Source organism: Macrobrachium rosenbergii, chromosome 27 (assembly GCF_040412425.1).
Source record: "Macrobrachium rosenbergii isolate ZJJX-2024 chromosome 27, ASM4041242v1, whole genome shotgun sequence".
NCBI classification, from domain to species: domain Eukaryota; kingdom Metazoa; phylum Arthropoda; class Malacostraca; order Decapoda; family Palaemonidae; genus Macrobrachium; species Macrobrachium rosenbergii.
Genome location: NC_089767.1, coordinates 26,558,768 through 26,694,508, shown reverse-complemented (window position 1 = coordinate 26,694,508; position 135,741 = coordinate 26,558,768). Strand labels below are relative to the sequence as shown.

Below are 135,741 nucleotides of genomic sequence, written 5' to 3'. Positions count from 1 at the left end.
TATATATATATATATATATATATATATATATATATATATATATATATATATATATATATATATATATATATATATACATATACATATATATGGGCACTAGATATCTAGCGAATAGCGGACCGTCAATTTATGTATTGAATTGTCTCTGAAGGGGTTTCCTTTAGTGCTATGTCATAACAGTTAATAAAACATACTGTATATGCAATATATACTGTATAAAGGATGAGCAATAACTGACAGGGCGTCTGCCTGTAGTTTGGCCGATTAATTATCAATGACTTTCACCAGATGTCTTTGAGAATAAGTTAACTTTTCGATATTAGTGGAAATTTCCAAGTTGTAAATTGAATTTTCTATGGGTTCCTAATATGAATTTGTTTATTTAGTAAACTTTAAATTAATTCCTCGGCGTTTTCAGTAGGAGTAAAAGGATATATGTATAATAAGATTTTTATGGTTGTCTCTGCAGAGTGGTACATATACATGAAATTTCTTTATTTCTTTATTAATCTTACCTTTAACTTTGCTACGTTTCGGTGAAGTGACCAGCTATAGTTTGATGTAAAGAGAAAACAATTCATCTAATTCTTTTGCAGGTTGATCATTATACATCCATAAAGAAATTGGAAACTTTATACTTTCCGTGTTTATACTTTCCACTGACCAAAAAATTTTCAAATTTAACAAGTTTCTGCGTCGCATTTCTTACGTCCATAAAGAAATTGGAAAATTTATACTTTCCATAAAGAAATTTCTTTGTCCATAAAGAAAAAATTTATACTTTCCGTGTTTATACTTTCCACTGACCAAAAATTTTATACAAGTTTTTCTACTGACCAATAAATTTTCCAAAAATTTTCAAAATTAACAAGTTTCTGCGTCTCATTTCTTATGTCCATAAACTTTCTACTGACCAATAAATTTTCAAAATTAAAAGTTTCTTTATTACTTATGTCCATAAAGAAATTGGAAACTTTATACTTTCCACTGACCAAAAAATTTTCAAAATTAACAAGTTTCTGCGTCTCATTTCTTATGTCCATAAAGAAATTGGAAACTTTATACTTTCCGCGTTTATACTTTCCACTGACCAAAAAATTTTAAAAATCAACAAGTTTATGCGTCGCATTTCTTCTATAAAAAGAGAACATTTTAAATTTTCCAGTGAAATCACTAACTGACGTAGTGGCCGAGAGAGAGAGAAAAAACAAAAAACAAATGAAAAAAGAAAAAAAAAAAAGGAAAGGAAACGAATGATGAGGAAGTGGCGGTTCATATTGGAAAGAACGGCCGTAGCAGCAGCCACTCCAGGTCATGAATACATGAATTTTTCTGGTTTGCAAATGGAGGGAGGGGCACAAAAACTCAGACACGACCAGTGGCATTCACAAATGGGAAGGAAAGATTGTATTACATGTCTGCATACATGAATACTGCCAATGCATTATGGATATTATAAAGATACGTAAAGATACATGCTCTTTTTGGGGCACTGTCTTTCTCTTGGGCAGTTTTCACTGAATGGCGATGCACATGTGACGTCTGTTGGGGTATGATAACGCTTTTCCAATATCCCATTTCTCTTTCTACCTTCTAGGGTAAAAATCTGAAGGAAAGACGAATATCATTGCTGTGTTGCTCTGTATATTTAAAGCCGACAGGGTTATACTAATTTTGCAATGGAACTACACTCCAATACACTGTACTGTATAGGCCCAGTGCTGTAAAAATTAGAGACCAAACAAGAACCCGGAAAAAATTTAAAAAAATAAAAAAAAACTGAAAACTTCACAAATCAGGATCATTTTTTCAAAATTTTCCTTACGCTTCAATATGTAGTAGCTGGTATAAATGTTATGAAACTATAGATAATTGGAAAAAGGAATTTTTATTAGTTTTTTAGTATAGTGAATTAATACTATTCACCTGTAAATATAACCACAAAAAGGGATATCTTGGCCTGAAAACTAACACCTGGACCATACTATGAGGAATACAGCAAAGACTATTTAAGGGTTGAGAAATAAAAAGACACCATTAACTCTAGTAATACATAAAACATTTACTTATAAAGAGCTCTCCGACAGTACTATAGAATGTGTATATCAAATTCCATGTGAGTCTTACAACAACTTTTATATTGATCAATCTGGAAAGCCTGAAAAAAAAGGACAGAACAACATAAATGTGTAAAGTATGCATAGGTGAATAGTATAATTTTTGTTCATGTTAGTTGATTTCACTCCATCAACTGGACAGGGATTCCAATATTTTATATTCTGGCAAGAAACATATTTAGTCCAGTTTTATAAAAGAAAGATTTCATGCTGATACGAATATCAACCAAGGAATGTTGAAACTCGACTCATTTATTTTAAAAGAAAATATGTAAAGTGTTTAGATTTCAAGGAAGGTTGATGACATGGGACTGGAGCAAAGGTGCGAGGCCACCCACATAGATAAGCAAGATGTGCAAATAGAGTACTGACCTCAGATGCATCTGAATTTAATGTTACCCCACTTTTTATTCTCCACTTATCAGGTGTAAATATTTTTTCCAACAGACTGTATCTTCGTTTGAACTGTCATTTGCAATATCACTCAGCATATGTATTGTAAAAATTTCTGCCACTTTGTATCAGTCCTCTTGAAGATGTCTTAGAAATACCAAAAACAGAAACCTGTCGGGATTTATACCTATATATATATATATATATATATATATATATATATATATATATATATATATATATATATATATATATATATATATATATATATGTATGTGTGTGTGTGTGTGTGTGTGTGTGGGGACCGAAAGTACTACTACCATGGAATCAGGTACTAATTCCCATAAGTTCCGGCTCAGCAAAGGTTACAGTCAGAGGTTACAAAGACTTGACTGTTCTTCCCCCACGCCCAACCCCCACCTACAAAATTAAAAAACAGCCAAGGAATTGTATCTGTCAAACGAGAATAAGGATCTCACAACAAAAGACGAACCAGAGGTGGACAAACCAGCTGAATTGTACTGTTGATTCTTGAAGACTGGGTGTAAATACCCTCCAACTTTTTACCTAGGAATAATCAAGACTGCATTTTTAATTGAATTTTTAAAAGATTTGTCTTTGAAAAGACAACAAGAAATATAATTATAGGCAAGGATTAGAATAGTAAGTTTTCTCTAGGATATACAAAACTTTCTCTTCATATTTACAGAAAAGAGAGTCGGGTAGAGAGTCAAGACAACTCTGGTACTGTTGACACTGGTATTTAAGATACCTGGTTGAGGGCGTTCTGGTGACGTGACTTTGGCATTCTTAATCACTTCGGCGAGTTAATCAGTTGTGTTGCTCGTACTGGACTGGGGTGCAGTAACTGCTGTTGATTTCAGCGATATGCTTCTCTCAGTATTACTGTTGTGGTTGTCCATTGCAGATAAAGAAGCTCAACAACAACAAGATCAGTATAGCAATCTCCCTGAAAAATAGAGGCCCATTTGGTCGATGGGTCTCCATAAGGAAGGTTGTAGAAGCAACGCTGTGCACGGACAGGAAAGACCAAGCATTAAAGAAGAGAGACTCTTCTTTAGGTCTTGGGAAAGACTCTCGGGTCACGGAATTGTCAATGCTAACCTAATGGTTCCAAAAGACTTGTCATCGTCGGATGGCAGTGCCGTCAGTGCACCTCAAGTGGTGCTCTGTAGGCATTACTAAAAGGTGTTTGCAGCGTCCCTTCTTTCCCCAGCTACACCCACTTATTATTCTTTTGCTTTACCTCCATTCCCACTTCCTTTCTTCAATTTTGCTGTCCAGCCACTCCAACTAGTTCTTTTCACTATCTAAAGCTCTGAATAGCTGCAAGTGGCCCAGTACTCGGCTTTATAGCCAAATTTTCGCAGATCAGACCAAATCAGATCAACCTGACGTCGCCATTTGCAAATTAGCAGTTATTCACGCACCTGTGGGTCATAGCATGTGGATGAAAACCTCCCTCAGTGAATTAATGTTAGTCTAAACGGTAGCCATGGCCATCATGGTCTCCCAAGACAATAACAACCCTACTGTTACATCCAGCAAGTAAAAGACTTAGCAAGTATGGGTGCAGAGACCTCAAATTTTACAGTAATAAATTTTTGGGAATAAGCAAAAGGCTTTCAGGGAATCGACATCCCAGAGAATGTGTGGTGTCTAGGTATGAGAACTGATAGACAGGCAGATAGATAGGGCTGTAAATATGATAGGCAAATGGGGAATATGCGTAAAGAGGTGGATGGAAATAAAGGAAAAAGAAAATGGGGCGACGTATGAGTGCTTGTTAATATATGTATGTAAATGTATATATTTATGTATGTATATATATATATGTATGTATGTATGTATGTATGTATACTTATATGTATACACACATATATATATATATATATATGTATGTGTGTGTATGCATGTGAGTGTGTACGTAAGACACGTACGCAATTATTACTTTTACGTAATAACACACCGGCATGTAATCGTTATCATTTTCTCCATAAGAATTTCTATTTCTGTAATGACCTTTTTCTCTCTCTTCTTTTTGTGTCGTAATTTAAAGCACTGAAGTTTATTTCAGCTCCCTTTGAAGTCGAGAAGAAAACTAAATGAACTTTGGTGTTTTAATTAACATCCTGAGTGAACTAATGAAGCCTTGACTGAGGAAATTGAAAAGTTTGAAAAGAAGCTCAGGATTTAATGGAATGTGAAGTCTACGTGAGGGAGTACTGTGATGTGTGTAATATATATATATATATATATATATATATATATATATATATATATATATATATATATATATATATATATATATACATATATACAGTATATGTGTATATATATATATATATATATACATTATATATATGTAATTGTTTTATATTATTATATATGTGTTTATATATATGTGTGTATATAATATATATATATATATATATATATATATATATATACATTATATATATATGTATATATATATATATATATATATATATATATATATATATATATATATATATATATCGATAGATATATTATCTAAAATCCGCATCTAATGGAAATTGGTCCACAAGTTCAACTCTTCTCTGAAACTGTAGTGCAATCAAACAGGGTTGTATAGCTTCCCATACCAGAATTTCATTTTATTGATTTTTCGTCTTTTTGATCACTGGAAACCTGTCGCTTTGGACTCTGTTTTGCAGTCAATTTATTACCGGAGATGAGTCAAAACCTCTGAAACTTTACACTCTGTTGCAAACCTTCTTTGTAGGTTTGGTCACTGTTTGGGGAGACAGCCAGCAGACTACTTACCAAGTGAATGGCAGGTTAAGCGATGCAGATGCAAGGAAGCAATGCATAACAAAAGAAATACCAAACCAACAATTGAAAAACTTAATGCAGTTTAAGAAAAACACTTCTGACAAACACAATGCATTTTATGGTGACTGTCACAAAAGAAACTAAAAGTGTAGAAGACATTCAACAAGCAACAATCTTAGGTTTGTATTAATTGCGGCTCAGTGAGAAGTTTTGCTGCAGCTCTGACGAAAAATTAATTAGAACTGCAGTCATTTTTCCTTCATCTGATGATTCATTAGCTGTGTTTAGATGTCCCATTATTGTAAATTATTTGTAACGCCTTAAATTTTTGTGTGGGTTTTAGGTTAACATTTCGTAAAAGAATGTCATAACCTTCAGTTCTAGAATTAGCAGTTGTCTAGTAATTCTGAATATGCATCTTAAAGCCGTGTTTTTTTCTTTTATTTTGTGAATTTCAGAAGGGGTACATTTTCACATTACAGTGTGGAACTGCAATGTAATTTGTTTTTACATTTTTTTCGCAAAATTTCCTTAGAAACGTTTTGATAGGTGCCTCAAAACTTGTTCATGTAACACTAACCCAAGTAGCAAACTTACTCTTAATTGCTTTATTTGCACCCGTGGAAATGTCTGTGCAGTGTAGGATAGTCTTTTGTGTATTATATCGATGCAAAAAAGTTGAAAGGGAGAATATACATAGTTTTGATGATTACCTGTAGGAGAGTCTGATTTCAGGGGTATGATACCCAGAATTTTTTCTTGATTTTTATAAATAAAATTCTTTTAAAAGCAGTCTTGTGTATCAACCGCCACTGTATAGTTGGCGGTTAGTAAAGCCCAGCCACCTGGAGTACACAAGTACCCTGACTTTGGCCCTTTGTTACTCTGGAGATATTCAGCCGATCGGGGATGAAACTTTGGCTCTAGAGGCTTCCCACTCAGATCTCTAATCGTGCCAAATTTTATTGAAATCCGTTCAGCCGTTCCGGAGATCCAGATATCGACGTTTGGCGTTCAGGCGATCTGGTAAGGGTTGGGTGGGTGAGGGACCTAACATATCTGTGCACCAGTGGCTGTAAGGTATATCCCCTGACCTCCATATCTGTCTCTTGTGCCTGGGCTTTACTACCCCCTTTTGTGATTTCATAACTTTTTTGCCTGTGATTAGTATATGAGTTCAGCCTGTTAAGAATTTTGTCATCAGTGTATGCTCAGGTATTTTTTTTTTATTTTATGCACATATCTGGCATGGATTAGCAAGTTTCTAAAGAACAGACCAAAGAAATATTGAGAATAAAAAAAACACTGCAAATAGAAGCCGAAAATAAAATTTAAAACAAAATTAATGGAACAGTAAACGACTAAATTCGTCAATTACCCGAGCGAGAAATCAATCCGGTAATAAATTACGGAACAGAGGCTTTTGATAAATTTATCTCTGTCAGTAACACTGATCCGTATTTTTACAGTAATGAGATAAAAAAAACTACAAAATAGCCGAATATCTTGGCTAAAAACGATGATACTGGCAGTTATACACACATACACATATATGTATGTATGTATGTATGTATGTATGTATGTATAAATATATATATACCCATATATATATATATATATATATATATATATATATATATATATATATATATACATATATATATATATATATATATATATATATATATATATATATATATATATATATATATATATATATATATATATATATCATATATATAAGAAGGCCCATAAAACACTATTTGAAGATTGCAACCATATATTTCGAGCACTTCTTTGTGTGCCCCTGTTCACTGGTAAAATATTTTACCAGTGAACAGGGGCACAGAAGAAAGTGCTCGAAATATAAGGTTGCAACGTTCAAATAGTGTTTTATGGGCCTCCTTATATTCATATTACACTGTGGTATTACAGTAAAAGATATTCATATATATATATATATACACACACACACACACACTCACAAGCATTAAGCTACAAATGTCGTTTAATGTCCAATACGCTCTACATCGGAAATAATACCGAAGGGGAAATATAATTGATAAGTGGTTCGAACCACTTACCAATTATAATTCCCTTTCGGTATTATTTCCCGGGTAGAGCGCATTGGATATTAAACATTTTTAGCCTAACGTTTGTGAGTATCAAAATGTCACGGTGATTTTATAAAAAAAAATACACATTTATGTAGACTTGTATATATTTATATTTATATGTATATATACTGTATATATACTGTACTTGTATGTGTGTGTCTGTTTGTAGATAAAGCGTAAGAGAATTGATAAAATATTAGCAATAAGAAAACCTCCACTTGGAACCGTAGTTATGTATAATACTAAGTACGGTAATGTTGTTGACGTTAACAAGGTAACACAATTTTGAAACTGTAACTGAAGAAATCCGAAGCATGTTGTACGAATATCATCATCTTTGTAAACAAAAGGAGCTCTGCTGTCAGTATCCAGCTTCGAGATAAAGATAACTGAAGTGTTGGCAAATAATCAAATCAATAAGTAATGTTCCTAGTGCTTACTGTCTCAGAAGCGTTCATCTGTTTTTCAGCCAAAATAGCCCACAAGCGCGTTTATCTGACTAATGCACTTCATACTGTCTATTTCGTTAATAAGTTTAAGATTTCGAACCTTTTGTTTCAATGACAATTGTTGATTTTCCTTTTTCTTGGGTTCAGCGAGAACGCGGTACCCTGCATACAATAGCTATTGTTTTTGAGGGTCATTAAAGGAAGACCTAGGTCATGGAGTATGTTAAATGAAATCCTTTTAATAGCAAGGGTTGATCACGCTGTCTTTATTTATTTTAGTCGTGTTGTCTTCCGTTGGTCTTCAGTTTCTTCAGTAATACTGGCTGCTCTGTGTAAACTCATGCGGCAAGATACCAGAAAATGTGACCGTGCACAAGGGACATAAATATTTAGACCTCTGGATTCTGTAAAATTATTAGTGTCCCTGTTCTCTTGAGATGTTGTGTTAATTATGTGTGATTAGTAAATTTTGCCTTAATCTGGTGAGGTCGCTATTATTTTTAACATAGGTCTGGGGAAGTAGTCGTTGGTTGGTTTGAGGTTAAGCTGGCTTGCTTTAAAGCACCTTGTGAGTGCAAACAGATATCAATGAGTATGAGGCCTTGTGTGGGAACTGTTGAATCACCAACCATCTTAGACAGCTACCGGTTACCTGCTTTCTTAGCTAGATAACATTTACGTTGGTTTAATACAGTTACATGTTAAAGTTTTATTGCAGACAAATTTATAAATCCATCATTTATGTAGTGTAACATTTGCTTGTATATGTCATTTCTGAAGTAAGTATGAAAACAAAATCCTCTTGGCATGATGGTAAGAGTAAACCTACCGACCATGCAGTAATCATTATTGACCGGGTGAAGTTTTGCCAGTTATTGGTTAACTGCACAAGCAGAATTTTTTAAACAACTGCTGTTTCCATTAAGCCTGACACGAGAACTCACGCTCCCTGATTTGTTTAAGAAAGTTTGTTCTCATAAATAACCGCACTAGGCCTGGCTATTACTTAGACAGGTTACAGGGTATTTTTGAGAATACCATCGAATCTTCAATTTCGTTTTCTGTCACTGAGTCAAGTAAGTTTTCTATATCATTTAGCTATGACAAACTTAAGTAATTTAAAAGTCCGGCTGAGCATGAAAGTTATTTTGAAGGAATAATAATAATAATAATAATAATAATAATAATAATAATAATAATAATAATAATAATAATAATAATAATAATAATAATAATAATAATAATAATTAGGTAAAGTTGTCAATATAAAATAATACCTCGTAACCCAGGGATGTTTACTGGCACGGTTGAGCTATATTTACTGGTTACAATTTTGTCGTATTAGTTATGGAGGGGGCGGGGGGCTGGTATTGTCTTACCTTATAAGTCGCAATTTGATTTAGAGCTCTTTTCAAAAATGTAGGTTATAATTTATATCGTGTATTGGCAACTTATAAAATAATAATACTCTATCCATCAGAAATCTTGAAAAATGGTTTTAGAGTATGAATTATTTAATCGGCTCATAGTATAGGCACCCTACTGTTTTCAGGGCCTCCTGATCATTTCGGCAGTGTTGAATGGCCCATGTCATTGCAAATAAGTCATTTTTGCGTCCCAATGACGTTGCTTTATCATTGCTCAACTGATTTTTTTTGCATGGTGAGCTGTTGATTTTAAACATACTACAGAATCATGGGAAAAATAACATTTATAGATTTTGTGTAGTATTTCAACACTCAGTCCCTGTTTTGCTTTTTTTTTTATTCCCTACCCCATTTTTTTTTAGATAAACTAATAATTAAAATGTTAGCCGTTAGAACTCCTCTTTGTCAAAACCCTTTGAATTTCTGTGCAATTGTACCTTTCACAGCATGTTTTCAAGAAAGTGTTGCGTCACCCTCTTCTTTTTAAGTTACTTCTGTAATTAGTCAAGATGACTTTCCAGTGAAAGTCTCCAACTCCCTTTCTTTACTCATAGTTCCTCTCTCTCTCTCTCTCTCTCTCTCTCTCTCTCTCTCTCTCTCTCTCTCTCTCTCTCTCTCTCTCTCTCTCTCTCTCTCTGGCTGTCGATACTGGAGCAGTAAAGCTCGCCTCCTCTGTAATGTAGGATACTATCTCAGTGACCCGCTTTGTAATCACGACCGCTAATCCCGGTTGTTCTTTCCAAAATTAGGCGTGCACTTGTGTCAGGCAGCAGACTGCAAAATCTGAGACTATTATTCCCATGGCCTCACCACAACAAATTGGTTCTGTCAGATTTTTTGCACGTGATGAATGAGAGGCTATCTGGTAATACTATAGTATGATATCTACCGAGGTATTCGCGACCTACCAAAAATTAGGATACTATCCACCAAACAACCCAGTTAAGGCTTATGGCAGTTACTTCCTCAAACTATATACAAAACTATTAGATCTCCCAGGGACTAGTACTAAACACGGCAGAACAGTGACTCACCTGCACTGTTTCGCCTTGTTTATTACTAGCCCGTAAGGGGTAAAACGTAGAAAATGGATGGTAGATATCATACTATAGTAGCACCGACTATCCTGTGGAGCTTTTTGTAATACTGGAATGATGCCCCGGTCACCTAACAGAGTTGCCCATAAGTCCCACCCTATCTGTGCCCTCGCCGGCTGTCACTTATTTGACACCTGAGATCCAGATAATATTGATCCTTTTTATATTCATTATAAGAATTCAATACTTTTGAACCGTTCTGAAAATCATTCCCATATGATCTGAACAAGTTGCATTTCAAAATATTACTTTCTGTAAAATGTAACCATAGGGATAAACAAAACAGAGACTAAAGAATCTTGAATTCATTTATTTTATTTGTAAGAAAAATTAAAGGTTACAGAATTGGATTTGTTCATTTTTTTTCTCATATAGATAAAAGAAATAAATTAATGTCTCATTGTGCGTTACATTTCTTGCATCATTGTATGGGTACAATGACAATCCTGAGGCCATGAAAATGAAATTTACAGTGTATGGAAACGACATTCTCTTTTACCTCGTGTTGAAATTTTGCTTTGATTTTGTGACATGACAACTGTGATAATATTTATTGTGTGAGTGAAGTCGAGGGTCATTTATCCCCGGCGTTAGAACATGCGCCATCTATCAGTGCTTGTTAGAATGACAAAACCTTTATCGTGTTCGGTGAAGCACAGTTATTGCACGTACTTGCTGAGACTAACAGTTTGCAGGTGCCACAGTGGGCAAAGTTAGGCTTGATAGGAATATCATATTGGGACGTTGAATAGAAAAATTTTTTTTATGTTTGTTAGATACAATTTTAGTACCTCGTAGGTTGAGATACGATACCAACAATTTGTCGATCGATGGACATTCCTTGAAGTACTGGAAAAAAAATAATCAAGCAGCCTTTTTTAAGATTACAAACAGAAAGTGCGTTTTTGGTGAATTTTGACAATTCATTCTTGCCGTTTCGAATTTTTTTATTTTCTTGATTTTCTGCATTGATTTGGCTGCTGTCTTATATTTTTGTCAATTTTTGTATTGTCTCTGTAAATGCATGTAGGTCCTGTGTCAGTTATTGAATTAGCGTCTCTAGTCAAATTCTGATCTTCTTTGTGCTTGAATACGTAAATATCTAAGTGGTCTGCGCTTTGCAGTGCAGTTTGTTGAAGATATCTGTGTTTTATCTTATCATACGCTGTGCAAGCACAACAGATGAAATTCTATTACATGTGTACATTGAGTGTACATTGCAGTTCAGCGTTATCAGTCTCGCTGTACAAACCTTTTTATATTTATTCATTTCAGTTTCGTAACTTACCTTACGACACTTCCCTGTTGATTCTTCTCTATTTTGTTGATAAGCCCATGACCTCAAATCTAAATTCGCAATTGGGCATTCCAGCGAGTTTTAGTTTTTTCATTTATCTTGACAGTTTTTTGACAGCTCCGTAAACTTTCGCTCACCCTCACCTCACCTTTGAAAACTTTAGGATATTTTTTCTCTCTTAGTATGTATACGTCTCTCTCTCTCTCTCTCTCTCTCTCTCTCTCTCTCTCTCTCTCTCTCTCTCTCTCTCTCTCTCTCTCTCTCTCTCTCACACACACATGTGTCGAAATTTGTTTCTTATTTTGATAAGGCTACAGCATATTCTCTCTCTCTCTCTCTCTCTCTCTCTCTCTCTCTCTCTCTCTCTCTCTCTCTCTCTGCCCATGCGTCGAAATTGTTTCTCTTGTTTTGATAAGGCTACAGCATATTCTCTCTCTCTCTCTCTCTCTCTCTCTCTCTCTCTCCTCTCTCTCTCTCTCTCTCTCTCCACCCCGTGTGCACGTTGACTTTCGTCCCTCTTTCCTCTTGATTGCCCTGTTATGCAAGGAATATACATTCATTTTTCCTTCAAGCTATCTGTAGGGGGGAGCGATTCTTCATGCCCTGATAATATTCTTTGACTTCAAAGAAGGCAACCTACTTATAGCCCGCAAATTAGTTATCAGAATGGCATATCCTTCGCTCGTGAAACTTAAATGAAGACGCAGTTCGTTGCTACAAGAGTTACGACTCGAGATGCATTTGCTTAAGCGAGGAAATTTGCATAAGGTGTATAAAAATTTCCTCTCTTAGGCACTAGCGGGTCCCGGTGGGGTGGGCACCTGGGCACGTCCGCCCCCCCCCCCATCAAAATAAATGACAAAATAATAATATTGAAGATTTAGATAATAATAACATAAATGAGAAATATAGACATGGGAAAAAATAAAAAATTATTATAGAAATATTATATATATATATATATATATATATATATATATATATATATATATATATGTGTGTATATGTGTGTGTGTGTGTGTGTGTGTGTGTGTGTGTGTGTATATAATATGAAAATTGGTGCCCCCAAGTGAAATTTTTCTGGATCCGCTAGTGCTTTTAGGCAAGAATGATGTTAGATCAACTAACTGACAAGGCCCAGCAACAGACCTCAGGTATAGGCTAGTAGCCATGCTAGTAGTAACAAGAGTATGTTTTCAAGACACCTTGCCACCTTTGAAGTTACGCGAGGTGATTGTTCACACTTTCAAGAGAGCGATTGAAGAGTTGACTGCCTTTTGGTTGATTTTCATGACGGAGACATTTCTGGTGTCATCAATCTCACTCAAGTACTCGTATGTTTCAAGGGTGACGCTTAGGAAACATTTACTACAAAAGTAAAATGTATTGGCAAGTTTGTCATTGAAATTAGTCGCCATCTTGATAAGTTAAGTACAGTTGATAGCATCACTCTTGTCTAAAAATTAACAGTTATTTGATTAAGACTTGTTGCCACTTGTAATTAAGTCTCTTAACTACGAAGTATGGGAATTATTTGAAAATGATATTTTTATTTTCAAAATTACTATTTTGTTGAGTTTAAGCTTTGACTTCTTGAAAATTGGAACTAAACAAATTAGTGTAAGTAAATTTTCCCCACATAAATCCTTAGCACCTTCCACTCTGCATCTCCACAGCATTTTTATATTTTTATTATTATTTTTAAACTTCTCACATAACTTCGCTTCCTTGTCTAAACCTGTATTGTTCTTCCCATACCACTCTTTTTTATCTGCTTTTCTTTCTCAACTCAGCCAAAATGCTAACATACACGTCCCCGTCATGGTAAGTAATGTTATGCCCTACAATTCGTACAGTCGCTTGTATCACGTTTACCCTTATACAAAGAAACAGTAATTCTCTCCCACGCACTCTGTCGAAAACTTTCCTTTATGAAGACACCCCTCAAGGCGGCCTTATATGAGCAGCTTTTTAATGTAATATTTAGCCTATAAATCATTTTTCTTATAAGAACTGCGTAGAAATTTTATGGTTTGTTAGCACCTAACACATCCTGATCAGCCACTCAATTAAATTTCCTCCACCATACTTGTAACCCCGTCAACTCCGGGTGGTGTCTTTTCATTTTTCAACGGCTCGATTACCCTCCTTGCATTCTCAGATTTAAACTAACCTTTTCTGCGCTTGCGCCGTTTAGATCATCTCATCTATCTGTCACATTCAGCAAGTCATGTCTTATATTTGCTTTTTCTGCTTTTACATTTTCGTTTTTCACTATAAGTTCTTTTCTTTAAGAACCTGCTGAGATATACACCTGTAATATTATTATTTGCCTCCTTTTTCTCTAGCTTTCATCTTGACCACATTTATCATCCTCATGTATACATACACACACACACATACACACACACACACACATATATATATATATATATATATATATATATATATATATATATATATATATATATATATATATATATATCTGAGAGAGAGAGAGAGAGAGAGAGAGAGAGAGAGAGAGAGAGAGAGAGAGAGAGTAGTTTTATCTATTGTTCTGTTATCTTTACAAGCACAGCTCTTTTGTAAGTTCAGTGTTGAAATACCTCAGACCTTAAAAGCTTACTCACGCTCTCTTGTATGAATGCGCATGCAGCCATGCATGTATCCATAACGCGGAAATGGAGTTATCCGCCTATAGGCCGACTTGTCTACTTGAGGCTTTGTCCATCTGTTACTAACGTCTTGTTTTCATTGATTTCATCATCATGAGCCTGATTATTTTGCCAGTCCGTTGCTTATAAATTGCTGCTTTCGAATTTTGAGTATTGATTTGTATATGTTGAGACTGGTTTGTTCCATCTTATATTTTGTTCGTGTGTGCATACATATACTTTTTATTATCGTCAGTTTCAAAATATGCACACTGGCCCTACTTTCTTGCGGGCTGCTCCAGGAACAAGAACCTGTGCTGGCATAAGGGTAGGATAATCTAACATGAATTATCTTCCCCTTCGGCAGTGCTCAGTGTCGACAGCAGCAGCTCCACAGTCGACAGAGCTCCCCGAGTCAATGACAACAGGGGCGCGCGCATGTTTGCATTTGCATCTTCTACTTTAGTGTTTCTATACGCAAGATCATTTATAATAACTATCAAACCATGTAAATTTCGGCTGTCTGTTTTTTAATGTTAAATATATAAAGGGAGGCACAAAGGTAGTGGATTAAAAGTCAGCTATGTTTACATTTTTATGGAATTTCTGGAATGTTTTGAAAGTTGAAGTTCCCGGTCTCTCGACTCGACATTGCGTCGATAACGTAAGACTTGAGAAAATCTTACATAACCGAAAATACCCTTTGCCACAGATAATAAAGCAGTTAAATTTATCTCGACCCCACAGTAAATAATACTAAAGTCAGACCGGGTTACTGGCGACCGATTTCTCAACCGACAAAAAACTGGAACACGCGTTGCCGACATCGTCTGCTCGCCCAGAAAAAGTTGGAACCTCAATGACGACATAGGTAGAGGTTACCACCGGTGTTGCTTATATCCCGTAGATCTAAATTACCTCTCTCTACACAAGAAGCAGTGGAGTACTCTCATAATGGCGTTATGTCTACGGTGCGTCAAATTCGGCATCGGGGGACGACTGGCGGCGAATAACCCCGGCTGTCGGGTCATCGTCGGGGTGTCCGAAACTTCGACCCCCAAAGCAACTCGGTGTGTCCGGAGTGTCGCGGTCACCAGTCCGAATATTGTGCAGGTCAGTTACACGTTATGTAATTTGTTATGTAATCACGTATGGGTGGGTTGAATGCCCCACGGAGGGTACTGCTGGTACTTGGGGGGTGTGGGGCTTGGGAGGGGGCCTGCCACCCCTTGGTGTCGTCCATAGGTCTGCGAGGCCTAGGCCTATTTTGGGTAGTCTAGATTAATATGCCTGATACAGAAAAGGTGATAGAGCCTAAACTATCTCATATGACCGAAGATATAACAAATTGGGTCAATGTCCAGAAAGGGAGAGATATAAGAAAATAGGTCACACTATAATTTTCACAATATAAAATAATAAAACTTTGTCTCTGAACACTTTTTGAGGAGATTCATATCCGAGATATTAATGATTATCTAAGCATGCTCGAAATCTTACTGGAATTAGTTTGAGGTTTTTTACTGTAATGTTTTAATGTTTCTCAGAAAAACTAGTTCCCATGAATGATTTTCGATTTTTGACTTAAAGGTTAATACCTGTCCCCAACCCCTCCATAGCTAATGGCGAAATTGTGGGTGTTTCCTCATTATAGTGGCCTAAAACGCTTTAAATATGAAAATATTACATTTTACTTTTAATTTTGGTACTTTATGCATGCGGAGTTGTTCTGGACATTCACCCAAATTGGGTCTATAGAAAGGGGGAGGGGCAAACCCTTGACCCCTGCAAGGTCAAGTCACAGTGCCCTACGTTAGGTTAGGATGTTTTAACTTTTGGCAGTTTCAAAAAATAACATATTTAGAGACCCATACCCCCAATCTGCAGTCACCCCATAGCGTGTTTTGGTCATTTTAACCCTTAATGGACGGGCTTCGTCATATGAGTATCTATAACAGGTTTCGAGTAATGGACGTGCAAACTCACACGAGCATTAATATTACGAGCCATACGATTTGGATGAATTTAGCGGAAAAGATGTTCATAGCACTTCAGTGGCCCATAAATGACTTATGGCAACTGTGTAGCTCAGCGCAGAACAAAAACAGAGAGGGGGGTGGGAGGGATAAGTGTGCCTTGAGACTTGATGGGGGGTTAATGTATTGCCCCTTTCTATCTCATGACGTCTTTTTATTTGTTTGCTCATAAATATACTTAGGGATTGCGGTTGGTTTTAGTTCTTATCTTTTATGATAGTATATCAGCTATAATTGTAATTTTGCAAAGAAATATTGGAAAAAACATGTATATCTCACAAAAAGTTACTGCATCTGCCCACCTCAATAAATCTCGTAAATATTTTATAACAAATATACTCAGAATTTGTTACTGGTTTTAGTTCTTATCTGTAATGATACTGTGTTAGCTGTAATTATAATTTTACAAAATAAAATAAATTATTAGAAAAAACCTGTATAACTCAGTATAATTAGCATATTTTTACAAGAGTCTTGTAAAAGAGGCCCCACACAGGGTTGTAAATAGTCACGTTCAACTTAACGTGAAAGGTAGGAAAAATTTTGTAAAAATTTTTTTCTTTCACCATGTGCGTTTGCATATCTTCCTCTTTCCATTGATGTTTTTTTTTTTTCTTAAATTGGCCAACCTTAAAGTTTGCCCATTCTTGGGGTGTGTTTAATATATATTTAGCCTGTCCCTTAGGGGTTAAGGAAGAGTACATTGAGATATGTTTATTAACTAATTTTTGTTATTGAACAGTACTGCCTAGAAAAGTGTGTATTTGATGTCTGACAGGTGAGATAACTTGAAAAAGTTACAATTTTTTGTATATATATATCTAGGTATGTTAATCCCCAAAGAGCTGGTACTAAACATGGTGTCCCATGGATCTTTTCTACACAAAAACAAACAAAAGACTAAATTTCTCAGATCACTTACGTAAATTTTTCAAGTTATCTCACCTGTACTGCATCATAGACACCCTTGTCTATATAGTTCTGTCAGAAAATTTCATTAACAAACAATATCTCTGTATGGAGCACTTCTTTAGAATTACCTTTATTTTTATCATTAGGCTTATATCTTAGCCTATCAACATTTATACTAATGAAGTAAAGGGTCTTAGCCTGTTTTGGCCTTAGCTTTGAAAACGGTTGTTCTTTATAACCTTCATAGGTTATGGTGTCAGGCCTTTCTCGTAACACCCTAGATTTAGGTATTCCATTAGACTTTATGACTTAGGCCTGTTGTAGTAGGACAAGCCTAAATAGGCTGACCTTATTGGAGTCTTGTCTATGCTATTAGTAGCCTAAAATTCAGCTGAGATTCTGGTCTGCTGAGTATAGACCTAGCTTAGGCTATGTCATGGCTGCCATAGGCCAAGTGCTGAGGGTAATTAGTAGCTTAAATATTTAAATAACAGCATTCATGCAAAAATAGTTGAAATATATTTTTAACATTTTAAGCTTAGGGTAATATGCATACAGTGAGCTATTTGTAGTTTCCTCCAGACAGCAAAATTTGACTTGGTTAGTGTCCAGATTCATGTTTTCTTTTCTTCTCAGTAAATGTCTTATCAGTTATATTAGGCCTGCCAATTGGTTGCTAATTGTTGAACCAGTCCAAAGTAACTAATGAAGAAGCTACATCAATTCTCCTGTTGTGTCGTAACCAACAGACACACTTTGTTGTGGAGAGGTGATCCCAAAGCCTTTCCCAGAGTGGAAGATGGGTTCCATCCATAAGTCCCCTTGTTTCTCTCATTTAATTTTGGTGATTTTATTGTACTAGCCACAGTAAAACTGATGTTTGTCTTGACGAAAAGAGCAAGGTAAAAAAAACTTTTCACAGTTTACTGCAATTGGCAATATGCTGATGGTTTTTTAAAATTATTAAATTTTTACTATCCAATTTAAAATTCATTATAAACCAAAAGTAATAAAACTTGCATATACTGCATGTTACTTCAACAGTATTCATTATGCAGTTACCAAATATTTTCAGATTTATTCATGATGCTGTTGCCAGATATTTTCAGATTAAAGTGTTTCAAATAATCTAAGATGATTGGGTGTAAATGTCACTTGATTTCTCAGAAAAAGAGGGGAAATATTTCATGTTCTGTTGACTTAAAGTTTTGTGTCCTAGTTTGTGGATGTTATTGGTTCTGCAAGGAACCTACAAGGAAAAAACGCATGCAAATAATGAACACAACCCCCGACTGGCAGGTATACCAGTGAAATTTTGAATCCTTGCAAAATATGTAGATGTAAAGCAAAAAATGTATTTAATTCAATATCTAGGTAGTCTTTTTCTGTGTGGAGGATATGGGGTTGAAAGTAGTGAGTTTAATGTAAGTTGTTTCATTATGTTGTCGACAACCTTTGATTGTATACAGTATTTTCATATATATATATTGTAATAATACTCAAAGGGATCTGCTGATACAGAAGCAGTTGCCATGTTCCTGGCATAGTTACTGAAAATTTTTCTGTGATGAAACAGGACTTTTTCTCTTTTTTTTTATTATCCACAAAAGTAAAAAATTGGCACCAGGCATTAAACAGTAAAGGGCATGTTAACTCCTCTGGTATTATGTTGCTCAAAGAATCCTTGTGCTCCCAAAATGAAAAATAAGTTCTATCTTCCCATCTTCTGGCACAACCCTTAGGCATGGAGCTCTGCAGTGTTACTCAGTTGGAGAAGGAATGGTTGCCTTTCTTGGTTTTATTTAAAATAGACAATGCTTCTGAAGATTTAATTGTACAGTTTGTATTTTTTGCCAAATGACCTCATGTTTCCATCACTCAGCCAATGTATCACTGGGTATCTCAAAGGTTGATATACTCAGAAGGGTTGCAAGATGACTTGAACAGTGTTAAGTGCTGTACTTGATGTCAGAATCATGGATTGCTGCAAATCTTTCACAATTGTTAATGGATGAACTTTAGCCAGAAACAATGAATGCATGCTGCAAGAATCTGTGAAAGAAAATTGAAGATTTCAAAGGTTTCCCAGAGATCAACGGAGAGGTAAAGAAAATGATATGAACAATACAAGCCAGCAGCCAGGGTATTTTCATGATTAAGAATGAAAACTGCCATCAAAGATGGAAATTTTGATGAAGTAGTAAGAAATTGGTGAGGGGACTTTGTGGTAATAAAATAAGAGAAATGTGAATACAGTAATTAGGAAAAAATTCTTTGGCATCATGTGGAACTCGTGAATACTGTATATGGAACTGACCTCAAACCCCATAATGTTAAAAGTATTTCATGAATCTCATATGATGAAAAATGAATGAAGAGAGGCATGAGTAACTATGATACCATCTTAAATGAAATTAATATAGTACTCTACTTCACATAGAGGCTGGGCTGGACCAGAACCCTGAAAACTGGAAATATTCAGTAACTTCAATTGAATTAGATTAAATGCAATTTACTATTCATACAATACTATACAAGGTTCTTCCACTTTACAGCAACATCTGTACTACATAGTAGTGTGCAGTACGGTACTTGATAAATGAAATCTATAGTAAATATGTATTACATTTATATTTTTTCTTTCAATTTCTTTATCTCTCACACTAAAACATATATTTAAATGAACATGTTTTTCAGGCATGCCCAGAGAGTGAGCTTCCAAATCCATTTCCACCAAGCAGTTTTGGAAGTGCAGTAGAAAAGCAGCAGCAGATGTTTGATTTGGGTTCATCTGCTGGGCAGAATCCTCTCCTCTCTCATGAATCTGATGAATCACCAGTTTATTCTGAGAACCAGGTAGGTTTCTTATTTGTACCAAATAAGAAATGTTCATTATTGTATGTAATCTTAGTAGCTAAGTATTTTTTCATTCAAGAAAATTTTCAAATGGTTTCTCTGAGTAGGCCCATAGTTGGTGATGAAATGCAAGAGCTTTTATGGTTTTATTTCCATTTGGAAAATTGTATGGAAACCTTAATCTTGCAATGATTTTCAGAGTATGGAAAAGTCATTGAAACTGGATGACTATAGATATGGAGTTGAATCGAACCATTTTGTGTATAAATTGTTATTTATATTGCCACTAAAAAAGCAACATCTTAAGTGAAGATCAGTGCTCACATATGGGGTTGTAGTAAATTTTTTGACTTTTTTATTGATTATTTTACATGTGAAAAATGTTTAAGTTGCCTTATCTTTTTGTATACTTCTAAAACTTGTCAAAAACACTTGTAAAGAATAACTAAACATGAAGGTATTACATAAAACAGTGAAAAATATAGGAGCATGACATCTGACTTCTTGCCCATTTTCCTTTCAAGATGTCATGGGGTGCCAAAATTTTCTTTAATCATAATTTTTGGGATTATGTCAGACCAAGCAAGGGGTGAACTTGGACTGGCTTGGGTGATAGACTCAGAGTCATATCAAAAGAGAGAAAGAGTAATTTTCATATAGTTCTGGTTTACACATAAAGCTAAACTAGAGTACATAAGAGGTTATTTGTAGTGAATAGTTGATAAAGTGACAAATGTATGATGATAAACCATGCATAAAATAAAAAATGCAGAAAATAATGCCAGCATATTTTTGCATTGTTTTATAACGTATAAAGTACCAGAAACCTCCCTCAAGCACCCAGATATATGCTTTCCAATGATGGCTGCTCCATTTTCTTTTGTGTCAAGCAATGCCCAAAATCTCTCAAACTTACTCGAAGGTCACCTCAGGCTATGTGGGAACCTTTGACTTGAATATAACTTGATATCTCACAAATTTAACAAGCTGATTCTTGTATGTAAATAGCTAAAGCATATATTGTATGTCATAAGATTTAACTCTTTGGAACTAAATTCAAACATTCAGCGAGGTGGAAATTATCAGAAAAGTAGCAAAATTGGCCAATGTCACCCTGGTTTATAGTACATGTACAGAATATGAGTGCTAACTCTGCAAAAAAAAAAGCATTGACCGTGTATTAACCTTAAAAGAGACAGGCACTGAATGTATGAAGCAAAATTTCCCTTTTGAAGTATATGACTTTAACAACCAAGCAGAATATCTTTCAGCAATTATCTAAGTCATAATTGCATTGCTGGGAGAAAGGAAACTGCTAGTTTGAGCTACCCTGGTTGCAAGACCCTTAATATTAAGAAAATGAAATGCAACACTTAAAAACTATTCAACTAGGTCTGGACTTGTAACAATTGTTAAGGTTCCCTGGGTTATAATTACCTATGGCCAAAAAGCCATCATGGTTACTTAATTTCTCACAAGTTTTCAAGGTGTCTTGGAAAAAGTATATAGATTTAAGATACAGTTATGAGTCAGGAGCTTAAGAATGAACTTTACACAAATCTTAAAGGACACACTATTTGGAGGATTAGTTTTGAGTTGTAATTATTTATTCACAACTCAAACTAAGTGCAGTCCAATATTAAATTTTTTTTCATTAACTAGATTTGGCATCACAATAGCCTCTAATCATGAGTGTCCATCATGGTTGGTGTATGAATGAATAAGTACATGATTTTTGTTTTGTTTTCAGAAGGAATCTTCAAGAAAGAACTCTGTAGATTCTCAAACATACATGCATGAAGTTAGTGGAAATCTCCATTGTTTTGACCCTTTGGGGCTCATTCTTTGTCCAACAGTCAGTAGCCCAGAGCATATTATGGTGAGTTAAATGTATGGTGTAACCAGTTACTTTCATGTTTTGTGCATTGTTACTTTGGGTCTTTAAGACTTATGGATTTCGCTGTGAGAACCTTTACATCATATAGCAGTGATGACTGACGGTTGGAGCTAAGGTAGATAGTTGCTTCCTTGTTCTGATGAAAACTAAAGTTTCAGTATGGATTTATCACCAAGCATAATTAGGTTTATGAACATAGACAAAATTACAGGTAATGCATTGTCTTAAGGTTTAAATTAAATTTTAGGTAATGCTTTGTCTCAAGGTTTAGATAAAATTTCAGCTAATGCTTTATCTCAGTTTAGATGGTAGACACAAAACAAATGAAGGTTCTACTTTTAAAGGCTCTTTAGACTATCCATCATGCTTCCAACAGCATTGTTTTGTTTCTTGTAATTTTTTCTATTCCTTCTGACCACTTAGCTGTAATTTTTATTTTCTCAATTTTTACTGTTGATTTGAAAACAAATTATGTGAGGTAACACCACAGGAGTCCAGCAGTGTGACCCAGGAATCCATTTAAAGTACTCCCATTTCCTTGAATGGTCAGCTAATAGAAAAATATTAAAACTTCTTAATATTAAAGTAATAGAAAATAATATGTTGAACTAACAGTATAAGGTTTGCAAATAGGAATTTTCTGTGAGGTCTGAATTTAATAAAAACTGGATTGAAATAATGAATTTTGAGAGAGAGTTATTGGAACCTAATTTTGGTTTTATGAATAAGCTATCGTAGAGGACATTGTGCTTCCCAGAAAGGAAACTTTAATTGATGTTCTGTATATCCATTTATAGGTGAGAACAATTTAAACTAAGTACATGCATTTGAGTCTAGTCTCCGTTTAACCATTTGGTAGTATAAGATATTCCACTCCAGTGAGATTATATATATTACAGTATGATGATATTTTCATTGCAGGTAGCTGGTTCTGATGTATCTAATTCCAGAGACTATAAATCGAGCATTAAAACTTTCCGGTTACCTCCTGATTCCCTTTGGTATCCAAGAGGATCTCGCCACCAAGGGACTGACATTGTTTGTTCGGTTTTGTACAGTGAATTAGAAAATGAAGTGTTTGAAAAATTTATGGAACCAATAAATGTCAAAACTAACACTGCAGTATTACACTCGGAGAAAAGAGATGTGGAAACTCGTGTATCTGAAGGATGTGCCTTTGACGTAAGTGATTTCATGAAGGACGTTTGCCGTGCAAAGGATAGTGATTTAATGTGTAATGTACCGAATGTGAATTCTCCAAAGTCCAGTAAATTACAGCCTGGTGACAAGCCAAGCATGGAGCAGCTTTCTCATGTTTACAACGTCCTTGCTGAAACGGTAAGTAGTTATAATTTTTCTTTCAGTATACCATATTTGCTTTCTTGTTTGAAAATATGTGCATGTAGGTTATTGCTTCATTGCTTCAAAGTCTTGTATTATACAGCAAACTCTCAAAGATCTGGACTAGAAGATGGGGCAGTATCGAAAGGCTGACCAGAACCTTGAAAAGTTTTATAAGACAAAGTAATATTGCTTTGTACTGTACTGCAATACTGTACTAAAGTTATTAATAATGATAGAATTGATATAAAAGTAATATTGTGGAATATTTCGTTAAGAGAATGAGTGAGCCAGCCTATGGTGTAATTATTTACTTGTTTATCTTCCAATGAAATAATAGTAATAAAGTGAACAGAAAGCTGTTCAAGTAGAATGTGATTCACAAGTAATTAAAAAATATATATTTGTGCTTATCCTTCTTTCACATTTAGTTGAACTTTGTGATACTGTATGTAGACCGTGCTTTTCCCTAACATTTTTTTTATCTTATTTCTCTTTTGTTTTTTGTTTTTGCCTTAATACTTAAAAGATACATATTTACAAAAAAACCATAGTTAAAAGATACATATTTACAAAAAAACCATAGTTACCTACATTTTTCTGGTATTTATGTTTATTTTGTTGGTTTGAACAATTTTTCTAGTTTTGGCTGCTACTTGATCACAAGTGAATTTGTCTGTATTAATGGTAAAGTTTAGATTACGTTAGTGTAGGAAATAAAGAAAGAAAACTAACCACAGGTGTTTTAGCATTGGGTAGCAACATGGGTTGATGTAACTCTTCCATCCAAGTAGGGGCTATTCAGAGGGAATCCAGTAGGGGGATAGAGCTGTCATTGCACCTCACGCAGTGCGCTGTAGGCATTACTTGAGGTTTTTGCAGCATCCCTTCAGCCCCTAGTTGCAACCCCTTTCATTCCTTTTACTGTATCTCTGTTCATATTCTTTCTTCCATCTTACTTTCCACCCTTTCCCAACAACTGATTCATAATGCAACTGCAAGGTTTTCCTCCTGTTGCAGCTTTCAAACCTTTTTACTTTCAGTTTCCATTTCAGCACTGAATGACCTCATAGGTCCCAGCTCTTAGCCTTTGGCCTGAATTGTGTGTTCTTTATTCTATTCAAAAGAAATCACCTTTAGACATTCCAGAATAGGAAATCATGAAAACCTTTGCTTTTAGTTCTTTATTATTTTTCCCAACACTTGTTTTTATCCATTAACTGCCAAAATAGCATTATTATACAGTATGGTGTATATATCACTGGAAAGGAGATATAAAATTTTTTATGATACAGATTTTTTTTTCTCTCTCTCTCAAAAAGTTAGGAAATTTCTGTTCTTGGCTAAATTTTTTGGTATGATTTTCAAAGATACAGTACAGTTATTATGCTTCAGGTTGATACCGAAATCAGAATTTCGTTGTGAAAAAGAAATTTAGAACAAACATTAAAACAATTGACGTATTTCTAAGCTCATAAGCTAAGTGGCAAGCCAAAATGGAGTGTTTTCTGCAGTTGATTTTTGGATCCCCTTCCCTAAGGATGAAGAATAAAGTATTTTAAACTGGTTGAATTATTTTTGTCAGTTTTTTTTTTTTTTTTTTTTTTTTTTTTTTTTTTTTAATGTAAGTTCTGAATTTGAGTTGAATTTTCTTAAATAAGTTTATCTCTTTTTAAGGACTACAAGTTCTGTGGACCAACCAAATGAGTAGTAGTTAAAACAGGTACAGTATTTAGTTATGACCTCTGCAGAGGAGAGTTTATGAATTTAGTGTCAGTTTATTTGGCTGTTTTGATTAGAGACTCAGATTCAGCAAGAAAATATGTAGTAAAGGGGAACATGGCTTTTGAACCTTGAATCACAGGTGGACAGTTGATAAATGATCAGTTAAGTAATGAAGTAACCAAGGGTTTTTGCCAGGAGATACCCCATTGCTTACCACAAAATGTTAATTGTATATCTTGAGTCATTCTCTCCCCCCAACATATAGTATTCTAACATGCCTCTGTGACAGTCTCATATCCTCAGAGGGACCAGTGCCATTTTCATCATGGTAAAGTAAAGGTAGTTTACAGAGACCATTGTTACATTGCACGACTGCCACAGGAATTACCCAAAGAATTTTTTTTTTTTTTGTTGTAAGTGAGAGGGAGAATTAGAGGAGGATAAAGATAAAAAAAAGTTGGACAGCTCAGTAGGTGATAACAAAGATAGTGAGCAAAAGTAAAGAACTGAAAGCTGTGGAGCTTGAGAGTAAAGGGATGTTGCAAAATACCTTAGTGCCCTCTACATTATACAATTCGAAGTATTCTTTTGTTCAAATCCTACAAAGTCCTGCAATGTCACGGGTATGTGATACAGCATGGGTAACATTCTCAGTAGATACTAGAAACAGAAAATTTTTTTATTGTACTAAATCACATACTGTATTTTGGAACTGCATACTTTAATTTATACGGACTGAATAAAAATTGATGTATCTATGTCTTTTGTAACATAATGCATTATTATTTTCATTATTGTTTTTCTTTTTTTAGCTTCCAAAGTTGTTTATTCAGCCTCTTGACTACAAGATTTATGCTCAGCAAATTGTCTTTGAGAATAGGATCCGAGGAAAAGTTACAGTGTAAGTACCATAATTGTGTATAATACAAGAATCTTTTAAAGTGTTTTTTTTTATCATTTGAATGAAAATTTAAATCCCATTTTTGTCAGAAAAGAATCTGTAAATACTACTTCACAGTTTGTGTTTATGAAAATGAAGAGATTTGTGTCGGTGCACGTTTGCTGTCAGCCAGAATGAAGGGTGTTTTATCCACACTCCCCCAGGAATCTCAGGGGTTAAGAAAATGTAAGCTTCATATTGAGGAATTTCAGCTAATAAAACATATTCCTTCAGACTTATAATATCCTAATAAGTAAATAATATTCCAGTAATGTAGCATGCAACATTAAGACTTACTTTAGATAAAAGAGGCCTTATAAATGATACTTGGTGTACTGACTAAATTAGACGATTGATTTATGAGCATGATGAAACACCTGTGATTGAGAGCAAGATCTTTATGGTTAACAAAGTCAGAGTTATTAGTTAAATCCATATGAACAAATCTTGAACTCATATTCATTGTCAAGATTATCTCAGCTGTAGCTATGTTAATTAGATCTAGAAAAGGGGACCTAACTCAGGTGCAGTTCTTGCTTTTCCCAAGGTTGCATGTTAAAGAAATTTGTGAAAATAGAAGCAGTTTGCTAATAGGATGTGATAGTTGCTTAATTGTGTTACTTTGACGGCTTCTATTGAATTAGTGACTTTTCGTGAGATAACTTTTGCCATTTGTGGGTAAAAGCCAGAAGAATTTGTAGGTGTTCTACTTTAGCATTTTTATTAATGTGGTATACAAATACACTATCTATACTAAAATGTTCTAAAGATAGGAATAAAGTACTGGTAGGTTGTTATAAAACAGTCATGAAGATTAAAATAGGTTTAAAATGATAAAGACAGTGGGATTTTTTTATGGTAAAGTAGTAATTTTTTAAAAATAATGTCTCGTTTGGTGAAGTATAAATTATATCTGCCTTTTTTTCAGGGGGTTGATACCATATGTAAAGCAAGTGGCATTGTTAAGGACAGTCGGCCATTTGAAGTTTGCCTTCGTCAAATTTGAAATTTTGAAAATAACAAAACATCCAGAAGATGGCACCATTAGGGTTCGATGGCAGATCCGTGGCATATCAGGCCTAAAAGTATGTGTGTGTTTTTCATGTGTGGAGATGCTGATGATGTTTATCAGTGATATTTTGCAATTTGTGATTCTTATTTTTATTTTGAATACAGTATTTACATCCTTTTCATGATTAGACATGTCTTTGAACAATCTCCAAACTTAATTATTTCATTCATCTAAATTTGACACTTGATGCTTTATGATAGTCTTATAAGTGTAGAAATTAAAGTGGACACTTTAAGAAGAATTTCATATTTTTAAACTATTATGTTTACATGTTTTTTTTTATTTCGTAACAGATATATATTATATACAAGTGCTATATTTAGTGAGTAGTTTCATTTGGTAAGCATTTAATCTGGGTTATAAATGTCCAAAATCAGGCTTAAAAGTAGTATTTGATTACTTGAGTTCTGTATTGTTATTACCATTTAACAGTACCTGAAATTGAAGCACTTTTGCAGAATCATTTGTTTTTCCATGGTACTTTACAGTCAAAGGAAAGTAGCCATGAGGCCAAGTTGATTAATAGTTTGTGACTGATGACACTGGTTGGCTTAATACCAAAATCATAAAGTGAACATTAAAACTATTCTTTCAAGCTGTTCATAGACTGATTGCATTGCTTGTCTTAGTCCTCCCACACCACCCCCTTCCCTTTGGTAACCCAGCACCTACTTGAAGTGAGGGAGTCTTGCATGATGCAAGAAGTATTTGGCAAGAACATCAGGTTAGGTTTTCCAACTCGGCATGTATTACCTCTGCCAGGGCCAGTTCAGAGTCTCCATGCTAAGACTGGACCTCTGGCAATTCTTTTGTCTGTTTTGCTTTTTTCTCTTTTACTACTAATATGTCATCTTCTCAGCGTAATTCCTAGTCAGGGTTTTAATGAGCCTTTTCCAGGTTGTTTTTGTCTTTTGTCCTTTTTGCGTCTATTTCATTTTCTCTGTCATCTCAAATGCAATCTCCATCTTTTTGGCATTCCTCTCCTTCATGTCCCCAGCACTTCCCTTTCCCCGAACCTCTCTAGCATCAAGTCAGTTATCATCTCATATCCTCATAATGTGCCCAAACTATCTCTGTCATGGCCGTCGGCCTTTCTTTGACACTTCAGTGACTTTTGTTGATCCTCTTGTCATCACTCCACTTATCCATCCATCTGCTCGTTCTTATTGTGTTTTCTTTGGTAGTGCTGCTTTTATCCCATACAACATAGCAGGTCTAACCACCAACATATGCACCTTGATCTTCAGCATAATAGGGATTCACTTGTTTTTGGGTACTCATAATACCCCGCTTCAGTAAAATAGCTCAGAGATCTGGAAAAAGTGTTCCAATCTTTTGAAGTAGAGCATTTCTGGTTCTTGGGTGTAGACCAGCTTCAGCTTTTGGTCTTAGCAGAGAAGTGGCTCGAGTGTACTGAAAGAATGAGTGGGTTCTTTTAAAGAATGGCACAAAGCAACTCAAAGCTACGTAAGCTTTTACATGCATAGGATGGTCAAGTGAATGAGACTGCTTTCTTTCTGGATCTGGCAAAGAAACATTGTGCTTGGGCAGGAGAGAAAGAAATGGGCCTTCATTAGTCAGCCAGTCCCATTGCTACTGCATTATTCTTTGCATGGATGCCAAATTGTATTGCTTCAAGTGATCAGCCTTGTGAAAATTTTAAGCAAAGGGAGAAGCATTGAAACTTGGCACTGAGGCATTAACATTAACATTAACATCTCCTGAGAAGAAGATGTCTAGTTCTGAAAGACATATTGTTGGAAGAGAAGTGTTCCTTGACTGCCATTAGCAAAGTACTTGAGCAGCTTGGTTCCCTCAGCACAGTAGGAATTGTTGCCAAGGATCAAACATCTATATTGCTACCTCCTGTAATACCCATTCCACTACTGGAGGAGCTGGTAAGATTGGACTAACAAACCTTTACTAGATAGGATGGCCACAGTTTATGCATATCACTTGTAACAAAGGTCTTACAAGCATTACATATCTTATCTGGTAGACATAAGATACTCACTTCTGCAGAGATACACTTCTGATCATAGACTTCCACAAGTTGCTAGGGCATATTGATGGTGCTTGAAACTGCTGGATCAATGAAAGGAATCTGATCCTATTATCACTGTCAGACCAGAGCTGCTAATCTGTTGATGCTCAACCCCAGGCAGGTAGCTCTCATCAAAGCCACCAGGTCGGACTTCTCCCAGTTGAGATGGAGTCAGGTTTTGACAGTTCACACAAAAGCTGTAGGTACTGAAACAACTCCACTGACTTCACTAGCCAGTTATTTGGGTACCTCTGAAGTCATATGCCTGAATGGTGCACCCATGTTTTCAACGGTGCCAAAACCTGAGTTCAGAATTTCTGAGTGATATCTTTGTTGAAATGTCTGGATTTTAACTAAAAAAATCTTTCCTGCCTATGCAAAATAAACAGTGGATGAATCATGATGTGAAATAAAGCATCCTTCAGGTCAGAGCCATCATTCATCTTGCCTTTGCAACCTCTTACAACAACTGAGTTCCCTTTATCAGCAACAAGCTAATGCCACCCCTTGTTAGCTATTTAGCATGCAAAAGCAAAAACATGGGCTCCAAATTTAAGTGAAAATTGATCACAGATAAAATGCAATTAATAAGAAAGAGGAAAACACTGGGAATACACATGAACGCTGCCAAAGTGTAAAATTCACAAAAGTAACCAAGCTGTCTTTATGTATAAGAAAATACTAGGACTGAAAATATTTGATAAGCTGGGAAAATCACACACTTATGTTTAACAGAAATTAAAGCAGAGAGGTGAAAGGGAAAAAGGAGAATATGTAAGTGAATGACGAATGAAAAAGAGCCAGATATCTAGACAAGCCAGGGAAACTCTCCACAAAGCTATTATTACAGATACAAACAGGAGGGTTTTGGTTGCTTTTTACTGTGTTTCTTGGTTGTAAGCATGCTTTGACACTCAATCCGATTCTGTCTCGTAGACAAAAGATTGTTGGGTTTGACGATGTGTTAGACCATTAATTTGGCTCAATTAAGATTGATTGTGGTGTAATTAGTTGTTCAAGTTAACTGATCATGAAGGGGGTTACAATTCTGAAAGTTTTCACTAATGTTCAATGAAGGGGATTACAGTTCTGAAAATTTTCACCAATGCTCAAATTGGAAATTATTGTAGTTTGAATGCAGAGACCACAGTCACAAGAAAATTCAAATTATATGGAAAGTCAGCATAGTCAGTTTGGTTTGATTTTTATACCAATCAGATTTTTTTGTCAAATTACACAGGTTTCACAATGAATTGGTATTATATACTGGAAATTTGGACATGTTGGCCATGAAAATAATAACCCAATTTTTTATTATTGCTGAGAATAGTAGTTTGTCATTTGTATGTAATTAGTAACTGATTGGAAAATCAAATGCCATTAACCCTTAAACGCCTGTTGGACGTAGCAAACGTCGACTAAAATTGTCTGTTGAATGCCGAGTGGACGTAGCAAACGTTGACTACAAAAAATTTCAACCTTCGGTCAACTTTGACTCAACCGAAATGGTCGAAAAACACAATTGTAAGCTAAAACTCTTACATTCTAGTAATATTCAATCATGTACCTTCATTTTGCAACAGATTAGAAGTCTCTAGCACAATATTTCGATTTATGGTGAATTTTTAAAAAAAACTTTTTCTTACGCCCCTCGCGGTAACTCGGCCAAAAATTTCAGAAATTCTTTCGTCATTTTGTTGTAATTTTTGCACTGTTCTATATTAGCCGTTACATAAAGTTTTATATATGAAAATGTGCGCAATTTCATGTAGAATACAACAGAAAATAACTCATGGTTGTAGCTTTTATCAGTTTTGAAATATTTTCATATAAATCACGATAACTGCCAAAATTTCAACCTTCGGTCAACTTTGACTCGACTGAAATGGTCAAAAAACGCAATTGTAAGCTAAAACTCTTACATTCTAGTAATATTCAATCATTTACCTTCATTTTGCAACCAATTGGAAGTCTCTAGCACAATATTTCGATTTATGGTGAATTTTTGAAAAAACTTTTTCCTTACGTCCGCGCCAGAAATTCTTTCGTCACGTTGTTGTAATGTTTGCACTGTTTTATATTAGTCGTTACATAAAGTTTTATATATGGAAATGTGCGCAATTTCATGTAGAATACAACAGAAAATAACTCATGGTTGTAGCTTTTATCAGTTTTGAAATATTTTCATATAAATCACGATAACTGCCAAAATTTCAACCTTCGGTCAACTTTGACTCGACTGAAATGGTAAAAAAACGCAATTATAAGCTAAAACTCTTACATTCTAGTAATATTCAATCATGTACCTTCATTTTGCAACAAACTGGAAGTCTCTAGCACAATATTTCGATTTATGGTGAATTTCTGAAAAAAATTTTTCCTTACGTCTGCTTGTAGCGTAACTCGGCTGAACATCTCAGAAATTCTCGTCATGTTGTCGTAATGTTTGCATCGTTTTACATTAGTCGTTACATAAACTTTTATATATGAAAATGTGTGCAATTTCTCATGTAGAATACAACAGAAATTAGCTCATGGTTGTAGCTTTTATCAGTTTTGAAATATTTTCACATAAATCACAATAACTGCCAAAATTTCAACCTTCAGTCAACTTTAACTCGACCAAAATGGTCAAAAAACGCAATTGTAAGCTGAAACTCTTACATTCTAGTAATATTCAATCGTTTACCTTCATTTTGCAATAAATTGGAAGTCTCTAGCACAATATTTCGATTTATGGTGAATTTTTTAAAAACATTTTCCTTACGTCTCTTGCTGGTAACTCGGCCGAACATCTCAGAAATTCTTTCGTCTCGTTGTCGTAATATTTGCACCGTTTTATATTAGTCGTTACATAAAGTTTTACATATGAAAATGTGCGCAATTTCATTTACAATACAACAAAAAATAACTCATGGTTTTAGCTTTTATCAGTTTTGAAATATTTTCATATAAATCATGATAAATAGAAAAAATTCGACTTTCGGTCAACTTTAACTCAACCGAAATGGTCGAAAACTGCAATTGTAAGCTAAAACACTTACAGTCTAGTAATATTCAATCAATTAGCTTCATTTTTAACAAACGGGAAGTCTCTAGCACAATATTTCAATTTATGGTGAATTTAAAAAAAAAAAAAAAAATTTTTTACGTCCCGTGGCGTTTAATTCATGCATCATTTTGTGATAATATTTTCTCTGTGTTGCTTTGATCGTTTTAAAATTTGTTATATACCAAAATCATCGCAATTTAGTGTACAATACAATTAAAAAAATTAAGTCATTAGCTTTAATCGTTTTGCTTACAGCGATTTGTATACAATTATATACGAGTTTTTTTTTCGCTGTCATATATTCCAATATTTATATATGATAATGATATTTTTTTTCATTTCTGATGGTTGCATACTAAACTTCAGGCAATGACAAAAAAAAAATGAGCCAAAAATGAACTTTTAATCTTAAAAACTAAGTGTGCTGTGATTTTTTGAAAAAAACTTTATTTTCCGCTTGGGCGCTAACTCACCGAACGCCGCCGGCATACGGGAGACGTTTTTGTAAATAGGGCTTCGGCGTTAAAGGGTTAAAAGAAAGTGATTTTGGTAATGTTTTTTAATTGTGCTTTTAGCACAAGTAAAAAACTACTTTTTTCCTAATCAAGTAGTTAACCTTGTCACTGAGTTATATACAGTATTTTGTTTCATTTGTAAATTGTATTCCAGGCAATGATTCAGTTTTGGAAGATCAAGTTGTGGAACTGGAAAACTGTTCAAGACCAAATGGAAAGTTGGTACGATGGATATTCTACTTTCTTTGTTGGTGGGGATGGTCTCGTTTACAAGCATATTGCAGATAGTGTAAGTATAGCTTGATTTTTCTTACTACTAAGAATTCTGGTATTGCAATGTTTTTTTTTTCCAGTAATCTTGGTCATTGTCATGATGTGGTATAATGCTTCACTAAAGAGGAACATGTAGGCCTTAGACATCACATAACATAATATGCAGGGGCCTGAACTTTTATTGTAAATCTAATTGATTTTTAAATAAAGGTAGTTAATAGTTGCTACAAGCTTAAAAATTCTAGAACAAATACAATATATGTAGTACATATGTACTCTTATATACAGTACATATGTACTCTGTTTCATCAGAATGTATGGTACACATAAATATACTGATAATTGTTATAGTTATATATCAATGGAATTTGTGAATGTTATGTTAATTTTTTTGGTAATATTGTGATGGCTATATACTCGGAAGAAGTGTATTGCAAACCTCTTTTTGAAGGGGCTGGCTTTTCAGAGCTATTTCTTCAGGTAGCTTATATGCCTCATCCTAAGCGAATATGACTGCTGTTTGCTGTGAACCACTTGCATGCATTTCTTCCACAAAATACCTCCCAACAAAAATAATTTTGTGTCACTTCATTCTATGAATATGAAAAAACTCACATATTTTCCTTGCTTGTTCCAGATGATGCCAGACGAGGAGCACACTGTGATTGAGAAGGGTCCCCTTGCCGCTAAATTAGCGGCTCTCCTTGGTTTAGCACATCGACCTAATCTTGGGGATGCTAGCTCTCCGTTACCCTTTGATTTGAGTTCTTTATCAATGATGCACAAAGAGGACGAGGAAACGTACTCCCAGTTAATGTTACCCCTGGAGAGAATACAGTAATTTATCTGGTGCATGGGATCTTATTTGTTGTCATTCATTGTGATGTAGGGGGTACTGTATTTTGTGAAGTTGGAGTATCTTGTGCTCTATCATGTACCAGTGCTCTTTTCTGTATAGCATTTGAAATGAGGGCAGTTGGTACATGATAGTTTGAACAAGAATTTTTGAGCTCATTGTATAGAACATTTATAAAGGTGATAGTACTGTATTTGAAACAGTGTGAGTATGGAGAAACTGTTGTAAGTGATTTTTGCTGCAAAATTTGTACCGAGTATTGGGAAATTTAACAAAAATATTTTTCATTAGTAAGAGGGTAGATATGTACTGTATTTGTTGACCTTAGATTAGTAGGGACTCTCATTGCAGTGTAGTTGGTATATGTATTTTTAACTAGTAAAATGAGAAATTATTTAGATGAGCTCAAAATATTCAAGGTATTAACTTTGCAAATGCTTTTTAATAAGTTATATTTACTTTTATGCAAATGGTTTTAAAGAAGTTATATTTACATTGGAGAAGCAAATTTGTTATATTTTTGGAATTACTTAAGAAGTACGAGCAGTGCTTCATTTTGGGGTCTTAGTTTGGTAAGGTTTTCATTGGTTATGAGTGACTTGTATGAAATGTTTGAGCATTGCTCTATTGCAGGTGATGTACTAAAGCCACTAAACTGAAATCTTATGAAAAGAAAATATGATTTAATGTTAAGACAAAACGACACTATTTTTTTATTTAAATAAAACCAATATGGCCAGGACATCATGAAATCTATTTCAAGTAATATGGAAAGCATAATATGGTAGAGATAATGAGACTGTTTTGGTGTTATATTGAAGGAAAGTTTTGCATCTCCCTTCAAAAATTGAGACTTTTCATAAGAGAGGTATGAGATCAAGAAGAGCACAAAAGAAAATACTCATGACTACTATTTTCCTATACCACATATTGATGCATCAACAAACTAAGTTTGTTTGCACTGAATATAAAGAATATCCTGACTTGCATTTAGTGACGTGTCATCTTAATTACTTTATATCTGAAGACAAACACATGCCTTTGGGCTTGCTTCCACAAAGTGGTTGAACCAAACCATCAAGTCAAGATTAACTCGGTGAATTGGCATAAGAATTACAGTGTTCTACTTGCATGTCTTAGAAGATATCAAAGTAGGTGTCCAGGTTAGTGGATAGTTTGCATTCAATAGTGAGCTGAAATTCTCAGCTTTCATAGGGCTGGCTCATAGAATTGCAATCTTATGTAACTTGACAGGAAAAGATTCTTTTTGACGTTTTGTGGTTGTAATTTTCTCATGGAAAAAAGTAGTTTGATGACCAGCTATATATAAGGGGTTCGTGGTGTGGTCCTGATATCAGTTGCCATTATATTCATCTTTATTCAGCTGTCCAAAGGAATTAATGGTAGTAGAGATATAGGAATTGTATTCCAACTGTGCATGTTAAGTACATCTGCCCCCCATCTAGATTGTAAGACAGAACAACCATAATAATTTAGTCTGCCAGCATTTGTACATCTTGCAAAGAAGTGATTCTCTCTCTCTCACACATATATGTACAGTCTTGTAAGAAAGGGACATCCTTCATGGGAAGTCATCTTTAAACATTTTAGAATTACATCAAGAATGCCTTGCTTGGTCAACATTTTTTGGCACAGCCCTCATCCCACATCAACTAGGGCAGTGGTTCACTCCCGTCCTACCACATACTAGTCCATCCAGATGCAAATGGTTACCAGTGTCTGTTGGGGACAAAAAAAAAGTCTTTGGACTAGCAGTATCTTCCCCAAGGAGTTGCTTTGAAGCTAGAAGGATGGACCCTTTTGGCACCACCCTGTCTAAAAGAGAAAATTGCTTAGGATGAAAAATTTATAAATATTACAAATACGTAGAAAGTAAATATTAAAGTTATTGAATTTTTGTATGCTATTTCATTGTAGACATTGAAATTTGCATTTGCAATGATAACATCTGCCAATGCATGTATAAAAACAATTTATGCTCCATCCATTTTAGTTTTTATGCCAGACACAAATTCGTAAAATTTAGTGATTGACAAGACTACTAAAGTCGAATCATTTTCTAATCTTGGCAATATTTGTGTTGCTTTCAAATAGGGAAAGTGTCATTTGTTTTTATTTGAAGAAAAATTGCTTTTTGCTTATTGGGAAGAGTTTGATGTCTTTTATTAGTGTTGCCAAAGCAGTATTAAAGAGTAAGTATATTGGGCATTATTTTTTGGTGCAGGAGGGGTGAAGTAACAGGAAACCACTACAGAAAGAGCATACGTGTGGGTTATTCTACATTAGATGAATTTTGCAGGTACTGTATAGGTGAATTATGTTTGTTTTTTCTCTTGGTCATTACCTGTAAAATTGAAGGTTCAAGTAGGTATAGCAATAAATTTCTTTTGATTCTGATGGATTCAGTGAACTTCAGAGTTACTAGAAGTTCATTACTGTGAAGTACTGTATAAGAATTTCATTGGAGATTGGCAGCATTTCTTTATATTAGGTTAGTAAGCTATAGCCTCAGTCACGTTTTTGGTCTATAATTGGTAATTTCTGAATATTGAGCCAGATCTGTAGTCCAAGGTAAGTTGCTGAGATTTTTATATAGTTTTAATTCTTTTCATACTTTCTGCAGCTGATGGTAAGTACTAAATTCACGTATTGTAGTTAGGTGTTTGCAGTGTACCTTCCTGTTGTGTGACCTACTCAGAAGATAAGGCAGTACTGTTGAATATCATAACCACACAATAGAACATTTGATGCAAAGGTGTACTGATTGCTCAAAAACTACTCCAGTGTAGGATTTGGCTGCCATAATAGATTCTCTCTCACACGGTAGAGTTGTCTGCAATATTAACTTGTTAAGTTTGTAAAGAGAATGCCACCACAAAAATTTTCAGTGTTCATTAACTGGAAATTCTACAGCAGAAGTTTTGAAATTGTCCTGAAAATTCTTTAGATCAGTAAATTGAAATTTTGTTCCATAAGTCATGTTAAGTTGGTGTAAATATTGACATATGTTGAATCTTTGCTCATTTAAGTATCTAAGAAAACAAGACACTGGCACAATTGATTCTACTATGACCAAGTTAAATTAAAAACGTTGAAATTATTTTGATGTATGGATATTTTGTGAATACCATGCACAACACAATTCCAGTCCCTGAGTGTAGAGAATATATAAAATTTATCATTATCATCTGTTAAAGTTTTTATATCAACTTTCCCTTCATGTGATTGAATACATCCAGTAATTAGGTCTCCCTCCATTCTTCTGCCTTTTGCACTTTGTGTAAATTCTCCTTTGGTGCTGGTTTTCTTAATCCCCCCCTTTTTTTTTCCTTCAAAATTCTTGGCCTTCCATCTGGTCTTTGTCATGCTACTCCCTTTACTTTCTGGAGTGACCTTTCCTCACATTTTCATTGAAGTCTTGAGAATTTTCATTTCATCCTATAAGTAAATTTTTTTAAAAGTTGCAGTTTAAAAGATGAAGTACATGGGGTTATTCAGAAGAGCAAATACCTTGAGCCAGACCTATGAGAGTATAATTTAACTTGCTAGTCTGGTAAAAAATGCTGAGGATTAGTATTTCGTGCAAAGTGAGTTGATAGTACATAATGCCTTAATTTGAATAATGAAATTAATTTGACTCGGTGCAAGTTTTTGGCACTAGTCTGGTCATTGTTTTGAGTTAATTTCAGTTGCCTTTGTAGGAGGTGTAGGCAATGAGGAATTGATAAGCAATCCAGTGTATATATATAGTATCTGTTTTAGACTTGTGATGTGGTGCTATATATAATAAAAAAATGGTAAAAGCTTCAGTAAGTAATGCTTTACAAATTTTTGCGCCATAAACAAATTTGCAACTTGAGGTAAACTTTTTAGGAATCCTCTTGACAAGAGGGGAAGATAGTTGGTACCATATTATGAAGGGTTTGCTTCGTATTTTGTTAACCTTGTTATGATAATTGAGATATTCCAGATGCTTTGAAATGTTCCTATTCATGCTGCATCCGGTCTTATGTTATTTGTATCCCGTGATCACTAGAATAGCTATCGAACTGTTTTTCAGAAATGTGCAGTACTGTACATGAGATCCTGTATTAACAGACATATAATGAAAACAAGTTCTATGAAATCTTAATCTCTCCTGAGTCACTTGGCACATTACTAATTCCATTCCAGTGAAATTCTTCACTTTTTATTTAAATTAACTCTTCCAGAATTAACAGCTTGTTGGCTAGCTTTAACATCTAATTTCCTTGTGAACCTATGATATACTGTATTGGATTTTGAAATATTGTGTATCCGCAGTTGTTGCAAAGTGTTTTATTTGGGTTGATTTAGTACATGTTGACAGGTTCATGAAATAGTGATGCTTCTGCATGTGAAAAAGGACATCAAAGAAGTTTATTTTGTTGGAGATACTTAAGCAAATTCCGTATAAATGGTTTTCACCATAATTTTTGCATGTGTTACGTGCATCATAAAAGCTGTGGAGTAAGGACTATTAAGGTGGGGATTTTCCAACAGATTTTATTTTTTATTAATGTAACATATGCTGAGCCAGTTCTTCACTAAACATATTTGCCCTGTGTTCTGGTTAAACTACTTAATAATAATAATAGTTATCTAGAGGATTCTAGCATGAAAAACACAACTGCAATATCTTTGGTAGGTTTCTTATTGCTTATATGACACTGTTGATAATGATGACCATCTAGTTTTCAATTTAGAATGCATAGAAGTGAAGCTTTCTTTTTTGCTGTGTAATAAACTTGATATTATATGATAGCTCTATGAAGTCTTAATCCAGCAGAGGTAATATTATAGCCACCAAAACCCACCATACTCTCTGGTTATAAAACACCTCATAGATCTTTTTTTTATAGGATGTGAAACAGCAGCACTCATTTATATGAATTCATATTGTGTGTGAGTTTAGTCATGAGGACATTCTCCAAAGTGTAGAAGGAATTTTATGTTAAATGCCAAGCTCAGATGTGGACAAAACATTTTGTCTTTTTTTCCCATATGTATGATTTTGCTCACGGATATCTTAGTGTTTTATTAGATATTCTTTTGTTATTCTTAATAAAAAGCCAATTGCATTCTTTTAGATGTGTGTGGTGTCATTCTTATCTGCTAGAAACTGATAATTGTGTTCAGGTTTAAATTATAGTGTTTTGAATAACAGGTTTTATTTGTGGAAAAAAATACTGTATAAGATTACAGATTTTAATATTGGGAAAAAATGGTAATGTCTTTGAGTTTTTGAAGTGCATTTGTTATTTTTCAGTAATGTTCATAACTGAAATGGGTATTAGGAATTGAGGTTTTCTGTTTATCCATCAGGGTTACTTTTAAGTAGGTACCAATGTAAGATTTGCATTTCAGTTTTTTACAGTTCTATTTTTTCTTAATCTATTTAAATTTTATTTAATCTAAAAAAACATTTTATAGTCCTTATAGTAATAATAAATAGTTTTTAAAATTTGTCATTAAAATTTACATGACGTTTTATTTTTTTAAATGTAGTGACAGTATACCACTGTCATATGCATCCATCTTCTTTAAAAGCAAAAAATATTTTGCTAATGTATGTACTGGAAGCAAGTATATTAGTAAATTTAACAGATTTACATTTTCATCTGTTAGGATTACAAAAGAGATTAGTTATACTGTAGTACTACATCTTTGTAACCAATATTAACTTTTGAAATGTGCTATATAACTGGTGCAAGACTTAAGTTCTACGATCTTCATCTTAGTTCATGGGCTTGGCTCATACAAATTTGTTAACATGTTGTGAAAAGATTCTAAGTTTTCCTGTTCTTCATGGGAAGGGAATCTTGCAGTAGATTGTCAGACTTACCTACTCTAACCTCTGGGTAGGAACGGTATCAGAAGTAGTGAAAAGATTAGCTTGGCCTTATTGAATAAGCCACTAACTGATCATGCATAAACCTTAGGCCAAAGAGAACATAATACAAGTGATTGAACTGCCCAGTTATAACCTAACAAGAAGTTGGCATTGTTCAATCAATATATCTATACTATAGTCATTCTCATACATAGTTTCCATTAAGAACTCTGGTTTAATGAATTATAGCAGTAGTAGGCAGTGGCATTAGTTGTCTTAATTTGGTCACTTGAAATGCTCTCTTTCTCTCTTCTCTTGGCTTAGTAATCTTAAAAACTGTAGATACCTATATTAATAGCAATACTGTGATTTTGTGGGATGCTGGCATTCAGAGATTGTAATGTCTGTCTGGTATTTTGTATGAATGAGATTCTCTTGTGATATGGTGGCGAAGATATTGTTGGTGAAAGAAATATTTTGCAATTTTGAAATTATTTTTCTTGGTGATGTATTAGAGACTATTAACTGTAAAGTAAACTGCAGAACCAAATATTTTTTTGTTATGTTGTAAAAAGTGTATATATATTGTATAGCATAAGTTGAAGGTGGTTCATCATATGCTATTAGTTTTTCCTTTTTTCCTGTGTAAATAAAGGTATTAGGACTGTCATGCTAAACTGTACATATCTGATAATTGTTGTTTCATGAAAATGAAATAATTATCTCATGATCTAGTGTTTCATTCCTTAAGCTGTACAAATACAGGTATCCTTCCAGTTGGCAAAAAGATATAAAACTGGTGCCATCGTGCCATAGGACAAAAACATTGTGTCCATATGTAGATGATGTAGATTTGTTTTACGATAACAGTTTTGCTTATTAGAAACTTAATACAACTTGTCAAGAATTAACCCATCATCATTGTTGATGAATATAGATAACTTTCATGTAACGAAAATTAGTGTCAATAATCAGAATCATTAAACTGAAAAATTTTTCTGTTCATTGGTATGATGTATGATAAAGAATGATGGTGTATATAACTCCAAGGTAAGCAGGGAATTATTCAGAACAAACTAAGGTAACTGCACATTTAATAGAAGAAAAATAAAGCCAGTTAGGTGATCCACATTAGTGAATATGTATAACAAATTATCTCTGCATATTTTTAGTGTCTTATTTTTCCAAAACTGGCAATAACCTATTATTTTTCCCTCCGATGATTGTGGCTGTATGCTTTTTGTACTTAAAAGGGATGTCTATCATAATTTATACAAGTGACCATCATGCACAGATTTGCATGTAGGGAAATCATCTGTCCATCCATCATTGTTTGTCACTTGCCATGTCATTGCAACTACTAATTAATGGTTAAAAGGATTCCAGTCACACTTGTTATAAGATAGACCATGGTGCATATACTCATAAGCATCAAGGGAGCTTGCCTGTCAGCATGTTATGCCTTGTCATCAGAATTCCTCTTGCACAGTTGAAGGGATTTCAGATAAACATGGTACAAGGATAGACCAGCATACATAGATGTGTATGATGGAGGACCATCCGCTTGTTTGTCCATCAGTAGGTCTGTCATACTTTTTTATACTAACATGGTTGAAGGGATTTTGGCCAAACCTTGTACAAAAATCGAAGACCGTTATGCATAAGTGCAACACTTGAGTTTACCTGGTTTCATCAATCAGCTGATGTTTATTAGGGACAATGTATTACTTTAGCAACACACTCGGAATGCTAATAGATCCAGTTCATTTTTTATGCAATTAATATGTTTTGTTTAAAGATTTCAACTTTATTAACAATGAACTGAGCAATCATCCTCACCATATTCCTAGCCGCTTTGATAACTTATTCATAGCTTTTCTTTTCTGCTCCATCCTAACCATGGATGTGTCCACAGTAAACAGACATTTTAGGTGACATCATTTGCTGGCATTAGATGTTACATTTTTTCACTTGATCTTCATAGAGATACACTTACAGCGCTATATATAACGAGCACAGAGCATGGTAGGCAGTACTCTGGTTTCTTAGCATTAAACTCTTTGCCCCTTCAATGGTTAGTTTTATTTTTTTTTTTTTTACTGTATACAGTCTCCTTTTGGAGGTAGGATGTAATGGCACACTTTAGATGAAACTGAAGGTTTCTTGAAGCATTCCTTTGGCTCCAGCTTAATGCTTTACTTTGAATCTGTTCCTTTTAATATCTTATAACCTTGCTGCCATCTCAGGGGATACCACAAACAGGAAAGTTCAATACAGCAGCTCAGAATGTTTCATCTCTGTGCCCGAAACCAAAAAATAAAGGTTTTGTATCTCCCATTGAGAGAGAAGTGAGAGCCACTTTTCCTCAAGATATTAAAACCCTTATGACATCAAATACCTTTGCTATGCTAACTGTATGTCCCGCACTTACTACAATCTGCTGTATTTAAGATGACTAAAATCGTCAGTTACCAAACCCAATTATGACCGTAGACTCCAGAATTCCTTCTGTTACTCTAGCAAGTGCTGGAGATTCTTTTCCTCCATAGGTAAAAGGTTAAACCTGAATTTTACACCCTGCATTCTTCCTCTTCCAGTGCTAGTATGTGTTGCAAAAAATTCCAATAAGCATTTAAGTTGTCACATTTTGTAATGGAAGTGCAAGGGTCTGAGACCTAAAGCAGAAAAACTCTGAGATCATAATCCAGGAGTTGTGTGCTTACATGAGACCATGATAGGCAATTAACTTTTCATTTTAGATTGAATTGTGCAATTTTCATGCTTTTATTAGTGACCTTGCTCGTGGCTATGCTGCAATTATTGTACGTAGTCTATGCAGCATTCTGACTTGATCTTCAATACTTCTGTGCAAGCTGTGGATATTAATGGGTTTTAGACGAACAACCATTTGCTCCTTGTACCTCCCTACCAGGTGTGGCTTCAATGACAATGGTATTCAAAATGTGATTATTCAGCTCCACCCTCTATTCCTACTACTTGGTAATTTCAGTGCTCTGTTGGGTGTTGGTATATGTATATTGGTATGAGGAAAATTTCTGAAAATATCATTCATAATCCATTATATATTTCATAATAAAATTGGTAATATCTTTTTCCTTAGACTTAAGTTTATGCTTATCCACCATCCATTTAATTTTGCTTGGACAGTCAATGAATATTTTAGTGAAAATTACTACTTCCCAATTCATGTTAGAAAATACCCTTATTGAATTTTCTTCGAATTGAAGAATGAAGAGGCATACTGGAGCAAAATCAGTGAGGCTGTTAACGTGGACAGAGATTTTGAACCCTTCAACATAACTACTAAATTTTTTTTTAAGCTACTGAAGCAGTCTTGAAAAGCGTTCATGATGCACTACCATAAACTAAATGGCAACCTCATAGGCCTGCGGTTGAATGATGGAACAAAACATGTAGCGTTCTCAGAAAGGTTACGAGAAAGTACTGCTAAAAGTATTTACAATAGCGGCTTCTCTCTAAGTAGTGTGTTATGAAAAGTAACGTACTATGCCAAACAACGAAAGTATTTTAAAAAATGTAAGAATCATGACTCCTCTCTGTTAATAGTATCAATTCTATGACCCAATAATTGTTTAGAGTGAGATTAGAAAGATTGGTGGCAAGTATGTCTCTTCTCTTTTACCATTTTCAAAAGTATTTTGTTTGGTCAGTCGATGAAACGTTGCCAATATTTTTCAAGTATCTCGAGTTCAAACAATTATTTCGCGTTTCAAAGAATTAATGAATTTCAGATTGCCTGGATCGGTTTCAAATGACAATTTTCTTGTTAAAGATATAAAGTCAATGAAATAGCCTATCATAAGATGACGTGCTACTAAGAAACAAGGTAGACAATTAGAAAATAATCATATTAATATCTGGCAACATTCCCCAGAAGTTTCAATTATAATCTAAGTCTTAAGTACTTTTATCAAGTGTTTCACAAAATGTATAATGTGTAATCTAGGCGTACGTGCCCGCCACGTTTAGTATACACTGGTAGCTAGAAAAGTTTTATTTTATTCATTCTTCTTTTGCTATTTCCTGCTACTTTGGGAAAGGACTTGTTGGCAACTTATTTTTTACCATCAAGTGACGAGGGAGAGCCTTCTGCAAGACAATGGGTAACGGGTTGCCAGAAATAGAGGAACCAGAAAGCATAAAAGGTTTAAGTGACATAAGGAATGGAACCAAGAAATTAAAGATGTGATTTGTAACAGTTCCTTTGCGCTTATAATTTCCTTTTGAGCTAGAACCAATGCACTGCAACAGATAATTAAGAACAGACACAAAAATGTGCAAAATATTAGTTACAGCATCCATATGATGGGAGATGTTATAGATTTGATAGGAAAGTTATTTTTCAGTTAACACCTAAAATTGGCTCCTTGTTTGAAGTGGAAGAAAGGATGAAAAAGACACGGGCAGACGTCATCAGAAGCGCCGTTACAAAGACTATTCCTCTGCGTATCGGCACACTATACAAAGTAGTTCCTACTACTTTGTAAGCTTTTGCAGTGTTGCATTGCGAATCGTATTTAGTTTTGTGAGTATACCTTACATACATCGTTTTATATTGAAATATCGTATTTTTCCAATACATATTTGCATCATGATATTGGTAAGCAGCCATTCCACTGAATCTTCCTGCCCTGATATTGTTCCGCCAGGTCGAATGCTGACTTCCCGTTTCGCCGGCCATTTGTCGTTTGGTGCTCAGCGAAGTAAATTTTGTCGGGCCTCTAAAGATTTAATATCTTTCGCAGGTATGTAGGAAATAATGGATTACTTTGGAATTTGTAAAACACCAAATTAATTAGACTTTAAGTACTGTGAATTGTTTGGCAGACCAGGTTCACTTGATGTTATTAATTAGGGTATGGTGGTGATTAGAATGACATTTGTGAAATGTGTTTATCTTCATATCTAGGTTTTGTGAACGTTTCCCATCCCGTTCTAACGGGAGTGTTTGGGAATTGTGCCATAAATTAGTTTTTTCCTAAAGGCATGCTCGGATAAGTCCAATTTTGGTAATTCTTTACAAAAGGTCTGCATCAATATTTGGTGTTTGACCTTACTAAAATAATACAAAACCCCTTTATGTACAGTAACTTAACACAACCATAACCGTGCCCTACCTAGGCCTAGCGGGGGCGGGCTTTTATACAACCCAACATATCAAACAAACACCAAATACTGATGCGGACCTTTTGTAAAGAATTACGCCAATTTTCAGCTTGTTTAATGCAAACAACACCCTTTAGTGTATATAAATATACCGCTTGTGTTTTATAATTATAGGGCGATCACAGGGGACATTGGGGTTAAGTTTATTACACGAACAGGATTGGTCGAACATAAAATCCTTCAAGGGAAATGCTACCTTTAAACTTCTTACACAGCCAGTTGCATATACCAAATAATTTTTGACTGGCAAGGCTTACCATGTGCAAGTCACTCGTTTTACCCAGTGTATTCCCGTATCATCCTGTATCCAGCAATTTTGGGGGAACCCCCATAGGAAACCTGGGTTCTCGGTAGGAAGATCTCCCAACAAGAAGAAAAAAAAAAGTGCAGTGCACCAGTTTGAAAAGTAGGAAGTGCCTGGGCTAAATCACTACATAGACCGATTCTGTCAAATGACTGTAGCCTAGTTTGAATGTACCAACAACAATCGTCATTTTGTAAAGCATAAAAAGTAGCAAGGACTCTGAAAGGGGTGCACTATAACTTCACCTAACATAGGGTGCTTGGTATTTAACCTCCCTGGGGCCTTGGCATCCCTTATACATAAGACTTGACTCAGAGGACCTTTAAAGGCAGAGTAAAATACAAAACTACATCCTAACCTAACCAATGTCCATAGAGTGCCTCAAACATCACAGGTTAAAATTATTCATCTTAACGTAATGTAACACAGAGTGCCCAGTCTGCTCCTGATCTAGAACACTGTAAATGATAAGAGTGAAATAGAGAAATTCATCTTGAGCGTACCTTCCACACTGGGGATTAACAGTCATGAGGCACCCCCGCGTTAGTGTAGCCTAGCACTTATATTCCTCACCTTGCTGTTGGGAGGTACACAGCTAGAAGAGGCATTGCCTTGTGATCCATTTCTGGTCCCAGTAGTTGGCATTTAAAGCCATTTTGATTGTGGGGAAGTATCATTTATTAGTTTAGAGATCACTTTACTATTGAATTGATAGAGTTGTTTTACAACTAATGTAATATATCCATCATTTATGATCTGCTAAACTGAAGAAAATGATGTAAAAAATGGCCACAGTCTGGGATATTTCAGTATAGAAATTTGATGATCTAAATGGTTGAAAAACTAGGTGATTATTTACATATGAAACAGTAGTTTCCATGAGTTCTCATGAATAGTACATTTGCAGGAGCCTGCCACCTCCCAGTGTCATAAATAACACTAAACATTCAAACTGATACAAACATTCCACATTTTTTTTACAGTAAATACAGTACTCAAGTTAATTAACAGCCTTCTTTATACCCCATAGAGGAAACATAAAATGACCATCAGTTGACTTTTTTTTTTTATATATAAGATTTAGTATGGGCTGGGAAAGAATACATTACAGGTTAGTATTACCCAACAAGGTAAGCAGATGGAAATAGACTGGATGGCAGTATATAAAGCAACAGTCTGCTCCAGCCAGCAACAAACACGTTATTACCTGACTATGAATAACAGAAGCAGATGGACAAAGTATCAGATGGAGTGCTCTATAGATGGTGTATATACATGCAGTGCTTATGGGAAGGGGAAGGGAGAACAGATTATTTGTATTTATTCACAATATTTAATTATATGCTCATTCATAACAATGTGCAGTTAAGAAAATTTTCTGAATATGAGAATAGAAGTGCTAGGAAGTTAGTGCAGTAATATGATTATGTATCTCCCATAGATTATCATATCAAGAGAAGTGATAACTGTTCACACCTGTGCACAAAACATTTCAGCAACTATTTCTGGACAACATGGCCAGGGTATTAGTTTTTAGAATATGTAGGCTAGAGGCATCTTAGTGACCAAACCATTATTTACAGAGGTGTTCAGTAATCTTCAGACCACCTTTGTTCCTATGGGGATAAACTATCACCAATTATATGGAATATCTTCAGTCCACATATGCAAATGCAGTTGTTGAAACTTAGAAACACGAGTTCGCCAGGGGGGTGAGCGGGGGAATGCCCCCACTCTACCCTTGTAACTTGCTCACTTTATCTTTTTGGCCACCTTAGAGAGCAGATGTATTATCATTCTCTCTCTGTAAGAACCTTTAATTTAGATGAAAAGACTTTTTTTTTTTTTTTTTTTTTTTTTTTTTTTTTTCAGATTCCTCACAAGTTTTCTCTCTCTCCCCCCCTCAGCAAGCTTCAGATTCCTGACATTATTCCCTTCATGCTGCCTTCTGGCTACTCTACCTCATTCCCTCACTGTGAAGTTTGAAGCTGTTTTCAGTCCCCCTCCTCAGATGGTTTCATTAGAATAACTGGAATTCCATGCCATGGTATGTGTTTCTTCCCCTTTGCTTCTGTCAGGTTACAGTACCCCAAATGCTTCCTTCCAAGTGTTAGCCAACAAAAAGATGAACTTGATACCTATCTTTTTTTTTATCATGTATCTTTTGAACAGGGTTTAGTGTTACATCTGACCCTGTTCAGGCAAATACCTTTTCTTATGTATTGAGGGCTTCATTCTGGTTGACTGACTCCCCTTTCTCTTCCAGCATGAAAACACCAATAGACCCCTGGATGCTTTCTCCTTGCCCCTGTGGTAGCTGCTCAACCACTGTGTAGCTTTACCAGCTCCTTTCAGATATATCTGCAGCTCGCCCAAGGTGCATGGTTGAGATTAGGTTGTCAAAGAGATGCTTGAATTTCTGGGTCTCTCTTTTTGTATTTTCTCACACTTCCTAATAGTTGGACAGCCTAATTTGTAATGGGGTGCCAGATGCGTGAATGCACTTATTTGTCCCTGGATGATGACATTTGTGACTAACCAAACAGTTTTACCCATTTGCTAACAGGAAAGAAAGAATTCCTTGGATATTTTCCCAGAAGTGGTATTGTAAACTTTGGCTCAGGACTTTATCATCCTTGATATCCCAATGCCAGGTTGTATAGGAAGTTACAAGAACCAGCATTCCCCTGTTCATGTACTGCACCTTGACTGGGAACCTGACAGTTCTGCGTAGGTGAATGACTGTCCCTCCACCCTTTCGATTTAAGTCATTACTTGTGGGATGCGGTGCCTCGACTTCTAGAACTGCCTGTCAGGTCTGTGAGATGATCCTCCTACCCCATTAGTAAGTCCCTTATAAAATAGGCAGTAGTTTGTATTCTTATAGTAACAAAATCAAAATTGTAAAGATGGTTTATATTTTCCCTCATAATCCCACCTCAGCCAACCCCAAATACTGTAGGCCCTGTTTGATTTAAGAAAAAAAGTGAATGGGTTACTGACATGATGGGCAGTGCCCCACCACCCACTCAACTGCTTTCCACCAATTAATCCCCGTGGTACCAAGTTCAGTGACAGTTTCCAGCTTTTGCAAGGAATACTCACATGTAAAAGGTTTTGGTTTGTATAAATCTAAGAGACATAAAAATTTTCCTATGACCAAAATCCTTCTCAAATACAAAACTTCCATGTGAAAAGGTAACTGAACATGATACTATTCACAATGTTCACGTGAAGGAATTTACCTATGGTTCAGAGTCAGAGAATGTTTATGGATGTGTTTTAACCTGAAGGGTGAGCCATAAATAGGGAAGTTAGCTCTGAATTTATTACAGAGTTGAAGACATTTTGATAGTAAGGGGAAGGGCTTTTTCAAATACAGTACTGTTAATAATAAGCATGCATTGGATTCTCTTGAAATTTTTAAGTTATATTCTTCAGTCCAAAAAAATTCAAGAGAGACTTTCGAACCTCTTGTCAGTACAAAACTCTTCATATCCACTGGGTTTCCTTTTGTGGAATCCGTGGTAATTAGGTACCTTAGAGACCTTACAGTTTGTTCAGGTTGCCCCAGGTCCCCCAGTGTGAGGCACCTCTGATGTCTACCAGAGAATTGCTAATGCATCTTCCGTTATATGTTGCATCTTCCAATCTTGGATGGTCGGGGATGCAGCTTAGATAGTTGCCAAGCTTATGCTTAAACACATCTACGCGCGCTCCTGGTATGTTCTTCAGATGAGCTGGTAACGCATTGAATAGACGCTGCATTATCGATGCTAGTGCGTAGTGGTTAATGTCCTGTGCTTTCCTTAGTTTTCCTGGTATAGTTTTGAGCACTATTAATCTACCTCTGCTTGCTCTTTCTGATATTTTTAGCTCCATGATGTTTTCGGTAATTCCTTCTATCTGTTTCCATGCCTGTATTATCATGTAGCGTTCTCTTCTCCTTTCGAGACTATATAATTTTAAGAATTGTAGTCTTTCCCAGTAGTCAAGGTCCTTAACTTTTTCTATTCTAGCTGTAAAGGACCTTTGTACACTATTTGTGCAATATCCTTTTGATAGTGTGGGGTACCATATCATATTGCAATACAGTACAGTATTCAAGTGGACTACATACATACATTTTATAAAGCATAATCATGTGTTCGGCTTTTCGTTTTTTGAAGTGCTGGAACAACATTCCCATTTTTGCTTTGCATTTTGCCAATAGTATTGCTATTTGATCATTGCATAACATATTCCTATTCAACATCACACCAAGGTCTTTAACTACTTCCTTATTTGTGATTGTCTCATTATTAGGTCCCCCATATGCATATAGCATTCCTTCTTTATCACCATAATTTATTGATTCAGATTTATCAGAGTTAAGTACCATCCTGTTTACCTCTGCCCATTCATATATTTTGTTTAGGTCTCTTTGTAGCAGACAGGGGAGCCAAAGAGACCAGTCAAAATGGTTACTCTGCTTTGAAAAGTGTCCCAAACGCTTAATATGAAAAGACCAATTAGGTCATATAAGGAAGGTGCCAGATGGACTGCTGTCCCCCTCTCCTTGCTAGTAATAAATATAAAAGCATTAGGGATTTAGCACCTGGCCTACAAATTATGATAACTGAATAAAGTTGTTTTAACCTGATTGAGGATTGTTTATGCTGGCCTCACTCCTAAGTACAATTCAGATGGTAGCAGTATGCTAGTGTGCACTCACTGTGACAGGTTGCTGCCTGTTGAGCATTTTGGTGCATTGCTCCCACCTTCAGCTGAAATCTTTTGCCATGATTTCGGGTGACAAGGTGTAACTTGAGCTCCATATGTCATTCGTAAAAAAAAAAAAAAAAAAAAAAAAAAAAAAAAAAAAAAAATTAATTAAAATGATTCACAGTTTACATTTTTAAAATGTACAAGTATGTGAATATGTATAGTTTTATCCATTATTATGTGCTTGTCTTAATGTTAGATATGTAGGTTTTATATACAGTACTGTATAATTGTTATTAAAGGATTTTGTTAACACATTTAGTTATTTGAAAAGGAGAATATCCATGTACCTCTATGTTAGGTCCCTGTTGCCTTTGAAGTTCACCACTGGGTTAAATTATGGCAAGAATTAAAAGTTATGTATCTGCACTGTATATATTTTCATGAGTTTATCAGTAAATATTTGATTTCACAATCCAGTTTAACCACCACATTTTATTTTCTTGCAGGTGCAAGAGCCTTCTCCCCTTCAGAATAACATCACTGGCATTTTACTCCTAGACATCAAAGAGACATCTTTCACAGAGAGGAAAATGGAACTAGAAGCCAGGTAAGAAATTCTATAAAGCCTTAAATGTCTTGTTGGGGAGGTGCTATCTTAGGGGTGCCTTCCTCAGCACGCTGTAGAGGAGGATTTATAATTTAATTTTCCAACCTCTCATGCACAGAGACCCCAAATTCCACCACATTACCATTGTCAATTTTTGCTCTGCCATATATATGTTCCACCTTCCTCTTAATACCCATGTTTCTTACCTAGACATAATCACTGATCTGATTACGGTACAGTTGATACTTATTTTCAGTTTACTACTTGGCATTCTTTTGTCTCATGCACTACCCTTGCTACCTCCACTCATTTTCCAATGTCGAATTTATCCTACTTTCAACCTCAGCTTCTCACCCTCCTTCCTGGCTTAAAGTAGATCCTACATGTTTGAAATTCTCTTACTTGTTTTGAATTTAGGCCTCTTCTATCTTTTTTAACATATCCCTTCCTTGTATGATGAGCACCTCAACTCCTCACTTACACGTGGTATCAGGGTAACCACCCCATTCAAGAGATTCATGCAATCTTACCTGCCTTTGTAATGGTTCAGTCTGCCATAATTACCATATCTTCATATATTTCCCAGATTTTCATTCCTAATCCCTTCACTCAGTACATCCTTAACCATTTCAAAACAAAAAAAATGAGCTAAGTGCTGATCCTTGATGTAAACCATTTCTGAGTTTGAAACATTTCGTTTTTGCCACAGGCTGTTATTACTGTTATCCTTGTCATTTTATACATTATTTCAAGTAACTTTATGCATTTCTTCTGCTTCCCTATGAATTCTCTTAAATGCCTTCTTTAGGTTTGCAAATGAGTAGATAACCTTTTAGCCTCTTTCCCAAAAATATCTAGGGGTATTATTATCAGTACTGCATCAACTGTACCTCTCCCTCTAATGGTACCATACTACTACAGTATTTACCAAACTTCAGAATTGCTTGTAATCTTTCATTAAGTATTCTTTGTAAAATCTTCAATAAATGTACTGTTAGTTTGATTGTTCTATAATTATCACGCTTCATAATATCTCCCCTCTACTTAAACACATTTACCATCAGACTTACTTCCCATTCATTCGGCAGTACTTCCTCCCTATGCAAAGGACTTTACCTTCAACATTTCAGTTTGTAATTCTGATGGACCCAGTACTTTGCCATTCCACATTTCACTAAATAGCCCTCTATAATTTAAATCAACATCAGCCCCTCCATACTTCTCACCTCCTCCAAATCCCCTTTTTTTTCATTTTCTGTGTTTAAAAGACAATAATAATTTGACCGTCTTATCATCGCTATGCAAGATATTTTGTTCTCTATCTTTACTTATGCCTGATTGACCCAAATTTTGTCTTTGCTTTTTCTTTTTGATTGATATTCTGTAAATATCCTTTTCATCTTCCTTAGTTACAGTACTTCTATTCAACTCTCTCTCTTTTTTTTTTTAAGCTCTTCCAGCAGCTATGCCACTTCTCATATTTCTCTCTCCTCTTCCCTAGATTGTTCTTCGTCACCTTGCATGTCTTATCATCCAGTCATTAAAAGCCATAGACTTTGCCCAGCTAAATCCTTATCCCATCACCACTGTTCTTCCCCCTTTGATACCCCATAGCCACTTGTTTTCCCAAGTGCTTCCTCTGCACCTTTCACACATTGTTTTCCTATCATTCCAGATATTTTCTACTCTACTAGCTCCACCCTTTCTCCTATCATTCCAGATATTTTCTACTCTACTAGCTCCACCCTTTCTTAAATTTGTTCTTACTTGATATCTTTCTCTTACATGCATCTTATATGGCTTACACTGTTCTCCTTTAATGTCCCTTATATGGTTCACAGTGTTCTTCTTTAAGATCCCCTATTTTAAATCTTGATATCTTCAATTTCCTTGTTTTTTTATATGCTTATCTTCATACCCATCACGAGCAACCTGTGTTGTTTCACGCATGCTGCACAAAGAATTATTTTAGTTTACTAGATTTCTTCTGCCTTCCCTACTAACCAGAAGATAATCTACTTGAGCCTGTATTCATAATAGAAGATAGAAATCTGCCTTTACAAAACAGGTGTTCATGCAGACTACAAGTAATTCAGAACTGCCATTTCCAGTATTGCACAGTACATATACTCCAATTTAATTCTTGACACCAAATTGCAGGCCTCCATGAGCCATCTCATATCCATTTTTACTCTTTACAACTGTACCATTCATATCAGCTCATATGATGTTTCCTTTTCGTCCTGGCAACCCATCTTAGGTTGTGTGCTGCAATTACATTAACAATATCTTCCCCTTGCTAGTATACATTTCCTTTTAAGGTTTAATGTAACTCCTGACATTTCATGCCTGTTCAAATACTGTTGACTGGATTCAAGATTCCCTTATCAGTTAAGATACACCTCTCCATCCCTCCCTAATCTGTTATTGATCAAATTCTCCCTCAGAACCTCACAATATTTCTGGCTGCTTGGTTGACATCAAGCTTCCAAAGTAATTGATTGAAGATCATAGGTATCTATAATATAGTAGATTCTAAGATAGGTTCCTAATTTAGGTTCTGTTTTCTTGTGCATCTTGGCCTTGAGATGGCAGGTTGTCCAAAGAGACCTTGGTATTTTGTCAAAACTCATCAGCCTTGCATATTTGTCACCTTATGTGCATCACTTAAGTATATTCCATCTTTTTTTGGATTACAGTTTTACCATTTATCCACAAATACCTCCCACTGCTCTAAGAATTCTACTATCTTTCGATGTCATTACGTCTTAATTCGTTAATGCTTACATGGCTTTACCTGAGGTGTAAAATCCTACGTAACTTAGGTATCATTCATGCTTTTATTCCTAAGCACTGGAAGTCCTTGACTAGAGCTTCATGTGAGAGCATGTAAAATGATGTAGAAATATAAAGGAAGAAAAGAGTTTATTTAGGAAAGAGATAAAGAGCAATAAAATGAATGCATGGTGTTTGAAAATGGCAAACATTTTGGATGTCTGAAATTCAAATAGATGAGAAATAGTATTAGCACAAGTGTCCCCTGTGTCTTGTGTAATTTTGCATTTATAGTTTGCCTTCATTAACAGTCAAGTATCTTTAAAACTTGTAGCCATGAGGAATTGATTTAAATGAATATTTACATCAACAAATAGCAATCTATGTTATTTGAGGTGTGTGATAAGTCACATGTTCAGTAGCACAAAATTACATCGAAATAAAGATTGTAGATTTCAGGTGATATTTCAGAAAAATTGCATTAGTGGTGAATGTGCGTTAAAATTTGAGAATCATTCCAGTAGGCATTGCAGAAGTTTGATAGAGTATTGGTCATTGACAACTGCAGCGTTACAGAGGAATGGGACAAATCAAACTCAGTAGCTGCTATAATGATTAAAGCATGCCTTTATATAGCTCCATTCATGTTCAATTTATTAATATTGTGAGTATGGAGTAATCAACCTTGATACTTTTATTTTCATTTGACAGGTTCATGGCATTTAAGGATCTGGAGGGTTTCCCCACAGGTCAGAGCTGCCCGATGTAGTTGCAACTTGCCCCAGGTTGTTGGATCTGGGACTCAGCAACCAAATTCTGAGGTAGAGGTGGGGTTTCAGACTTCTACAGTGATAATGTATATAGCCCTGGACACTGCCTCTTGAACATGCTGTAAGAGTCCTGAACATCATGAACACTGCCTCTACAACATGCTGTGAGAGTACTGAACACCACTGCTAGAAATGTTGTAGGAACCCTGAACATCCTTACTGGAACATGCCATGAGAGCCCCGAACATCGTGATCACTGTTACTGGAACATGTTAAAAGAGCCCTGAACATCATGAACACCGCCTCTACAACATGCTGTGAGAGTACTGAACACCACTGCTAGAACATGCTGTGTCCTGAACATCGTGATCACCGTTACTGGAACATGTTAAAAGAGCCCTGAACATCGTCACTGGAACATGCTGTAACGCAAGTCCTGAACATCACTGCCTGAACATGCTGTAAGAGCCCTGATCATGATCACCTCTGCTACCACATGCTGTAAGATCAGCAGTTTGAGGATTTGCTGTTAAATCCAGGAGGAATCTGGTTGCAGACCAGTAAAGAAGTGGTAGAGATGTACAGGTGAAGCAGGGGTGTGTGTCATACACCTCCCTCCACTAACAGAAACCTTACCCCCTTCATTGAGTCTTATGTCTTAGTGGAGGTGGTGTAAGGTAGGTGCTTCAGTGGTCTCTCCCAAAGTTGTAGAGTAAAGGTGGTGTAAGGTAGGTGCTTCAGTGGTCTCTCCCATAGTTGTAGAGTAAATCTACTTGTGTTTATTATGGTTTTTTGTATACAGCAGGAAGTATACTCACTTTTTTTTTAGTGAGGAAATCTTTTGTTTATGCACTTTACATGGTTTCTGGTTTTTCTTGTGGAGATTTAATAAACTACTTTCATATATTCATTGTTTTTATTTTCCAGATCTTTAGCAATATATATTTACGATATAGTTACAAGCTAAACAAATTTTTTGCATAAAAAAAAAAAAAAAAAAAATCAAAATATATACTATTAAATTTGTTTGGTCCAGAAAATTATTAAAAAATAATTAAGCAAGCCCTGGATTACCAGCTACAATTTGTTTATTTTTTGAAGACCACACACGCCTGTCACTCCTGGTTCTTGAATTCTGTAAAAGAAAAGTTCCAATTACTATAAAAATTGAGCCTACAATGGCACATTATTGCACCTGTGATACTTAACCATCAGTACAACCACTTCCCCTCAGAAAATTTAAAAATTTAATTTCTTTCCAAAATTTTATAATTATCAGGACTGCAAAACCCAAAAGCAAAAAAAAAAAAAAATAAAATAAAAAAAAATTAAAAATTACCTGAATTTGTAGTTAAATTTGTTTGGTCCAGAAAATTAAGAAATAATTATGCAAGCTCTGGATTACCAGCTACAATTTGTTGTATTTCTTGAAGACTTCAACATCTGGATTAACAGCTACAATTTGTTGTACTTCGAAGACTCCAACATCTGCCTGTCACACTCCTGGTTCTTGAATTCTGTAACATGTTGCAATTATAAAAAATAATCCAACCCGTAATTGCATATTTATTACATTGTACCCGTGGTACTTTAACACCCACAAAAAAATAATTTTTACTGTATTTGTTTGGTCCAGAAATATATTAAACCTTAGTTTAAGCAGATAAAATTTATTTTTATCTCTTACGGGCTGCTTACTCCTGAATCTTGAATTCTGTATGATTCCCTGAATATTGAATTTGTAATTCCTACCCCCTTTACTCATGAATCTCCAATTCTGACAAATGATCATCAGCAGCATGCTACTTCCAAATTAAAAATGGTATTCACACCGATTTATATTTAACCAGCAGTATGGCCTCCAAAATCAAAATATTTTAAAAGTTTCACCAGAACCCTCAATACTGAATTTGTTAATTCCTACCCCCTTTACTCATGAATCTTCAGTTCTGACACAGATGATTATCAGCAGCATGCTACTCCCAAATTAAAAATGGTATTCACATTGATTTATATTTAACCACCAGTATAGCCTCCAAAGCCAAAATATTCTAGAAGTTTCACTTGCCTGTTACTCCGATCCCTATCATGGTTAATGAAAACAACTATTGACACACCAGAAAACTTCTGTAACAAAAATAGATTTCTTAAAATTATATACTGTACTACAGTAATTACTGTACACTATTAGCCTACCTATCTATTCCTCTTGAAATCTTTTTCATGGTCAACAAATCTTAAATCTCAGAAAAAAAATTACTAACCGTACATTATTTATAATCAGAATATGAGCACCTCGGCTCAAGAGACTCCTGGACTCCGAAGCATTATTATTTTTTTTTGCTAGGCTACCATTTTTAGGTGTGATACCTTAAGTCAATTAAGATGAATATTTAATGTGAAGTACAGATTACTTTTGGTTGGGAACTAGATAAAATTGCTGTTAGCTCTAGAATATCCAGAAAATATTCTAGTTGACGCTATCATGTACAGTCTTTGTTTAAACTAAACTTTCTAGTCTGGCTTGATGATAAGTAGCAAGAGTCTGTTGAGTTGCTACTTACGTAACTACAAACTATAAAGCACAGTATGTAACACCACTATCAGGAAACTGTAGTATTACATCACACCCACCATGGCATAAAGATTATGTCAAGATGATAACTACTGACACAAGAGTGTGGCTAGCAAAACCAATGCAACAGCAGTTAATTAGTGGCGGAAGAACCAAACAAATATTTTAAGGCCTTGACAAAAGAATAGCTGGCAGTGCCTCAAGCACCTCAACATTTTGTACCGTTTGAATTTCAACCATCCTCAACTCAACCACCAGCATTTTTCCTCTGAAATCTTCACTCGATTCATCTCCAGCTGTTCAGCGTAAAGATTCCCACCTCACCTAGTCTCATGACCATTAACCCAGGTATGTGGTTTAATTTAGGCTGTCAAAGCAAGCACTGGGGCATAGAGCCATTCAGCGATCAAGACAGTGTAAAGGAAGTCGGAGTAGTTGAACAGTAAGATATAGAACCAGAAAATAAAGGATACAATGTACAAGTATTTAAACGAAACTTGGAAAAACCCACAGTTGTACTAATAAATAAGAGGTCTTGGATAGCAAGATTGGATAAAGGCTGAAAAGTGGGGGCAACAAAGGGACGCTGAAATACCCTTCAGTAATGCTGCAGAGCACCATATGAGGTCAACTGACAGAATACCCAACTGCAGGGGAACATTGAAAAGCCCCAGTTACATGGGATTTGCTGCAGTGAGTTAAGCACAGAAGTGGGAGCAAGAGTAAAGATCAACAACCTTATCTGGTAAATGAAAAAACAAACATCATGAGCTACAACGTAGCTAAAAATGCATCATGCACATCTTCGCTTGAATCCTATTGTTAGTGTGTAAAAGCTGTCGTTTTCCTACTCACATATCCATTTTGTTCCATAATAGTGCAAGGATGTCGAGAAGCTGAGGGGATGTGGATATTAAATATACGCAGTATGGATTGTATATCCAGCAATGCAGTGAAACGAACGCTGAGTGGTTTAGCTGAAGCTATTCTTAAGCCAGCAGGAGCTGAAGTGGTATTAAGTCAATTTAAAAGGAAATAGTCACATTGTGGAAAGACAAAAAAAAAACTAGCAAACCCATCTGTAGTGTCATTATGACAGCAAAAATCTGCCATATGAATCCGATGAAAGATCTTAGACATGGAGAAAATAACAAAAGCTTAAACAGTCAAGCGAGTGGCGCCAAAACGCTAAGTGTTTACTTCAAAATGAGACTGGAAATTTTCCTCGGCCTTAGAAGTTTTAGCCAAAGAAGCAGAGTAAAGGAACACAGTCTGTGATATTGCCCAACAATAACATAAATCACTGACCCAAACTTAACATGGTCTGAAACGTGTAAAACAAAAGACTAACGAATCTTGTTACCACTTAAAGTAAAAGTACTTTTGCAAAGCTGATGGCAGACTTTCTGGGCATAAACTGCTCAATACATTGTCAAAATATGTTATGTAAAACCTATTACATACTGACACAAAGAACCCTTAAGCACCATTCGTCACAAACACGGAACAAACATAGAAAATATACTTTATATATAAAGGTTACAATCTTGCAGCATTCATCAAGACTGCAGTTAAGTGAAGAAGGAAGTACGTAGCTACATTTTTAACATCACACGCACTCTCTTAAAAAGAATCCTAACTGCTATTCTTTGTACACTATGAAAAATCTGACTTTAAAATATGCTGTTGCTCTTCAATATACAAAAGCCTTCTCATTTCATGGTAAAAAGTTTAAAATACTGTACTATACTTACAACTGAATCCTATGCAAGTCTCCATACTTGGGTTTTATTCCATACAGTCGACTCCCAACAATATCCTTTTATTTTGTCTGCAACCCATCTGTGAGAAAAAAATAACCTACAATTACTAAAGAACGTAAATTTCAGCATCTAAAATCCTTAATTTGTAATTTATCGATTCAGATATCTGTCATGAATTTGCTTAAAACATTACAGTTCTTCCACTGTGTTCTGTTGGATTAACTTTACCTTCAAGTAATTTAAAATGCACTATTCAAGTACTCTACTTGTCTTATATACTACAACTATATCAAACTTTCATAACGTGAACAAACGAAGAATCCTTTATTTCCCAAACATAACAACACGTCACTTCCAACATCCATCATTTCATATAAAAACATCAAATGGTAATGACATCATGAACGTCTTCTTGCATTACCTATGTCAAAATGCATTACATTCATCCGAAATACTATATACAAGTTTCATCAGCACTTCATATATGTTTTTTTTTTTTTTATCAGATGCGGTCCGTGCGCACCACGGACTTAAAGCTCTAAGTGGTTAACTGTCTACACTGTGGGTAAGAATCATTAAGTTCATCCACGTTTGGTGTTTAATATCCCTACAGTATTATTATTATTATTACTATTATTATTATTGGAACTGCAACCCTAGTTTGAAAGCCAAAACACTAAGACCAAAGGACTCAAATTGGAGGAGTAGCCCATTACAAAAATGCAGAAAAAAATATTTTACGTATACTATGAAATGGGGCTCGTAATGAGTATACAGCATGTCAATTCAGGGAAGAGAACAATAATAAAAAGTTCAGTGAACAAGGCCCAAATTGCACATGCAAAGTGAATCTGTTCCATCAAATTATTAGTTGTACAGATCATATCTTCGAAGTTCACTTTGCTTATATAACCAAATTATTTGTTGTACAGATCATGTTTTTAGAGATAATGGAAATTAAAATCCTCCAGAGTATTAAACGGGTTCACTGTTTTTAATGCATAACTTCTCTTTATGTTAACTGATCATAGTGGTAATCGGCAAGACTAGATATGTAAAAATAGCTTATAATCAATCAACTTAAACCTTGTCTTTGAATTTTTACAGCAGGTCATGTAACTGGGGGGAATGGGATGTTGGTAGCTTGTGGTGTGTTAGTCAAACCATTGGCCTTATTCTTAAGCCGGAATTTCTCATGGATCCGGCTTGTGAGGGAGGCGGCTTTAAAGGGTAACGGGAGTAGTTGGGTTGCTCAACAAATAAGGTTTAACCATCAGCAGTGATTACTCAGGTTTAGATAATACAAAATATTCTATGGTCAAAATGTTTGTGAAACATTATCATATACGTGGCAAATTCCTATTTAATCTCGAGTTCTCACTGCGCATGACTTCATTAGCGCCGTATGCATGCATACTAAGTATGAAAGCTATGTAAAGTTCAGAAATTATGGCCAAGGTTAAATTTTCTATTCAACTTGTGAGAGTGGCTTGGATGTTTGAATAACCTACACAGTGTGAAATCTCCATCACCCACAGTGATATCCTGAAGCTAAAAATTATCTTTCAAAGATGGTACAATTACTCTGCTTTTAAAACTAATTTTAGAGGATGGAAGGACATGCATAGGATTGGACAGTCGCTGACTGGAAGGTCAATTACTATATACTGTACTCTCACCCACGAAGAAAAAGGAAATTAGACAAACTATGAACTGTTGCCGGTAATGCGAGTATTTTAATGTACTGACCCCTCAGGTCATCAGCATATCAGAAACTCGCTTGACCATCGTTACAATTCCAAGAAACCCAAAGATGAGGGTGCATGCTGTTCGTCACCTTGTTCGCTGTGAGATCAATCAAAACCAGACTCAGAGTAATACCTAGTCAACACTAGCAACAGTCCAAGATAGAATAAGTGAAACTGGACCGTTGACAAACTAGTCAGTTTACCAATGAAGCTACAGATTAATATGAAATAAATTCAGATAGTTATATGGTTCTCTAGTTTGAGAGGCGGAGGGGAAAACGTAGGACACTAGGTAAAGTTAGTTAATTCTGGAGTAGATGACCCCCTATCCTCGTTATATTTGCAATAAATCAAGTCATGGTTTGACACGCGTTGAGCTTAAAGGTGCTTTTAACACCACTTTATGTCAGAGGATTGAGTAGCAAAGAAATTTCATACAGGATTGTTTGATCAGGAGCCCGAAATACAATTCCATTTCATTCCATCTTCAGGATGGATCCAAAAGTAAACAAGACTACTTAAGTACCTAAACAAGCTGACAAAAAACCTTTGAAAAAAATTTTTATTCTACCACACGATTACCTTAAAATACTGTTATTAAACCTTTTTTCTTATATAAAATAACTACTCTCAATATTTTAACTTATTCCCAAACAAACGTTAATTTTTCTTCATTAGGTTTTATTGTAACTTGTTATTCACCAAACTAGTATATACACTACATTCACTACTTAAACTCAGGTCCGATTTGTTTTCGGAGACGAACTACTTTGTGAAAAGCATCCACACGTGTATGTGTAGTACACACACCTTACAGGATGAGTTTCATCTAAATTAGTCACCCTATGTCTACCGCATCACTACTTTTACTTACCATGACCTCAGTACAACACAACCAATGTTGACAGTACTGGCTACCCCAGGCCTTATGCACATATACTGAATATTTCCAAAATCTCATCAGTATAAAAAAAAAAACCTGATTAGCATCACTACAATTCTAATAAACCTACAGACGAGGACGTACGCTGTTCCTCGTCCCCTTACCATCTTAAGATCAGTCTGAAGCAAACTCAAAGTAATGCCAAGTCATCAATATTAAATGTCCTCAAGGCTGATTAAACTGGGGCACCAGCTAGCCACTCAATGTAACTGGAAAAACTACGGAAATTGGGTAACACGAAATCTAGTTTCAGGTAGTCAAAATGCATCAAAGTTTGCGAAGAGGGGAAGGGGTGAATTCTGAGAATCACGTAAAAAGTTTAATACTAGGATAGACTCCCCTACCATTATGCCTGCAATAAATCAGGACTTTGGTTCGATACAAAAACGAAAATTCCTTAATTTTAACCAATGCCAACAGGTGGTTAACTAGTATTACTGGTAAAGAAAAAAAAAAAAGGTTGGCTAGCAAGGAAACTTTCCTACAGGAATATTTATTCTATAGCCGGAACTACAATCCAATTTAGTACCGTATCCCTTATCTTCATAATCGGTCCCTAGTAATCAGGCTGCATTAGTTTAGTACCTAAACACACTGACAAAACTAATTCTTGAAAAACTTACTTCCATGAACTAAAAACTGTTCTCATTTAAGTTTTTTCTTTTTAAATCTAATTTTATTATCCTAAGACACTGCCCATTACAGCTGATTAATTTTTTAAAGTGATTAAGTTCTATTGTAATTGTTCTTCAGTAAATACGGTATATACACTACACTCATTACCCCGGAATTAAACACTATTCTTGATGAAAGCACCTCTAAGTATATAACTCGCATTTTCTTCGAGAACTTTTCGTACACAAGTTATCTACACAACTCTTCTACTGTAACTAACCTCAGTAACTGAAGACTTATATTAGTTAAACTAAATGTATTAAGATAGTTGGTCAAGTTTCCATGTACAATACCAGAGATGCTTCAGTGTAATCTGCATAGTTAAACTACAACTAATGTTCAAGGAGGAGGATGCAAATATTGTTAGCGAGGAATTTTATTAGTTTCGTACACAATTATTTACCAGTACTCAAAAGTTTTACGAAAACCATTACATAACACCAACAACCAAACTTGTATGTCAATGATGTTCACCTGTTAAAAGTTTCGGCAGAGATTTGTTGAGGTTTTGTCCAGATTACGCAGCTTCATCCTACACATCTTCAATGGAAATCATTTGGAGTTCCTCTTAAAGATGCTTCAGAGCACACAAATCTTTGTTCCAGGATAGTAGTACCACCAGTCAGGGATGAAGTTTCCACGGTTATCCATTTGCCCGGACAGGAATCTGGAGAAAAAAAAAAATACAATTATGACTATGACGGCAGGAAAGTACAGTTTGAAGTTAAATTTCAATGAAAGAGGTCACAAACTATAAATACGTATTTCAATTAATCCCTTGATTTATGAATACTTTGCACTTTGAGCAAGAAAAAGTGGGAGAGTTTGGCCTTAAAAATAACAAAACACTGGTGTTCTTAAGCTTTAAACCAAGCCTTTTTATCCAGCACTTAAAATATTTCATGTTTTACTGACCCCATCTACCTCGTAAAGCGGGCCATACATTATCCAACTTGTTGTACAACTTGGTTGGGTTGTATGAAATGTTGGACAGTGCATGGGCAGGTTGTACAACAAGATTTTGGTTGGTTGGAGAGAATCAAAGCAGCTTTGATTTTAAGGGGGCGTGGCCTAATGTTGTACAACCTTTTTGACAATGTATGGGCATGTTGTACAACTTCACAATTAACATCAGTTGGAAGCCTAGTTTCATCGCGTGTAGACCTTGCTTAAAGGCACATTCTTTTGGAAATAGCTGTTTTATAAGTGTTAAATAGGCGTTATGGCAAATATAAATGACACTGAACAGTGGAGAAGTTTCATTGATACATATAGAAGTTTACCTGCGATTTGGAAAGTGAAAAGCGATGAATATAAAGATAAAAACAAGCGAAATAAAGCATGGGAAGTACCGTTGAATAACTTGAAGGAAATAGTTAGCAATGCCACTCTAGATGATTTGAAAAAAATATAAACAATATGAGAACTTGTTATAGGAGGGAATTAAAAAAGAAGGAAAAGTCTGAAAAGTCTGGTGCGGGCGGTGATGACATGTACGAACCAACTTTATGGTATTTCGATCTGTTGCATGATGTTTTAGGAGACCAAGAAATCCAGATACCTGGAGATAGTAATTTGGATGAGAGCGATGACAAGGGAATTGGAAATACAGTAGGTACCCAAGAAAAATGCAGGCTACTCATGATACAACTAAAGATCAGTATTTGCAAAAAGCTGTCGAACATTTAGATTTCATAAAACATCAGAAACTTATGAAGGACGAAGCCGCAACCTATGCAGATAGCTGGGCTGTATCCTACAGAAAGCTGAACGAGACAAAAGTTGTATGCAAAAAAAGCTATTGATGAGATTCTTATAATGGGCCAATTAAACCAGTTAACCTTGGATTCTGTGTCACTTTCGTCCAGTAGGTCAAGTACTCAAGCATCAACCCCATTGACATTTTCAACTCTACCTGTATGCACTTATCAATTATCCAATGAAAATATCTCAACTGACATAAGCCAAGGGAATCATTATAATATAACAACTTCTACAAGACCCAAATTATTCCTTAAACTAGTTATAAAATACCTAGATTAAACATCAAGGATAAAAATACATTCATTTGGTACAACAATATTTTCATTTAAAGGAAACTTTTTTGAACAATGTAATATTTAGTTAATGTATTTTTATAATGATGTAGTATACCTAGATTCAACTTCAAGGATGAATACACATTCATTAGGTACAATATTTTATTTTCATTGCTTAAAGGAACTGTTAAAAAAAACAAGTAATATTCAGTTGATACAATTTATGATGTATATTAGTTAATGGTAATAAACTTTATCAGTTTTTGATGTTTTATTGCTGTTCACCCCTTGCAGAAGGTTGTTGTAAGCCTAACATTTTCCACTGCCATGCACTGCACCATCAGTATAGAAATACTGACAAAACTTGTTTCTTACTTGCTTAGCACATGTGGTAGAATTCCTTCTCTGAGTTGGTTGTAATGGGACTAGTTGTTCCGGATCAGATCTCCAAGAACCCTCCTGTACAGTTGCATTATCTATATTTTCTATATCAGCTCCTTGAAAATATAACTGTCTATTCTTTTTCAGGATATAATTGTGCAGATAGCAGCATGCCAATGTGATTCGTGCGGCTTTTTCAGGTGCTAAATTTATAGTAGTTCAATAAAATCCGAAACCTGCTAGCTAGTATCCCAAAGCAATTTTCTATAATTCGTCTTGCTCGAGATAATCTATAGCAAAAGATTCTTTGTTCATCTGTTAGCTGACCACTGAAGGGTTTCATTAGATTTTCAGAGAGGGCAAATGCATCGTCTCCTACCATGACATACGGCATTTTCCCATAATTTCCTGCAGGTAAATCCTCTGGATCTGGAAATGTACTGTCATCATTTTCAAGTTGTTCAAAGAATTTGCTGTTAGATTGAACTCCTCCATCTGATGCTCTTCCATTTGCTCCAGCCTCAGCATATATGAATTCATAGTTGGCATTTCCAATGCCAAACAAGACAATGCTGAATGTTTTTTTGTAATTATAATAGTATGAACCTGAATTTGCTGGTTTTTTTATGTTGACATGTTTACCGTCCACAGCTCCGATACAGTGTGGAAAATTCCACTTTCTTTCAAAGGACGTAGATAGATAGTTCTTTCCATTCATCTTTTGTAGTTGGAGTTTTGATTACTTGCTTCTTTTTTAGCACACTAATTATAGCATTGCAAGTAGGTAAAATAAACTGACCTATAGTTTGGGGAGAAATTCTCGTCAAAAACTTTAAATCCTCATATGATTGACCGGTCGCTAAAAATCGTAAAGTTGTTGACAGCTTTTGGTGTACTGTTATCATGTCATCCCTCATTTTAGTAGCCTTTTTTTCCAAGAAAGGCGTAACCAGGCTTAACAGTTCCTGATAGGTTTCACTGTCCATTCTCAAGAAGTTTTTGTAATCATCTGGAGCAGTTTCTTGTAGTTCACGTAACAAATTCACATGAGAATTATGTGGGCGATTTAGCAACCATTGCTTTGCCCAATACTTTCTTTTTTACGCACTTTTTTGTCGTTCTCAGCTGCACATAAACTAATTATTGTACCACATAAAAGTATTTCTTCATCTACGTCCATTCCGTAATAATTCTATTCAAAATTCTAAGACAACAATAATATGCCACAAAGTATGTTATCTGTACAGATCGACATCTATAACTAATGTTGGACGACTTGGTCTTACAGTGTATGCTCTAGAGCAGAAAATGTTGGCAAACATTGTTGTCCAACCAAGTTGGATAATGTATGGCCCGCTTAACCAGATCCCTCTATTAAGATAGTGTAAAACATTTCCTGAGCAGCACATGCTGCTTGCCTGCTATCTCTGCTACAAAATTTTGGGAACGAACGACAATGACTAGAGATTTATCCCACTTATTCAAGATCAGATCCATTTACGATACACTGCTCCCTAACACACGTGCCGGGAAGGGAGATTTGTAAGACACCCCTGCATTAAGGCGATCAGGGTTCTAGAATACTGGAATCCACCGAAACTTAAAAAAAAAAAATTATCAAGGAAGCTTTTCTGTTCTTTGTTTATAAAATTTATTCCCCTGCAGAGCCTATTAATGCTCAAGAAACTTTACGTTAATTCGTTTGAAACTTTCCATATTTTTTCAGTTATTTTCAGCGACTCGAGACCCTTGGAAACAAGACAATTGGTTAATGGCATTCATAGCTTCGTCCAAGTCAGCAATACTGGTATATTTGAGCTAAAAGGGGTCGTATCGTTAATAAAAACTCTTACAATACCTGCATACTGACAATTTGGCAACAATAGCAAATGGTGAAAGTGCGGACCTCTTCTGGAAGTAATTTTATTTTTCAAGCTCAAAGACACGCTTATAAGGAAAAAATGCTTGACGTTGGAAGTCTGGCGGTAGTTAGCCGCTTCAAACCAAAACTACCGTCCTCTATAGCTGTTATTCCAGAAAAAGCTAAGATGAAAATATAGGTGCTACTTTGGCTTACTATCTACGCGTCACCTATTCTGAGGCGCTAGTACTAAACACCGTATGGTAAATGTAAAGTTGACGGGCGCACGAAGATATCGTTTATTGATATACTTTGTCGACCACACAATATAGAAATGGGTGTATACAATATTTGATCCCTGTGGGGCCAGTACTAAACACGGCGTCCCAACGAGCTTCCGCGTTTAGTTCTAGCATTTCGGAGTAGGTGACGCGTAGATAAGCCAAAGTAGCACCAAAAACAAAAATACTATCATAAAATAGTGTTCTAAAACCTTCAATATTTAGTACTATATAAGCTATCGCATAATCATGGAATATGAAAAATCGTGAAAAATCTGTTTAAATTTTACAGCAACGGTATTTTACCTAGTTATGTGAAAGTGGTGATTTTCTAACCGAAAATGGGAATAAAAGCTTTAGATGAAAATAATAATACGAGTGTGAACGAAAAACATTAAATAACAATTTTGCATAAATACGGGAGCTTAAAAAAGTACTAATTGATGAATACGTAAATTTGACAGGTTAAACACTGAGTAAAAAACTACGGCACACTTACCAAAGGAAGATAGTCTTGAATAATTTAAAAACATCCGTCAGTGCCTCTACAATGGTGTAGCATTATTAATTTTTTTGCTAATTACAGATTTCAGTTACAGCGGCAAAACTAATAACTTACGAATCCTATCAGGAGAGCCACAGTATCCTTTTGAGCGTCAATGGCTACAACATATTCAAGCAACAAATGTTCATTTTGAAGTGCTCTATAAAGAATGCACCAAAATATGTCAATGGCCTACAAATGTATACGCTGGAACATGGGCCAGTATAGATTAATGGAGGCACTATGCAATAAAGACAATGGAAAAAGAACCTTTGCATTGCTCAACACTTAGACCTTAGAACATGACCTAGACTAAGTTGTCACAAGGACTATGGGAAAACTTTAAAAATTAAAAAGTTATGGCAAAAGTAATTTATTCAAGACAACTACGAATAAACAGGCAGAACAAGCTCCCAAAAGTAAAGCGTGGGATTTTTTCTTGAAAAGTAAAAATTCATACGCAAAAGTTAAACATCTACAAAGGGTGTATCAACCTAGAAAAACGAAACGAGCGAACAAGGCACGATACTACAGTAATTTTCTGTAAATGTTATAATTATTTTGAATATAGGAACTAAAATTATATAAGATCTAAGCTTATCTTAACAGAATTCAGGGGGTTTGTCTTTTCAAAACTATACCACTCCACGAGTACACCCAAACAAAAAACATCCTTAGTGTAGTGACATACTACAAGCGGCAAACCGTTGCCGCGCGCGGCAGCGGCGAAAAAAATCCCGCCAGCATGTGCTATCCTATGGGACCTGACATACTAGAGAAACCGACGCTGAGCGTGGTCGCGGTTGCCGCTGTCTGTTTTTTTTTCTGCCGCACATGTTGGCGGGGAGTCAACACATGTTAAGCTATGGCTACTGACATACTATGCCGCGCGCGGAGACGGGAAAACATTTATCTTTTCTGGTATATATAGATTTCTACTAATGTAAGTATGTTGAAAATCTTCATGTATTACTTCTATTTCCTTATATTTTCATTGCTTCATTATTAATGCCAATTTCACCAATATGGGTAGAAGTGGCTTTAAACTAACAAGATAATACTATTATTATATAATTACGCAGTACTATCTATTGCAATATTTATCGCTAAAAGCAAAACTGTATTTAACTGTTTTTTAATATAATTCCCTCTGCTCGCTATCAACAGCACACAAAGTTGCAATTTTAATGAAATTTGCCACATCCATCCTACTCTGATGTCGAGAGAAAACCGCACTGCAGGTCGGTTTGCCGCTATAGTATGTCAGGTTCAAACTTTCGCGGTTTGCCGCTGCCGCGCGCGGCAACGGTTTGCCGCTTGTAGTATGTCACTACACTTACTGTCACTACTACCACTGTTGCTGTCCTTGTTAGGTACGTCCTATGAGAAAAATATTTTTGAAATGTGCACTACCATGCCACAATTTAATCTTGATTCCCGACAGTCTCAATATATATTGTTAGTGTTTCAAGGATACATCTATTTATAACTTTTGGGGGCATTCTTAGTCCTTTTAAGTTTATCTTTGGTGACATCAACTGCTTTACTATCTTATATCATTGGCTATTAGATGCAGTTTGTCCAACGGATTAATAAAGTTACTACTGCACCAACAATTATCTACTGGTAATGTAAAATACCGCACCAACAAATTTAAAAATTAACACTTGACTGCACGCACAAAATAACGAAGAACCGGAGCATCGTCTGCCCAGGGCAACCAGAAACAATAGGGACAGAATATCAGTTGGTGAAAAAAAAAGGGAGGGTTCATGATTACGAGGAAAATTTATAATTTAATATAAATGCAATAAAATATACAAATTATTAAAACTTGTCTGTCCACTCTAGCAAGGTAACCTAATCGGAAAAAGGTTAAAGTCCATTGTACAACTGCTCTAGCACACTTCAAGGTTTGTGGTCATACTGAACGGTACCTACAAGGGCCTGAACCCTGAAGTAACCAACAATCACAACACGGCGTATGAATACTCAACCTGCTTTGTAAGGAGGCATGTGGCGGCCTCCAAAGTATCTAACCAAAACGTTAAAATTTCAATGGCTCAAATTAATGAAAACTAAACGTTACATTGATATGCACCATTCATTTTCCATATACTGTATATAGGAGTCCCTTACTGCAGCAGCATGGGTAGCAGGAAAGGTTGTGATTCATTATCGTATCTTGAAGTCAAGACCTTGTTACTTATACTTAAAAAAAAAAAAACCCTGTAGCCAGAACATCCAGACTGGAAACAGATTCTACTAATGTCAATTACCAGAGGAGGATCGGAGATTGCATGAAGATAATGTAATATTCTAACAGTATTTCAGCAACAAAAAGACGACTAATTGGTAACGGAATTTCCTGAAACTGCACTATAAATTACAAGCATACATTTTTAAAAATATGCACGGGCAGCGACGTAATTTCTTGAGAATCAAGATTTAGCAGGAATAGCGGAAGAATCTGCTTGAACCGTTGGTGCAACAATGCAAACAAACCTACAACCCCAACAGCATCCAAAATAAGACTGATACGGAGAAATCCGAATACACACTCAAGACAACCCACACCATCACGAGATCAAGATGGGGATAACGCACAATCTCAAGTACTTAAGAACTCGGCAAAAACTTATGCCAAAAACATTGCAATTTCGTAATACTACATTGTCGGGACTGAAATGTCGCTGTCAAGTATCTATGGAAGAAGTGGCATTTAAAATTATTTATTAGATAATAGGTTTAAAATTGGTTAGCAACAATACGACTACCAGAGGTTAGGGAAAATAAACTTTCGATTTATTCTTTACTTGTCATACATTTTAGCCTCGTATCTCAGATTCTGAAAATATTTAAGGCAACCTTTATGAGAAGCAACTGATTTTTATTAAAGTTTCTAAACTTTTTTCAGACAAATTTACTTGCGATTTTATAGTAAACTAAGTTTTGATTATGCGAAGTTTCTGAAAACACGGTTTTTTAAATGGAAAATGGTATAGTACTGAGTTTTGGATCAGATTTTGAAGCATTAGGCATTTATTTCCGTCGTTAACAGTCTATTATACACTTTTAACTGTAGTAGACTATAGTGGAAATCCATGGTTCGGGGTAGGCTACGTTTTGAGTAGAGGTACAAGGACGACAACGAATAAGGTATGCAAACAGGTTAGTGTTTTTAACGATTTATGGCGTAGGTTCGATCACTGTCTGATTGGGCGGGGAGGTGGGGGGCCCAGTTCAGTGGGCGAAGACCTCCATATGTCAGGCAGGGCTCAGAATCATTGGTTGGTTAGGTTAGGGGATGTAAGGTTTGGATTATCACTAAGTTATATGGATCCCTCGGTCATGTTATACGGTGGGGGGCAGGCCCCAAGTTGGGTGGGACATGGCGCCCGAGGCCGTTACGTTTGGATGCATACCATAATAAAATACTGTTCCTCCACCCATACACCAGTTTTACTGGGATTCAAACGGTTACGTGGGAGTTCTGTACTGGGATCTCAGACTTTCTGATGGATATTAAGATTCACCCAAGTCCCACCAAAACTATTAAGAAACTAAAACTTGCACTATGTGCTAAAATAACCTTTACCTGGTTAGCTACGAAGATAACGATCCCACCCTGGGTAGGAAGCAGCGTCCAAGGTTGTTAAAATAGGCTATTATCGGACTCATTAGCTTCCGTTCTCTCCCACCCAATAAGCCCTGTTTCCAACATTGGTCCCCTTATTACAGTGAGGTGGAAAGGGTAGGGGGAGTGAGGTGCGGTTTGCAGTTGGTTAACCAAGCACTCGGAACAAATGTAAAATTCAAGATCTCACAAGAAACCATAAAAAAACTAGGCTTTTCATTATACAGAATTTGTTCTAAAAGTAACATTTGGTACATCCTGGTAAAGGTGTTACAGATTTACACACATTCCCTGGATATTAGGAACCACGTGCTTGGTCGCTACTATTAAAATGCCAAGAAGTGTTTGCGAATCTGAACCTAATAAGGTTACCAGACACTTTGCAGTTCTTAAGTATATAACTTAATTTGTTCATTATCACCAATTACCTGTAAACCTACGTAACTGTTTCTTATTTGAAGGCAACTAAAACCTGAACTAGCATTTGCTATGCCTTAGGTACTTCAGCGATGTGTAAAACAAATTCTTGGGTATTTTTTTTTATGCCACATGGCCCAGCTATCGCCATGACTACTGTGGGCTGACTAGCAGTGTGAATTATCCACACACACACTAACATTTTGTGCTGAATTTTTCTATTCACTTTTATCCAAATTTTCCATTATATTCACAGAATTGGAACATTCATGAAAGCAAGACACAATCTTCACTTTCAACAATTCTTGAGAAAAATGTGAAAACAGCTATGTTCTATGAAAATAATCTGTAACAAAATAGATTCTACGAGTAAAGTTTTCGTCCTTAACCCAAGAATACCACCGTCCTTACCGTGTGAAAATCACGCATGGGAATGCAGACCGATGCTTCTTAACCTTACCAGCGCTACTGTTCAAATGGCTTCGAATTCGAAAATCCTTATCAAGTTCGACGTTTGGTTCTGTAGCGCCTGTCAGCCAATCAGAGGCGGCCATGAAAGTGACTCCAATAGGCCACACACAAAAAAAAAAAAAAAAAAAAAGGAAAAAAGGCTAATGGACTATAATTACTTTTATAAACAGAAAAATTCATGTAGCCTATACATTTGTTACTACAAAAGAGTAATTTTTTGGTTTGATGTCTAGATATTTACTGAATAATTAAACAATTGAAAAACGACAATATCTCAGCCTTGTGACATCTGGTGGTAGCTGCAAAAAAGAAAGAAAACAGGTTATCATGGGGTGGGGAAAATGATAAAATTTGCCCTCTATATATAAGCAAAAATACAACTACTGTATTATTATCATTATATTTACCCTTAGAGAATTTTCTTCTGAAATTGAGAAATTCAATAAATCATAACCTAAATTTTAGTCAAACAAAAAACCTGGGGTAGAAGGAGGCACTACAAAAAACGGGGATCAGAATTGAAAAGAAAACTATAATGTTTTTAATAATAAATACAGGGAACACAGGTACCTTAATAATAACAAATAACCGTCGTTTAAGCCATTTTTGCTTGCACTGGGATTTTCTCGAAGATTCTTAGACTGATGGTTTTGAACTAAAGATAACTGCGCAACATTTGTAAATGAAATGTTTGCATGACGTCATGTGATAGTAGCTGTGGCTCTTTCCATATTAAAATATCATCAAAAAATGCGCATGAAACCAAATTAAAAATGCACATTAACCTTCCCTAAAGTTGGTCATACCAATTATGCCTTGACACCTGTCTATAGAGGGTTTGAAGAACATGGACAACAATATCTTGAATTCGATCTGTTATTGTAGAGAAACTTCCGTTTGAAGGATATGTTTCTAATTTTATTGACCGGGAGACTTGCCGTTTTTATAGACACCAAAACTAGATCAATCCATTGCTTAGGTGGTTTATCAGCAACCTTTATCTAAAAGCTAGGTTTATGATATAAGGAAATTTTCCTCTTCAGCATACATCACTTAAATTACTTTCTTGATGGCAAGTTAAATATTGATACTACCAATCAACCAGTCTCTTAGAAGGCTACGATTGCCAATTGAAAATGTAATTTCGCAGAGAAATAATAACTAGGTCACAAAGGATAAGTTTTAATGTGGACATATAAAAAGTTAAGCAATCTACCATTTTGCCCACTGTAGAATATGGTTGCATTGCATTATAGGGAGTGTCCGTTCATGCTCTTTAATTAGCTGAAAAATATGTTTTCCACAGTGTCTGTACATCAAAGTTATTTGAAGAAATGGTTTTCGGGACTCGGGCCCGTGACTCGTTAAAATCGCCTCTCTCTCTCTCTCTCTCTCTATCTCAAGCAAAATTGATCGGCATGCCCCTCTTCGTCATTCTCAATCGCAAGTATGACATACCAAACCGAAAAAACTGTTATTGCAAAAGAATCATAACACATTGCCAGTGTTACAAAATGGAAGAAGTTGATAGAAATTCATTCCTCGGTAACCAATTTGTTCTTAGCCACGTAAAATAAGTCTAATACCTCGGGCCAGCCCTAGGAGAGCTGTTAATCAGCTCAGTGGTCTGGTTAAACTAAGGCATACTTAACTTACTTTACGTTTCATTATCGTTGGTGGAGGTGGAGGTGGAGGTGAAGGCTGTGGGAAAAGTCATTTGAAATGAGTCAAAAAAGTGATTGCACCCCATAAATGTTTTGCCTCACACCCTAGACTTCGGCAGGCGACTGCAGGATGTCTTTTCTTTCTAAGTTCTCTAAGATTTCCCATTTTTCTTAGACATACAGACAAACTTATCTGCTTAGGTCCTTGGGCCTTTGCTAAGAAACAAATTAAGCACAAATATGGCAAATTAAAGTAAAGGATCATTATTACACAGAAATTAGCAAAGAAAACTGCTGGTTCAAGGTTGTGGCAAACACGGCCTTAAAAGTCTGACACTGCTGACGTAAGTAGCATAGAATGGAAGATAGAGTTTAGGCCAAAGTCCAAAGGCTGGGACCTATGAGGTCATTCAGCGCCGAGAGGAAAATTGCGAGTAAAAGGTTACAAAGGTGTAACAGGAGGAAAACCTCGCAGTTGCACTATGAAATAATCGTTAGGAGAGGATGGACAGCAAGATGGAAGAAAGATGTGATATGAATTGAGGTACAGTAAAAGGAATGAAAGGGGTTGCAGCTAGCGTCTGAAGGGACGCAGCAAAAACCTTTAGTAAGGGGATGGTGCCGTCCCCTTACGGGGGTAAATAGCATCGATGAGCCTATTATTTTTTATAAGCTTTCACATTTCAACTGTATTATGTATTCCTTTTATACATTCATTATGTTGCATCATAAATACTCTGAGGAGGGCAAAATTTGTTATTTTTAACTGCATATTTTCCTCTATAGGAGGAATCAGTGGCTGGTTTAAGCTTGAGAAAAATGACTCGGTTATGGCAGATGATATCAGTGGTTAACGATCCCAATATATTTTAGTATTCTCTGTTTCTTAACCTAACACTAGTAATAAAATGTATTTTTCTTTTACCTTCATTGCTATTTCTAAATTTTGCATGTTCACTCCATTATCTTTCATTTCCAAAATTTCTGGTTATCTGCTAATCCACTTATATGAACCATCTGGTTGGCTGCACTTGACATCTATAGAGAGCTTGTAACGAGGCCTTCAGGGTGATTCTGTATGGAAAAGAGCATTCTACCACGGTAGAGACCGGTTTGGTTTCACGGCCATTTCCCTAAAAGTGTGACAATCTACTATGCACATGGACAGCCAGTTTGCTTCTAAGAACATCTACAGCACGTTATCGATTTTATCAGCCGTTACCACATTTACTGGGAAACTACTGAATTAGGAAAACAAATATCAGAGGTAAAATCATTCACCTTTGTAAGTACTGGATTCACAAGGTTCTGGAGAATAGATGTTTCCCTGTTTCTTTGCGAGTCTTGTCTGTCATTTGATATTGCCTCTTAATATAGCGACTGTACGTCAGACATCAAGAGGCACTCTAGGATAACCCAGCGAATTAATCATATTTGACCTAAGTTGTATACAATTGACCAGAAATTCACTCAAATCAAAATAATTTAAACCTGGATCTACCATTTTTAGTAAGACGACATCACCTGGTAATTTGCTGTGTAAGTTCAAGCGTTACATGGACTTAGTAAGAATCCAAGTTAAAGCAACACTTCAATGTCCAATTTGAAATATTACTTGGCAGTTTGGGCCATCCCAAATTTTGCTCCTGGGTGGCATATGGCAGACATATGCGCAATTTAATTATACTGTAATGTCAAATAATCTGACTGAGATAACAACCAAACTTCAGTTGAATTTTAATGCAGCTGGCATTCAAACTGATCATATTAAAATAGTAGTGATGAAATTTAGGCACAAGGCTTTCACAAAACCAATGATCAGCATTGTTACAGTACTAAAACCATATTACTGTCTGTAATTCAAGACTACTAGGTTAGATTCCATATTTTCTACCTCATATTAAAGCCCGTCTGCACTTGAAAACTTATAAAATACTGAACACAGCTTTATTACTATAGAGAGTTTCTAAATTCCCCAGATATTGCGAGATTTCTCTTTGGCCACTTTCTAATACAAATGCAAAAATGTATTCCACTATAAACATTCTCAAGACACAATTTCTCATAATTTTCAAATAATGATTCTTGTTTCAAAGCTACCTGCTTCACAATGTATCTTGGATTAAAATAATAGGCCAACTATATAACATAAAAAATTTATATTTCAATAATATTAATTATATCACATGACACTAAGATTTACAAGACTAATTCTCTGTCGCAGGAGCCTGAAATATATTACAATCTTTTGCTATTACATAAAAAATTAATATACACCACAGAAAACATTTCCTAACAAAATGTAAAAAAAAAAAAAGCTAATGAAATTTAATCAATAAAGATGGCATGGAAAATTTGTGACACTTATACAAGTTAAAAATAAATAATTTGACTTCCGATAAAACATAAGTTATGTCTGATGAATAATCAGAAATAAAAACTGTACAAAAGTAATAAAATTACAAAAAAGCAAATACATTAATTTGTACATTCCTTTCTATTTACAATGGTAAAAAATATATCAAAAAATATGGGAACACAATTCCTCCCTAGGTCACAGGGTCTGGGGAACCAATATAACCTCCCTACCACAAACAAGGTTTCAGAGAGATCATGTCCCCTCAACATGACATTCAACAACCCCCACCCTCACACTCCTAAGACAATAAAACAGTAAAAACACTATTGACACTTTGGCTAACGAAGCCAACATATAATCAGCACAATTGCTGAAGGTGGAGCAGATGATTTAGAAAAACCACACACCATGACTGGGAGGAACAAGAAAGTAAGAACAACTATCATAACATTTGGAACTGGGAAGAAGGAGAGAGGGACTCGTGGTGGCCAGTCTGAATCACCTGACATCACAAATTAACAAACATTGCCAACAGTGAATTGAGACCCATGAGACCAGGGGGAGGCGAGTATTTTTCCCTAACAAATGACAGTGCAGAGCTGATTACAGCAATTAAAGGGGAACAAAATGGAGAGACCTTAAATTGGCCTTAATGAGATGCAAGTGATTTAATCCTTGCTTAAACTAATCTCGTGCATCAAGTGAGCAACACCAACAGTATCTACATTTGTACATATTATGGTAGTTTGTTACATTATTGTAAATATTAATTTATTACTGTACTACGAAAAAAAAGCAATTATCATCTGCAGTCAGAGCCTTCCTTATATGGATATAAACTGTGATGTAATGATGGGACATCTGGCAATGGTGGTCCTGACATTGGTCTGGGTCCCAAACTACTTGCCGGACCTTCATTCTCCGAGACACTCCCTCTTGTTGTTGCAATTTGAGCCTCTAATTTTTGTAGCATTTCCTCTGGCTGTTCCGGTCTAGGCAAGGATCCTAGCCTTCCAATACCTTCGTTTAACTGACTGATACTGAAAGGATCTGGTGCACTTAGAGAACCAGGGAGCCCGGGTGATGCATTATATGGGTGACTAACAGGTACAGCTGGGATTCCAGGTTGTGACAACTGGGAATCTCTGAGATTATTCGCATTTTCTTCAGGATGATTTCTCAACGGAGAAGAGGGCGGTGGCGGTGCTGCAGAGTTAGGTATTTTTTTATCATGTAGGGTTTCAGAGGGTAAATCAGGCGGCTTGGGTGCAGGAGGGCCCGGCCCATGATCTTGTACATCCGGCTGTTCTCTTCTCTGAGTATTGGACGCTACATAGCCATCAGATCGTCTAGAGAGTTTTAACTTGAGTGGCTGCTTGGGGACACAAGATTCATCTTTACTAGAGTCTGAATCTGGTTTCGGTAAAGATAGTCGAATCTTTATTTGAGGAACAGAATCTGGATCGGATTTTTCCTCTGAAATAGCACTGACTAAACTAGGTTCACTTTTAACATTATCACTATTTGAACTTTCACTTTTCCCCTTACCAAATTTAATGACTAATTTTGGAGCACTAGAACTGTCCCCTGGAATCACCTTAATATCACGTTTATCATTACCACTTCCATCTTTACTATCCACACTGGAACCATGACTGCTTTCCCCTAAATAAACCCTACGTTTCTTGGCCTTTTTCTCTCTGTCTGTACCCTTAACCCCACTCTTCTTCCCTCCCTTGTCAAAGTCTGCCATGATTTGTTCCCGAAACTTCATGCAGTCATTCTTGATCTTAACCAAAGTATTTTCTTCAGAAAGTCTCTTTTTAGGAGGCCGTTGTTTACCACCCATTTCTTTGGTGTCTGTAACTGTTGTAAGTTCACTGGTCTTTTTACCCAAACTAATACGCAACTTAGGTGGGGGCTTGGCACTACATATGTCCTTCTCTTCTGGAATCTTGGAATCCTTGGCACTTCTAGGTCTTTTGCGCACAGCATCCAGTCCTTCAGATGCATCAGAGTTACGTTTACCAGATTCGTCCATGACCATTAACTCCCACTGTAAAGATTCCCGTGGTTGTCTCTTTCTTCTGCCACTGCTTCCACCACTAGTTGTCTCTCCTTGTGTGTACATTTTATAATCTTCTCTTGTTGGTATAGAAGTCATGGAAGCCACAGCCTTTGGGATAGTGATACCAGTTCGGACATGTGGTGGTGGGTTAGGATTGCTATTAACTGGACCAGATTCCATCAGTTCATTAGGTCTCTGATCTTGATAGCAATACTGGCGAATGAGCTCTTTCTTTCTCATACGTATCTGTCTGAAGATAGAAGTTGTAGATGTAGGTGGTGCACCTACAACTTCCTGGGCTGGAGCTGATGTGTTACTCGTTGAATATGAGTTTGCATAGGGTCCCTTGATTTTCAGCTTCAACTGATTTGTTTTCTCATCTATTATCTGTGCAGTTGGTACTGCTAGAGATCCCTTACCATGATCTCCATTACTTTTAGCTGATAATTCTGAAGACTGATTGTGATCTCTGGCCTCACTTTCTGATATAATAAGCTTAGCATCAGAGCTCTTGGTAATAAATTCGGAACTGTACTGTGGAATATCCTGATTCTGATCTGGGGTTTTGGATGCACCTTTCAAAACACTGACTTCTTGTGGTGGACTGGGAGAATGTACACTAAGTCGTAGCTGAGAATTTTGTTTATTTTTATAATCAGCCAGCATTTTGGCAACTTCATCGCTAGATCTTGAACTTCCTTTTTCTTTATGAGACTTTGACTTCTTGCCTGGCTTCTTGGAGGGTTCCTTGTGCTGCTCCATAATGTACGTAGGGGTTGAAGAGGTTTGCTGTGGTGTGGTATCTACTGATTGTCTCTTCTCCCTTGACTTCCTAAGATCGTCCAGGGTGTTGTTAGCAGGACCATCATCATCAAACTCGTTGTCAAAATCAAAATCATAGACTGTTCCAACAAGTTCTTTAGGCACTGATACATTATTGAATCTTGGGCTCTGACCTCTACCTTTTCCCCTACCAGCACTCCTGCCACGACCTTTACTATATGATCCCCTTCCAACCTTCGCAGACTTCTTATCTCTTCCTTTTGTGCCTTCTTTAACCCACCTTGGAGAGGTTCCTTGAGATCTGGGAGACTTCTTTTCTGGAATTCTCTGTTTTGGATCCTGCATATATATTGGCACTCTCTTCTGCACTGGTTCTTCTTTCTGATGAATAACACTATCATCTACTGTAATGGTTTCTATTTTTGAATCAGGTACTTCCGTGGCAGAACGCAGTGGAGAGTCTACTTGAATGGGACTCGTCACAGCTGGCAAGGGAGATTTGTTCACAGATGTCACAGTAGTCTGGGTGATTGTTTTAGCTACTGATACAACAGAATTTGAAATAGGAGGTACAATGTTCATTTTTGTTGTTACTATGGAGCTAGCTGTTGTTATTACTGGTCTCGGAGCTTTACTAGCAACTTCACTTACTTCAATTATATCATCATCGCTTGAATTGACACATTCAGGCACCTGAGTTTTGTTGGACTTGGGTGAAATCTGAGGGGGTTTAACTACTGATCTGCTTGCAGAAGACATTAATACTGAATGCCCAGAAGGAGAAACCTCTGGTGGTGTTACACTGGTGGCAGAAGGCTGAGAGGTGGCTGTTACATTATCATTCTTACGAAGTATACTTGAGGGTGACGGCTGTGGAGGTGGAACTTTCTGTGTTAATACTGGTGATACAGGAGGCAAGGGAGGTGGTGGCTCCTCCCTACTTACTGTAGATGCCGTTACCTGAGCTCTACTGCTGCTTTGGGGAGAACCAATACCAGAAGTGACTTTGTTGCTGGAAGCAACAGGAGAAGACAAAGGTGGTGGAACTGCTAAAGTATTCGGCAAACTAGGAGAAGATAATGGCTTGGTAGTTTTGGCTGCAGGTGTTGCCTGTCTATTGCTTGTCTTACTGCTGGTTAACTGAAGGTCTGGTGTAGGTGGTCTGTCATCCAGAGGGGGTAACCTAGAGAGTCCCTGAGCTGTGCTCATGTTTCCTTTCTCTGAAATTTGGTTCTCTATGGGAGGAACAAACTGTTGCTGGCTGAGTGCAGCTAAATCTGGAGGCGCACTGCGTTGCTGTAAATATAAGGGGTAAAACTGGCTTATATTGGATGCAGCTTCCATCATCTGTCTCAACTGTGATAACTGATGATGGGCAATCCCAGAAGATAACAAAGGGTGAGTTTCTAAGAAAGCAGCATTATAAAGCTGGTGCTGGGCATCTGGATAAAGGGGACGCTGGTGCAAATCCAGCATTGGATTTACAAGACCTGACATTGGCAAGTGAGTTCCACTACTTGGATCAACTTTATGATCTGGCGGTGGAGGACTCTTGCCCCATTGGGTTCTCCACTGCTCTCTAAAGTTTGCGGCAGGTGAAGCCACACTTTTTGGAGGAATGGTTTCCATGGATGTTTGAGAAGAAGGAACTAAAGATTCAGGTGGGGGAACAGAATAGCTGGTTGAGCTGGCTTGATTACCTGGAGCAGGTGCAGGAGCAGGAGCCGGAGCCGAAACAGGTGGGGGTGGAGGAGGAGGTGGTGACACTGGTATCTCACTTGCTCTCTCCTCAAGAGGTTTGGTGGTGCTGGGTTCTGGCTGTGCCTCTGCCTGCTTCTTCATTTCTCCTATAACATCCTCTAAGTTCTTTCTTCTTGCAGGTGATATAAATTTGTTCAAGGTTTGTTTTTCTTCTTCCACAGGACAAGGTAACACTGTAAGTGACTTATTAATGTCAGCCTCCAAACGAGACTCTTCAATATTAATACTATTTACAACACTATTTACACTGCCCACATCATTACACACAGGATGAAGTCTATCTACAGGTTCAGGTGTAGTTATTGCACTCTTATACCCACTGTCCTTGGGCTGCTCTACTCGTTTTTCATTTAAAATGGTAACAGGCTCATCATCACTGTCAATACGAACTTTCTTAGGCTCTGGCTCAGTATCTGATGTTTCTATGATATCTTCCAACCTTTCAACCTTTAAATCTTCATCCACATATCCAAACACACCTGACTTTTTCTGTTCATCAACCTTATTACTAATACCTAACTGTTCATGGGTCTCTTTCGGAGGTGGCTCTCTTTCCGAAAGTCTCACTGGCATAGTTCTGAAAAGGTCTTTTTCTACATTATGCTGCACAGATTCTCTACTACTCGGTTCTTTACAGGTTCTCCCTTTGTTATCCTCTACCGGTGGCTCTTTGTCTTGCTGAGGCTTTATGCTTTCTCTGGATGACTCCAATGTTTCTTCTAAGGGTGGCTTTAACCGATCACAGGTATCTTTTCCTCTGAGTTCCCTTTTCTCAAACAAAGAATCTTTATCAAGTGTTCCTTGTTTTTCCTTATTCGCAACTTCCTTTTCAATCTGGAATATCTTTCACTCTGGAAATCTCTTCTCTCTCTTTCATAGACAGAACTTGTTCTTTTGCAAATGGAACTTTATCTTTCAACAAAATGCATTTCTCTTTTCCTGGAACAACTTTATCCCTATGCAGGACTACTTTATCCCTGGGAGACAAAACCTTTTCTCTTGTTATAATTTTCTCTTTCTCAAAACTGATATCCTTAGATGTATCTTTTACCTCTCCCAACAGGCTTAAATCCTTCGAGGAGAGTACTTTTTCTCTGGAATCCTTTTCTTTTTCTGGTTCTTTTTCACTCAAAGCATCCTCTTCCCTAAAAGTATCCTTCTTATCCTTTTGTACTTCCCTCGTATCTCTTAAATCCTCTTTTACTGCTTCCTTTTTTTCGGAGGTGGCGGCAAATCCTCTGGTTGGGGTAGGCTTGATTTGGCTGCCTCCCTCAGGGGCCTTTTTGCTGGGTTTGACTTGCTCCTCCTCAAGCTGTACCGTTCTTCTGGGGGGGAGTTTGGTGATACTGCTACTAAGGTTTTGGGAGTGTGAAAGCGGTTCTCTCTCTCTTCCTCTTCTTCGTCCTCCTCTGGATGATGATGCATTAATGTTACTTGTGTAGTCTTGCAAGGGGATATCACCAGAAGGAGTTCTCTGTCTGCACTGAGCCCCACTTTGACGTAATCTAGGCTCCAATCCACTCTCTCTTCTGATGGGAGACTTGGAAACTGGGTCTTCTGCCTCCTTGGGCACTCCGGATTCACTTCTTTCAGTAATCGGCGGCTGAAACCCGTGTTCAGGCCGCCCTTCGGAAGTTTTAAGCTTCTTGTCAGGGGCCTTCCTGAGGGTTCCAGCAGCCGGTTTCTGGTTTTCAGTTTCTCGTTCGTCACTGTCTGATGTGAGGTGCAAGTCACCTGAGACATTGGAGGGGCCTCGAAAGGACTGGTTTTTGGACGAAGACTCTTGAACTTTTTCATCAGTATGTCCATGAGCTGGGGAGGGTATGGTCTTTTTGCCTGGAGTTGTTGGGTATATGGATTCTGCTTCATCGGAGGAGCTTTGGTATTCTTTGACAAAGACATCGCCACGAAAAAACTGCCTTCCTGTGCTAGCCTTAACTTCTTTCATTGGCTCAACCAGAGCAGAAGGCTTATCCTTAGAAACAATTCTTTTTACACTAGATTCATCATCACTATCTGAAAATATGGATTTTGCCTGCTTCTGGTTAGGCTCCTTGGAATCTTTAGAGCCTTTCCGTACAATAGACGAAGTCTCAGCTTCACTCTCCGATTCAGAGTCAGTAACAGTTGTGGAAGAGGGAGCCTTACCTGAGCGCGGTGACTTAGATTTTGATCTTGCTGTTGGTTTTGCTTCAATGCGTGAGATTCTCTTGGCCTTTGTGGGTGAAACAGCAGGTGCTGGAGCTGGTTCAACTTCTTCTGGAACAGACGCTGTTGTACTGACCTTTCGGGTGCCATCTTTAATATTCTCAGCAGCTTTTCTGGCAGCCTGACGCATCGGTACATACGGTAAGATTTCTGGTTGTTCAAACAGACTCTTTTTAGGTGTATCTTGAGCATCAGCTTTGTCATCTGCTTCCTTATCATTCTTTTCCTTGTTCTTTCCTCTTCTTCCTTTGGTAGGAGTAGATTTCTTCTCCTCTGGCACTTTCTTCTCCTCCACATGATCAACATCATCATCCTCATCCTTCACTTCTTTAAGCTGTTTTGTTGCTTTCTTGACTTCTACTGTAGTGGTTTCTGCAGGAGCAGGCACAGGCATGGTTGCAGCAGCAGTTGCTGACGTACTCGTTGTATTCTGACTAGTGATGAGTTCCGATGCCTTCTTGGCTGCCTTCCTTTGAGGCACAAACAAGTGTCCAGTAGTAGCCGGATCCAGATCATTTTTAATACTAGGTGACTCATGATCAATGTCCTCTGACTGCTTGGTCTCACTTTTCGATCGTTCCAAGACCCCTGACTTTTTCCCAACTTTACTTACCTTATCAGTTTTCTTTTTGTTCATTCTTTCTGCCTTAGCCTCAATCTTTGGAGTAAATTCTTTTTTAGCTGCCTTTGTCTTCAGTTTTGCATGACTCTGAGAATCTGTGGTACTTTCTTTGTTATCATCATCTTCACTATTCACATCACTATCACTCTTCTTTTCAAGTTTCTTTGGTCCTTTACTTAAAGCCGTACTATGACCATCATCTGAGCTAATGTCTGTGCGGTCACTTGCCCCTTGAACTTCACTGCTTACAGCAGCTTGGTCATTACTCTTTTCACTGTTATCTTCATCACTTGAAAGTTTGTAAGTGGGAGGCAACAACTCATCATCGTCACTGAGTTCTAGTTTTGGTGGCTCAGACACTGGAGAGTTTACATTGGCAGGATGAACACCTGCAACACTTTTATGCCACTTTCCTTTACGAACTAATTTCTTTTCTTTGACAGGCGTAACACTAGATTCATCTTCACTACTTACACTAGAATCAAGCTTAGAGGGAGTAACCTTTTTCTTATTTCTTCTTTTAGTAGGTTGGGGTTTTGGTTTAACGGCTGTCTCTCCCTCATCCTCTGAAGTCTCAACACTGGGACGTTCTCGTACTGTCTTTGAGGATGATGCATTTACTTCAGTTTTAATGGATTTCTCAGGTATGAGAGCATCAAAGTTTTTATTGTCCTTATCATCATCACTGGAAGCAGGAACACGATCCCGAAATGGTCGACTTTTGATAGCACTAGCACGACCACCACCTCTTCTCCGGCCTACCCTCCCTCTGGTAGGTCTACTTTGTACCTCAACCTTCACCTTATCCTTGTCACTTGGGTCAAGGAGTAGATTTTTGATTTTGGAAGAAGGTTCAACCTTGATTGAATGATTCTCTTTGTTGGTTTCTTCTTCACTGCTAGTGTAAACTGAATACCGATCTTTGCTTTTAAGAGGGAGAGTCCACTTTGCAGAGGCAAGAGAAGATTCAGAATCACTCGTGCTATACATAGAACTAGAACGAGACCGACGTTGCTCAGCCCCATTGACGTACATCTTTCTGTATGGATTGTCCGATTTGTCTTTTGGAGGTCGAATGAGTCCATTGACATCCTTTTTCCGGTGCAGCTTCTTGTTTTTCTTTTTGGTCTTTTCTGTCAGTGTACCTGCTATGCATGCAATAATCTTCTCAAATTCTTTTTCAGTATGCACAGGAGCACCAGAGTGAGAATACAACCGATCATAAACAGAGGGACCATGATTGGCTTGTAACACAGCATTCAACTCTTGAGATGATAGACTTATGTTCATACTATTGATCATTGCAACTTGCTTAGCAAAGGTCTGCTCTCGGATTTTCATGAAAGACCTTGAAAGCCTCTCTCGCCGATTGACCATGTAACACAAGTTGCGAACCTAGAAAACACAAGGAAAACTATTAGAACACAAGGTTCAGTACTTTAATGGCAAATTTAACACATATGTACACTGTAAAGTATTACTATTATAGAGTAAATATTAACAGCAGAGAATCATCTAACTGCAAAGAAGCAACCTGTTTAACCTAATACATGGGGTTCAACATATACAATTAAGGTTACATGCCATTTCCAGAATATTTATGTAATTGTAAGCACATGAAAACTTTGGCATGATGACCTGTCCCTGGTAACTTATTGTATACCACAAGGCTATTTATGAAAACTGTTAAAAATACCAGACTTCCAGGATTCATGTGACAGTATCTAAATATGTATTAAGTGTATGTTTGAGATATAACCAATATAATAATATAAGGACACAAAACTCATACAATAATGTATGCAATACCCTCAAAATAAAAACTTTCATATGACAAAGGAAAAAGAACAAGAATATAAAAAGAAAATGACAAAATGAATAGAACCAATTCTTTACATAAATTAAAGGAAACAGGAAATGTTTAGTAAAGTAAAATGGAACACCAAGAGAAATAAAGGTTAAATGGAAATCAATAATACAATATAAATTTGCAAAAGGACCTCCATGCCCTATTAATGGCAGTTGTCTGATACTGGTCAAATGTTATTGTTGTAAGAATCTAATCAGACCTGACCAAAATGAGACGGCCATGAGCAGATGCAATTAGCAGTGCATACATTAGATAAGCAGGCAGTAGGTGTTACTTGACATAGGGCAGGTATGTAGTGCTGTGAACACATTTCCTTTGTAATACCTCTCAGCTTAGTGAATTATTTATGAGTGAAATTTTATTTTAAAGCTACCAGGACTGTGCAACAAGATATGAAATTTTTATTGTAAAGTTACCAGGGATGTGAAACAAGCTCTGAAATTTTTATTTTAAAGCTACCAGGACCGTGCAACTAGCTCTATCAGCACAGTATATAACACCATCACCTTGTATATTTGTTCTCATTACAGAATACATCAGATTACAACATTGTGATCAGATTACGTAACTACTGCCTTCCTGCGCTTTAACCTTTTAGACATGAGGTAATTCTTTTACAAATGCACAAACCTGTTTGCAATCTCTATCTTTAAACTTCTGTATTTATTTAGGTATCTGAGAGTTTATTCATGATGCTGGATTTATATGAAAGCCTAAAAAGTAAAGGGCTTTTCTATACACACTACACATTGCTCATCCATAATAATAAAGTTAAACTCAACAAATAGTAAAAATATTATATCCTTTTGATGGTTATAGTAGTTTACTCTTAAAATAATTATGTTTCGCTAAAAAATCACCATACAACTTTCACAACAACTAATGGGTGTATAGAATAAACATGTTGCAGATCAACGCAACTTCCTTAACATATTTGTGTGCAAAACTTAACATTTTTTGGTTAAATTAAAATACTTAAAAAAACGTTTACTGTTCATCAAGTATAGAATTGCTTTCTCTAAATTCAAGGATATGGCTCGTTCATCAAACATCTATACAAATGAGTATAAAGAAAAAATCCATTCAGATTAGCATTGTTTTTTAAAAGAATGATGCTGTAATGCAAGACAATGCTGTACTGGGTTATTCTGGTTATTCCTTTTATTAAAAATAGTGGGTTTTAAAAAATAGCTAGTGCCTTCATAAAGTCTGTTAGGCATACTGGACTGTATAACATTAATGAAATAAAAATTCCTAAAAATAATTATTAAAGTAATTTCATTAATCTATACAGTCACATTTAAATATTCTCTTAAGGCTTGCCAATAGGATTTTTACTTGACCTAAACTAGTCAAGTTGAGCAACTATGTGGGAAGAGACTGACAGAAACAGATGAAATGTAAAAGGCACGAAGCTATGCAGTTAGGGCATACAGGTTGCTGCAAAGAACCTTTAGAAACATCTAGAGTATACAAGCATTGGAAAAGGATTACTCTCAAGAATATATTAGGATAGAGTAAAAAAATAATGCCAAAACACTATGGTTGATCAACTTTCTTGTATGGATGTGAAATCTGGACAATTATTAAAATAGAAAAGAAACAAAGTGCAAGAGCGTAATGTGGACAGTTTTGAGTGTAATTTGGATAAAGTAACAATTGAAAGAATTTTTGAATATGCAATAACTGAGAACTTCTGAAAACACTTAGAAAGAGAAAACTTTAATTTTATGAAGGGGAGGTTTGAAACGTAACTCTGTGAGGAAAAATCATGGGAAATGAGAGGTGAAGGAATAACCCAGATCTTATTCAAATAGCAAGAGATGGAATAGTGTAGAAAATCACAATTAACAAGCGAGACACTGCAATTGAAGGGCTATATACAGATAAGCCAGGGCTTGAAACAACAAAAACTTATATTAAAAAATAGGGTATGAGTAAAAAGCTCGTATCATATCTAAACAAAAACTTGTGAAAATACTATATGTAAATGTAATAATGTGCATATATGTACATAATAATTATTTTCAAGTGCATTTATATCAAACTCCTTTCCATTCTTGAGTCATTTACATTTGCTTTTATTCTATCCTTTTCGTTCAACTAAACTTAAAAAATTCTCACTCCACTGACGCAAGAATGGCCTCATAAAGGTAGTGCCCATAACCGTTGCCTGCACTCCCAGCACATATTCAACGTCCTGTCTGTTGTCCTGTAACTTTACTCAAAAGCACCTCTTTCCCTTTTCATTATAATCTTTCACTATCCAAAGAAGAACTTTTCCCTATTTAAGTTCCCTTATATACCTTTATATCACTTTAATTCTATTTCTTACCTACATTTCATAAAATGTTCCTCACAGCAAGATGTGGTGGGTCCTTTTCTACTAAAGGACATAACCTTAATGATTAACAAGTTCAGCTCTAAAACCTACTGTAGTCACTATTTTACTAAATAGGAATATAAGATTTCTGTTAACTGGTATACAGGGCTATAAAAAAAATTCAATATTTTGAACCTAAATAAAAAACTAAAACAAAAAGAGCTAAAGTATTTCTATAACGCTACAAATTTTCTTCATGTAATGCATCCATACATATGGGGGCACTCCTACTTTTCCAATGTGTCATTTCTCACAAAACTACATACAAGGTCTCTGGTATACTGCAAGTCCTTTTTTTATAAAGGTGATGAAAAGAGATCATCATTCAAACAAATCTAACACAAATAGCTAAATTCTTACTTCCTTTTCCTAACATGGTTTACATTCTTATCAAAATATTTACTGTGGTCAAAAGACAATATCCAGCCGAAGTTGATCAAAATATCAAAGACTGCTCCCAATACCGTACATAAGATATTTCAGAAAGAATTGTATTCTTCTGAACACTCACCCTAAACCCACTGAAGATGTGAACAATCACCATACCAAAAGAAAATAGAAATCTGTATTCATAACCAAAATAGCTTCTTAAATTCACATTATCAGTATAAAATGGCCATATTTTTCTGAACACTGACTTTAAAACTAAAATAGACTATAGATATTGAACAGTTCAATATAACAAGTGAAATAAAAATCCTGTAAAATTACTTGCTAACCTTTCAAATAAATCAATATGATCACAACCTCCGAGAAAATTAAACTTTAAAAAAATGAATTTCAACTGAAAGTGAAAATTCCATAAAGTAAGGCCATGACTGTAGCAGAGGCTTTATATATATATAAAAAAAAATTATAGTGATGCCGATTCAGTTACAAGATGTTGAATCAACAACATAAAAAGTACCAAATCCACTGAGGTTGCTGGGTGAAATTAATTTCTTCACCACAGGCTTTACTGCTAGCTACCTAAGGTTATTGGGATCATTGCTACATCTACTGTACCTGTTACTATCATATTGTCTTCAGATAAAATGTCATGTTAATGACAGAAATAAAATCCAGAAATATTTTATGTTCCATAACATTCTAGTACTTATCAAGTTATGTATTCAGACAGCTAAGCTATAGGATACAGAATACCACCTTTGGTATTCTGTACCAATAAAACATTTAACAGCAAAAAGGTGACACTGCTTCAGAAAGTCTGAATTAAGATTATTTCAACCTGAACTAACAGACAGTACACTAGTGTAGGGGCTCCAGAAGGTGAGAAGCTTCCTATTAACTGCACATGATACAGGTGGTGAGGTTGAAGCCCTTCCCAAGCAAACCTGCTGGTACCTTAATCTTGCTTTGGACAAAGATTTAAATCATAAAACTCCACTTGTAAAGTCCAACTTGGTGTCCTTGGTCATGTAAGGGAAAATCTACAAACTATTTAGTGCTGAAACGAAAAAATTTCCTTTTTCCTAATGGTTTACGCAAAGAAAACAATAGGATTCACATCCGTGTGCATCGCCAAAATCTAGATGAGGGCTAAAGTAATTTAAAAAGGCTGAAATTGAATTTCAAATCTCATAGTTTTAACTTTTAATATAATCCGAGAACCAAAATTTTACAACTGAGAAAGAGAACATGCAATCTCAAGTTATAATCTCCAATTTAAAAACAGTGAAATTTTACTGTCATTAAAAAAAATATATATATATACAAAAGAAAATTACCTCTATTCCCAAAAACTTATTTACACTTTTCAAAGCAAAGTACCAAAGCCAGGCACAAAAATACAAAATATGTAGTAAATTACATTTTCACTGAAAATTTTAGTGATATTCACACCAACAACTGCACCACCATATTAAAGTTTGAAGTACGCATATGTAACACTATACAGGAATATAAACGCAGCTGTCTTTAAATTTGCTTCCCGAGGAAATGTCTCTAAATTCCAATCCGGAAAAATATGCCTAAGAAAACATGCAATGCCACGCCAGTGCACATCTTTATGTTTGAAAGCCAGCTGAAAAAAGACAATATAGTTACAATTCACATTAAAAAGCAATTACAGTACTATAGCAATCAATAAATCTAAACTGGAAACTGTCCATCAAAATTACAGTACTAAACGGCAAAAAAATTTGGGTAAAAATTATAACAAACATATAAAAAAATAAGTGAGAAATGCATACATTACCTATGTATTTGCCTCCTTTCTTTTTCAGATCAATAGTACTTCAAATCTTTAATTCTAAAATAAAACCTCAGGTCTTGTTTCAAAAATCATATTTTTCATATTCAACATCGATGAAATAAAAAACAGAACCACTCCATATATCTCTCAGCATCATTTGACATTCCCAGTAAAATCCTATGCCTAATCCTTCTCAACAACTCAAGGTCTACAATTGTCACTATCCTAGGAACATTTTGAAAGCACTGCCAACAGTCTATTGTGAGTTTCCCTTAGATAAGCTTTGCTGAAATGGCACTTTGGTGTTGGAACTTACCATCACTTTTTTCTAAGGCAGGGACTATACTTTACATAAATACCCCACAAAGGATTTTATGATCAATACGACTGGCACAACATACTGTAAGGACTACCTCCCGGTTTTTCCAGTGGCCCTTCGACATGTAGCTGCAATGATTCCAGCCACCTTTAATTTTTGTCATCCTAACTATTTAACCACAACTTTTCATTATTTAATGCTTAACTGTTATTCATCTATGAATCTTTTGGGCCTGTTTTGTGTAAAGAAACTAATTAACAAACTTGTTAAACAATGACTTGAGAATATAAGTAGCAAACAGAAAATGTCGAAATATCAACAGCAGTCATCAAGGTCAAGCTAATTATTCATCTGTATCACCAGTGAGAGGATGAAGGTGCTTCTGATTGTTGTTCATTCAAGCTTGATGACTGCTACTGATATTTTGACATTTTCTGTTTGTTACTTATATTGAGGACCGAACACAATTTTAAGTCCCTATATCTCCAAATCAAAAGTAAGACCTTGTAGGTTTGAAAACACATCTGAAGGGTTCTGGTGTTCCTCCTTGTAAACACATTATGGATCCTTTCAAAGGATGCAAATATCTTAAAACCAACTTTGCATGGTGTGACCATACTAAAAAGGTCTGAATTTTAACTAGCTTGAGAGCTATACCTTCTAAAGCACACGGAGCTTCCAACTTTCTTTTGTTCTGCTATGACCAGCTTAAAATACTTTCTAAACTAGTTTATGGTGACAACCAAGTGCTTCTACTCTCGGGGCTAGCCCAAAGAATTTGTCCTTGAATGAAAGGTGAAAACTGAAGCAAAACAAAAGAAGATTGGATAATAAGGGAGGAGACCACAGGGAATGAATGAAAACAGGCAGAAACTAACGCAGTTCATGGTCAAACAGGTGCCACAAACAGCCTTTAGTACTGCCTACAGTGTGCTGTGCCGGACAAAGCATAAGCAGTAGCTAACCATGTGAGCTAAAGCTAAGAAATAACTTCCTAAAGGAGGGTAGACAGTCAAATCCCCTTATGAGCCATCTAAGTGTATAGACCACATGAAGCTGCACCACACTGAAGATGCTACTAAAAGCTCTTTGCAGTGTCCCTTCAGCCCCAGATGTACTGCTTTTTGCCTTTTGCATTTCATTTCCCTTTAATCTCTTACCATTTCACTGACCGTCTCCCTATTTCCACCTCCTATTTGTGAACACACCTTTTAAGAAACTGAGGCTTGACCTAAGAGATTTTTTTTTTTATTTCTTTTACATCTCAACCGAATCAAAATAGCAAATACATAAAAAAGAGGTCTGTGCTTATTTTACAAAGAAGACTGGGAGAATTTTTTTGTCTGGCAATGGTACTTTGAACAGAGGCATATATATTTGAACATGTAAAAAGAATATAAACTACCGACAAAAATGGAATATTTTAATGTACTTGTTCACTAAAACTATTTTAGTTACTTTACATGCTATTTTAATTTTACTTTATAATTTAGTTAACCATGCTATTACATATAAATTATCATGCAATTTTTACAACAACTCATCAAATATGTACACTGAAGGATTTTCATACAGCTTGCCGTTTTCACTCATTATAAAAACATCAGTTCCAAATCAACTAAAAAATATACGTAAGCAGCCAATCACAGTTAACTGCTACCTCATAGACTCTTCTCTTACAATCAATATTGGGAATTTCCTAGGATCAGAAAACCTCACTTCCATTATAAAAACAATAAGTTTGGTAGCACACACACACACACAAAAAAAAAAAAAAAAAAAAAAAAAACTAAGGGTAACTTTACTGAAAAAAATTCTGTAAATAAAAAAAAAAAAATTACTAAAAATTATATTGCTTATGACCAATTTAATTCATTACCCTAAAGGATAAAGACTACGAAGTGACTGACATCAAAGAGTAAAGTGTCCAACAAAAAACCCATATACCTAATTCAATTAAATTTGAACTATTGGCTCATAATACCATATTCTGCTAGTAATTCACTTTAAGTCATCGGTATTTTAACTGCATGACCCAGTGTACATTTTCATTATTACGACAATAACATAGCAAAAAACAAGAACAGTCATCTATGACATTTAATTTCAGAGCTTCTATACATTAAGCTTGCTTTTTTAACTCCTGATGCTTTTATAGATAAAAACAAAGGGGGTTTATATTTAGCATTTTAACTGCAAAACAAAACAACTTTAATCATTAACCCAAATTCTTAACCTCTTTAATTCAAAATGTCTATCAGTGAGTTTTAATTATCGCCTTTTTCTAGCCATACTTCCAAACTTAAGCCTGCTGAAGTATATAGCCACCAAACCTTTTAGTATGTGTCACTTGACAAGACACAAGACTAGCCCAGATTGACACAGAACATTTTATAAACATCCAATTATGAACACAAATACAGTATTGCATGTCTTGAAGAAAGTGACGTATTAGAAACAAACTAACAAGAACGAAACAAAACAGACTTACCCTTTCCAAATACTGACGCAGCTGCACGAACATTTTCATACGCTCTATATCATGTTCCTGCTGTTGCGAAAGAAGGTCAATTTCTTCACTGCGTGGTGTTAGAAGTGGCTTGTTAAAACCAGACTGTAATAGAAAAAAAAAAGTTGAGAAAACTTACAAATATATTAAATTACATTAAAATACTTCCAATAAAAATAGTCTTACTAAAATAGACCACATTCGTGATCTCTGTATCCCAGGTACTACAGTCTAATTTAACAAACAAAAGATTTAAGCTGTGGTATCTATGCAAGTGCCCATATATCCAACTTGCACACACATCCATGTCCTCAGGAGTTTGATGCCTTACTTTTTGTCTTCCAAGCTGAATTCAATTTATCAGTAAACAACCTTTATTTTTCTTTTTTGGTGCAATATGGAAATTTACTCCAAACTTTTCACAAGGCTTTGGATAGTTATCAAACAATGGAATGACACTGCACTGTAATGTAAACTATGGTAGGGAAAAAGCACATATGAAGCTGTTTGCTTTAGGGTTAACTAATATGTGCTGTAGTGCAGAACTTCATGTAATGTATATTGGTTTTGACTTAAGTTTGTTGCATATAATGAATGTGTACTGTACAATAATGTACATTACAGGACATCATTTGGCTGCTAATGAAAAGAATTACAAGCACTGATCACCAATTGTTTTACATTTTTACACAATTTTTTTTTTTTATAAAAGACATCTAGATTTTTGTTTAAAAATTTCTTTATAAGATATCCAGATTTTTGTTTTAAACAATGTCCAGTCAGAGAATGAAATTGTAATTAAGTACTATATATACTGTACTTAAAAATTATAAGTAAATATGGCACAGTTATTTAATATTACTTACATAGTATAGAGTTTTGATGTCAATTTAAAGTAAAAATAGAATGTACAGCACTATCTGAATAAAATACGTTCCAAAACGTGGCTTCACAACTTCCGCTAACTATAATTAATTGTAATATAATGACAAATTCTTTCTTCTCAGTTTTCCTGTTAATGCATATATGTACATAAAGGTACTGTACAGCAATGTATGGTAAAGTGGCAGTTACTTCAATCACATATAGTACTATGGTAGTTAACGACTAACGAAACGATACAAATGTTACTGTCTAGTTGTTTAATCTGCATAACAGTTGATCCCATGCTAGGAAGAACACTAAGGTTTATAAAGTAGGCTGTCATATTGTGCTACAGCATAACATCCATAAATGTAGTTATACGCATACAGTACTTTTGCTTGAGTATTGCATGTGAATTAATAGTTCAATGACATTCTTCGGGTACAAAAGCAAAGTGGTAGTGGTAATGAGTGTGGTTCCAAGCACAAAAATATTCTGGGTTAAACCAAAATCAGAATAAGATGAAGATGCTCCTGTGAGTACAAAACTCCCTCACACTGCTCACATGTTGTTATATAGAAGGTTGGAAAATTCATGAGGTTTTGAATGAATGAGATGGTGACAGAAACAAAATGTACAGTCAATGTGTGTTTTATGACAGCAAACATTCAGCTATGTGATCATTTTAACAAGGATGAACAAATTCTTAAGCCATTTCCCTTGCAGGTACTGGATGATTTATCCATTTTAGGAGCTTACATGAAACTCAGCTGATTTGTAACTTGAATGGATATCAGAACAACAGTACTGCTCTGTCTAGTAAAAATGAAAAGCAACAGGTTTAGGACTGAGTAATGCCTTACCCAATCTTTTTACAGGCTCATTCATGATTTGAAATGATTACCAAAAGGTAACACTTGTTAATAATGTGATGACTACACGGACAGCAAAACCAAATTTTTACAAAAAAAACATGACTTGCAAAGAAAAAAAACTTCCATAGTACTGCCTGCTTTAAAATGCCAAGATAATCAAGCAAAACCTTAAAAAATTACACATATACAATAGCTTAAACATAAAATTAATTTAATTACCCTTCTTTTGAGCTTCCAGTAATTGTAGATGGTTTCTGTGGTCTCCAAATCAATGTCAAGATAGTTGGAAGTCTCCAGGAAGTCTACGTGCTTGTAGAACTCAGACTCAATCTGACGAAGTTTGGCCGCTCTTGCCTGATTCTTTTGTTCTGATGTCCAATCTCTCTTCTTCTTGGGAGTGCCATCATCTCCTTCTTCACTTTCTACTTCACTTCCAACCTTTTTACTTGCCACACTATGCTTCTCACAATATGACTGAAAATAATAAATACCAAATCACAAACTTCCCCTATAAAATTATGAAATTAAATGTGAATATTCTAATCTACATTACATTACTATGGTACTACTTAGGGTTGCCTTTCCTTAGGTTTTTACACTGAAAAAGGGAAAAATGGAATCCCTTGCAATCTCTATGTATGCCTAATTGAAAATAACCACAAAGTCATAATGGAAAGAAGTTTTGATGTCTTACAGCTACTATTACACCTGTAAGAAAAACATTTTTCTATTTATTGATACCTTCGTTAGTCAAATTTCTGCAAAAATTGCCAACACCAATATCATATGGGTATTTGTGTGTGTAGGGATGGGTAATAAAGAAATAACAGGATAAGCACTGAATGAGTTCAAAAGCATTTGGTCAACAAAAATCATTATTACTATTATTTGGTAGTAACCAGACCAGAATTAAAATACTTATCACTAATAAGACTGGGAAATCCAACAAATATGAAATAGATCTAGAATGCAAAAGGCAACCCTACTTTTATCAAATTTATAAACACTACCAATAACATACTACCATGCTTTTCCTGAAGACACAATATTCCATACAGTAATGGAATTATAATACAATAAATAATTATAATCTTATTTATTTTACACAATCTGACAAAAAAACTTTCTCTGATCTACATAAACTACTACTTTTACATAAAGACTAAACAAGAGACAACAGAGCAAAACAGAACAAGTGGTTTACCTAGATAAAAAACCAAGAGGAACCCAAGAAGTAAAAAGTTTTGTCATGACTGAAGAAGACTGGTCCGTGTGAATCAACTTTAAGTCTAAGACAAGGAAAAATAAGAGCTTGAAAAGAATCCCAAGAATAGAAGACCAGGAACAGGCAGTACAGACCCAAAGTATGTAAAACAAGACTCAAATTGTCAAATGTGCAACTCCTGGTCAGAAAATGAGTCTGACAATTGTTGCAAAGACAAATGCTGTAACAGAGTCAAAACAGTAAAACCCAATAATACCAACCACTGAAATACAATAAAACACTACTTTCAGGCCAATTAACAAATAACAGCCAACTGGGTTAACTCCCAATTGTTACTGAAGGATGGTGAGAGGGAAAAACACCCATTTCTTCATTAAAAACTAAAATTATAACACAAGATTATGGGTATTTATCCTAATACAGAGCCATACAATTATTGTAAATTCTACAGATCAAATAATGGCTAAAAATTTTATTTTTCCTTTCTGTTTAATCAGTACTTTACACTACACTTCCTCACTCTTCAGGAGAACAGAGAATTAGTACTATGGATGCTACTTCATCCCACAGAATCTACAAACGCTGGTCTGAATAGAACGGAATTTAATCCTTATTAATACAGTACTTCTGAATGTGGACTGGTAATGGCAAGCTACAACATGCAAAAAACATCTATGGTACCTACTTTTAATAAGTTACATGCGCAACCATATGTATGGTTACACATTACACTGTCATCTAAAGATCTATTATTCTAAAAAAGAAAAAAAACAAAAAAACACATATTAAAGTGAGGAAAAAAGTAAACCAAACGAGGTCATCAACTAAATTATAAAAATAAAAATTTCAGGTTGACTAAATTCTGCAACTGTATACAGCACTAAACAGAATGTAAAAAAAAATAACTAATATTAAAAAAATACTGAACAAAAGTGCTATTTTACAGGGATAAAAACAGAATACGATTCACACAGACCACATAATCTTTGTAACCTCCCTCAAAAAAGCTGCCTATACTGAACATTCTACTAAGATACTGCCTTTCATAAGTTTAAAAAAAACCTGCACGTAACACACTTACATTCCCTGCTGATTCAATTCACTCCAGTTTCCCAATCTAATACAAACCAGAATTTTTTCCAAACTATAAACAAAATAAAACTTTTCATTAAATAAATCCAAAGAATGTATACAAAAGAAAACGTACTAAAAACACTTTCACTCTGGTAACCTACACATAAAAATAAATTATGGTTATAGAAAATAATAAAATACTTTAGAACATAGAACAAATGCTACTTAAAATACAACCTTTTACAAGCTTGAATCATAAATTAAGTGGGAGGACTAAGCTGCTGAATACAGTGTCCCAGAGATGACTGAGCTTGAAGAATCCAGGATAGGTCAGGAACCATAGCTTTTTGGAGAGGATTTGCATTTGTATAGGTGAGATGTAAAGGTTAGAACCCCAACGAAAGCCTCTAAAAGGCAAAGGGAGAGAACCCACCATCCACAACCAAGAGGAGCCACCCTCCATTATGTTACACCTGGTAATTGTGACAAAAAAATTCAGTAACTACAGAAAATCATCAAATGCTGAAAAAATTGTTCCAGAAATCTTTTCCATGCAAGAAGAAATCAGAACCATGAATGGCAAAAACAAGAGATTTGGAAACCACTAGCACCATGGCCGAATAAAGATATGAGAATCCTTGAATCCTTCGAGTCTCTGAAATTCCCAGAACCTCTAAATGTGTCTGCACCTCCTAAACGGGGAAGAGCATGAAGGTACCTAGGTCAGAGTGTAACAACAACCCAAACAACTGAATCTTGCAACAGAGAAATGAGCTGAGGGAACTAGACAAAACACTGCAAACAGGTCCAGTCAGGGCATTCTCATCCACCATTGGACTTTACAGACCTCTGAGGTGATAAACCACTCTTTAAAAAGGAGATGACCAGAACTGACATACAATGAATTGTAGCATGATAGAGACCTAATACCAAACTGCATGCACAGATCCAGTCACTGTTAAGTAGAGATACTTGATCTTGTCTTCAATTAATTGTTGAAGGCCATGGAGGGAAAGTGAAGGGTCATAATCCCAACAAAGCAATCCAACAAGTGGTCACAAAAACATATGTGAGAAGACTTGCCATACATCAAAAGCCTAGTGACCCAGCTTCCTGTACCATAGAACCTTGCATGCACTCCGAGAGGGGCCTCTGCACCTCCAACAAGGAATTAAGAGTCAGGCCAGAAGTGCAGAAATGACTACATTACATGAATTACTTCACGAGCTTCTTTGGAAATGCAATTATACATCCCTCGGTTTAAGTAGCATGGAAGCCATGGGTATTGACCTCCAGAACAAATCCAATCCACAGTCATCATCATCTTAACAAATCCAGTTATTGTCTTCTCAAGAAGAAGGGAAAGGTAAGGTGATAACTGCAACAGTGGACAGGATTCCCCATTAAGGAATAGAGGACTGCCTTGAGGCAGCTTAAACCCAAAAGCCTGTGCCAAAAAATACCCAGACTTCTTTAATTCCCAAGGACAAAGCCTGACCTGTGTGGGTACAAAGAAAAAAAGTTTGGAATATTCAAGGTTCTCCCTCCGAGTGTAGTTCCTCCAGCTCCAAGGTCTCTTCTCCAGGAGAGCACGCTCTGACTCCTGCTGTATCAGGTGCTCTGCTTCAAGGGGAAATCTAGCATCTCTTCACTGTTTCTATCATCCCAATCTGCCTGGCACAGGTTCTCCCTCAGATGATGATGAGGGAACAATGGTAGTTGCAGGAGATGTCACTGACAAAGGGGGCCTTGGGGAAGAGAGAATCACAGAAGGGAGAGGGAAAAGGCTCAACATACTTTCTCTGTAAGAAGTATTGCCCTTCATACACTTCCCCCTCTCACATAAGACCCACTGAGATGCTTGCCATCCATCACACTCGATGCACGTCACGCCGTGAACATTTTCTTCTGAGATGAAAAACAAACGTGAACACAAATCTATCACTATCGGGAACATATATTCACTGCAAACCCGTGTCCTAGCCGACACAACACCTGAATTCAGGCTTACTCCCTCCACAGTAACCATGATACCAGACACAGGGGATCACAATGCTAGTGAGGCACACACAACTCACAGCACAAAAGAAGTACCTCATGTAGTTTGCACACAAAGAACAAAGAAAGCAAGCTATGACGACCTCGTGCCCCAAAAAAAGTCACAAATTTCTATTAGTTCTTCAATCGCTTGGCTACTGGCGAGGTACAAGCACAAAAGGACAACAGAATGCAGCAGAAAACACAAGAATATCACATACATGTGGTGCAAGAAGAGAAATCTCGGCATCAAAAATACACACAAAAAAATTAAATAAACGAGATAGGCCAACTCTGGTCATGTGGTCCACAGGTTCTTCCCGATAGGGTTTTGCTTTCCTTGTTAGTCGGTGAAAGCTGAAAAGTGGCATGCATGAGAAATTTCATTTATAAAAGTGCAATTTTGTATTCCCTTCAGAACAAACTCAAGGGCCTGACACCCAGTGAGAGAATACCTAGGCCTGATTAAGTCAACATTCACCACAAAGCAGGGAAGTGCAACACGAAACATAATAGAAACCAATGTAGAAGTGAATATTCAGACAGTAATGGATTTAGTGTGAATATGCAAAGATATTCTGAAAATTCATTTACTCCAAGAAGAGATATTAATAGTATAAACTGTACTGTGTATCTGAAAATGGAAAAATATTAATTCACACATAAATATGCATCGAGTATTCCCAAAAAGCCGAAGCTTATAGTTTATAAACCATAAATATATATAACATTCTGCCCTGAAGGTTAGCATGAGTGAGGGAAAGGATAATAATAAAAAACCTTTAATTCAACTGGGAATAGCTAAAAACAATATGCCCTGAAAGCCAAAGGACAGCACAAGTGGAAGAGTATGAGGAACACAATAAGCATTAATGTAATTCACAAAGTCTTTACAAAAAAAATTATAGAAGGGAAAATAAGAATAGAAACAACATTCAGCTGGAAATTGAGCGCAAGTAAACTGTAATTGCAAAATGACTAAAATCCTTGCTTAGGGTATATATAAGTACAGTATCATAACGTGCAAAGAATGTCCAACCCGAAACACAAAACTGGATATTAGACAAATTTGTGATTGCTGGAGCAGTAATGAAAAGTTACTCTATACAAGCCAGAATACAAGATGAATTAAAAGGAACTCGGGAATATCACAACAGAAATAGAGCATGATCACTTCATGAGACAACGCCAATGGATGTGAAAGGTTACTAAATGAAAACTCACCAAACCCTTCAAAACGTTGAGGGGGGGAAAAGCATACATAAGTAAACTACTTTAGAACATATAGATGTGACAAAAACAATATAATAAAGATATGGGTAAAATGACATAAAAACTGGGAGAGAACCCAATGTAGACTTGCGGTGCACATCACATGTCCAGTGAGCTTGGAGCTACACAGAATGTGTAAGGCTGGTGGTGGCAGTGGAACCACTCTTTAAACTCTCATATAGTTGTAACTGGGTTTGTTTCTCACAATAAAAAATGGCTCTATATGATTGACAGATGTTAAGTAACAAACTGTATTAACAAACTGTATAAAGATGTTCTCAAGCTAATTTCTATGTGTACATTCATTTACAGAATGTTCACTGCTAGTAATGTACTGCAAGTTATATTTTTTTCAACCTTAGGAAAATAATTATTCTAATGGCATCATCAAATATTGATTTTTATCACTGTCAACAACTGGCAAGCCCTTTCATTTCTGATTAGAAAATTTTACACGAATAAGGTTACAAGAAACCATAGGGGTCCCAGCTTCAGAGGACAAAATCTTGTTTATGTTGTAAACTTTAATATTACAAAACAAGTTTTTCATAAAAACACATCAAATCATAAAAAGCCTTATTCCATGCAATGGCTCTCCTATTCACAACAACTTGCTAAATCCTGAAAGACAAAGCCACTGTGCAAGCCCAGACCACCCTGCCATCGCACGTGTTACAATTGTAAGGAAAACATATTTTATTTCAGTAAAATATCTGCAGTTTATTACAAACCCATTATTTATGAATAGCCTGCTTCATAATTCAAGTGGGATGAAGAAGATAAGAGACAGGAGTAAAAAGAAAAGAAATGGCCTAAAGAGCAGGTCTCATCTTTTCCCACAGGGATTGGGTTGAATCAAGGTGCTGTAGAGCAAAAAAAAATATCATCAATGGCAGAATGGGATTTTCTGCAAAACAAGAGTTGTAAATAGTAGTACAAAAATCCAAATGCAAAACACTTACCAACCACAAGAGGCATGAAGACAGATATTCCGAGAAAACATTGCTTTATTGTTTGACAAGACACATCAGGATCACGAAATTGAGGATGAATACCCACATCCATCCAACTGACATAACACCCCACCCCCATTAACCCCACAAAAATCAGGCCAAACATATGCATATTAAGACACGAGTTTCATCAAGCAAATAAATCCTCAGGCATTTTAACAACAGCAAGTACCTGCTCTAAGGATGACTGAGGTGAGAAGGTCTGAAGCACTGCATCTGCTAAACATAGGTCCCCATGGTTCTGACCTCATTAGAGGAAAAAGGTAATACAAGGATACCAACAGAACCCATGATCAAACCAAACACCTAAGATAGTTTTGGCTACAGAAGTCTGGAGCAAATGAGAATCTAACAGAAGACTAATGGCCTGACTGAAAGACTTATCCTTCCAAGGCATGAAGGCCAGAAGAGGAAAAGGACAGTAAAACAAGGTTTTAAGGGTCAAGTCCTGCAAGGAAGCATTCATTATACATTCATAGAAAGGTCTACTGAAGGTGCACAGAAAAGAAAAGCAAGGTCTGATTGTGATGGTTTAATCGTAGCCCCAAGTATCAACTGAGCAGTAACAAAATAAGTCTGAAGAGTTGGAGATGACTGCTCCGTGACCTTCAATAACAGAGAAAGTGCTTCTTAACATTCCTCAGGTACACAAGAAATCTGCTAGCACTGGAACAAGGGCTTTTGATGGAGGAGTACCCGGTTTGTTAAACCTAGAAAAAAAACCTCATCCACGTTCCCTGGTAAAGGTAAGAGGGTGGCAATGGCTACTGCTGCTGCTGCTAGTTCTAAACTCTCCCAAGAGACAGTTGGATAACTTCCATGGATGAAAATAACATTACAAATGGTTGTGTAACTGCTAAAAATTTTGCAGCTATCTCTGCCATTCGGGGCTGACACTGTCAACAGGGTACAGTATACTGACCCATCCTGGATGTATGATACACCTGGAAGGTAACCATGACTTTGTCTGCTTAATTCCAGAATTTTCTTGCCTGGGTAACCACCTGTACTAATCACCTGCCATCTCAGAAAAGAGGGAAGGGTGAAGGTTTTGGGGAAGATGTCCATTCCTGAGGTACTAGAAATTTTCCAATTAAAAAGTTGTTGGACAATCACCAAAAATGTCCTGGTGGCTCCTACCTTGAGCTCCCACACTTTGATGCTGCCCTAAGTATGATTGGATGAATGCCAAGATTAAGAAGCATCTTCCTGTGATGCTGCCAAAAGCCACTACCACCCGAATCCCAAAATCAGAAACTTTGAAGATAAACCCATCTAGCCAGAAGAGGGTCCTAGGGTGTCCCTACTGCTAACCAGCAAGCACATCTAATAATTATTATTTGGGAAAGGATTGTCAATGCTTTGTTTTGACTCACAAATTATGTTACATACAAACTGATACAAATGATTGAGTATACACTGCAAAAAATACACATCTATAATTAATAAAAGTAAGTTACAAATATTAGCACACCTAAAATCTGGATGCAAGAGGCAAGGGCTACCAAGAACTTATCACAACTGTACAAATACAGTATACTGATAAAGGAAATTAACACATCACAATAAATTTGTACTAAGTACAGTACTGCATTATTTTACACATTAGCATAAAACAACACACTTCGACATCAATTATCAGCATAAACAACAAACTAAACATAAAGCACTGAACTTCAAAACTCGCTCAGCACTGACATACAGCAATGGCGGTGGTGATATAGAAACAAATTACAATGTCTCTTCTAAACAGAATACATACACAGTGTACAAAGCAACAGCCCTACTCAACCATAAATTCAAGAAACTCCTAATTACCCTAAGAAAATGTTAATTCTTGTACAGTAATTAAGAACCTTAAAAATCAATCAAAATTAAATGGAACTGTACTAACTGAATTCTTTAGAAAGCTCTGTTTAACAGCAGCAATGAAAATAAACTAGAAAATAAACAGCACTATTACTAAAAGTTGTAGGTACTTGATATTAACTTTACTCTGACAGAAATCGATACTTTCCAGGAAATAAAATTAAATCTTTCTCTTACCCTGAGTTTAACGCCATCGTCTGCACTCTCATCCTCTATAATGGCCTTCATCTCTAGACCATGTTTGAAGGCACAAGTGACATGGTAGGCAGTCTTACAGGTCTTCACTGAGCATTGAATACAAGCACCACGACGTTCTCGGCACAACACACAAACAAGGGCCCATCGACTTTGCTGAAATTTTCACACTTATTTAGCATACTGGGTGACTAAGATGCTATCTTATTACAGTATTACTAACATCTAAAGGCTAAAAGCAATTTTTGGGTTGAACCTTACAAAACCTCCCAAGGGTTATGTTTTTGTGAACCAAATATTTATGTCTGTGTGACCTGCGAAAAAGCTCCAACAAAACCCACACATAATTATTGTCTTAGTCCGATGTGGTTCATTTCTAAAAATGATCAATGCCACTCATACCTTTAACTGCTGAATCAAACATAATTCCTCTTGCAGAAGAATTCAACAACATAAGCTGCATCATGCAAAAAGGGTAACATTACATCGCCTACAGTGTGCCATCCAACTCTACATTGCACATACCTTCAAGCTTTCTGGATACTGAGACCATTATTTTCCAATACCCCTTATACTCCATCTACCCAGTACAGTATTTCACAGACCTTCCACTTCTTTCTAAATTGTCAAATCTCTCCACAAACCTATCATCCTCAACTGTTCCACATGACTGAACCATCTTGAAACAATCTGATCTATCCTTTTAACTAAACTAGGATATCATTTTTACCACTTCTACATACCTACATATTTCTAACCCCTTCTAATCTTCTTAAGACATATGTAGCACAATTTCTTCTCTACACCAATAATTTTTCTACTATTCATTCAACATCACATCATTTCTTTAAAGGAAAGACAGCTTAACAATTCTTCAAGACATTTTACCCTGGCTTTCAGGGACACTGATTCCTTCCTATCCTCTGCACACATTCCGCTACCTTTCTTGCTTCAACTGTAAGTCAATTACCATTTCTCTCATCCTACTACATTTGATACAATTGCCCCCAAAATGCTTACTGAATAAATACAGTAAACCCCCCGTATTCGCGTTCTCATGATTCGCGGACTCATGCATTCGCGGGTTTCTCTGTGGAACATATCTAGCCATCATTCGTGGAAAATTCGCCCATTCACGGTATTTTTCACTGAGAAATATTCACTAACTACTGTATTTTCATATAATTTTCATGAATAGATGCACTTTTTGTGATAAAACTATTACAATACTCAGGTATATGCATTTTTACAGGGTTTTGCTGTGTTTAAACTATCAAAATGGGCAGTTCTAAGTGTTTTTAGAGGGGTTTTAAGTATTCGCGGATTTTAGCTATTTCGGGGGGGGACGCATCCCCCACGAATACAGGGGGGGGTTCACTTTAATTCCATACTCTTATAAAGCATGTTGTTTTCTGCTTCATCTTCCTGGATTTCCATTTACCCTCATTATCTTAGTCTAGGTCATATTTATTCTTAACTTTCTCCTCTTGCAGACACTTTCAACTTCTTTCACTAGTTACTACAGCTTCTCGTCACTATCACCTGCAAACATCAGCCATTCCTAACTTCATTTATGCCCCAATTTCCTAACCAGGCCTTTGCACCTGATTTCCTCAGACTACTCACACCACTCCATCCACCTTTGGTCCACCATTGTCCCTGCTTTTACTTCTAATATGACTTTCTCCCCTTCTGATTTTATACAGACAATCTGCCATAAAGAACGGGGAGGTGAAGGTGAGCTCGTCAAACACCTTAAGCCACTAATAGGTCCTAAGCCTTGGTCCCTACGTTTTCATAGCATATTGTCCACTTCACCCTCACCTTGTATATCAGTACCTAGAAATTTGTTAGACTATTAGAAATAGTCTCTCTATTCACCCTCACTAATATATCAGTACCTAGAAATTTGTTAGACTATTTATTAGATATAGTCTCTCTATTCATCTATTACCTTACTTTCCTATTCATCTATTACTTTGCTTTCTTATGTCTTTTATTATTTACTTTACAATCTGATATTTATACTTTATTTTTTAACTTAAATTTCACTTTATCCATATGCACAGATACACAGCTAAAGAAATATATCCTTGTCTCCGTTCAATTTTCACCCCAAAACCAATCACTCTCCCACCTACAAATTCTAACACAAAATTCACTTCCATGATTAACATTTTATTGTTCACCCCAACTGATCTTCAATACCATACATGCTCTAACCCTCCAAATAACATCTTTGCCACATCCAGCTTTTTCCCATTACCCTCAGGCTTCTTACATATTTTATAAACACTTTCTCCACTATCTCTTCTGTGTATAAACCCAGTGATCTTTCCCTCTCAATCTCTGTCATGTCATTTTCAATCTGTAATAATGAACAAAATAAAAAACAGGGCTAAGACATAAAATGATGGGGAATCAGAGATATATGTTACCTTGAATACATACAATAATAAAACAATTTCTCTATGCATAGTTCTTTCAGTACTGATGAAAGCCATACTCCTACAGTGGAATTTGTCTGACAATTATTGGCTTTATCACTTTACAAACTGAACCAATTATTTATCATTAAAGTTCTTAGTAATGCAAGTCCAAACAAAAGATATGTTAGTTGAAGACATTAAAAAACAAAAAAAATTTTGGCATTGTATCCTGAATTTTTTAATAAACTTAATCAATGATTTCTATACCTAGCTTCTTACAAGAATGCAAAAATTAAAGTCATCAACAAACTACACCTCGATCACTTTCAAAATCAGTTTTAAAATATAATCCACAAAAAGTAAAACATGATTAAGTAGACTTACTGGTATATTTGGGATCTTTGTGATTGGTTCCATTCTCTCTACAGAGCCTATGGAAACTTCTGGGATCCATAATGCGCACGCAACATGTGCCCACTTCTGCCCAGATTTCGTTGATTTCATGGCACCTCCTAAAAAAGGAAATACATGAATATTTTACATATAAAATATCTTAATTCTTAATGCAGTTCTACTCTGTCAAAATCAGCAACATTTACAAGTCTGCCTTAATATTTTCCTGTTATGTAACCATTTCCTGGAGCGCATACAAGGAAGTCATGTAGTTCAGTAATATATCACAGTCATTTATACTTGACTTGAAATATTAAATTTGATTCTGGTACAAATTATATATTAGAATTTGATTACGTAGACAACCCACCAGTATCTACCAATTTCCATAAGTTTTCACATCCTTTATCAAGCTAAGAATCCTAATTACAGCCAGATAATGGGGTACATCCTCAGCAGAACTGAGTTATGCATAAACAAATGATAATATCAAATAAAACAATGTTCAAAAGCTTCATCTATAACAAAAAGGACATATTCAACACCAACTAAAAAAAAAAAACCTACAGGAACTTAATAAAATTTTTAAAAATGAATGAGGGGAGAAGTAAATATAACACCATCTCTTCACCCTTTTGAACAACTTAATATTTGATATTACATCTTTTACAATATGAAAATAGTATACACCTCCACTGAGCAGTCCTTTGGAGGCTCAATCACTATTACAAGAGTGTACACTGCAGTAGGAACTGTCACTGCAGCAAGAACGGTTGCCAAAATTATATCAGTCAAGGGAGAACTAAGCACAATCGACTGACTCTGAATGCTTAACAATTATCACCAGATTGGGGACTGAAGCATAACTGGGAAAAGTAGTCACAGCAGACTGAGCAGTGCTCTGGAAGTTTTAAATCACAAGCAGTTACTTTAAGACTTACTCTATAAGGATGATGCAATGATCAGAAAAAAGTCATGATATCAAAGTCTGTGGGCACTTCTCCTGAGATGAGACCTCTCATTATGGCAGCAGGTAGACATAACTACATCATCATGGCTGGTTACATTCAAGAAAGGCTTCACCAGGTACAGATTAAGACACTTTCAGAGAAGTGAAAAACCAGAGGATAGCAGCATTTTCCCAAATTTTTTCACCAATACCCTGCCAAATGTGTACCTGCTTCAACAAGACAATCTTCCCAAATTGACAAATTTTAAAATTAATTTCTATTTTTCCTGAGGTCTTTACATAGGAATTACATTCAGTGCAAGCTGGAGCAGGCTATTCTACATAACAAGATTGTTCAGTAGTTGCACTAGTGGTGGGAGAGGCGAAGGGTACCCTCACCACCTCCCTTCGCTGAGTCGCATAACCACTTGCCATATAGCCTTCGTTGAGAGCAGACACAATCCTGTCTTCCTCTGCCCGAACGTTTCCTGGCTGTTTTACCCGCACATCATCTTGGTTTTTTCCTTCCTTTTTGTTGTGCTTGAAGTATATCTTGTGATATATCTGTTATTATCCTTGGTTATCATGCAAACCCAAGAATCATCTACTAAGCCTAAACCTTGCTTTTGCCTGGGTGTGGGAGAATGACGTTGCAATCGCTTTCTCTCACCCTTTGAAGTAGATCCACACACTGTTTGCACCAAATGCTGCAAGTGTGTGTGTTCAATGACTAATACTTATCCCGAATGTTGTGACTGGTCCCCTGAGTAGTGGACGAGGCTTGCTGGAACGAGGAAACCCAAGAAGGCTGCTCATCCATCTTCAGAGGGGTATTCTCCTCTGAGGACGCCAGGTAGCTCCTTGTCTCTTCCCATGTGATTCCGTTCTGCTGCTGCTTCATCTAGGGGAGAAATCACTCCACATTCCCCTGGTGCATCGGCAATGTGGGGTTTGCATGGAGGAGCGGGACATGTCACAATCTCTCGAGGGCTTCCTCTGTTTACTCCGGGGTGGAGCATTCTCCCCTTGGGCAAAGGGAGGTAGTCTCTGATATTCCATCTTTTTCAGGTCTGGGGGAGATTGGGAAGATCTTTCAAGATCTTAGGAACCTCTGGCCTTCCCTAGGTCTTCCAAGGGAACCGTTGCTGCGGGGCTTGATTGCAATTCTTAACACCTCCAACCAGGGCCCATCTCTACAGCGTCTGTAACTGGAACAACAGTTTCAGTTACAGGATCTAAGGGTGCCTTGACAACTGTTATGGCTCCCTCGGTTATTCATCCATCCCATCAACATTGACGTGTCCTCCGATGTCTCCTGATGCTAAGGATCTTCTCCTGGCCGAACTGGTGAAGAGGTACAAGCGTGAGAGGACGTTGAGGAAGAGACCCCATTCCCCTTCAATGTCACCAGTATCTTCTCTTTCGGCTTTTGCCTCCTCCCCTTCTTCTTCTGAGGGTCCTGTTAGGCGGACAGACCCGAAGAGGAAGACGGCAGTGGCTCTAGACAGCAAGAAGACTCCTTTCCCCTTCTGAGGGTCCCATTAGGCGGACAGACCTGAAGAGAGGAGGGGTGGCGGCTCTAGACCGTGAAAAGGCCCGAGGGCCCCCTCAAGAAAGTCTTATTCTATGGGAGAAGCATGAAGATCTCTCTACAACTCTCCCCCATCCCAGTCCCAGGATGGGGAACCCACGTTTCAGGTGTTCCCGGACATCCAAGGCATGGAGTGCAACTCTCCCGTCCAAGAATGGGGGACCCGCCTCTCGGGTGTCTCTGGACATCTGAGGCATGGAATGTGCCTATCCCGTCTCAGGACAGGAGACTCGCATCTCAAGTGGCCCTGGACATCCAAGGCTTGAAAGCAGCACGCCCTGGGATCAGCCATGACGTGGCCGAAACCTTTCCATTCTACTGAATTCTTTGAACACAAGTGGAAAAGCATCAGATTACCTGTTAGGTGGCATGATAGTCAAGAGGGTAAGAAGCATGGCAAGCTGAGATGAAAGAAGAGTTCAGTGAACAGTCAATGAAGGAAAAGAATGAACACTAGAGGGAAGCAGAACAGTGGTGTTCAGGCAGTGCAGGCAGTGCAGGTGAGGAGCAGACATGGTGAAAAACGTGTGATCGCACTGTCCGTTCAACAAAGCAAGTACAGAGTGGAAATAACTAATACTAGGACACTGGAAAGAAACGGCAGTTGACCACTCATTCACTAGGATAGCACAGCCATCAACATATCTCACAGATATTAAGAAAGGGAACACATCTGTTTGCCACAGTCAAGGTCAGAAGAAGTAGGGGGACTCAAAATATGTGACACCACCATTACTGACAAAAGCAATACAAGAACTGCTACAAGCAATTGAAATACTAGAGAAATCGCATCGCTGAGTAAAAAATATCACACAGAATTTAAATGAACCAATAGGGAAGCTACGATGGTAATATCTGTTAAAAGCAGGACATCCTAAAGTCTAGTAACAACATTGAAGATGGAGGGCATGGAAAAACATAAAACATAAACTTCAAGTAACTAAACAACACACATTAACCTTACCTTTGTTAGGACATAGAACACAGTCAGGCTTAATTCCTAGCGAGCAAGTCCGGCAAAGCCAGGATCCTGAAGGAATGGCTGTGATGCCATAACAGGCTTGGTGGACGCATATGTTGCACGAGTCGCAGAATACCATTTCGTTGCCCTCTTCACTGTCCGGCTGCAGATGGAAGAAATTTAATTAATTAAATGTACTCTAGATATTCTTACAAAAAGGAATGGGGGTTAATTTCACATAAAACTGGGATTTCAATTAGAACTGGGGATTAGGAGAGAGTGAATAGCAAGATGGAAGAAAGATAATATGGATGAAGGTACAGTAAAAGGAATGAAAGTGGTTGCAGCTAGGGATCGAAGGGTTGCTGCAAAGAACCTCAAGTAATGCCTACAGTGTACCCCTTGAGGTGCACTGACGGCACTAACCACCTACAACGATTATTTATTCGAAGGCTAGACATCAAACAGTCCATTAAACTGAGGTACCAACGTATTCCTTCAGGAAGAATGCCTCCTTCCCTTCCGGACCACTGTAACACGAGCTGAGCATGCATCATGGACTTTTCTCTTTGCAAGATCTATCTAGTTAGTGGTACTGGTTCTGTTTGCACACAATCAGGACTAAGGCTATTTTTGGAATGATGTTTTTGCAAGATCAATGAACACACAAATTAAGCTTATTAACAATATTTTACAAGTTAACAGCAATATTGCTCAGAATATTTTAAGAGTTATAATAACTAACATATATCGTAACAAGTCCCATAGCCCATCATCATACATTTACACAGTACAGGTATTCCCCTACTTATGATGGGGTTAGGTTCCAAAAAACCCATCGTTTGTTGAAAAAATCGTAAGTAGAATATGGCCTAGCCTACACTAGGGTAATCAGTACCATCTATACATATATGGTAGCCTAGCCTACACTACACAGTATATTTTATACATATATGGTATAGTAATTATTAGTGACAGCTAATTCTGCAGGTTCAATGCAGATTGACATGATAAGTCAGTATAAAGAGAAACTGAATAACAAACAAGGCCTAGGCTGCACTTTTGTATATCATATATGGTAGCCCAGCCTTCATTATACTGTATTCTATTTTCACAGAACACCGTATTATACAAACATCAAAATACCGAATGTGCATCTTTTCCATGGATCTTTTAAAACATTATGCTTTACTACACCGTATCCAATTGTAAATATTCTCATATTGCTTTCGTGATTATAAATTCCGATCATAGCAATCAAATGTTTTGGTTTGGGAATCGATGATTTAGTCTTTATTTCGCCGCATTTAACTCAGTACAGAGGGCATTTCTTGCTTCTAGTTACGTAAACGAATCTCTAGATACTTTATTTCTAAGGAACATATATATTTTTCATTATACAAAGTGTTTTTAAGTCGAAATATAACTTAAATATGTCTCGTTGTGAAATTATTTTAGCTATTTTTTTCGTTAATAGATTATGTTGGCGGCTGGCTGTTTGGGGGATTGTTTGTTTTGTATAAAAAAATCAAGATTCCGCTCGCTATTTTCTCTTGATTTCATCATCATACTACGAGCTTTTCGTATTTATCTTTTATCGGCGTGAAAACAGCAGTAATATATGTTCTTTCATGCCCAGTAGTTTTGATTAAAATACTTTTTTAAATTTTATTTGCGGTCGAGTTTCATCCATGTTGCCAATGCACGATAATTTATAGTCATTAGCAGCTTGAACATTCTTTTCTCAGCTTCAACTACAACTTGCAGCTTAAATTTACTATAGCAGTATATTTCTTGCCGATCTTTTCTCCAAACCGGACAAGGGTATAGTATAAGAATATATCAGTGGTTAACGTCATTTTTAACATTACAGTAATTGTTTAACCGCACGATGGTTGAAATACAAGCAAAACAGTTGTTATCCGATTCAGTTATTAGCAAAACAAGTTAAACAACAGTTTCTCGCTCGTTGTTTATGGCTGTATGCATTTTCGCAAGAGTATAAGGTTACCAACAACACTTTTATCATTCTCTTACTTTTTTAACTAGAAGATGGAATAAAGAGATGGAGAAAAAGAAGTTGGTCTCTTTTGCTGCCTGATACGCTGTTGCCTGTGCCCACTCGAAATTTAAAAACATTTCCTAAATATTGTCGCATCGGTATTAATTGCTAACTCCATCAGAAACCCGAATTATCGTAAGACAAATTATCATCACTGTGCACTACCAGTATTTACAAACGCACAAAAATTGCAAACGAACACTGACGTATTTTGACTTCCGACACAACGAGCAAGTGAGGTCGGCTCATTGAATTAATGTACCTATTCCAGCCCTCTCGCCAACGATCGCATATCGACGCTGCCGGTTGTACGCTGTTGCCTCGCGCCAGTCGCCTGCGAAATTTAAAAATACGTATTTTCAAAATATTGTCGTATCGATATTATTTGCTAACCCCATCGTAAAAGCGAATTATCGTAACTCGAGCACTACCTGTAGCTGTTAGATTCGAAAAAGTCAATAAGATTTAGAAGGGAACACTAACACACACACACTGTGTTGTAATATGTGATGCATATTACACTTTTCAAAATATTAAGCCTATAAAGATAATTACAAGAATATTGTTAAGTTTGTTTTATGGCATACAAAAATGTCTTGAATTTTTCTATACCAAAAGCAATATTGCCTTTTGGTATAGCAAAATTCAAGACATTTTTGTATGCCATAAAACAAACTTAACAGTATTCTTGTAATTATCTTTATATAGGCTTAATACAGTAAACCCCCCGTATTCGCGTTCTCATGGTTCGCGGACTCATGCATTCGCGGGTTTCTGTGGAACATATCTAGCCATCATTCACGGAAAATTCGCCCATTCGCAGTATTTTTCACTGAGAAATATTCACTAACTACTGTATTTTCATATAATTTTCATGAATAAATGCACTTTTTGTGATAAAACTACTAAAATACTCAGGTATAAGCATTTTTACAGGTTTTTTTTTTGGTTTAAGCTATCAAAATGGGAAGTTCTAAGTGTTTTTAGAGGGGTTTTAAGTATTCGCGGATTTGACCTATTCGCGGGGGTGTGTGGGATGCATCCCCCGCGAAAAAAGGGGTTCACTGTATTTTGAAGGGTGTAATATGCATCACATATTACAACACACATCACAGTGTGGGTGTGTGTGTTCACTTCTAAATCTTACTGACTTTTTCGAATCTAACAGCTACCGTGTAAATATATGATGATGATGGGGCTATGGGACTTGTTACCTTATTTGTTAGAAATTATAACTATAAAATATTCTGAGCCCTTCACAGTTCAGGTTACCAGCATCACCCCCGGCCCCCCCCAACAATGAACGGCTGCTAGTAGCCTACGCTACAGGCTGGTTGAATGCCCCATTCTTGTATACCATATAACATTCACAGATTTTCAAATTCATGGTACTGGTACCAAGCAAATTTGGAAGGACAACTATATTGCTTTACTGTAATCAGCTATGTAAAAGATCCCAATACAATCTAAACCTTGTCAAGAATAATTTACAGAATTTTTACATAAATCTATCCCAGTAATACATGAAATGTCATTCTACAATAATCATGTTGCTAAAAGTTACATTATAAGTGATCAATGTCATAAATCAGCAGAAATACATTTACAAACACTGATAATAAATGTTCCTTATTATTCAACTGTAAATCCCAGATAATGGGAATAGCAACATGACCCTTTGTCTCAGAAGCACAAATAAAACATATTCTCTCTCTCTCTCTCTCAATGTAAATGCTGTTGGATCGTAATACTGTAAACCTTATCAATACACATGAATGACAGTGCAAAGACGACTCACCGATCTACAGACATCGCATATGACGTCTTCGTCGAACTCAATAGAAAGGGACTCCTCAGTCTTCAGCATCTTGTGAATGTTCTCCCAACAAGTTTCTTCAAGATGTTCAATGATCATCTCAAAGATCAGAGGGGGAACAGGTGCAGCACCTGAAGACAAAAAATAAAAACTTAATTTCATGCACAGATTTTATACATATTACAGTCTCAGTCTCGGAAAACACAAGAACAATGCAATTAATGAAATGTTATCTTTTATTAAAATGAAACAATTTACAATGGCTCGTTCAATTAAAGGGTCAATAAGAAATCAATGCAACGTCATCAACATCCGAAATCACACTAGACAGCTTCTCTACTTAATACTGACCTCATCTACTTTCTGTATTTCATGATGATCTTAAAATTAAAAGAAACTCACCCATCCTGGCTCTTTCTCCATTGTAAGCATGGAGCCACTTGTCATCGAGGTCGTCCATGTCGTAACGGCACATCTTCTCAGCCTTAGTCGGCAAGTTACTGAGAATGTGCTGCTCGTTTGTGAAGAAGTCATCATGAGTTACACGGATGAACTTCTCTTTGGTGCTGTAATAGAAAACATATCTTAAGTCTCCATGTCCTGAAACAAATGTTCTCCTAGTAATATCTTTTCATACTGGGTTTACAAAAAAAGGATCAAATGACAAGACCTTGTAATCAGGAGAACAATTATCACCACAACTATAAAACAAAAAACTGAGAATGCAAACCTGGAGTAAACTTGAAAATACAATAGTAAAAATATACTGTTCCTTGGTGTCTCTAAATAAAATAATTCAATGAAAATTTTATAAAGCCTGGTTTTTACTTAATCTGATAAAATTTTTTTTATAAAACCCAGTGTCTTTGATTAATACAATCTTATACAAACTTTACGATGCCCAGTCTATACAATAAAATGAGTTTAAAAATTGCCTAAACAATTGTAAATCAAACTAAAGCTCAAAAATTTTTGTAACAGTATATATAAAATGTATAGTCGTCACCCTGACTTAAATATAGAAAATAATTTCAGTATACAGTAGTGCAAAATATTCAGTATTAAGAAAGGGGGCAAGAACACAGCAATGAAGAACTCAAGGGTTTCTCATTTGATAAATCACTGAAGTAAGTTTCACAACCAAAGCTATATATATAAGGGCACGTCATTCTTTCCAAAGACTCTGATATTTGCAAAAATATAAAAATATCTTAATTGACAAGTAAGAGCAGCCTATAAGCAAAAATGATAAAAAATTTAATGGCTTGGGGACATAAAGCACCTCCAAGTGCAAAATCACTCTATTTAGACATAAGAAAGGAAAGGACAACTGTTGAAAGATACTCCTACACTAATAAATTAACATACAAACCTATCATTTCACATACACATATACACATATCCTTCAGTCAGCAGAGTTGCAAGAAACCACTCCATAAGATGATTACTACTTTGACCTGGCTAGTTAAGTATCCAGGACCACCAGTAAAAAGTATGCTTTTTTTTTGTAATTTGTTAATTCCATCAATTTACAAATACCAAATTAGTTATTTAAGAGGAAAGGCCTCTTGTAATAGAAGGCAATACAACCAGCACAGTGACATATGTAACCTTCTTTGTTGTTGAATAGGAAGTCAGATCTTGAGACTAACAATGGGTCACGAAATGGACTGAAGCCTTGATAGCAAAGCAAGGTCATCAGTTGTAATTCAGGGTTGTTGTTGTTGTATAAAAAAAAAAAAAAAAAAAAAAAAAAAATTAGCCCATCAACAAAGAAAAGGAGCTGGTATCCCAGAAGGCTTTACTCCCAAAAAATGGTAGTATGAATTGTAAGGATGAGGAGGATGAATTCAAATTAACTTCCCTTCCAGTATGGTTAAAATTTGGCCTGCAGCAACTATAGAGCCAGTGGAGAACAAATTCCAATTCATGGGTCAGGTTTCATAAATAAATTCTGAAAAATTTGGATGGGGATTTCGATGGGTCTTAATTAACAATGACATCAACATCCATAGTTTGCTTAGGAGCAAGAGGTACAAATAGCCCAAATTTCATGACCACTAACTTTCACCTTGGATGACCAATACTTACAATTATCTCTTTCTTTGAGGATTACCTGCCTTAACCAGTAAGAGATGGTATTCTTCAATCTTCAGTCTTACATGCACCACCATATACCTCAGTCTTACATGACTGGTTGCCAAAAATATATGCAAACCACCCAGAGAACAGATTTGGCTTTCTTAAGACAATTCTTACTACTCTTGACCTGGTGCAAGGCAATGCCCTCTTCATTTCTTGACAAGATTGGAATTACAAAATGTGGTGCAGCTGTGGATACAAAGAGGTTGTTTGTTGTGCAACAAAACCTGGAATGTACATCAGGCCACTACTTTCCTACTTCTCAATATGGGATACTTTGTTGGAAAGGGCATGGCACTCACTTAGTAAAGCTGGGGAAAGAAGATAGACCACTCACTTAGTAAAGCTGGGGAAAGAAGAAAGACAGTCTTTAAAGTTAGATTTACCATGGAAGCTTGTTCCAAGGGCTCATAAGCTGGATTGGGTTCAAGTTGGAGGGCTAAGGATGTTTCAGAGCCTTCACGGAAATCTTAAAAACCTGTGCCACATCAGATCTACATCCCAAAAACCTGCGCCACAGCAGATCTACATCCCTTAATGACAAAGACAATTTCCCTGAATGTCAAAGGAATACCAGAAAGTCTGCTACTAAGAGAATAGGTATTATAAGGATCCATTCACAGCCTACTTTAACTACAGAACACCAGCTACTGGCAATGATGCAACTTATACTGGAGTTTGTGAGGACCTCAATGCCTTAATGAAAAATCATCACTCAATGGGACATTATTTGACACAACAGGTCTACTCAAGTGGTGCCTTACAACCTAATGCACATCCCTAGATACTGGGACCAATGAGCAGGTAGAACTGGATTCTGCCAGTTTAGCTAGTAGGTCACTACACTGAGTCCGAAATTGTACCGCCTTGTTCTAGAGGTATTTCACTGTGATCAAATTGTGAGAGGAATTTCTACTCTCTGACTGCAAGGATCTCGGCATCTCGTGTGTCTACCAAGACTTCCTGTGGAATGCAGACAGCAAAGTCATCAGGAACCACTGATACTGACTAACTACTGCTCAGCTGTAGCTAGAACTAACACAGCCTGGCCTTTTGAGTGAAACTAACTTTTCTAATGAGGGCATGTCCCCAAATTCTGTGAACAAATTTGCGAGGGGAGCTGGAAGGTGAAGTACTCATACAATAAAGGCAAACTAAGTTCTATAATTCCTATTGTGGGGTGTATATTGATCTGCTTCCTACAACTAAGTCTGACTTGTCCAAGTTAATGAGGTGACACAGACTAAGGGGATACTTGAGGTGCCTGCAAAACTCCTAAATTAAGGTAATCAATAGCCAGTCATCCAGTTAACAATCTGAGTCCTCTCCTGTAAGCCCTGAAAAGCAAGTGGGGAAAGTACTTGATGAGTGAAAACGTGAGGAGAGATGTTGACAGCCAAAGAGAAAGGCTCCTGAATCGAGTCAACATACCTTGACACACAAACCAGTGAAATACCTGAAGACTGATTGATGGGGACCTGAACAGCACGTATATCCTAGGTCCATAGATGCTAAAAAGTGACTATTCCAAATGGTGTGACTATCAAAGGGTACTATTTCCATCCTAAAGGCTGTCAACAGGAGATATTGCTCTGACAAGCTGTCACTAATGGGTCTCCAACCCAGGAGTCCTTGGGGGCCAACATCAAGTCACCTGTAGAGGCACTGTATACTGCTTGACACTTCCTCTATGGCCTCTTCTTCTACCTTGTGTAATCCAAGGAACTTCAGAGTCCCCTGCGGGAGAATTAGGCTGGACTGGAATTGACAAAAAATCAGTAATTGTCTCCAGAATTGCTAGCAGATAGCCTTTTTAAAGTTGTCACAACTCACAAATTTGCACCAATCTGTTCTAAATGAGACAAGAAGTTCTGGAGACAAGTCCAACCAAACGCAAACTGCCTTATGGGTTCGAAAGCCTTTTCCCTTGTTGGATTGACAAGAGCAGATCTTAAGCATGGCTTCCTTTTGCTGCCAGCAAGAAAGGATGAATATTGGCCCTCAGGAGTCAATGAACTTATTAAGATGGAAGGAAAGGATCACTAGGCTAGGGTCCCATGAAGCCTGTAATGATCTCTGGGTCTGGAATACAAAGGAGCAGGTGACTTGTTAAGTCTCAACAACCAAAATTCCCTAGAGACTGAGCTTAAAAAGGCACTGAACTGTCAAGGGACCTCAATACTGCTACAGTAGTTAACGTATCCAGCCTCACTGTCAACTCCTTGATACAGCTGGCTGAAAAAGGTGCTGTTCCATTTTATGAGCCATACTGAGGATATCAAAATCTGATGAGGGTACCAAGTTTGAAAAACCCCTCATAGCTGCACTCTTCTTGCAGCCAGTGTTGGCTACAGAATAATAAATCACGCCAGTACTGTGTTCAGGACGAAAGCACAGCCTAGAGACGCTATCAAACTTCTTGCCTTGTGCAAATCCTAAAGATTCTTAGAGGCTTCTAACACATTGCTTCAGGTGCCAAATAATCACACCTGCTAACTGACCAGTACCTCCAAGGAATTTCAAAAGTCAACCAAGGGCATCAGGTGAGAGGAAGAGCTATGTCTGGCTACAGTCTTTCCTCCACAAAGGGGTTGCCTGACTATGCAAAGCATCTCTTGAAATATCTTCTACCATTTTTGTACAGTAGATATAATATACAAGGAGCCACCATGGGTTCTCAAGGATTATGCCTACAGCTACTCCAGTCAGAAGCTCACACCACATAGGAACCTCCTCTGACTTTTGTTTAGATCTTGGCTCTGTAGCAAAGCCTACCTGATGAGACCTAAGCTGCCTCTCCATGGTGAAGGCCTCACTTATCCAGCCTGGAACTTCAATAAATGAAGCCTCATCATACTGTAGAAAGGAAAAGTTCAACCCAAATTTTCCCCAGTAACCATCAAATCTTGTTCTCTTGGATGCAGAGATAACAAACAGACCTTAATGCAGTATATATGGGAGGGTTGCCATCTCCTGAAACCTGAGTATACCCATCAGCAAGGTAGTGCCCAATGGAAGTATCCTAGGCATACATGCAACCTCTGCTCAGTTCAAAAAATCATCCCCAAACAACCATGACACAACTGTCCAACCAGAAAGTGTGAACTTCAGCAGATAAAAAGGGACCAGGTACATACATGCTCCAGCCAGTCATAACAGGCAAACCACATGAAACAGTGTGAATGCACATCACCATATGCAAGTGAGGCATAGGTATGGTTATTTGTGTCCTAAGAACAGGAATATTAAGACACAACCAGTATTCAAAGGCAAGCTGTGGGCTCATTAGGTGGTGTGCACATCCCAATTACTGGTGAGGCTGATTGCAATCACACAAGCTACATGCACAGCCCAAGATGAGTGTCATTCTTCAATAATGAAGGAGACATGAGCGACTATTATCTCATTTTCTCGAGAGAGAGAGAGACAGAGAGAGGAGCCATGGGCTAGTGTAACCAGAGAACAAGGATCTTGAACAGCAATAGCAAAGCTACTGAAATTTTCCGTGCTCTTAAACTTGAAAGTCATTGACTCCTGGGCAGAGGACTGACACCTTGAACTGGAACTTTGAACTTTGTGCAAAAATTGCCCCTTGAATGAATTTAAATAGGAAATATGGATTCAAACATAAGCCTCAACCCTTACTCTATATTGAAAAATATAATGGATTTAAGCTTGGACATTAGAAATGAATTCAAAATTCACAAAAAAAAAAAAAAAATCTAAAACTCATCAAGTAGATGGTACCTATGCACAGTAACAATTCCAAGGAAACAGGTAGTACATAAATTAGCCAAAAACTGCAGTAGCCTGGCTCTTACAAAGATCTAGATAAACTTGAAAAGCTTTTGGGAGATAAAGGCCCAAAACCACCAAAAAATAGAAAACCTAACTGGAAACCTAAATATTCGGGTAAACTAAATCCATGAAACTATACATCTACTGTAATGTCACCCGAATAGGTACTGTACCAAATTACAGTACTTCAGAACATGATACAGTATAAAACCTGAATTAGGCATTTACCGACACAGTACCAAATCGCTTCAGAACATGATACTATACTGTACATGTACTTGGCAAAACAAGCACTACTCAGCTGTCCAAATCCCAAACAATAAGAAAGCAGTGATATTATGTATTGAAGGGAAACTGTAATGATTTTATGAAGTCATTGAAAATAATAATGAAATCCTACAAAGAACTTGAGTGTTCATATAAATAAAAGCTGCACAGATCTCGCTTATATGAAAAGCAGACCAAGTTAAATGTTTTTTAACAATTTTATAAAAAAAAAAAAAAAAAATCATCACTGCCTTCAATGCCACATGATGTAAGGGGCATCTGTGAAACTGTTTCCTGCACTTTCGCTTCCATAAATATCCAATTATCTCCAGCCTCCCACAACAAAAAAATTTACTTTATTTCAAACAATCCCATACATCAGAAAAGGTCTCATTTGTTTCCTAGACTTTCACTAACACAACATTCACATATCTCAAGCTCCACATATACACACACACAACAGATAATTTCAACAATCCAACAATAAACGCTCATAAAATTTATGATGCTCCCCTACTTACGAACTTTCAGAGATATGAACAAACGTGACTGTAAATTAAAACTGTACTTTACTGTGTTATCATAATTTGATTACAGTATTTAGGTTTTATATATCATTCGTATTAATAAAATACTCTATAAAATACAAGACAGTACTAGTATTGTGTTCTAGTATGGAAAAAATATAAATAGGTACTGTACGTATTGACTCTACGTATATCAAGCTGGACTTACGAACAAATCAAGATACAGACTTCGGAACGTAACTTGTTCGTAAGTAGAGGAGCATCTTATCTAACAATCTATATAAAGTACTTACAGTCTGAAGTTCGTCTCACGATCACGATGTGGTTTGTCTATCATCTTGGTGACGGTGGGCTCAGGAAGAGAATCAGGGTTAACAGGGACTTGTACTCCTCGCTCCCACTCCTGTTTCCATGGGTCACCAATGCCCCAGTAATCATCAGATGTAAGCGGCTCATTGTCCGCAAGTTTCATGGCAGATATAAGATCCTTGCGGAACAACTGTCATTTGGGAGAGAAAAATAATAATTACTTTTTAAATCCCATACCTATAGCAATTATGTCTATCTAAGGGTGAACAAATTCCAATAAACTCTGCTTCTACAGAAACACACCATAGTATAAAGTATACAATTATCTAAATTTCATTACATGCCATTTCTAAGCACAAGCTAAAAAAATGTACCAATTTAATTCCATAATTTCAAAAAGCTCAATTACTGTACAGTATAAAATGGAGACTAATAATGAGATGATACAAAACACATCATTGTCTGTTCAAAACCAGGAAACAAATGGGCAAATAAAGTTTTTACAAATACAAAGAGAAAACAAAAGCTTCTTATCAATTTTAATAATGCCAAATTTATCATTATATCAAAAGGGAACTTAATTATGACTGTGACAATTATAATACTTCTTTTTTGCTAAGAAATTCGCAATCTCATGAAAAACAGTTCGTGTCGTAAAAATTCACAATTATATAGTAAACTATATTACTATGTAAAATACAATAGGAAAGACTTTCGAGCACCTGAACAGTGTTCCTCATAAGTTTACGTTAACATACAAAGCGAGAGGGCCATTTTCCTAAGAAGTTTTAAAAGTGGGGGATGGGGCAAGAAGATAACAACCCACCACGGAAGTACTGGTTCGGGTGTTGTTGGACAACTCCAAATTTAACCGGCAGTTGCGCCAACTTCTTTTAGAAAGTGAACTACATGACTCACCTCAGCCGGTGCCTCAGAGGCCGAACGGTTGTATGCCCGCAAGTCACCCAGGTGTTTGGGCGTCCAAACTGATCGCTCTTCATCATCAGAGCCTGAATTGTCGATACGGCGCTTCTTACGAGCAGCAGCTGATGGGGCACCCCCTCCCCCCTCTGCCGAGCCCCCAGCTTTGCTCAGCTGTCTCTTAATGCGCAATGACATCTTCACCTTGTCATTATTTCCTCCAGTCCACTATAGGGGATTCTGGAAAGTTAGAAAGACAGTTAAAATATGGTAAAAAATTAACACTATACAGTAAAACAATATAGTATGTATATACAGGCAGTCCCTGTTTATCGGTGGGGGTTCTGCTCCAACGGCGTGACGATTAGCGAAAATCGCTGATAACCAAAAATCGGCAATTTTCAAGCGCTGAAAATCGCTGACTTTCATCGCTACACAAGCACCGAAAAACCGGATCACCGATAACTGAGCCTGCTGATAACCGGGGACTGCCTGTATACACCTGTCTCTCTCTCTCATTACATGATTCAGTAGTTATGTATTTTTAATTTCTGGAAATTTAAGACTATAATATACAACTCATGAAACTTTTAAACAAATCTACAGCAGACTTAGACTGTACAACAAAAATACATAAAATTTATAAAGAACACAACATAAAATTTATAAAGAAAAAACCTTGATAGGAACAGTAAAATCAACTTTTTACAACAATAAAATACCATACCAAAAGTTGAAATGAAACAAAAGTCCTCTGCCTCATGGTCCTACCAACCTACAAATAACCACTCTCTGTAATGATGTCATCAGCATTTAATTAAAGGAGATGACTTACTACCACCATACAGGGAGGAGTTTCACCTAAGTTTGACTACAAAATTCAATGACATGCTTTTCCCGGCACAGAATCTTCTACAACCTGTTGATGTGTCCTTTGTAGCAACACTGCCAATATCTTGTGGCAACAAGTTTCACTGCTAATCAATAAGCCTCATGCACTCAATTTACTGGGGTTTTCCTTGAACTCAGCTGCTGCCAGCATTCTTTCATCTTAACTGTACTTAATCGTAAGTTAAAGGGCTCTCCAAGAAGCCCAAATGGCTGGCTTGCTACCCAACATGCATCCATTTAAGAGGATCAAGGTCCCTACAGATAATAAGAAACTTGTTATGAGTTAGGAATCCTTTCCTTACTCAAAACCTTAAACCAAAGTTTAAATAGGAACCAACATATAAGGGTACTCAACACTCAATATCTAAATCCTGTCACTTAGAAGAAAAAAACTAATATCCATATTCAACTGTAGCTTCTTCAAGAGATCTAGCAAACTAGATAATTACAAAATACAGAATCAAACAGAAAAATAGATGTTTCATTCCCTTCTAAAAGAACTTCCAATACACTATTTTGTCTTTACTGATTCCTAAGTGGCATTTGTATTTCCAAAGCATAAATTCCACATCTCTTTGCCTAGCAGATTTCCAATAGCTCTTTAATACTATAATCGATACTTTAAAATAGTGGTACCTAAATGAGGGTTTGCCCTGAAAAGTTCTTGCCTTTAATTAAAAAAAAAAAAAAAAAGAGCTAAGGATAAAGCATAAAACATGGCACTAGAGGTCTTGTCCTTTTGGTACAAGGGCACACAAATTATTGGATAAAAACCTACATGTGAATATTATTGCATCATTTTGATTTGATAGGCTACATTAAAAATGAAGTATTAAATTTGGACAATTAAAAACATTTGTAGATAAATTTAATTAACAATTACCAAGCAACATATCTGCTATGATCACTAATGCAAATGCAGAGTGAGCTATCTGATAATCTTATGTATTGTAATTTCATAATAAAATTTCATAGTACAGTACAAAAAAGTACTCTACACGAGTGCTCTATGTCAAACTTCATTTCGATATTCATTTTAAAGATCAGCGACTTTAAATAACTAATTAGGAAATAGAAAAAATTCATATTAAAATTTCATGGTAAAATCTACGGTAGAAAAAATTTTAATGCAACATTTCTTGTTCAAAATTAATAAGAACCAGAAAGCAAGTTATAATTACATGAAAATACAATGCAAAATCAGAATGCCTATAAATACAAATATATAACAAACTTAACTGAAGAAAACACTGGTGTTCCATCACCCTATCAAATGTTTCGATGTTCCATCACCCTATCAAATGTTTCAAATGTCACTGACCTACTAACCTAAAAGATGCTATAACTATTCCTTGAGAGGGCAATAAAAACAACAAATAAAAATATCTTCTACACTCTTTGACAGAAACAAAAACCAAACATTATCTGAAGTACAGGGTATTCCACAATACCTAAATCATATTCTCCATGGTCTTCACTCAAGTAAATTTTAAATTTGGTAAAACAATCGCTTAAAACAAAATTGCAATTAATATAAATTTTTTGTATAATAAAGCAAAATGTCCTGATAAAAAGTAATGTCCACAATGACTGCACACACAAACAGAATGTTTACTAACATGAAGCTTTTCACAAAATACCCACTATAAAAGCTCTAAAAATAGAAACAGGAACTTAGCTTCATTTCTCATAGTGTCTGTACACAGTCAGCCATTAAACCCCACGTAAAAACTGTCAAAAAGACAGCCGATTTAAAGGTTATAATAACTCCCACAGCTAGAAATGAAGAACAAAGTACATGCAATCAACCCTGGACGTCAAGCCTTAACTAAAATATGTCAACCGTAAAATGTGGCCCAGTTACAATGAAATTCTTTAATTCTTCAGGATATTTCATCATGAGCCCTGACAGCTTGTCAATAACAGTCCAGTATGCTTACTGCTTGTATTACCATATATATATATATATATAACTGGCCTGCGTCGTATAAATCACCTAATTCCACTACATCTGCTAAAATGTCATATCGTTCTAAAACAATCAATAGTAACTCTACACTATGTGATATAACTACACTTGCTTAACATTAAAAATTCCTAAATAAGAACAATATGCAGAAATATACACTAATATGTAGCCTACTAGTTGAATTTTACTTTTTTATCCACTATAGGTCAACTGACACCTTGTCTGTAATAAGTAATTCACTACACATAATTTGCTTAGCTTGGTATATGCCACAGTCAACTGACTACACACTTCCTGGGTTACAATGGAAGAATTAAAATGTAAAATATTGGCTAGTTCTCATCTTGCTCAAATCAAGAACCATCATTGGCCTCAAGACCTGAAAATAATGGTACATTTCCCAAAGGCAGACAAAACATCCAGATTCCAATATATATAGAGCGATATTCATATTTTGGGGAAAGAAAACTTCAAGATACAATGATAAATTGTACAGCCTACAGCCATTTATAAGTAATGTCAATGTTTTTAACATTGATATTAAGCATGGCAACAGGTAGACAAACAAGTGCAATATATATATTAGGCAAAACTAATGGATGTCTAATTTCAACAGCATCCAGAAGGCCAGGTGCACGTGTTTAATCCTTCGACTACTGTTTTTGTTTTGGTCAGTGTCATTTCACTTGGCCTAAGACATCATACTCATGCTTTATTCATTACTGATGGTATGCAAAACTACAATTCAGCACAACACCTACCTATCCCAGAGATGTCTGTCACTGCCTCGAGCACTGATGACAAATTCAAATTCAATCCTAAAATTTTGACAACTCTCCCAAACCAACAAATATCCAAAACAAATCTTATTTCCTGTCAATCCATCTCTCTTCTAAACAAATTGAATGACAGAAACCTAATATTGATATACATTTAGCCCAGGTTAATACTAATTTTGTCAAACCTAAGTTAGGCTAGGCTTTGCTAGTTAGGAAACAAGTTTACCAAAAGGTAATCAAGTTTGACAACCTTCATGTTTACTAGTGTGACACAGAGTAAGCTACATAAACTTATCCAATTAGCATTTACTATGCATATATATACTGTGTTAGGGAAGTCCTAGCCTACCCCTCCATCCTGCCAAATCCCAAAAATTAAGTACAAAAACCACTCAAAACCTGATAAATTCGACTAGGCCTGAGCTAAAGGCCAGACAAGTCATCAGTGAGAACAACAACATCCTAAACAGAGCCTCAGTCCAGCCCTTAATGTCTAATCTGAACAATAAAATGACAACAACAACACCACATGTAAACACACCCCTCCTCCTCCCTCCCCCCCAAAACAAATCCAAACTTCCCCTGTGTTTTTCGCTTCTCATTCGGAGACAATCTTTGAAATGGACTTAAAACAACTTAAACACAACACAGGAGATTATTATGGGAAGGATGCCCACCATTTAGGGGTTCAAAGGGGCCACGGAAGTGGCATTTTAGGGGTATCTTTTTCAAAATCTCCCGTGGCTCTTGGGTTCCACACGGGCCATTTCGGCCAAAGTTTCCACTAATTCCTCATTTTTTCTCACGATCCGGGGGCGGAACACGCGTCGGACAGACGAAGGCACTTCGGAATGCCCCTCGAAGGGCAAGGGCAGGCGGGCACGAGGGCCCAAAAAGGCGAATTTCAAAAATTAAAAAGGTGCGTGAGGGAGGGCAGGAGAACGGGATGCCCTATGGATACGTCAAAAGATCAGCTGTTTACCACCAACATAAACCTCAAAAGGACCACTGGCACTAAATTTTCGATTCCGGGTCCCGTTTTCACCAGCACGGGGCATTTTCGGGCCACGGATCGGGGGCCACCTTTCAAAATTCACTTGGAGATGATGAAAATCAATGGTTCCTCTGGCCATTCCAAACGCACCACCTCGGCCCTATTTCGCTCCAAAAACGCACTTTTTCACTCGAATCCACTGTCATACTATTTCCCTTTACCATTTTGGGTAATTTTTCGTCACACACACATGATAAAAAGGCCGCAAAGGCATCGAAATAGGGGGATATGAGGATGGTATAGCTGGCTTGTGCTATTATAGAGGGCAGCACTGCGCAATTTCCAATCCCCAACACAGAGCTTATTTCTCCTTATTTCGGAGCGAATTTCACCTTATTTCGGCCGTGTCACTTCACTGCGACCCATCACACCACTCGAATGCTTCGGATTGACCCTTCCCCGGGGGAAAAAGGGAAGCAGACGCCGAAATATAGGGTCAAAAGCGTCCTTGTCTCTCACTGACAACCCATTATTTACCAAGAGACTCTTATTTAACCTTATTTTCTACTCGATTCACTTACCTTATTCACACCTTTCATACGGGACGCCGCGCGCGGCACATCATTAATTCCTAAAATAGGGCTCCATAACGATAAAACCACCGACGAAGAGACTCAAATCATAAATAATTGTACATATACGGCTTGGCGCCATTGTGATGGGAAAAAATAAACGTCTCTGTGGGTCACGTGACCTGCCCCGAGACCTGGCGAGATTCGACGAGGAACCGCGAGAGAGAAATTATTACACGGGTTTATTTTCTCTCTCTCTCTCTCTCTCTCTCTCTCTCTCTCTCTCTCTCTCTCTCTCTCTCTCTCTATTAATGCAATTGTTTCGTTTATTAAAGTCTATGGAAAGCAAAACAGAAAATGGCTTATAATGACATGCAGACACCCATAATTCCTAGTCTGTACTCAGTTCTACGTAATTAAATGCGTTTTTAGCCTCGGCGACGCTTTAAATGGACTAAAAAACGCAAGCGATCTCATGTGCTGACTTCAGTTTCTTCTCTTTACCATAAGATTCACGAAAGGGAAGGGTTAGATTACCTTTAAACCCAACAAATAAAATGCCGTTAGAAGGATTCGTAATCAACGCGCATTCGGCTCGCGATATAGTTGAAAAGATATCCTTTCGGCAAAGGATATCTACTGCATTCCTTTCTCCGGTAGCCGAATTCGACGAAGGATGTGTGGAAAAATGCATTGGTGCTTGACTTTACATCATAAACGGAACCATGTATAGCTCATCTGACAATCCAATATATTACTTTTTACTGCATTCTTCCATGGAAGTTGGGCCATTCTTAAAGATACTTTGGGGTAATAAAACTGGATTAGGCAATTTGTAGTGAAACATCCAACAAAACAAAACAGAACAATCGTTATCTCAAAATGAAGAAACTAACTAATTACGCTTTTGAATCGTTCTAGTGTTATGAGTCTAGCTTAAAGATCACATCCAGAAAAGAACGATGTAGTCCGATTGTTTATTTGCTTTTGGGCGGGGCTAAATTTAGACTGTGATATCCTGCTTTGGCACGACAATGAGGCGTTATTAGATACAATTTCAACAGTTATATGAACAAACCTCAAGTCGCGTAAGTACTCCATTTGTTAGCCTTTGCGACATGAGTCATTTATCGTCATATTTGATTGATTCTTTAGCCCGGTATCAAGAAATCTTACCTCCCGTTATAACCGAGATCGTAATTTATTGCATCCGTCAAGCAATCGCAGTGGCGGCAACGTCTGTTGGTGGAATTAGCATTTAAGAATGCAATTTTGCAAATGCAGTTTTTCTTAAATACGTACCCACTTAATTTTAACACTGAATTTTAAAAAAAATAAATTAATGCGTTTCATGTTGAGAAATGAATCCTTTCGGATTTTATAAGCTAAACTTTGTCTAGACTCACAGACATACACACAAGTGTATGAACGCTAGACTACAGTTTCCTCCTCAGATAAGAGGCAAAACAAGAGTACTGAATCACAGAATGCAAGAATAACTTTAGAGAGAGAGAAATTCCAACGTCAAAACATCTTCAGTAACTGCAAGGAAACGACAGACTACATCAGGAAACAACTGTCGCCATCACCCGAGATTCTGATTCATCTATTTGCAAACTCGGGCTATCCTGTCATTGCCAGTTCCGAAGAATATGGATATCAGTATGACAGTACAAACGAAGGTTGGAATTTCGAAATAGAGAAAACGCGCGCGCGCACACACACACACACACACACACACACACACATATATATATATATATATATATATATATATATATATATATATATATATATATATATATATATATATATATGATTTCAAAGGTTGATGATTCCGACGAAGAAAATTTTGCAATCTGGCATTCTACAAAATTATTACAGAAACCCCGTTATTAAACATCGTTTGGATTGCTTCGTCATGAAACCATTGAAATGTGTCCTGTGTAGGTTTTCCAAGATTTCAAAGCACATACATACAAATATCAAAGTATATTTATAATAAGTTAAGATACTTATTCACGCATATATATATATATATATATATATATATATATATATATATATATATATATATATACATATACACACACAATCGTTACACGTCCTTGTTCTTTTCCCTCTCGCTCAAAAATTAGTCTGTTAACAAAAATATAACAATATTTTTATGATAATAAACAAGTCAATCTAAATGTAGAAAACTGCAAATAAAAAAGCTAGATAAAATACAGCCTCGTAAATTATAAAATCGTTCTTAAAAGACTCTGTAGATGGCAGACCCCAAATGAATAGCAACTCGCTGATTCAAATCGCCAAGGAAAGTCAGGAGGATAAAATAACACAATCAGCTACCCGTTGATCCTCGATTTCCCGTTATGCATAATATTAATTGACGGTAATATTCGCGCCAGCCGAGATTCTGCCTGAATGAACAGCCCAAATCGGCTGTGCCTGATTAAGAAAATCGATCTCGAAGTCGAGTCGAAAGTGAATTGGTCGTGTATGTTAAAGCCATATTGGTCTTCGAGTTGACAAGGGGGTTTTTTAAACCCTTCCAGGGAATGCCGGAGTTGTCCCCAGCATATCTAATTTGCCGTTATTTAAGAATTGTCCGACGATTAAAATGCTAATAATATGCAAGCTCGTTATATAAACACATTTCGTTCTCGATCGTTTACAATTTATCATCGTTCGAAAAACATTTCGATGTGAAATGATTTAAGTGTTTTGTTTTCTCCTTAATTAGATCCGATATAGATTTTCCTGTCGGGTTGGTGATGTACAATTAAAATACTAGCACAGAAAAAAAAACTTTTTCCAAGAATATATATGGCTTATAAATGGCTATATCATACGTATAAATATTAATACGTTAAACATCATATTTATTTAACGTAATGTAGGTAACCATAATTGTTCAATGTTGCGAAATAAAAGCATGATTATACTTGTTGTGTTTTATGAAGGGGTAGGTTGCAACCCATTACGAAGGAGTGCAAGACGGTTCCAAATATTCAAAAGTCTACGCGGCGATATCAGGTTCTAACGGGAAATCATAATGATTCTCACTGGCGTTTATTTACCTCCGGAAAGATTTGGATTATCATTAATGTCTACAGGAAATTTACATTAATTTCAGTATGAAGATTACGCATATCAGTCTAGATGTTTCTGTTTTAAGCCAGTATGGAATAAGGAGTAAGTTATAAGGATTCAAATTTGCTGCCCCTTAAGCAACGTTAGCTAAGTGGATTAGACGCATAATCCTTTACTTATCCGTTATTTTTATACTATAATCAATTTCAAAGTCGAACAAGGGAAGAGTCTTGTTCTAACTGTGATTCATAAAAGCTCAAAAGCAAGAATACGACGGCAATGTCATCAAAGAATGTCATTTTTCATTTCAAAGGACAGAGTTACATTCATAATCGATAATAAGTACTAAGTTAAGGAAGAAGTTAACACTCAAATCATCGTAACGGTTGACAGGGGTCTTTATTTAGCATCAGGACGACGAGAAAGGGAATTAAGGCAACTTTGCTCAGCAACTTGAGAGAGAGCGTTTCGTCCGCCCTCTACCATTACCTTCCCTTTAACTTGAACCCCTCCCCCTCCGCGCCCCTACCCCCCTCTACATCCCACCTGTTACATTCCGTGCAACTGTGCTAGTGCAACTTAAGGCATATTGCCATTGAAAACATGACCTGATAAAGATTGTCTAGTATATTTACGGAAAGTAATATTCGAAAGTACATGACGAGAATGGGCAACTGTTGTTACATTTCTGTACAAAACTAATTTCTTGGAGTAACGGTCTCTCTTTTAATGACAACTATTTTGACACCATTCATCTTTCTCAGTGTCCCTTTCTGTAATTACAGTCGAAAATCTCGGTTAAAGCTTATTCCTGCTACTTAAAGTCTTGATAAATCCCAGGTATTTGAAAGGGCACTAAGCTAAATCTGTGGACCTAATTCACGGTCAAGGTTTGCGTAGGATAATCCAGATTCAATTCTGTCAGGGGCCACATTAATCAGGGCAGTATGGTTGACCTTCGTTTGGTTGTACCATATTTTAACGTTGCAGGGATCAATCATTTAGATATATTTTCACTTTGGTTAACGAACAAATGTTTGTTTAACTTTTATAATAAAATCTGTCAGGTCTTCGTCCATTTAAACTTAGCAGAAACAAGAGGATTTAGGGTTCATAAGATATAATAACTGTAGCTCTTCAGTCTTCACGCTAATGGAAATTTACATGATTAAAACATTTATTTACACTGTCAACGCATTTAAGCTGTTTTGAGAATAAAGCACTTTTCTTTCTTAAAGAAGACAGCTCCTTAACTAAACGACTAAAATCTGAAGGCCTGTAGAATGAGGTAGAGGTTTCCTTCTCTGCGGCAATTTACCCGTTGCCCCATAGCCATTCCTCCATCGGTAAGTGAAATTTTAAAGTAATTTTCTCATAATTAAAATTTTTATCTGTTTACGTATTAATTCATTAATTTATCATTGTTTCCTAATAACTGAAACTGACCCCTTCTTCCCGTATTTCCTATTCTTCTGTAACTTCTTTCAAAAGAACACCACATTCTTTGGAAGCTTGAATTTCAAGTCATTGGCCCCAGTAGGGTTCATCTTCTGAATAATAATAATAATAATAATAATAATAATAATAATAATAATAATAATAATAATAATAATAATTTGGTCTTTCTCCTCTAGATCGAGGAATATTGTTGATTTTATAAAAAAAAAAAGTTTCAACTTTTTTACAAAATCAACACTAATTCACCACTGAATATTATTGTGGACCTGATATACAACAACAACAACAACAACAATAACAACAACAACAACAACAACAACAATAATAATAATAATAATAATAATAATAATAATAATAATAATAAAAATGGATCTGTCACTTCTGAATATAGACTTCCCGTAATAGGCCTCATTGTTACTCATTTGCCTATTTTCTTCTTCATTTAAGCCTACGAGCTAGCAAAGCCATGGTTCTACCAATGAAAGATACTCCATCAATTATATAATGAAAACGCGAGAACTAATCTTTAGAGAGAGAGAGAGAGAGAGAGAGAGAGAGAGAGAGAGAGAGAGAGAGAGAGAGAGTGGCTGTGCTGGCCGGGTACGGGTAGTAAGTAGGTATAGGCCTACTGTGACTGTAAGCCTTTCGGATTAAGGCGGTTCCCTGCTAATAAGCCATGGAGGTGCGAAGTCGGAGGATCATTTGATTTTCTCTACTTTCACTCTCGTTTGTGGCTGACGGGGCTTCTCTGTTTGTCCTGGGAATAGTACCACTTGTTTACATAATCATAACCGCATTTTATTATTATTATTATTATTATTATTATTATTATTATTATTCAGGCGTCAATAACCGAGATGTTATGACGTCAGTTTTAATAGACATAATAATCTTCTTCTTCTTCTTCTTCTTCTTCTTCTTCTTCTTCTTCTTCTTATTATTATTATTATTATTATTATTATTATTATTATTATTATTATTATTATTCAGAAGATGAAACCTATTCATATGGAATAGGCCCACAGGGGCCACTGACTTGAAATTCAAGCTTCCAAACGCTATGGCGTTCATTTGAAAGAACTAACAGAAGGTTATAAGAATTATTATTATTATTATTATTATTATTATTATTATTATTATTATTATTATTATTATTATTATTATTATTATTATTATATTCAGGAGATGGGCCGTATTCATATGGACAAAGCTCGCAAGGGCCACTGACTTGAAATTCAAGCTTCCAAAGATTACGGTGTTCATTAGAAAGAGGTAACAGGAGGTAAAAGGAACAAAGAAAGACGAGAACAGTTATTAGAAAAAAAATAAATGTGCAAATTGACAAATAACTAGATAAAAACGTAAGTAAATTATAAAACACAAGGAGAATTGCTTTAGGGTAGTAATGTATTGCATTGTATGACCAAAGATCTCTAAAGATGGCACTGTATTGAAAGTATCACACAATAATAATAATAATAATAATAATAATAATAATAATAATAATAATAATAATAATATAATAATAATAGTAGTGGTAGTAGTAGAAGAACAGTGGTAGTAGTAATGAGTCCGTCTTGAAATGGAGAAACAAATCCGCAGTTATGTCTGGGTACAAATAAATTTAAAATAAATCTAAACAGATAGCTTTCGGGAATCTGCTGAAAAGAGGAATCGAACAGATTCCCGAAAGCTCTCTGTTTAGGTTTATTTTTAATAATAATAATAATAATAATAATAATAATAATAATAATAATAATAATAATAATAATAATAATAATAATAATAATAAGAAGAAAGAAGAAGAAGAAGAAGAAAGAAGAAGAAGAAGAAGAAGAAGAAGAAGAAGAAGAAGAAGAAGAAAGTAACAATCATTGATGCCGCAATACCAAGGGACACCTGAGTAGATGAGAAAGAAAGAGAAAAACTGATAAGTATCAAGCCCTGAAAATCGAAATAAGAAGGATATGGGATATGCCAGTGGAAATTGTACCTTTAATCACAGGAACGCTAGGCACGATCCCAAGATCCCTGTAAAGGTATCTGGAAAGACTAGATACCGAAGTAGCTCCAGAACTCACGCAGAAAAGTGTGCTATTATAGAAACAGCGCTCATAGTGAGAAAAGTGATGGACTCCTAAGGAGGCAGGATGCAACCCGGAACCCTACACTATAAAAACCACCCAGTCGAATAGGATGACTGTGATAGACAAAAAGAAGAAGAAGAAGAAAAGAAGAAGAAGAAGAAGAAGAAGAAGAAGAAGAAGTCACAAGGAAAACCTTGATGTTGAAAGGAGCATCGCCAAAAAGCTATATCTTTCTAACGCCCCGTCTCTCTTCGGATGCATTTCCGTTGCTCTTTTCGCAGGACACGAGAAGAAAACTTCTTTAATTTAGGTGAAGGACGCCACTTCACTTGATTATGAGGACCGTAAAGGAACTTGGAACATGCGGCCGAATCACTGGAAAGATGGAAGATTACGTGTATTGGAACACGTACAAATGCGTTGCTTAATAATAATTTGTGGGTGCGTAAAAATGGGAGATAATTAGTAGATAGATAATTGTGTTATGTCATTAGACAAACACGCTGCCAAGTCTCATTTTTCTCTAACCTCTTCCTCAGAGGGTTAATCAATACATACATATATATATATATATATATATATATATATATATATATATATATATATATATATATATATATATATATATATATATATATATATATATAGTGTGTATCTATGTGTATACACATGAATATTTGCACTTATAAACTATAAAAATTTTTTATAGCCTTACAGTAGAAAAGGGAATTATTTTATCTTATTTGCTTTAAACAGATTCCCTCTCCAGGGTCAATGAGATTAATATATGGAAAACAAATCATAGCGTTTACTAACTCGTTTATAAAAAGCAAATATTGCAGAGTAACAACGAAAGAAGTTAACTTTCTCAATAAACATGCACAAAAATTACCTAAATTTTTATCGAGCAAACACCTGCACATCTAAGACTGAACATCGAGTCACTTTACATTTAAAGACTGCACAGTCTTTAAATGTAAAGTGGGTTTACAACTAAGCTAACTTATTTCTTGCTATGTGATAAAGAGTGAAGGAATTAATTTAAATGAGGGATATATTACAGAAATATGAGATCGCAAGAAAATGCAAAAGTTCTAGAACTGAAGAATGAAAGGGGAAAATGGAAATGACTAAAATAGTAACCTCAAAACACTAATTCAGAATTGGATTTTGGCTTTGTCGTAAGATGTGCGTCTCTCTGTAAACTATTGTCCGAACCGATATTTGTATAAAAAAATAAAGACGAAATTTCAACAGCAGAAACAAGATGATTTTAAGCGGTTAATCAACCAAAACCTTTTGATTCATTTGTTCAGGTGAACGTCTCATGTTTAGTTACCTAAGATGAGCCAGTAATACGTTTACAGTAAGATCTAGATTGGATGAAGATTCTTTTTCAAAAACAAATATTTTTAGTACCAAAACATGCTCTCAAATGTTTTTACAGGCAGAATGTGTTAGAAATGTAATACCTTCTTTCATGGCATGTCATTGCTGGTATTCATGTTATTAGTAGGTTTTGATAGATCGAGTTGGATTTAGAGAAATATGAAGCCCCAATGAAAGGAGAAAAGGTTTATTTGTCTAAATAACTAACAAACATGCTACACTTCGCACCGCTTGATTCAACGTAACCAGACACGGATCCAGGGCTGGCCTGAAGGATTAGACTTATTTTACGCGGCTAAGAACCAATTGGTTACCTAGCAACTTGGGGACGGAATGATTATACCGAGAACCGTTTGCGTACAGAAATAAAAAATGAACAACGCATGAAGGACACAACGTCAGTGACTGCTCAGGAGAAAAAAGGGGCAGGTAAGAGAATGAAACAAAACCAGAAGTAAGTATGAGGTCTCATGTTAGAGAATCTGCTGCCAAATCGCTGAGATTAGCGACATGAAATTTACTATTATCAAGGTCTTTGATAGAGGAGTTGATTCACTTGGAAGTGTATTTAGAAATTCTATAAGTAAAATAACGATCTCGACTGCAGAGCAGACAAATGCAGATATTTCTGTTAAGGTTCAAGGTATTAAAGGAACGAGTGTAACTGTGAAATAGAATGTTTGTCTGCTTGAGAGTTTTACCAAATATTTAACGCTGTCACGAGAGAAATTATGCAGTAAACAAGCGGGAGTACAAGGCTGCAATAGAATTAAGACAAAGGTATCAAGACTCCCTATATAAAAAGGATAAATTACACTTTGTGCATAAATTGGTCATATGTTCCAAACTTAATGATAAAAGATAACTTGCTTCTGAGGTATATTTCGAGTGGATAATTACCGAAATTTTAATTCTCCCTCCTCAATACCTTCTGGAAATGAGAAAAGCTCAACCCACCTCTCATCCTTCCACAAAGGAACTGATGGAGTCGAAACTGTTCTCATCGAGTGTTTGGGAAATTCAGACAAAGTCGTACAACTTTAATGCTAAAGCTGTTGTCACGTTATGCGTAAGTGTACTTTTAGGGAAAGCTTTCCCTATGAACCAATCTGTTTTTTTTCATATGTGCCAAACGACTGATTGTTCGGCGTATTTTTCTGACGACCCAACTTCGGCGTAATCGATGCCGTTTCAGAGGGAAGGGTACATACGCCTGTCTAGTGGCTCTCTCTCCCTCCCATCCTGTTGGAGGCTTGGGGGGGGAGAGAAAACCCCCCCCAACAGCAAATCACAATTCATTGACACTGCGTATTGTTCTCTTACGGGAGCAATGGATGTGGAATACAGGAGCAATGGATAATGAATTTGGAAAGTTTATTATTATTTATTATTATTATTATTATTATTATTATTATTATTATTATTATCATACTCTATCTTGAAACCAGACAAAAAGCTCTAATCTTCCTTAGCTACTCCTAATATAAAATTCCTTATGTAGAACAAGGAGAATAAAGGAAAAGACAAAAATACCAATATTGATCTATCTATCTATCTATCTATATATGTGTGTATATACATGACATAATATATATAAACTTACTATCTATCTATATATGTGTATATATATAATATATAAACCTAAAAATAAATAAGCATACAAAAGCGTATCTAGTTGAACCTCAGCCAGG

The 135,741-nt window shown here is 36.2% G+C and overlaps 2 protein-coding genes and 2 long non-coding RNA genes across 5 annotated transcripts; 2 read left to right on the top strand and 2 right to left on the bottom strand.

The window, feature by feature from the left end:
- The first annotated feature begins 15,031 nt into the window (after nucleotides 1-15,031).
- LOC136853511 (uncharacterized) lies at nucleotides 15,032-40,510 on the top strand. 2 transcript variants are annotated; one of them, XM_067129173.1, is made up of 8 exons: nucleotides 15,032-15,502; nucleotides 20,035-20,193; nucleotides 21,944-22,072; nucleotides 23,012-23,428; nucleotides 25,969-26,057; nucleotides 27,025-27,181; nucleotides 32,934-33,068; nucleotides 33,690-40,510. In XM_067129173.1, the coding sequence occupies exons 1-8, from the start codon at nucleotides 15,344-15,346 to the stop codon at nucleotides 33,891-33,893; spliced, it is 1,449 nt and encodes a 482-aa protein (XP_066985274.1). In that variant the 5' UTR covers nucleotides 15,032-15,343; the 3' UTR covers nucleotides 33,894-40,510. The 2 variants fall into 2 exon arrangements, with proteins under 2 accessions (XP_066985274.1, XP_066985275.1); XM_067129174.1 differs by having other exon boundaries at nucleotides 15,213-15,502; nucleotides 21,947-22,072.
- Nucleotides 40,511-44,053: 3,543 nt separating this feature from the next.
- LOC136853510 (uncharacterized) lies at nucleotides 44,054-55,016 on the top strand. The gene is made up of 5 exons (XR_010857486.1): nucleotides 44,054-44,347; nucleotides 44,472-44,567; nucleotides 50,506-50,606; nucleotides 54,093-54,832; nucleotides 54,884-55,016. It is a non-coding gene; the product is annotated as an uncharacterized lncRNA (long non-coding RNA).
- Nucleotides 55,017-55,144: 128 nt separating this feature from the next.
- Nucleotides 55,145-71,742, bottom strand: LOC136853509 (uncharacterized). The gene is made up of 5 exons (XR_010857485.1): nucleotides 71,427-71,742; nucleotides 62,330-62,522; nucleotides 58,481-58,568; nucleotides 55,491-55,668; nucleotides 55,145-55,286 (listed from the first exon to the last, which is right to left on the bottom strand). It is a non-coding gene; the product is annotated as an uncharacterized lncRNA (long non-coding RNA).
- A 3,550-nt stretch (nucleotides 71,743-75,292) lies between these two features.
- Nucleotides 75,293-126,216, bottom strand: rno (rhinoceros). Its single transcript, XM_067129172.1, is given in 12 exon segments — nucleotides 75,293-80,958; nucleotides 80,960-84,346; nucleotides 92,209-92,331; nucleotides 94,185-94,439; nucleotides 102,633-102,806; nucleotides 105,464-105,591; nucleotides 108,977-109,136; nucleotides 112,834-112,982; nucleotides 113,254-113,417; nucleotides 119,879-120,084; nucleotides 120,813-121,055; nucleotides 126,030-126,216. Coding segments are annotated over 11 exon segments (9,594 nt in total). The 5' UTR covers nucleotides 121,014-121,055; nucleotides 126,030-126,216; the 3' UTR covers nucleotides 75,293-76,311.
- Between the last annotated feature and the right edge of the window lie 9,525 nt (nucleotides 126,217-135,741).

Bases quoted from the DNA above. Each gene is read 5' to 3' on its own strand.
- LOC136853511 (XM_067129173.1), top strand. From the start codon at position 15,344: ATGGCGTTATGTCTACGGTGCGTCAAATTCGGCATCGGGGGACGACTG. The intron at 15,503-20,034 runs GTCAGTTACACG...CATGTTTTTCAG, and splicing joins CCAGTCCGAATATTGTGCAG to GCATGCCCAGAGAGTGAGCT. The intron at 27,182-32,933 runs GTATGTGTGTGT...ATTGTATTCCAG, and splicing joins GTGGCATATCAGGCCTAAAA to GCAATGATTCAGTTTTGGAA.